Source organism: Thalassophryne amazonica, chromosome 11 (assembly GCF_902500255.1).
Source record: "Thalassophryne amazonica chromosome 11, fThaAma1.1, whole genome shotgun sequence".
Taxonomy (NCBI): domain Eukaryota; kingdom Metazoa; phylum Chordata; class Actinopteri; order Batrachoidiformes; family Batrachoididae; genus Thalassophryne; species Thalassophryne amazonica.
In genome coordinates this window covers 91106870-91223208 of record NC_047113.1, presented here as the reverse complement: position 1 = coordinate 91223208, position 116339 = coordinate 91106870, and the positions used below count along the sequence as shown (strand labels likewise).

The 116339-nt window shown below is 41.0% G+C and overlaps 1 protein-coding gene and 2 pseudogenes across 3 annotated transcripts in view; all 3 read right to left on the bottom strand.

The window, feature by feature from the left end:
* The window catches only part of irf2 (interferon regulatory factor 2), a 48647-nt gene extending 1430 nt beyond the window's left edge, over positions 1-47217 (bottom strand). Inside the window, exons 1-10 of one of the 3 annotated variants that reach the window (XR_004563851.1) lie at positions 47013-47217; positions 31891-31983; positions 14835-14934; positions 13799-13975; positions 13515-13561; positions 9161-9269; positions 7013-7162; positions 6025-6062; positions 2971-3300; positions 1672-1686 (exon numbers count right to left, since the gene is read on the bottom strand). Coding sequence is in view for 2 of the 3 variants with exons in the window: in XM_034182348.1 (XP_034038239.1) it covers positions 3025-3300; positions 6025-6062; positions 7013-7162; positions 9161-9269; positions 13515-13561; positions 13799-13975; positions 14835-14934; positions 31891-31977 (984 nt within the window). In the remaining variant the exon portion in view is untranslated. Of the gene's footprint in view, positions 3301-6024; positions 6063-7012; positions 7163-9160; positions 9270-13514; positions 13562-13798; positions 13976-14834; positions 14935-31890; positions 31984-46937; positions 46993-47012 lie in introns of those variants that run through there. The other 2 variants (XM_034182348.1, XM_034182349.1) reach the window with 2 other exon arrangements.
* Positions 47218-52810: 5593 nt separating this feature from the next.
* On the bottom strand, positions 52811-68260 carry LOC117521016 (annotated as a pseudogene).
* Positions 68261-81102: 12842 nt separating this feature from the next.
* Positions 81103-115965, bottom strand: LOC117521015 (annotated as a pseudogene).
* Positions 115966-116339: the final 374 nt, after the last annotated feature.

The following is a 116339-nucleotide window of genomic DNA, read 5'->3' as shown; positions in this document are numbered from 1 at the left end:
AATGTTGTTCGTGCTGGTTTCTGTGCATTTCTCTCTGAAAATCTGAGTCAAACGAGTCGTTCTCCTCACTGTTCCCAATACATCTGTGTGTATGTAAATAAAACCTATTTTAAGATTTTGAGCTTTACTCACTTTTTTAAACACAGGGCTAATATTTTGAACGCAACTCTAAATGGCTGAGAGGATTTTTGGGTACTCCAGGTTGGCCCTTGAAACCCACAAATTTCAAACTGCAGTATTTCATTTGTTAAGTAAATATAGTTTAGCTCCTGCTGAAACTGATGGATTGGGCCCCAAACTGCTGACAGTTTGCTCGTGACATGTATTTGCATTTTGGGGTTGGATGTTGGGATTTAAAGCTAGTGCAAATTAGAGGCTAACACGGCAAAATGCTGATCGAGTCACATGCACTCAGCGTAAGGAAGAACACAGAGGAAGACACAGCACAATGAAGTATTGCTTGTCCTTGCACTGTAGTCACGACATTCACGTTTAAACCCTGAGATTCAGTCCGTCTCTCCTTCCTCTGTGAAGGCCTCAAACACACCGACAAGTGACAAAATACATTTTGGTACTTTCTTACTGGAGTAAACAGGTCAGGAGGAGAACTGTGTTATCCCGATTCATCCATACAGCTCAGTGCACGTGGAGCGACCCGACTAAGCTGCCTGCCCGGCGCGGCCTGTAAGGTGCAAAAGCCACATGAAGCACTCAGCACACGCGTCTCAGCTATGTACATTATTAACACCAAAGGGCAGGAAGGAGTTCACATATTCAGTCCCTCTGTCATCCCACCTGCATCTTTCTACAAAGTCCTGAGGTCTCCAAGATTACTGACACACACGTCTTCTCATTTGCAGGGCAAATTAGGTCTTAAAATATTAATTCTATCACCTTAGAATTTTCTTCAATCTTACTGTTGAAACAATTCATCTGTTTAAATTAAAATCCATAAACTTAAACATTGTATCCAAAAAGTGAAGGCCACATTTTTCCTCATCAGTTAATCCTCAGTAAATCATTTGCTGTGATATCTTATGCTAACACTGCAGCTTAAACTATGATAAAAAGAGAAAAGCGCCTAACTTGTTCCCAAACTAAACGTTAAGTCGTCCAGTGTTGTCAATGACAAAATGTGTTGTCGTTAAGCTGAATTTATAAAACAGATCACATAAACAACATCCAGAGCTCAAATACAAGGAGCTGCTTTTGTTTAGAAAGGCACCAAACCTACGTGCACACGTGCATGCACACACCAGCGGTTTTAAAAACTTTTAAAAACAAAACGCTTTTTAAAACTTCAGCTTATTAATATTAAACTGGAGGAGATGCATGTTTACAGCAACGTTATACAGTTTGCCAGATTTGTTTTGTTGCCGAAAAATGGGGGAAAAAAGAGCTGCTGTTAGCCAGTCCCCACATGTGGGTGGGGGGGGTCATTGTGTCACTTACAGGAAGTTCAGACATATACTTCCTGTGATGTTAATTAGTAATTTTAGGTCTAAACTTTACTTGTTGCCAATACTGAAAGGTAATGTACATCTTCAAAACGTTAGAATGTCAAAATACTTTCTAAAAGTTTTCAGCACCTCGGCTCATTCCACCTCGACAGTCCTCGACGTGGTTTTTCTGCCTTACGGACAGGATGATCTTACAAAGGTTAGGTAGGTGGACGTCGTCTCATTGCTCATTTCTATTCTCCTACAACTAACTTCAAGCTCAAAGAAACTAGGACACTGGGACGAGGACTGCAGGAAGACCACAACAAGATGGACAGTGTCATTTTCATGTAGAACCACTCAAGAACGTCCTATAAGTTGATGGCAAAGCTGTGTCACTGAACTAAGGAATCCATTTAGATTTTTCCTTCTCCTCAAAAATGCAACACAACTGGTTAAGTGGTGTGACGCCTTTGTGCTGCTTTGCTCAAGTAATTCCAACAAAAACTGATAGCTATCTCTGTAACTCCATGTTGACTTTCAGCTCCCATGTTTGTTCAGAGTTACCACAGCAGATCCAGTACAGATCCTCACTGGAATTTGGCACAAGTTTTACACCGGATGCCCACCATTCCTGATGAAACTCCAGTTTCACCTGGAGAAACACAGCCAGCCAGCCCCTGGTCTTCCTCAGAGGTCCCCTTCCAAGTACTAACCAGGACCCACTCCGCTTAGCTTCTGAGAACAGATGGGATCAGGTACATGCAGAGCGGCTGCTAGCTCCACAACTCCAATATAACTATAACTCATAACTCTATAACTCAATCGGTCAATTAAAAAAAAAAGGAAGGTGGTGGTTTTAGTGCCTAGAATTGTTACACCATCAAACTCTCATACTGCCCCACAGCTTGCTGTGTTGTCAATAATTATTCACATACTACGGGTTTGTGTCTGGTCTTTAAACAAGTTGTTTGTATATTTACATTTTATGTATACATTTATTATATTTTTAAATGTTTTAATGGACCCATTTGTGAGTCTGTAAGAAAGTATCATCATTATTATAGTAAATTTCAGTCACAGTACAAACATTCACAGATCGAGTATTCTGTGCCCATCAGGAGGGAGACGTTTAAGATGAAACCTTAACTTGTTTAACTACAATAGACTGAATTCCAGACTTTTCATTTCATGTATTGTTAAATAAAAAACAGTTTTCACCACCAAAAGCTCATCATTCCGTCACTGACTTTAAAGATTTGACAGATCAGACGATAAGCTGAAGTGTTAGCAAGAGAACCACAGCAAATGACTTCCTCCGACAGCGCACCGATGACGACGGCGTTTAAGCATTCGCTAATTAATGGACTGCTGAAACTGCATTGTGGCCCATTGTTTCAAGATAAAAGTATAAAAATAAATCAGCAAATTTCCTAATTATGAGGGTCAATCAGAGTCTGAAACGGGGCGGGGCCCTACAGTGAACTCAAAGGATTTGAAGCTTGCCCTGCTCCATCCCATGCAGTGCCACTCTCTCATTCCTATGATCCAAAAGTGTAGGTGCTCCCTCAAACGGGGTCAGAGGTCAGGAAGATGTGACGTCCGAAGTTTTCATAATGACACTGGCTCGCATCTCGTGGGTGTGGCTCGCAATTGGAGATGGTAGGAGCTGGGAGTCGGGGCTGTAGCCTGGCACCCAGACCTCACTGTGGTAGCTGATGATGGGGGCGGGGTCTCGCGTGCTGGTCACCCTGAAGTTGGGCTTGCTTGCATTGACAAACGTGGCCATGCCAGGAAGAGAACATGTTGGAACCCTGAGAACTGATGATGGGTAATTCCGCCTCCACACTGCACTGGCACCCTGTCAATCAAAATGATGCAGAAGAAGTACAAGAAATCAGCGAGAATTGAAAGAACCAGTTTGTTCCATCAGTGTGTAAATTAACAGCAAAAACAATAAGAGTGTGTTGATAATTAAAGTAGGGATGCACCGATACCACTTTTTCCCAGACAGAATACAAGTACATACATTTGGTTACTCTTCGATACAGAGTACCGATACAAATACTTAATGATACCATTACAGTTTTATGGTGACTTTGAAAACATGTTTTATTCATCAGTTGTTCCTTACTTTTTGACGGTAACTGCTACCAATATCATTAGCTTTGTTTTTATTGACAAACATGTCACTTAAACCACGTAAACTCACTGTTTGACTACAACAAATTGTCCTTTAACATTAACCGCGTGTTTCTTAACAAATATGATACTGTCAGACATCTCATGTACAGTTGTATGAAAAGTTTGGGCACCCCTGATAATTTTCAGGATTTTCCTTTATAAATCATTGGTTGTCTGGATCAGAAATTTCAGTTAAAAATATCATATAGCAGACAAACACACTGATATTTGAGAAGTGAAATGACGTTTCTAGTATTTACAGAAAGCGTGCAATAATTATTTAAACAAAATTAGGCAGGTGCATAACAGCACCTTATTCCAAAATGAAGCTGTACTAATGTACTAATGTGCTTTAGCATACCTCAAACTGTTTGTGGCATGCAGGCTGAAAAGGCTTCATCTGCATTACTCTCTCATACAGCATCTCCTTATGCAAAGTGTGCTGTATAGTTGAACGATGCACAGAGACACTATCTGCAGCAAGATCATGTTGGAGGTCTTTGGATCAGGTCTGTGGTTGACTATGACTGTTCTTACCATCCTTCACTTCAGCTTATCTGAGATTTTTCTTGGCCTGCCACTTCGGGCCTTAACTAGTACTGTGCCTGTGGTCTTCCATTTCCTCACTATGTTCCTCACAGTGGAAACTGGCAGCTGAAATCTCTCAGATAGTTTTTTGTATCCTTCCCCTAAACCATGATGTTGAACAATCTTTGTTTTCAGGTCATTTGAGAGTTGTTTAGAGGCTCCCATGTTGCCACTCATTAGAAGAAATGGAAAGAGGGGAATCATTTGCAAATGGCCACCTTAAATACCCTTTCTCATGATTGGATTAACCTGTGTAAGGAGGTCAAGGGTCAATAAACTTACCAAACCAATTTTGTGTTCCAATAATTAGTGCTAAATGTATTCAAATCAATAAAATGACAAGAGTGCCCAAATTTATATACCTGCCTAATTTTGTTTAAATAATTATTGCACACTTTCTGTAAATACTAGAAACTTCATTTCACTTCTCAAATATCAGTGTGTTCATCTGCTATATGATATATTTAACTGAAATTTCTGATCCAGACAACCAATGATTTATAAAGCAAAATCATGAAAATTATCAGGGGCGCCCAAACTTTTGCATACAACTGTATTTATTTAACCATGCCTTAAAGTAGGGTCGGGACAACTAGTTCACCATGGCGAGCTAGTACCAGTCTATTCAACTAATTCAAATGGCATGATGTTACTACAGTTTAATGGTAAATCATCAACAAATCCATTTACTTCAAATAACTGTTTTAGCTGTGTTTAGTTATAATTTTAAGGTGCCAATGTTCAATTTATTGAGACAATTTAAAGTACACATTTCCATTGTGGTTGCTTTGCAGAGGCTCCTCGCTTGAACAATGAACAGTTCCATCACAGAGAATCAGGAAATCTCAAAAACCTTCTCAGCGTCAGTATGTTTGCAGCACAAATCTGTTGCAGGTCAGAAGGATCAACTTTAGTTTCCAGGAAAGAGGCGGACAGGCTGAAGCCCAGGTATGAGGAATCAAAAGTCAGCTTCCAGAAACGAGCTGAAGGGTTTCATCACATGTAGGTTACTGTGTTAAGTCTTGAGAAAAAATCTTGCTTTGAGTCATTTCTGAGATTAAACATTTTTTGATGAACAATAAGACTTTTTAAGCCGCCATGTTACTGGTAAGAGATGGAACAGTTCCTCCAAGGTGTTTTTAACTTGTAGCAAGATTTGATCATTTTCTATAAACAAATGGGAAACTGGTTTAGTTGGAGTTATACTTGCTAACTTTGATAAATAGATTATTGACTGCATGCAAACACGCACCTGAATGTGTTTGAATTTGGGAAATGAAACATAAATGTGTGTCTCTGGCCTCTGGAACAGGGTGATGGACATTATTAAGATTTAGTAAGATTTTATAAAGCAGTCAGCTGATTGTATAAATAACTGACAGCATATTAGCTGCAGTCTTTTCCAGGAGGTAAAACGTGTACACATCAAGCAGGTACTCTCAGGTCATGTACTGTGTAGAATGTACTCCAAAGACAGCAGAGCAGATCAGACAGTTAATGTTTGACAGCCAGTCGCTGATGAGGCCCACTTGTTTCTCAACGTGTGCCACACCACAGGAAGGAAGAGAACGTGCCAAACTCACAGCCGCTTTCAGTGCCAAGGCTCAAACAGGTAAAAACCTGCTCATCTGAAGACCAGGAGGCACCACATTATTACAGTCAAAGCTGGAGTCACCTGTGCATCACTGAGCAAACTCAACCTGTTGCTGTTGATTTAAATATGGAGACTCACACACACACAGAAAGTCCTGCAGCTTCTCTGTGCGTGTGTGTCTGTGCATGTGTGTGCGTGTGTGTGAGAGAGACGCCTCACCTCTTTGGCGTCATCTGTGTCGCTGTCTGTGTCACTGCCTGTATAAATAAAGAAGAGATAAGAGCAGAGCAGTGTACAGGTTTACAGGCTGCATGAACAGGAACAGAGAACAGATAAGAAAAATACAGATCTAAGAATTTATTTCAAACTTAAGAACAGGCAACAAGCACTGACCAAGCTCGTATTATCATGTTTCCCCTACTTTAAATGAAAAGAAACAAAAAAAGACAGCAAAACAAAGTTCATATGCTATAAATACTGTGGAAAAAATAAAACAAGTTAGACATGAGTGTAAACTTTCAGCCTGACTTTCACACCAGTGGTGTCAAGAGGAAGAAAGACAATTAGAAGCTGAAAGCCCTAACCAGAAATAACCAGTCAGTCCAGCTCTGGCGGACTGACTGATTAGGACGGAAAGTGTGGACAGCAGCACAGCAGTAGAGTTACTCAAACGAAACCCTGCAATATCAAAGAAAGATCTGAACAGTAATGAGAAAGTCACCCAACAATGTAATTAGAAAACATACACATTAAAGTTTAGTCAGTTGAACATGATTCACTAAAAAAGTGTACACTCCCTCTCGGTTCATCTGGAGGTGCAGCGAGCTGCCAGTGTTTATTGCTGCTGGGATCAGCACACACAGCTGTGCATTTTTAACACATGAACATACTGCTTCACTTTAAATACGCAAGAAATTCATCAACAGTGTGCATCTGTCTCGCTGTTTCACAGTGCAGACACACGGAGTCAAGAACAGCAGTTAAAAAAAACAAAACAACAAAAAACAGCCAGCATACCCACTTTCTTGTCATACTGTATCCCTGTTCTGCAGCTTGCACACAGACTGTGCAGGCTTTTTTCTTGCAAACATCACATACTGTACTTGCAAAGAAAAATGCAATACAACATTAACCAGCAACAGAGTATGCACATGTGCGCGCACGTGCATGTGTGAAAAACTGCGAGAACTAGTATGTGTTATCTCACCACAACATGAGGACACTGGAGAGATTTGGAGCGGGTACGAGTGGGAGGAGCTCACAGTCTGCTCTTCATTCTCAGTGGTCACCTCGATTGTCTGACACACGAATGGCAGTTGCTCGCTGTTGATCACATGATCTACTGAACTGTGAATGGCTGAAAGTAGACAGACAAGATCACTTTCCATCTAATGAATGTTGTGGCTGATTATCAAGCCTTAACAGTTATTTACTCGGAAATCTTGTTTGAGGCTGCCATCCCCAAAACTCTATACCTCCCTTTATAGGTCAAAATTTAGGGTACATCAAAAGCAAATTCTTTGTGACCATTAGTGAAGCAGGGGGCTCTACTGTTGGCAAGCACGTTATCTGTTAATTGGATAGCTGATGTTACAGTGGATTAGTCTTTCTGAGTAGTCCACTTGAGATTGGTTTTCGGGCTGAGCTCCTGTCTGCTGGAGGTGGGCAACATCCACTAAATTGCAACAAGATCACCCTGATGATTCAAAGCAAAGATTTGGGATAACACAACTGCAAATTGGAGCCTTTGTTTAGTTTGACTTCCTTGATGGGGGCCGTGAGCTCTGCTAGTGGTGTTCATCAGCTGATCTTCGGATCTACTGATGCGTGTGGACTTGAAGGACCATGCAATGGCTCATCACCACTCTGTGGAGGATCTGCACATCAGCAGATAAGTTTTCCCACTGGAAAAATCAGTGAATGTGAACAGATGTGAGATGAAGTCATATTACATCATGCCTGAATGAGACTCTTCTGTTGTGACATCTGTGTAATCTACAACGGAACTTCTGAAGGCTTGTGGAATTTGGGGGAGTTGGAGATACATCAGAGTTTGGGTGGGAACTGAGTAATGTTCCAACAACTGCTATGACATCAGTACAATCACTGACTCACTAATTGCAGAACCTTAGGCCTGTGCCTGTATCATTCAAGTTTTTGTTCCATCCTGTGGACATCTTCATACCTCACAGACCGTTTAATCAGAAGCCTAGCACACTGGTTTTCCCTCAGTTTTTGTGTCTATAATGTAGAAATACATAATGCAATGCTTTAATCATATTTAATACTGTTGTTTCCTACTACAAATAAAGCCTACCATTAAGCCCAGACTGAATGACAGGGATAAAAGACTGGTGGCCGTGTTGCTGTTGATAAAAACACAACCGTCCTCATAATTATTTCCTATGTACCGTATTTTCTGGTATCACACCTGTCAAAAAAAATGCCACTTGAAGAGGAAAAACATGATATGCAAGTTGCGCCGGAGCAATAAGTCACACACCCTTCCAAACTAGTAAAAAAACAAAACAAAACAAAAAAACATGAGTATTTGTCCTCCTACTTCAGAGACTACAGAGGAGGAGCACGAACCTGACCAGCTGGTCACAGAGCGAACACTATTGGTGAGCTAGTAAGTATTGTTTAGAGTTGGTGGCTAGTAAATGTTCACATGTCAGAGATGGAATGGAACACAGATCTGGTGTGTTAAAGGGTAGGTATTTAAAAAAACGAAAAATAGAACCGGCACTGTAAATTATTTCTTTGTGACTCAATGGCTGTCAAAATATCAAAATAGGGGCCTTTGGTTTAACGAGCAACATGCTCTTCGTTAGCCTTATCAAGAAAGGACATTAAATATCTGATCGAGGTGTTAGCTGGTTCAACACTTCAACATAATTACATACGGAATATGAAACACTTTTTCATTTTTATATTTCAAAAATCTTCTTTCCTAAATTTGGTAAGTTCTACTTCCTGGTGTTTTAATGCATTAAAACTGTATTTGTTATCTCATCATTAAGTGTTGCTCATGCAACAAATACATAGTATATGCGATGGGGACTGGTCCAAAACAAAGGTGAGGGAGTTGTGGGCGGACATGCCAACAGCTTCTCTACAGTTAATAGAGTAACGCCAACCTCGAAATGTGGGCCTACTACTCACTGTCAAACCACCAACACCTAATCGGGGGAAAAGACCCCATAAAGTCTTGACATGGCGGCACAGACACAGGAGACACTGTTGTGGCAGTGTGGCAATAATAACTTACCTCAGCAGACACAAAGCAGGTGAAAGTGTGAACACAAAACAGCACTAATGACCCAAAGTCTTTTAAAAGGAGAAAATACTGTACCTGAGACACTGTCTGTCAAAATAAGCTCATCTGCTTCCTGCTTGACGCCTTCCCTTTTGGTCCAGTCAGTGGTTACCAAACCTGTCCACTCGGAAGATGCAGAGCTGGCCTGATGGACACAAGTACACAAACACTGATGCCATATATATATATATATATATATATATATATATATATATATATATATATATATATATATATATATATATACACACACACACACTAGCGTGTTGCCCGTGGGGATCCACGAGCTCTAGATTGAGTAGTGTTTATAAAATAGGTAGCTGACATCTCAAGGATGGTAATAAATTATGCAAAGTTTCTATAATGAGTTAGAATAGCATGTGAGCTATGTTTTTAGAATCTTAGACCTCAACAGTTTTTAGAGTAAGAACTCAACCCTTTTATTTCCTGTTAATTATGTAATTTTTCAATGTTAATTTACTGTCTTAAAGGCCCCTTCACACATAGTGCGAAGTTTGAACAAATACGGCAAAACAGTCTGAATTTGCACACCATGAAACATGGCGCCGATGGGTAGGCATGCACGATCCCGGTGTGTGAGATCGTCCACGCAATGGTGTCTTTCGAGCAGGAACAGTGTGAGGTGCACCACATCGCGCCGCTTATGTGGAATAAATAAAAAACAGCCTGTACCTGTGGGACCACATCGTGCCGCTTATGTGGAATAAATTAAAAAAAGGAAGAAAGAAAAAAAAAAAAAAAAAAACATACCACCCACTGGACATGAACCCACGCCTTCCAAATCTCTGATTACCAGTCAGCAACTTTACCACTGCGCTACAGGGCTGAAGGAGAGGAGCAGTTGCAGTCAGTAAGCCAGTAGTGAGCAGTATTTCTGGTATTTATATTTACATTTTGCAAATTATTTCTTACTTTTACTTTGGATACTATGTGTGCTTCTTACCATGTGTACTGCTATACAAAGCTGCTGGAACCTCAAATTCCCTGAAGGAGTCTTCCCAAGGAATTAATAAAGTTCTATCTAATCCAGTGGTGTCCAAAGTATTCCATAAAGAACAAAGAGGGTGCAGGTTTTCTTTACAGACACTGACTCCAGCAGGTGATTTCATTGATGATCTCATCCCATCTACTCAAAGTGATGCTAATCAGTGAAATCACCTGCTGGAGTCAGTGGCTGCAAAGAAAACCTGCACACTCTTTGTCCTTTATGGAATACTTTGGACACCAGTGATCTAATATAATGTAATCTCAACAAACATGAACCACAATTACATTATTATTAAAACGCCAAAACCCCAAACTCCCATGGTGCACTGCAGCACAACATCCATTGTTCACTGTTGTTAGCTAATAACTAATTTCTCCAAAAATATTCATCCTATCAACCTTCTCTTTTCACACCATTCATCCTTGACCCAAAATACATAAGAATGCCAAACGGAAAATGTCACCTCTCCCCAGTTTCTCCATCTAAGCCATACACACACGCACGCACGGATACATGTACACAGAGGCCACTTGGCTGTTATAACTTAATATTTAATTATTTTGTGATTCAACTTGGAAGTTACAAAAATAGTAAACATTTCCTCCCTGAGTACTGGCACCAGCATTGTCGCCAACCTGGTGACACTGACGCCACATTTAGCAGATATGAAAGTTACTGCAGATACTGTATCTGCAGCAAGGCAGATACTATTACAAGTGGTTTCTTCTTGTTTTATGGTAGTTTTTACGGTTTGTTTATGGTGTGGAAACAACATATTGAGCATTACTGCATCCCACCTGAATACAGTCACTTCCATAAATAATTCAGCAGTGACAATTTTTGTAATTTTACCACTTTCACACTAGGACAGTGGAGTTGAAATGAAGCAATCAAGATGCATCTTTACTTGAACATCATGTACATGGATTAGCCAAGACTGTATTTTGAACAGAAAAAAAAAAGTTCTGATGCAGTGAAGTACATTACATGTTCATACAATGTGGCGAGTTCAGGGAAAGAAAAAAAAGGGGGGGGGGGGGGTATCTGTGCCGTATTTCCTCTGAGAGGTCACTGGTTTGATTTGCCTGACAGACAAACAAGCCTCTCAGACAGGACTATATGACATTTGCACTCGAGAGCCTGAGAATAAGCTCTGGAAAAGTGTCTGCTCCAGGAGTAATTTGCAGCCTCTGTAAGAACTTAATTTTTTACTGAACAGCATCAGGTTTTCTAATGGTTAACTGTATGAAGTCCTGAAACACAGTGTTTGTTTGTTTTTTTTAGCAATGATAGGGTCACTACCAATACTATTGTCCTGGATTTAGCACCAACGTCACCATACTGACAAATGACTTCATCACTAGTAATATGCAACTTCCTGCACACAACTCAAATCTATTTAGCTCATCTAACATCCAGGTCAGTATACATGTTGTCAATATGAAAGTCTATCATTATATTGTATTGGTTTAAAAAAGCTCCACTGATGCCTGCTTCCAAAAGGCAAAAAGATGGCTTAGGTCGCTGAGTGCTGTATGAAAAGTGAACCACAGCTGTCCAATTTCCTCATTTCAGTTTTGGTTGTGAACTGGAATGTGAAACTTCTGGTTCTGGTTGAGAGCACGACCTCAAAAGAAAATGGAAGACTATTTTAACTGCCTTTTCCACATGTAACAAAATATTTAGGTGTCAATATGAAACAGGAGCCAAAGGCAGACTTATTCATTTTCATGACATATGTAGTAGTTCACCACCTAAGTACAAGGAATGTCCTGAAATCACAACACAGCACCAGTGACAATATAAAAAAAAGAGGGAACAAAATGTGCTTGGCCGAGTATCGGCTGTCATCATCTCCAGACTGAGGAACGGTGTGCCTGTCAAACCCATCAGTCAACCCAAATCAGACTCCCCTGTCCAAGTGATCAAGTCAAAACACACTGACCAAAATTTTTCTCATGGGATTGTTCAAATAATTATCCATGAGCCAAAGAGATACCTAATTTATTCACAATTTCAAATTTGAATTACATTTACATGAATAAATTGCAAGTGCAATTTAAATTTCCTAAAACAATTTTTTCTCAATTATTACAAAATGCAATGGAAAAATGATATCTGGAAGAAAACTAAGAACTAAGAAACTAAGAAATTATATCCAATTTAAGGAGGAATACCAGACTGAGCCTTATGTGAAGCTAAATTTGTCTCAGACACAGCAGTCCCTTTGTGCCCAGATTAGATCTGGTAGTCTTCCTCTGGCAGTGGAAGTGGGCAGGTATAAGGGTCTTTGTGAACAGGAGAGAGTTTTTTGTGACCTTGATCTTGTGGAAGATGAGTATCATTTTGTTCTTTACTGTTCTTTGTACTCTGATTATTTCAATGTGTGCAAAAAAATAATGTAGATGTGTTTTGGTTTTCTGAGGAGAAAATCTTGAGTTGGATTTTTGAAAAAGAAACATTTGCTTTTGCTGTTTTTGTCTGTAAAGCCTGGGAAAGGAGGCAACATGTGTTGTACCCTGTTGTATCCTGAAATTGTACTGTATTGTTGAACTTGTGACATGTATGTGGTTATTTTGTTTTGTATATGGAGTGTCTTATAAGTTCATGCGGACTGGGCACCAGTGGTGCATGACACTTTAATAAAAACAATCAATCAATCACACTTTATTCATGTTTGAATTCTCTCACTCATTTATTATGTGTTTAATAAATGATTTTCTTATAGTCTTCATCTGTCCCTCTAAATCTACAACCATCTTACTGTGTTTGCCGCAGCTTCTGTCAGTTGATGGAAATATATTTTTTCTACTTACTCCTCAAGTCATCAACTTTTGCCTGCTACATTATACAATTACTTAATGTTTTTTATTCATAGTAACATTTAAAAACTCTAGCTGTGGTCAATTCCAGTCGTTTTAGTTTGCTATACAAATAAACGACATGACTGAGGATAGTTTGAGTATTTCACACACACACACACACACACACACACACACACACACACACACACACACACACACACACACACACACACACACACACACACACACACACACACACACACACACATGTGCAGGTAATTCACATGACCAATCAGCCCTCAGCATGGAGATGACAAAGTGAAATGAGAGAAACCAAAAACATGCTCTTCTTTGGTGTCATTTGTCACCTCCCTGTAGTTCCTCAGCAGTCACATTACTCCAGATGTGCAGAAATAAAATATTTCATGTGTCTGAAAAGCTCCTCACGTGGAAACAAACTTCATGCGTGCATTTGTGTGTCCATTAAAAAATAAAATAAATAAATCAAAAGCCTCACTATCATCCTATAAACACTGCATGCTTCATACATTAAAAAAAAGTTTGGGTGTTCACATACCCCTTTATTTCCTTTGCTTCTTCCTTCCTTGTCAGTCTTCTTTTTTCCTAGATGAGAACAAAGGCAGAGGTGCAATTTTGAGATTAGCGTGAAGAAATACCTCAACCATTGTATAATTTACTGAATATGCCTTTATCAAGGGATCATTAAAGTTCTATCTAATCTAATCTCTAATCCAAACATGTTCTGTCAAAAGTAAAAGAGGAAAATTAAAGCATTTATAATTAAACGTAAAAGGAAAACCTACGCTTTGCCAGAGTGTGGTGCTGAGCAGCAGCCCTCACCTTTTTTGTTATTTCTCTCTGAAGATGAAAGCATCTTATAGACTCTGAAGGCATTGGTTCCTTTTTTGATGCTTTTGTCCTTGACCTCCTCGATGTCTGGCAGGCTGTTCATGGCACAGCGGAAATTAGCCTTCCACGTCTTTGGATCTGGATTATCTACACCTGGCCGGTATTTCCCTGCCCAGAAACAGAAAACTGCACAACTTTGTCGAGACAACCAACTGCACACAGAGGAACGTACTGACAGCATAGGCTGTCTATACATTGTATAGTGTGAATTGAAGAAAAAAATATTATCCTCATGTCCTAGTTTGTAAATTTGGGATGAGATGGAAAATGCAAATGTGTCTAAGACAGGGCAAATTTGGGTTAGCAATGAGATATAAAAAAAGAGCAAATAATTTTACTCCAAACAGGTGAGTGTAAACATAAAAACAATGTTCCTTAAAAAAGATTTGAAGGTATTTGCATATGTCTGGCTACAGTGCATAATATAATTTAAGGGTTCAAGGAATCTGGAGGTATTTCACAGGATAAACAGCAAGAACACAAACCTAAAATGAACACCCATGATTTCCAATCACTCAGACAGCACTGCATGAAGAACCATTATTCACAAATATCTGATAATGCTACATTTTGAAAGTTTGCTTACCGACCATCTGCACAGGAATGTTTCAATCAAACTGTCCATTTATAGCATGTTTAGCATATTATTTGGAACTCACTACATTCAGTGATTAAAGCAAAAAAAAAAAAAAATAAAAATAAAAATAAATATATATATATATATATATATATATATATAGATAGATAGATAGATAGATAGATAGATAGATAGATAGATAGATAGATAGATAGATAGATAGATAGATAGATAGATAGATAGATAGATAGATAGATAGATAGATAGATAGATAGATAGATAGATAGATAGATAGATAGATAGATAGATAGATAGATAATACATAAATACACATACATACACACACACACACACACAGACAGATAGATAGACAGATAGATAGATACATACCAGTGTGTATGGCCCATCTCATGAAGAGCGGTGCATCTTTCTCCAGGTCCCAGCCATGACGTGCAGCATGCATCCACGGGATCTGGAAGATTTTCTTTTCCTGCAGACAGATGGAGACATTTGGTTTGTTCGTGCACTACTGTGCAAAAGTTTAAATGCGGTGTCTGATGTTTTTCAATTACAAAAAGAAAAAAAAATTTGTCTATTTTATTAAAGAAAGTAATCTAAAAATAAATCAAAATAATCACAGAATAACTGTATAAATTTGATTATAAGGGTCGCGGTCCCTGGTCGCGGCACACTGGAGCAGCTCTACATGTTCCATCGGGTGCTCAAGGGTTCATGGGAGTTCGCCCAACCAGTCCACATGTGCTTTGTGGATCTGGTGAAGGCGTTCAACCGTGTCCCTCGGGGCACCCTGTGGGGGGTGCTCCAAGAGGGCGGTGGAAGGAATACTTCGAGGATCTCCTCAATCCCATTGTCACGTCTTCTGAAGAGGAAGCAGAGACTGGGGACTTACAGGCAGACTCATCCATTACCCAGGCCGAATTCACCGAGGTGGTTAGAAAGCTCCTCGGTGGCAAGGCTCCTGGGGTGGATGAAATCCATCCTGAGTACCTTAAATCTCTGGATGTTGTGGGACTGTCTTGGCTGACACGCCTCTGCAACATCGCGTGGCGGTTGGGGACAGTGCCTCTGGACTGGCAGACCGGGGTGGTGGTCCCTCTGTTTAAGAAGGGGGACCGGAGGGTGTGTTCCAACTACAGGGGGATCACACTCCTCAGCCTCCCCGGTAAGGTCTATTCCAGAGTACTGGAGAGGAGAATTTGACCGATAGTCGAACCTCGGATTCAGGAGGAGCAGTCTGGTTTTTGTCCTGGTCACGGCACACTGGACCAGCTCTACACGCTCCATCGGGTGCTCGAGGGTTTATGGGAGTTCGCCGTACCAGTCCACATATGCTTTGTGGATCTAGGGAAGGCGTTTGACCGTTTCCCTCGGGGCACCCTGTGGGGGTGCTCTGGGAGTACGGGGTCCGGGGTCCTTTGCTAAGGGCTATCCGGTCCCTGTACAACCGTAGCAGGAGCTTGGTTTGCATTGCCGGTAGTAAGTCAAACCTGTTTCCAGTGCACGTTGGCCTCCGCCAGGGCTGCCCTTTGTCACCGGTTCTGTTCATTATCTTTATGGACAGAATTTCTAGGCGCAGCCAGGGTGTAGAGGGGGTCTGGTTTGGGAACCACAGAATCTCATCCCTGCTGTTTGCGGACGATGTGGTTCTGTTGGCTTTGTCAAATCAGGACCTTCAGCGTGCACTGAGGCAGTTTGCAGCCGAGTGTGAAGTGTCCGGGATGAAAGTCAGCACCTCCAAATCTGAGACCATGGTTCTCGACCGGAAAAAGGTGCTTTGCCCTCTTCAGGTCAGTGGAGTGTCCTTGCCTCAAGTGGAGGAGTTTAAGTATCTCAGGGTCTTGTTCACGAGTGAGGGACGGATGGAGCATGAGATCGATAGATGGATCGGTGCAGCATCTGCAGTGATGCGGTTGTTGTATCGGACCGTCGTGGTGAAGACAGAGCTGAGTAGGGGGGCAAAGCTCTCCATTTACCGATCGATCTACGTTCCGATCCTCACCTATGGTCAAGAGATTTGGCTCATGACCGAAAGAACAAGATCGCGAGTACAAGCGGCCGAGATGAGTTTCCTCCGCAGGGTGGCTGGGCGCTCCCTTAGAGACAGGGTGAGAAGCTCGGTCACTCGGGAGGAGCTCGGAGTCAAGCCGCTGCTCCTCCACGTTGAAAGGAGCCGGTTGAGGTGGCTCGGGCATCTTTTCCGGATGCCTCCTGGACGCCTCGCTGGAGAAGTGTTCCGGGCACATCCCATCGGGAGGAGGCCCCGGGGAAGACCCAGGACATGCTGGAGGGACTACGCCTCTCTGCTGGCTTGTGAACGCCTCGGGGTTCCCCCAGAGGAGCTGGGGGAGGTGTGTGTGGATCGGGAGGTCTGGGCGGCTTTGCTTGAGCTGCTGCCCCCGTGACCTGACTCCGGATAAAGTGGAAGAAAATGGATCGATGGATGAATGGATGATTATAAGTTGAGAGCCCACAAAAAAAAGATGAAGAATTGATCAACATGCTCCGTACAGTGTTCATTCATAATAATTCAGTTTTAAGGTGTAGACACTCGAGCCAGTTCAGAGTCTTGATTGTCATTGTAACAAGTACAATGAAAAGTAAGGTGCAAGCATTTTCAGTGCAAATATAAACCTGAGTAAACAGCATGCAGACCTAATAGGTCTTAAAAGACGAGGTCTGCTCAGAGCGCATGTTAAGAAAAAAGAAAGTTATAAGAACATAGTAGCAAAATTACATGCAAAAAAAATAAGAAAAGTATGTACAGGAACTGTGGATATTGCACATTTACAAATCTGCCAATGTGGATCTGGCTGTATCCGCTGTGGCGACCCCAAACAAAAACAGGAGCAGCTGAATGGACACCACCCACCACCACAAATCTTGAATGTACTCCGAGTGTGACATGTGACATGACTATTATATTTCAGTGGCATTCATTTTGATTAGTGTTTGTTGCCTTTCACTCTTCACTGAAATTTATTTTATATTTATATTTTTCCATCACTTCTGCAGTATTCATTACATTCACATTTTTAATAACATTTCTGCACAGTAGTACATTCTTTGAATAATTCATTTTGTAGTACTATTCAAATTCACAAAAGACAAGCCATTTTGTTCTCTAACTGCACTGTTTAAGGCTCTGCTCAGAGCATTCCATTACATTCCTCCATGCAGATCTCTAGAGCAGTGATGTTTTGGGGCTGTCGCTGGGTAACATGGACTTTCAACTCCCTCAACAAATTTTCTATGGGGTTGAGGTCTGGAGACTGGCTTGGCCACTCCAGGACCTTGAAATGCTTTTTACGGAGCCACTCCTTCATAACCCGGGCAATGTGTGTGGGATTATTGTCAATGCTGGAAGAACTAGACACATTGCATCTTCAATGCTCTCACTGAAGGAAGGAGGTTTTGGCTTAAAATCTCACAATACATGGCCTGTTCATTCTAACAGCCCCAAAGCATGATGTTTCCACCCCCATGCTTCACAGTAGATATGGTGTTCTTGGGATGCAACTCAGCATTCGCCTTCCTCCAAACATGACTAGCTGAGTTTTTACTAAAAAGTTCTATTTTGATTTCATCTGACCACATGATATTCTGCCAATCCTCTTCTGGATCATCCATATGCTCTCTGGCAAACTTCAGAAGGGCCTGGACATGTACTGGCTTAAGCAGGGGGACATGCCTGGTACTGCAGGATTTGAGTCCCTCTCTGCATAGTGTGTAGCCTTTGTTACGTTGGTCCCAGCTCTCTGCAGGTCATTCATCAGGTCCCTCTGTGTAGTTCTGGGAGTTCTGTTCACTGTTCTCATGATCATTTTGACCCCACGGGATGAGATCTTGTGTGCAGCCCCAGATCGAGGGAGATTATCAATGGCTTTGTCTGTCTTCCATTCTTACAACTGCTCCCACAGTTGATTTATTCACACCAACCTGCTTGACTATTGTAGATTCACTCTTCCCAGCCTGGTGCACATCTACAATTTTCTTCCTGGTGTCTTTCGACAGCTCTTTGGTCTTGGCCATGGTTGAGTTTGGAGTCTGACTGTTTGAGGCTGTGCATAGGTGTCTTTTATACAGATAACAAGTTCCAACAGATGCCATTAATAGAGGTAACTGATGGAGGACAGAAGAGCTTCTTAAAGAAGAAGTTACAGGTCTGTGAGAGCCAAAAATCTTGCTTGTTTTTAGGTGACCAAATACTTATTTTCCACCATAATTTACAATAAATTCTTTAAAAATCCTACGATGTGATTTCCTGGAATTTTTTTTCTCATTTTGTCTCTCATAGTTGATGTGTACTTATGATGAAAATTACAGTCCTCTCTCATCTTTCTAAGTAGGAGAACTTGCACAATCAGGGACTGACTAAATACTATTTTACCCCACTATATAAGGTCCTACAGTTGACAGTGCATGTCAGAGCACAAACCAAGCATGAAATCAAAGGAATTGTATGTAGACCTCTGAGACAGGATTTTCTCAAGGCACAAATCTGGGGAAGAAATCTGCTGCTTTGAAGGTCCCAATGAGCACAGTGACCTCCATCATCTGTAAATGGAAGAAGTTCAGATCCACCAGGACTCTTCCTAGAGCTGGCCGCACGTCTAAACTGAGCTATCAAGGAGGTGACCAAGAGCCTTATGGTCACTCTGTCAGAGCTCCAGCATTCCTCTGTGGAGATTGGAGAACCTTCCAGAAGGACAACCATCTCTGCAGCAATCAGACCTGTATGGTAGACTGGCCAGATGGAAGTCACTCCTTAGTAAAAGGCACATGGCAGCCTAACTGGAGTTTGCCAAAAGGCACTTGAAAGACTCTCAGACCCTGAGAAACAAAATTCTCTGGTCTGATGAGAGAAAGATTGAACTCTTTAGCATGAATGCCAGGCACCATGTTTGAAGGAAACCAGGCACCATCTCTACACTGAAGCATTGTGGTGGCAACATCATGCTGTGAGGATGATTTTTCAGCAGCCAGAGTGCTCTTGACCTCAGACAGGGGTGATAGTTCATCTTTCAGCAGGACAATGACCCTAAGTGCACAGTCAAGATATCAAAGGAGTGGCTTCAGGACAACTCTGAATGTCCTTGAGTGGTCCAGCCAGAGCCCAAACCTGAATCTAATTAAACAACTCTGGAGAGATCTGACAATGGCTGTGCATCAATGCTCCCCATCCAACTTGATGGAGCTTGAGAGGTGCTGCAAAGAGGAATGGACAAAACCGTCCAAAGATTGGTGCACCAAGCTTGTGGCATCATATTCAAGAAAACGTGAGGCTGTAATAGCAGCCAAAAATTAATTTGAACAATTTGGAATAAGGCTGTAACATGAAATGTGGAAAACAATGAGGGCTGTGAATTCTTTCTGGATGCGCTGTATATAGCAAGTGACCAGATGTATTCTGTGTGTCCGTGTGGCAATGCTCACGCTTTTTCATCTGGTCTTAACCAGATCAGTTGCAATAATAATGGTATAGTGCCTAGCAGGGCAAGCAAGCAGAACGAGAGTGGAGTGGATTTTTTTTGGGGGGGGGGGGGGGGGGGGGGGGGGGGGGGGGGGGGGGGGGGGGGGGGGGGGGGGGGGGGGGGGGGGGGGGGGGGGGGGGGGGGGGGGGGGGGGGGGGGGGGGGGGGGGGGGGGGGGGGGGGGGGGGGGGGGGGGGGGGGGGGGGGGGGGGGGGGGGGGGGGGTGGGGGGTGTGCAAAAAACATACTGGAGCATCACCTTAATTTCTCACTCCATCTAGCTAAAGTTCTGCATACCAAAACAGTATGGGACATATTTACACCATGCAAGTGAAGCATTACTGACCCAATATGCATCGGTGTGTCATTAATCCTGTAACACACTGCAACTCTCACCATCAGCTGCTGTGTTGCTGCTCAATCTTTCCACATCATTAATTTTTGATAAGAACTTCCAGTCAACATACTATATCTCCTGTGACCATTTTTTGGAGGTGATTTTACAGGTCAGTTTTGACCTTTGTGTGTGTGGTTGTGCATTCGCCCCTGGACCTGCTCGTTTACAAACCATTTTATTGAAGCATGGTGAAAACTGACAGAGAAAAAAACAGATTTCAGGTGATTTGACTACTAAGACTTGCAACATGGGATCAGATTAAGATCAGACAGGCACAAAAACTGATTTTTTTACTGGCAAATTGAACAAAGACAGTGTCTCAACAAGGTTACTGTTGTTTCATAGCAGCAATGTCATTCATCATTGCCTGATATGTTTGCAGGGACTGAAATCAGTGAACAATAGTGTCCTTTCAGGAGGACAAACCACGGACGAAGGAAGGAAACAGCAGGCGACACTAACCTGGAATGTATCAACATCAGCCTACTTTATGTGTGTACACAGAAACTCCACATGACTGGGGTAGTCAATCCAACTCCAAATCGATATCATGATTATTTAAAAACTTTCACCTCCAGGGAAAGAATTTACAGACCACAAGGGAGATAATGCTATTTTAGGAGAAACCTTGAAAACCTGGTTCGAGATTGTTAAGAAAAACAAAATGGAAGGAGATAGTAAATTATTATTATGGCCCTCTATGACTCCAAATTTTGTAGATGATAAATAAGTTAGATCAGTGGTCTTCAAACTATTCCAGAAGGGGCCGAGAGGTTGCAGGTTTTCTTTGCAGCCACTGACTTCAGCAGGTGATTTCACTGATTAACATCCCTTTGAACAGGTGGGATGAGTTCATCAGTGAAATCACCTGCTGAAGTCAGTGGCTGCAAAGAAAACCTGCAACCTCTCGGCCCCTTCTGGAATAGTTTGAAGACCACTGATCTAACTTATCATCTACAAAATTTGGAGTCATAGAGGGCCATATTAATAATTTACTATCTCCTTCCATTTTGTTTTTCTTAACAATCTCGAACCAGGTTTTCAAGGTTTCTCCTAAAATAGCATTATCTCCCTTGTGGTCTGTAAATTCTTTCCCTGGAGGTGAAAGTTTTTAAATAATCATGATATCGATTTGGAGTTGGATTGACTACCCCAGTCATGTGGAGTTTCTGTGTACACACATAAAGTAGGCTGATGTTGACACAGTCCAGGTTAGTGTCGCCTGCTGTTTCCTTCCTTCGTCCGTGGTTTGTCCTCCTGAAAGGACACTATTGTTCACTGATTTCAGTCCCTGCAAACATATCAGGCAATGATGAATGACATTGCTGCTATGAAAACCTGCACCCTTTTGGCCCTTTCTGGAATAGTTTGGAGACCACTGAGTCAGATGATACGTTTACTGAATGGTCAGGGAGGGGAAAACTTTTAAGACCTTTGATAAACTCAAACAAGAGTTTAAACTTGATTAACGTTAAGACTGTATCGAAACTGTATAACTGTCTTCAAAAGGGCAATGGGGTGAACTCAATGTATCATTGTCTGGGAGTGATTGGCCTTCCATGTGTAACACACAACTAGCTCAAGAAGATGGCGAGAATTTGGATGGAAAAATCTCATACGTTTTTTATTACCCCACATATAAAGACCAAACAATTACAGAAATGTTGGAGAGGATGCGGGCATGAGAACGCCAATCACTCCCATATCTTTTGGTCATGTGCAAAAATACAAACATTTTGAAACAATGTAATTCAATTGAAGGAGGAAATTTTAAATTCTAAAATACCTAGGGATCCAGGTACTGTGTATCTGGGACTTATACCTGGTGAAATAATTAAAAAGAAAGACACATACCTTTTCAAAATTGTGTCTATTGCTACCAAAAAGGCCCTGACAAGGAACTGGCTGAAACGCAACCCTCCAATGACAAAACAATGGCTGGACATTGTTGAGGAAATACATACTATTAAAGATTAACTTGTTGCTTGAGAATCAGAGAAAAAGACTTTAAAAATGGCAGCAGTGGACTGCATTCAAGATAAAATTCCAGTCATAATGGACATAGAGGACTTGTCTGTGAAACTCTCCCCCAGTTTTGTTTTTTCCATTTATTTTTCTTATTTCCTGTGTTCTGATTATGTTTTACTACTATTCTTGAAAAATTGGTTAAATAAAAAGTATTAACAAAAAAACTTTCACCTCCATTCCAATAAATTAAAGAATATTTACTTTTCTTCTTGTTTTTTTTTTAACATATTGCCCTTATCTGAGGTGATCACTGGCTGATTTCAGGGTGTATGGGCACCCCCTTTCATCTTGAAAATTTAACTATGGACACCCTTTTTCTGTCAGCTCAAAAAATAAATAAATAAATAAAATGCAGGCTAAACATGGTCTGTGGGACCCGAACTGGACAGCCCTGGTTTACAAAACTTCATGCGCTGATTAGCAGTTTATTGAGCTGCTCCAGAAAATAATCAGTATTCCAGACATATTCTAAGCATCTGCTCGGCCGGGCTACTGATCGGAATGAATGTCGATCAGTGGGGATGACTCATGTATTTATCGCAAACAGTTACAAATAAAATTATTACCATGACCCTTTCACCAACAACTTCATTGCTGTTTTTTTTTTTTTATTATAAACTTGCTCCTTTTGCCTTTTTTTTTTTTTTACACTTTTCATGATTATGACAAATGCTATTTATATGCACTATATTGTTCATACTGCAATTTATAATTATTTTAATTAAAAAATGTAAAATGTTGGACTCCTTGTTTACATTCAGGAACACAAGCAAAGGTTCCTTGTTTTCACTGCTCATTAAATTCTTTTTAAAACTGGAAAACAAAGCAGTACCTGTCTTTGCTGATCCAAAAATGATCTGATCCATGACTTCTAAACTATATCCGATGCTAACCATGGGCTTCATCACCTGTGACACCCCTAATTTTCAGTTACACTGCCTCCAGAAAGTATTCATAGCGCTTCACTTTTTCCACATTTTATGTTACAGCTTTATTCCAAAATGGAGTCAATTAATTTTTCCCATCAAAATTCTACTCACAACACCCCGTAATGAAAACATGGAAAAACATTTTTGTTTTTTTGTGCAAATTTATTAAAAATAAAAAACTAAGAAATCAGAATAGCCTTTATTCGCTAAGTATCTTCAAAGAATACAAGGAATTTGACTCCAGTTTGAACTGTACTCTCTCTGTACAAGCATGTATATGTGTCTTGTTGTTTTGACGAACAGAGCTCTGTAAGGTCGACCAGAGGGGAGGAGCTTAAACAGTGTGTGAGGGGTCTGCAGAGACATTACCAGCTCGCTTCCTGGTTCTGGACCAGTATCACACAGGGTTCTCACCTGGATTTTTTCACACCATAGGGGAGAACTTGGCGTGACTTTGCGGCGCGGCCAGCGCTGCATACGCGAGTATTGTAAGTGGATCTGGGGTCACCCCCCCCCCAACACACACAAACACACACCCCGCAGAAAATGTTGAAATTTATAACCCTCTGAAACACCATTTTCTGTATTTTGAGGGCCACATTTTGTGAAGTAAAGCCCAAGATTTTTATCTTTGTTACAGCCTCACTTTAAAGCCAAAAGAATCGAAGCATCAGGCCAAAACAAGGCCTGGAGGAGTGCAGAAATGCAGAAATGTATGTCGAAGGAACATCAGAACTACTAATTTATACACAGCAGTTTTCTAAAGAAAATTCCTACAAATTTGATATTTTTTTCCTCAAGATTAATTTCTGATTACTGTACATTTTTAAGTTAAAAACATTTATTACAATAGAAAAGTTGTAATTAAAATAGTTTTAATAAAAACAAAGTTTCTTTAGAAATGACTGATGTTCATCTGTAAATGAAAACCATACTGTTGTCATTTCAGATGAGATGATTTGTTGATCAACATTATAAGGAACTGTGGGCATTTATGTTTAGACAAATAAAATAGCATGAAGAGTAACGTGTACATTTTTAAGTCTGGTAGATTCATTCATTCATATCTGCATTTCAACCAACAAAAAGACACCTTAAGTAAATATAATTATTATATGGCTACAATAGTATGCGTGCTGTGAATAGCTGATTTCTGGTCTGATATTTTCCCATCTTGGACTGTTACCATGACAACTGGTCAGGATCATGTATCAGATTTGCGACGCTGACATTTGACATTTTCTTTTATTGAATTGGAGGAATTAACAGCAAACAAGCTCAAAGTGGACATGGAAAATGAAGACCAACAAGATGAAAACACGGCTCTGAACAGTCAAGAACAGATAGAAAACATCATTACAAACCAGAAAGCTAAAAACACGATTAGAAAAACCAAGTTGGACATGAAGACACTTCATAAATATCTATTACATTTTGTTGATGCAGGTAAAAAAAAAAATAGCCATATAATAAACGATTTATTAACCTCACTTGCTTGGTCTGTACAGGAAAATAATCAGAACAAGGTATTGCCAGTACAGACCGAGTGCAGCATCAAATCTAGGCTTGCATCTCAGATGCACCTTCTGACAAATTGTAGCTGAACTTTCAGGTCTTCTGTTTAAGAAAATCTTCCTCTATACTACTTCATCATGTAGCTGTATAACAGGGGATACATGCACTATGCACAATTTCTCCAATCACAGCCACAGAAGCCTATAACTTCTTCTGGGTTTTCTGGGTGTCTTTCCTCACTCGTTTCCTTCTTGCAGAGTGACTTGGAAATGTTCATGTATCCATGCCCTGACTTCTCTGAATAAAAATGGCAATAAAAGTAATTATTTACAGGTATTATACCAAAGGGGCCCATTACTTATGCAACCCATCATCTTGTCTTTAATATTTTTAATTATTTTATATCAAGTTGTATAGATTTGCTTTGAGTTTAAGGAAGATGATTTTAGGTTTTTTATATTGAGAAGCCTGATTTACTTTCTGTATTCTGTATTGTGTGAAATACCAAGGGGCCTAATACTTTTACAAGGCACTGTAAATAATGCCAAAGACCCCCCACTTACTCTGCCTCCCTCCCCCACTACCATAAAGCACAGACTGGTCATCCCTACACTGAAAGGTACAGTGGAACCTCAGTTTTAGAACTTAATTGGTTCCTAAATGTTGTTCTTAATCCGAAACCAATTTTCCCATAAGAAACAATGTAAATGGATTAATCTGTTCCTGGTCCCAAAAAGAATATTGTGTTTTTACCTTTTTAAAAGCATTTCATGCATAAAAGTCAGATAAAATACAAAGAATATGCATAGTATCTTATACAAAATACGGTACAGCTGTACCTTACCTGAACCTTACCAGTACAGAAGAGACCATAAGAACATCAGGTAACTGATCATCTAATTATATTAGATAGAACTTTACTAATCTCTTGGGAAGACTGTGTCAGGGAAATTGAGCTTCTGGGCTTCCCTTTGCAGTACTCCGTTAGGATGTTTCACTGCACAAGCCAGATTATTCCAGGTGTCTGTCATAAAATACTCCCAACGTCCTAACCAATCAGACGCCTCTGTTGCAGTGAAACTCTGGTCGGATTTAATGCTGTACGCTAAGAGCATTAGCACTTGTCGCAGCTTTTGGTAGCCTCACCCATTAGCTCCATTTAATGAATGATTACTAGAAAAAAAAAATACGCAGCTCATAACTTTTAATGTCCACAACAAAGTAAACCGTAAGGAGAGCCACCACACAGTCCCCAAAAAATATGACTTATTAAACACAGAAAGGCAGACTGCAACTCAGCACGGTACATTACTGCCACCTACTGCAATGGAGGTGTTCATGCACAAAGACTTTGTTCGAGAAGTGATGTATTTTTCATTCCAAAAATATGTTTATGAACCAATTTATGCATAAAGAGAGCCATTCGAAAACAGAGGTTCCACTGTACTGTATATCTGTACTCCAATCACCTGTTTTTGCACTGTCCCATTTCATTGCGGTTTATTTATATAACAGTGAATACAGTTTTGTCTATTTGACTCTTTTTACTTCTTATCAGAGTGTTTTATGTTCATATTGTTTATGCACCAATAACACCAGATCAAATTCCTTGAATGTGCAAACTTACTTGGCAATAAATTTGATTCTGATTCTGTTTAATGATTCATTAATTTAATGTTAAAATATTAAAGGGAACAGCTCTTCCAAATAATAACATATTTGCTCTTTAAAGAGCCTTTGCTTTATTTAGAAGTGTAGCAACAGATGTGAGTTTTCAGAGAGGACAGGTGAGCTGCACTCTCAGGGCATTTAACAAGATGATCTCCTCTGCAGCTTCGACCTCTTGGTGGAGTTTTTTGAGACACTTTCCTCACATTTTGAAGAGCAGCGATGTTCTCTTCTATCTTCTGGATATCAAATTTTGGTGTTCAGCTTCAGCACTGGAGGTTTTTGTGGTGCATCTGTATTCACAATGTTCTCTGCATAGCAAATGTTGAAATGTTCCTGATGTGGGACAAGTGAAAAAATATATTTCTTAAAATATAAAGAAACACGAAACAGTACTGTGCTATTTTCTTTGTCTGTTTACTAAATAGTTAAAATAATAATAAAAAAAATCTAAGTTACTTAAAGTTGAGACTTTTCTTACAGTCAGCAGAAATCATTAAAAAAAACTGTAGCTTTATTTGATAAAAACAGTTCGAACAATTTACAAATCTAAAACGTTCACTCAGCTTGACAGTGACTGATTCAACATCCTGCTGCTAAAGACTAAAGGCTAATGTTCATTGATACAACTTCAGTGGTGCAGTAACATTACGTATTATTTTTAATCACTCACCTCAGACAAATATGCAGAAGCTCTGTTGTGTATATACAACCCCTGGCAAAAATTATGGAATCACCGGCCTCGGAGGATGTTCATTCAGTTGTTTAATTTTGTAGGAAAAAAGCAGATCACAGACATGACACAAAACTAAAGTCATTTCAAATGGCAACTTTCTGGCTTTAAGAAACACTATAAAAAATCAAGAAAAAAGATTGTGGCAGTCAGTAATGATTACTTTTTTAGACCAAGCAGAGGAAAAAAATATGGAATCACTCAATTCTGAGGAAAAAAATTATGGAATCACCCTGTAAATTTTCATCCTCAAAACTAACACCTGCATCAAATCAGATCTGCTCGTTGACATTGACCCTGTGCCATGACATTGACCCTACGCGTCTTTTTGCAAGGAATGTTTTCGCAGTTTTTGCTCTATGGCAAGATGCATTATCATCTTGAAAAATGATTTCATCATCCCCAAACATCCTTTCAATTGTCCAAAATATCAACGTAAACTTGTGCATTTATTGATGATGTAATGACAGCCATCTCCCCAGTGCCTTTACCTGACATGCAGCCCCATATCATCAATGACTGTGGAAATTTACATGTTCTCTTCAGGCAGTCATCTTTATAAATCTCATTGGAACGGCACCAAACAAAAGTTCCAGCATCATCACCTTGCCCAATTCATCACTGAATATGACTTTCATCCAGTAATCCACAGTCCACGATTGCTTTTCCTTAGCCCATTGTAACCTTGTTTTTTTCTGTTTAGGTGTTAATGATGGCTTTCGTTTAGCTTTTCTGTATGTAAATCCCATTTCCATTAGGCGGTTTCTTACAGTTCGGTCACAGACGTTGACTCCAGTTTCCTCCCATTCGTTCCTCATTTGTTTTGTTATGCATTTTTCGATTTTTGAGACATATTGCTTTAGGTTTTCTGTCTTGACGCTTTGATGTCTTCCTTGGTCTACCAGTATGTTTGCCTTTAACAACCTTCTCATGTTGTTTGTATTTGGTCCAGAGTTTAGACACAGCTGACTGTGAACAACCAACATCTTTTGCAACATTGCATGATGATTACTCTCTTTTAAGAGTTTGATAATCCTCTCCTTTGTTTCAATTGACATATCTCGTGTTGGAGCCATGATTCATGTCAGTCCACTTGGTGCAACAGCTCTCCAAGGTGTGTTCACTCCTTTTTAGATGCAGACTAACGAGCAGATCTGATATGATGCAGGTGTTAGTTTTGGGGATGAAAATTTACAGGGTGATTCCATAATTTTTTCCTCTGCTTGGTCTAAAAAAGTAACCATTACTGACTGCCACAATCTTTTTTCTTGATTTCTTATAGTGTTTCTTAAAGCCAGAAAGTTGCCATTTGAAATGACTTTAGTTTTGTGTCATGTCTGTGATCTGCCTTTTTTCTACAAAATTAAACAACTGAATGAACATCCTCTGAGGCCGGTGATTCCATAATTTTTGCCAGGGGTTGTATATCCAAAAATGAAGAAACTTAGACTGAGTGTGTCTGCTCGATAACATGGGCTACTGGTGCTCTGCCTCACCGACTGGTGTGACTCTCTGGCAGGATGAGCCACAGCTCTGTTCGGCCTCACTGAAAACAGCTGCTGAAAAAAAAAGTCCTCCCAGCAGGGTGATGTCCGTCGCTCATTCTTCTGCTTTTTGATCATTAATCTTGTGGTTATGACTCACAGACTGAGCGTTTCAGTTTTTAATTTTCACTTTTTTTCCAGGAACACTCAACGCATCACAAACCAGGGCCATAGGAAAAAAAAAAAAACTGAAAGTTTTTGGCCAGGGCTGAAGGCCCTAAGCCCCTGGCAAAGGGTCTGGGGGTTCTCCCCGAGAAAATTTTTAAATCTCAGATGCATTCTGGTGCATTTTCAGGTCTATTTACTCACCAAAAAAAAAAAAAAAACCCAATAAAAAAATCTCCAAAAAATTAAATTTTTTGATGGGTTAGGTCAATTTTTCCACCCCAGAGAAGTGTCTTTTCACACAACTTGTATCGTCATGATACAAGTTGTATGAAAAGACTATTTTCCCATATTGGCAAGATGACAAAATTATAATGCACAGGCTGTCACATGGATTAGAATACGGTGATGTTACAATTTGATATGACCACATATTTCCATTGGACTGTTACTCTTCTCTCTCTACATATATCTAAGCATTTGACTTCAGCAATTTATGCTTTTATAACTTTTACTTCTCAGGAACACCGATTTGTGGTTAAATTAGATTTTTATTTACTCCTATAATAATGGATTTTTCCATCCAGTGCTGACATCAGCATTTCTGGGATAGTCATAACTTATGTGTTGTGCAAAACGATGCACAAATGTTTTTCACATCAATATCTGATTTCTATGAGCATGTGAAATATTTATCATATTTTAATTCACATTAATATTTCACAAGCATGTAACAAAAGAAACCATATAATGCAGATTTCACAGGCTAACATATCACGTTTGCCTGGAGACCGTTTGAAGTAAAGTCATCCCAAAGACAGAGTTTGATTTGTGTGAAATAATTTGAATAACATCGACTGACAAAGAATTCCGTCAAAAATATGATTGAATAAAATTAAAGATTTACCATGAGTGTTAATGTTTACGCAAAAATAAATGATTAATAAGTCAGGTCAGCGTTTTGATCTTTTGGTCAAAACAGCCCCATTTGAATTTATTCTTCATGAATTTTAGTCTCCCACAGAACATTTCATCCATTTCCTTTGTCATTTCAGCAGGACGCGGAGTTCACAGTAAAATCTGTAACATGTCTCTCATTCGCTGCTGTGTGGAGAACCAACACCACGTAACATCAACCTTCAGTCTCGGATTTGTTCCTTCAGTCTCGGAAATGTTCACCACATAAGTAAAAACCCGTATTTCCATGAATTTCCAGAAAACTTTCATCACTGACAAACACGGAGACAGCGATAAAATACATCAGGGACCAGTAATTATTACCGCATGTGGGCAGATAGACTTACAATCATGAATACTTTGTGTTGCCAACTGGAACATTAAATAACTTGCGACATGTCAACTGCACCTTTTGCTCAATACTTTGTTGATGCACTTTTGGTAGCATTTACAGCCCCAGGTCTTCTTGAATATGATGCCACAAGCTTGGGGCACCTATCTTTAGGCAGTTTTGCCCATTCATCTTTGCTGCACCTCTCAACCTCTATCAGATCGGATGGCGAGCATTGGTATACAGTCATTTTCAGATCTCTCCAGAGATGTTCGATCAGATTCAGGTCTGGGCTCTGCCTGGGCCACTCAAGGACATTCACAGAGTTGTCCTGAAGCCACTCCTTTGATATTTTGGCTGTGTGCTTAGGGTCATTGTCCTGCTGAAAGATGAACTGTCGCCCAAGTTTGAGGTCAAGAGCGCTCTGGAGCAGGTTTTCACCCAGGATGTCTCTGTACATTGCTGCATTAATCTTTCCCTCAATTCTGACTAGTCACCCAGTTCCTGTCACTGAAAAACATCCCCACAGCTTGATGCTGTCACCACCATGCTTCACTGTAGGGATGATGCCTGGTTTCCTCCAAACATGACGCCTGGCATTCACACCAAAGAGTTCAATCTTTCTCTCATCAGTCCAGAGAATTCTGTTTCTCATGACGTGAGAGTCCTTCAGCTGCCTTTTGGCAAACGGGCTACCATGTGACTTTTACTAAGGAGTGGCTTTCGTCTGGCCACTCTACCATACAGGCCTGATTAGTGGATTGCTGCAGAGATGGTTGTCCTTCTGGAAGGTTCTCCTCTCTCCACAGAGGAATGCTGGAGCTCTGACAGGGTGACCATCAGGTTCTTTGTCACGTCCTTGACTAAGGCCCTTCTCCCCGATCGCTCAGTTAAGACGGGTGGCACATTCTAAGAAGAGTCCTGGTGGATCCAAACTTCTTCCATTTACAGATGATGGAGGCCACTGTGCTCATTGGGACCTTCAAAGCAGAAGAAATGTTTCGGTATCCTTCCCCAGATTTGTGCCTTGAGACAATTCTCTTTTAGAGGTCTACAGATAATTCCTTTGACTTCATGCTCGGTTTGTGCTCTGACATGCACTGTCAACTGTGGGACCTTATATGTAGACAGGTGTGAGTCTTTCCAAATCATGTCCAATCACCTGAATTTACACCAGGTGAACTCCAATTAAGCTGTAGCAACATCTCAAGGATGCTCAGTGGAAACAGGAGGCACCTGAGCTCAATTTTGAGCTTCATGGCAAAGGCTGTGAATACTTACGTACATGTGATTTCTATTTTTGTTTACGAAATTTGCAAAAATCTTAAAAAAAACACACCTTTTTCTTATTGTCATTAACGGGTATTGTGTGTAAAATTTTGAGGAAAAAAAAGCTAATTTCAGCCATTTTGGAATACAGCTATATTAAAAAAAAGTGGAAAAGCTGCAGTAGTGTGAATACTTTCTGGAGGCACTGTCACTGCCCAGCCCCACCACACAAACACAAATGCATATACCCACACACCTTCGCAGTCAGCAATGAAGAGAATGTACATGGATCATCACATGGTCCTGTGACAGAGTGGTGGCCTGTCTAGGGTGTACATCACCTAATGACCTCTAGGAAAGGCTCCAGCCACCACCCCTATGTCACGAGGTTCAGAAAATGAATGAATGAATTGCATCACATTATGCTTAACCAACCCTTAAACTAGTAGTGTGTATTTGTGAGCGCGACTGCACACTCACTCTGTTGACCCATTTGAGTCCCGGAATCTGACTCGAGTTGATCTGTTCCTCCAGCCACGGCCGCATCCTCATTCTCTCAATCGGCATTGTGGCCTGTAAACACAGAACAACTTCAGTCCTGAAAGTAACATCTACAACCCCTGGCAAAAATGATGGAATCACCGGCCTCAGGGGATGTTCATTCAGTTGTTTAATTTGTAGAAAAAAAGCAGATCACAGACATGACACAAAACTAAAGTCATTTCAAATGGCAACTTTCTGGCTTTAAGAACACTATAAGAAATCAGAAAAAAAGATTGTGGCAGTCAGTAACGGTTACTTTTTTAGACCAAGCAGAGGAAAAAATATGGAATCACTCAATTCTGAGGAATAAATTATGGAATCACCCTGTAAATTTTCATCCCCAAAACTAACACCTGCATCAAATCAGATCTGCTCGTTAGTCTGCATCTAAAAAGGAGTGATCACACCTTGGAGAGCTGTTGCACCAAGTGGACTGACATGAATCATGGCTCCAACACGAGAGATGTCAATTGAAACAAAGGAGAGGATTATCAAACTCTTAAAAGAGGGTAAATCATCACGCAATGTTGCAAAAGATGTTGGTTGTTAAGTCAGCTGTGTCTAAACTCTGGACCAAATATTAACAACATGGGAAGGTTGTTAAAGGCAAACATACTGGTAGACCAAGGAAGACATCAAAGCGTCAAGACAGAAAACTTAAAGCAATATGTCTCAAAAATCGAAAAATTCACAACAAAACAAATGAGGAACGAATGGGAGGAAACTGGAGTCAACGTCTGTCACCGAACTATAAGAAACCGCCTAAAGGAAATGGGATTTACATACAGAAAAGCTAAACGAAAGCCATCATTAACACCTAAACAGAAAAAAACAAGGTTACAATGGGCTAAGGAAAAGCAATCGTGGACTGTGGATGACTGGATGAAAGTCATATTCAGTGATGAATCTCGAATCTGCATTGGGCAAGGTGATGATGCTGGAACTTTTGTTTGGTGCCGTTCCAATGAGATTTATAAAGATGACTGCCTGAAAAGAACATGTAAATTTCCACAGTCATTGATGATATGGGGCTGCATGTCAGGTAAAGGCACTGGGGAGATGGCTGTCATTACATCATCAATAAATGCACAAGTTTACGTTGATATTTTGGACAATTGAAAGGATGTTTGGGGATGATGAAATCATTTTTCAAGATGATAATGCATCTTGCCATAGAGCAAAAACTGTGAAAACATTCCTTGCAAAAAGACACATAAGGTCAATGTCATGGCATAGGGTCAATATCAACGAGCAGATGTGATTTGATGCAGGTGTTAGTTTTGGGGATGAAAATTTACAGGGTGATTCCATAATTTATTCCTCAGAATTGAGTGATTCCATATTTTTTTCCTCTGCTTGGTCTAAAAAAGTAACAGTTACTGACTGCCACAATCTTTTTTCTTGATTTCTTATAGTGTTTCTTAAAGCCAGAAAGTTGCCATTTGAAATGACTTTAGTTTTGTGTCATGTCTGTGATCTGCTTTTTTTCTACAAAATTAAACAACTGAATGAACATCCTCCGAGGCCGGTGATTCCATAATTTTTGCCAGGGGTTGTACATATACAATGACTGCTGTGAGGCAGAGATTTGAACGAAACTCAGAATTCTTAATACAGTATCTCAAACAAATGTACACAGGACATTCCAGTTCTCCAAGACAAAAAACATTAACATGAAGTGCAAATGATTATAGTTTCATAGTCACTCATTTGTAAGATATTGATAGATTATTAACTGGCTGTTAAACCAACAGATTATTACCTCTGCCAACAAAGCTGGAGGAGTTTGATCCGGACCTAATCCGGATTGTGGATTTTGTGGACATTTGAATTTAATATTGAAAAGCCCATTTGGTGTACATTTTGCATTATGTCTCAATCAAAACTACCTCCACCACTCTCATTTTTCTGTTATGGATTTACCTACACCACCAAAATTGGATGGAGGTTCCAATTTTATGATTTGTCTATCTTCTAGTTATCAGTCGGAAACCAAGTGCCTAAAAGCAATGACAAACTGTGCACAGCAAAGACAATCAGTGCTCTGTCAAAATTATCTGAAAATGAAAACGAATTCAGAAACCGAAAAAGTTGAAAAAAACATTGATAACACAAAAAAACTCCTTTGAGTCAAGTGCTTGAACTAAAAACATACTCCTAACATTTGATCACAACTAATTTAGCTTATGAAAGGCCACTTCTAACAAGACTTTGACCTTGAAAATTTTTTTCCAAGGTAAAATTTTGGGTCATGCACACAGGTCATGCATGGCCATGGAATTATGTAGTTGCAGAAGCATAAACCAGGCTTTAGGATTTTAAGATACCACTCCACATTGGACTTAGTAAAAAGAGCATCTCAACTAAATGTAATCCTTTTTAATACACATAATGCCTGGTGCTTATTTAAGCCAGATGTTTATTTTCTTCAGATGAAGTTTTGACCCGTCATTAAATAAGGCAGGTCTAGATTCAAGGTCAGGTGTTTAATCAAGGAAATAATTGGTGCCGGGGATTCCTGTAGATCATTCAGTGCCTCCTGGCTGTAACTAATCTCTTACATACAGTTGTGCTCAAAAGTTTACATACCCTGGCAGAATTTTTGCTTTTTTTTGGCAATTTTTAAGAGAATATGAATGACAACACAAAAACGTTTTTTCCATCATGGTTAGTGGTTGGGTGAAGCCATTTATTGTCAAACAACTGTTTCCTGTTTTTAAATCAAAATGACAAGAGAACTACCCAAATGACCCTGATCCAAAGTTTACATACCCCTGTTCTTAATACTGTGTATTGCCCCTTTAACATCAACGACAGCTTGGTGTTGTGTGTTGGGGGGTGTGGCTGGATATTTTGGTGTTCTTTTCTTTGCTTTGCTCTCCAGGTGGCATGAGAGCTGATTTGTCTGTGGAGAAGGTGCTGGCTGAAGAGTCCTCACCCTCATCAACATCATGTGTAGCACCTGTGACTGGTGCTCACATGCAACCTTAAAGACTTTCAGCTGAAGCAGATAATTGGATGGCGTTCTGCATTTAAGGCATGTGTGATTCAAGCAGAACTGCCGGGAACTCGACCTTGTGATGTTCGTTTGTGAGACGCTGAGGACCGCGCCTGGGTTTGACACATCGAGCCCGTGAAGCAAGGAAGGGTGAGGACACATGCTGTCAGCACACATCAAAGGTGATTAAGTGTTTGACTAATTGTTGATAGTAACTTGGTGTTTTGTTACACAGTATACTTGAATTGTGATGAGAATTGTGCAGCTCGCTTCTCACTGCTGTGGCGTGCGGATAAGTGATCCTCTACCTGTTGTGAGAAGCTGCTCATTTGCATAAAGTTAAAAAAGATACAGACCTGAATGTGTTGCTGATAGCGTGTGTCTTTTGAAAGATATTGTTGTAACTGCTGACTTACCTCACCTCTTCTTTGCTTCACAGAGAGTCAGTTTGTCGTGTCCAGCTGGGGGGTGTTTGGCGGTGGTAGTGGGTCCAGGAGCGCCAGGCTTTGAGCCTTACGGGCGCTGGAGAGCGTGCCAACAGTCACTCCACCAGAAAGACGCTGTTTAGTTTGTACATATTGTTATGCACCAAAGAGGGTAAAAAAAATAAATTGTTTTGTTTTGGAACCGCTTTCTGGTTATTTTTAGCGCTGGGTTCTGTCAGACGCAGGTCCGCTCCTCAACCCGCGTCGACACATAACAGTAGTTCCCGGCCATTCCATAATGAACCCAGCGGCAGAGGCGGTTCCTTTTGCCGAAAAAGTTCAAGAACACTTGGAGAAAATATGGGAGCAATTACAGCATCTCGCAAACCAAATTAAACAAACAGACGCCCGTGTTACGGAGCTTGCAGCGCAAGCCATTCCGCTTCCTGCTGCTCCAGCTGCGGCACCATCGATACTAGTGCAGATAACTCCATCACCCAGAGATTCAGCGTCCGAACCGATTGTTTGTCGTCCGGAGCCCTGTGCGGCGATGCAATGTTCTCTGGTTTCTGCTCAGTTAGGCTGGAGTGCCGCAGCTTTACGAGGAATGTTTGTAGATGGGTTAAATGAGTCATTAAAAGACGAGCTGGCAGTCCGTGATGAGTCAAACGATTTAGATGAGCTAATATCGTTGGTGATTCGTCTAGAAGATCGGATGAAGGAGCGTGGACGCGAGAGAGGACGCCCATTAGAGCGGGTTTTTTCGTCTCGGGGCTTTCCCCGACACAGATCTGGGCCACCTCTTCTTCGCCCCACTGAGGCTCCTCCGACGGGACCTCTGGCTCCTCCTGTTGACGAGCCCATGCAGCTCGGACGAGCAGCGATTACTGTATTGCCCCGACATATAAACGTCAAGAAAAATAATGGTGACGTATCTCCAGGTGTTCTGGGACAGGCAAAATCACACACAAAAAAAAAAAGAAAAAAAAATCTAGTTCGGGTTAATGTTTTGCTTTCTTTAAATAGGGGTTATAATTGTATGGGGAGTCAGAGGCGTATCTGGTGGAGTGACTGTTAGGCGGTTAGAAGTCCGCCTGGGCTCACGTCATTGTTAAATTTTATGTGTTTTTAGGTATTTTCTGTTTGGGTTGTTGGGTCGTTTTATTTTGTTGTTTTTTATTTCCCTACATCCCTAACCCCAACCTCACTTGCCCCAAGACCGTTTGTCTTGTGGGTTGTGGGGTGGTGCAGGTTGGTCACGCTGAGCGTTCTCAGAAGACCTCTGCACCTAGGGGGGGAGGGTGTTAGGGGCGTTTTTCTTGGTTTGGTTAGGGCCCGGTTCCACTCCAGCCTCGGTGAGCCTTTGTACCGTTCGTCATTGGTGTTGCTGGGGTGTGGTGCAGCGGAGACATACCTCAGTCGGAGGGGTGGGCCGATCTGTTGCCGTTCGCCATTTCGGTAGTTCCACCCCTCTCGAGAGGCTGGGGTATGGTCGAGTTGGGGCACCGGACGTATTTCTGGTTCTCCGCTGCGCTTTGGGGTTGGGGCTGGGTTAGTTTTTCCTGTTCCCTTCCCCGGCTTACTGTTTTGAGCCGTTCGCCAAAATTGAGCCGCCGAGGGGCTCTGGGAGGGACCTGGGGTCTTTCGGGGTGCCGGGGAAGGTAACAGGGTTGCGGTCGTTTTATATCCCCCGGGGTTGTTTTTGGTAGTCCTCCAGGGGTTGACTTTTGATTTTGTTCTGTTTCCTTCCGGGTTCCACCTCCAGGGTTGATGGGACGGTCCTCTGGGGGGGAATTGGCTTGGGGCCAACTAGCCAAGTGTGACCGGGTCTGGGGTTCCGGGGTTGTGGGTAGGGTACCTCCTGGGGTTGATGGTACGGTCCTCTGGGGGGCACCGTTTGCTCCATGTACACCTGGGGACCTTTGTGGGATTATGGTTCTGGCTGTTCCTCCTGGAACTGGTGATGAAGGCCTTCTGGGGGGGGGGGGGGGGTGGGGCTCTGCAGGTCATTCTGGGGGGGTTGTTTATTTTTCTTTTATGCATTACGTTTGTATTGTGTTTGTGGGGCTGTGTTGGGTTTTTGCGTTTGGGAGTTTTTCTTTTCTTCCCGGGGTTTGATGGGACGGTCCCCTGGGGAGGTTTTGGGTGGGTTTTGTGTTTTTTCCTGTGTGTTGGATTGTACTGGGGAATGTTTTGGGGCTTTTGTTGATGCCAGCCGGCCTTCCAGCTGCGGTGCCCTGTCCTACTGTCTGTGGTGGACTGTTCGGTCGCCGGGAGGCTTCCCGTTAAAGGGGGGGTACTGTTGTGTGTTGGGGGGTGTGGCTGGATATTTTTTTGCTTATATTTTTGCTTTTTTTTGTCCATTTTTTAAGAGAATATGAATGACAACACAAAAATGTTTTTTCCATCATGGTTAGTGGTTGGGTGAAGCCATTTATTGTCAAACAACTGTTTCCTGTTTTTAAATCAAAATGACAAGAGAACTACCCAAATGACCCTGATCCAAAGTTTACATACCCCTGTTCTTAATACTGTGTATTGCCCCTTTAACATCAACGACAGCTTGGTGTTGTGTGTTGGGGGGTGTGGCTGGATATTTTGGTGTTCTTTTCTTTGCTTTGCTCTCCAGGTGGCATGAGAGCTGATTTGTCTGTGGAGAAGGTGCTGGCTGAAGAGTCCTCACCCTCATCAACATCATGTGTAGCACCTGTGACTGGTGCTCACATGCAACCTTAAAGACTTTCAGCTGAAGCAGATAATTGGATGGCGTTCTGCATTTAAGGCATGTGTGATTCAAGCAGAACTGCCGGGAACTCGACCTTGTGATGTTCGTTTGTGAGATGCTGAGGACCGCGCCTGGGTTTGACACATCGAGCCCGTGAAGCAAGGAAGGGTGAGGACACATGCTGTCAGCACACATCAAAGGTGATTAAGTGTTTGACTAATTGTTGATAGTAACTTGGTGTTTTGTTACACAGTATACTTGAATTGTGATGAGAATTGTGCAGCTTGCTTCTCACTGCTGTGGCGTGCGGATAAGTGATCCTCCACCTGTTGTGAGAAGCTGCTCATTTGCATAAAGTTAAAAAAGATACAGACCTGAATGTGTTGCTGATAGCGTGTGTCTTTTGAAAGATATTGTTGTAACTGCTGACTTACCTCACCTCTTCTTTGCTTCACAGAGAGTCAGTTTGTCATGTCCACCTGGGGGGTGTTTGGCGGTGGTGGTGGGTCCAGGAGTGCCGGGCTTTGATCCTTACGGGCGCTGGAGAGCGTGCCAAAAGTCACTCCACCAGAAAGATGCTGTTTAGTTTGTACACATTGTTATGCACCAAAGAGGGTAAAAAAATAAATTGTTTTGTTTTGGAACCGCTTTCTGGTTATTTTTAGCGCTGGGTTCTGTCAGACGCAGGTCCGCTCCTCAACCCACGTCGACACATAACACTTGGAGTCTTTTGTGGTAGTTGTGGATGAGGCTCTCTGATGGTAAAGCTGAATATGTTTCGGACTTTATTTACATTAATTACAAAGAAATACAAACAGTATGGCACTTTATGGTAAATCTGCATGGAGTAGACAGTTCTCAAAAACTCAGTGACTGTGCAAGAAGGAGAAGAGTGAGGAAAGCCACCAAGACACCCAGACAACCCAGGAGAAGTTATGGGCTTATGTGGCTGTGATTAGAGAAATTGCGCACAGTGCAAGCTTTGCATTTTGCATCACTACTCTTAGCTTTATAGTGGAGTAGAGCAGAGAAGGATTTTCTTTCACCAAAACAGATCAAATCCAAGCTTTCAGCAGAATTTCACAAAGAGCCAGGGGTTGTCTATGCCCACACAGGTGCTGCCCATGCTGTGTTTCCTGGCAACAGGGGCATTCCAGAGGGAGCTCGCCGATCAGTCAGGAATGTGCCTGTCAACTAGAGCTGCAGCTATCGATTATTTTAGTAATCGAGTATTCTATCGATTATTCTGGCTAGGGCTTAAAATCTTAATATTTTCAGTCTGTCAGATTTTGGATTCTAACATGTGGTGACACTGCTGTTTGTGTCGCTGGACATTATTTTAGTCCCGCTGTGAGTGTGCAAGTGTAATGTCTTCATGATGTGGTTTCTTTACAGGCTGGACACGCAGATGGATTTTTTTTTTTTTTTTTTACATTGGGAAAAAGTCGGAATACGTTATTTTCAGGACATAATGGACTTTCTATCTAACCGTGAGAGAACTTTGTGAGGATCGGCAGCCGCCAACACTGGCTGGCGATCACGCGCGATCCGTGCGTGGGGACTCCTTTGGTGGAGTGGAATTTGGAAATCACAAGTGGATGACAAGTGGTTCAGGTTTTTTTTTCTTCTCAGTGGAGCTGGTGGGGTTTATTTTTATTTTACTCTGAGAGTCTGTCTTGATGTGAGACTGTTCTGTAACGGAGCAGCGCACACCGCACTTGCGCAAGTGGAAAGCGGCTGCTTTTACTGTGACTGCATCAAAATGAACAGATATCACTTAAAAAAATGAGTCATCATAACACGATATCACACTTATGTAAACTTTGTAATTAATCTGTGGTTCCGTTTTTAACGTTAGCAGCGTTCAATGCGCAGTTTCCTCTAAGAAGCCCTGTCAGAAACACTCGGAAATGGTATGATTTCAGTGCGACATGCTTCAAAACATGCAGCTGTCCAGCACCAAAATCTCAAAGTGTGTCTCAGTACATGAAGAATTTCGAATTCTGTTCTGCTGTTTTCTTCATAAAACCCTCCCTGTTCATTGTCACAGAGGCTGCAGTATCGTTCTTAGCCTCTGATCTGATCAATCCCACAGCAGACAGCACTGATAGAGTCGGCTGTGCACCTGCCTCCATGACACTTGGCGCCGGCGTGCCTCCTCCTCAGACGGCCCAGCGAGCGCTGTATCCCCGCCAAGATGAAACAAAAAATGCAGAGATCTGGATTTGTGTAAGGCTTGTTTTGTCGTGGTTTGTGTCATCTGGATATAAACAGGATAAAATAAAGAAGTTGTTTATGTGAAATTTCCCGCAAAAGCGGGTTTGCGTGCCGTTAGATTCCCACCAAGTCTCCCACTAAAACATCATGAGATGACACTACACTATAGCGGCGCTAGATGGCAGTATGACAGCGTGGCGCTGCTGTTCCATTGTCTGGGGAGAACCCTGCTGCATTGCTCCGTTACAGAACAATCTCATGTCAAGACTAGGGATGTGAATCGTACAACAACTCACGATTCAATTCCATTCCGATTCTTGGGGTGACGATTCGATTCAGAATCGATTTTTGATTCAAAGAGCTCTGAGAAATAGTTATATTACTTTAAAAATGTTTATGTTTAAGAAAATGCAGCTTTACAAGGTTAATCAAGTGATTCTAGATGTAAATTTACTTATCTGCTTTGCTCGTTCAGAGTTGGCTGGCAGTTTAGCGAAGCTCTGGTCAGTAGTCGGCAGAGACCGCTGCTCCGCTCCTTTTAGCTCCGGATCATAGCGTAGCATGTGGGCCTGCGGAGTTGAAGTGTTTCCGAAGTACTTGACTTTCATTTTGCAGATTTTGCACACTGCATAAATCATGTTAAGCTCCTTCTTACAAAGCAAATAATAAAATCCAAAACGCGCTCAAACATTTGCCTTCAGCAAAGACGGTGCTGGCTGAATTAGCTCTTCGTCCGCCATGCTAAGCTACAGCTCACGAATGTTTGAAGCATGCCGGACCCTCCCCTCACGGGGACACTGTAGTACGGAAGCAGTTGCCTGACAAACAGTACACGCAGCAAGTAAGTAAGAAAATGTTTTAAAAAATGTTTTTTAAAAATCGATTCTTGGACATTTTGGATCGATTCAGAATCGTAATAAATAAGAATCGCGATTCGGACGTGAATCGATTTTTTCCGGCACCCCTAGTCAAGACAGACACTCAAAGTAAAATAACAATAAAGTCTACCAGCTCCACTGAGAAGAAGAAAAAAACCTGAACAGTCATCCACTTGTGATTTCCAAAGTCCGATCCACCAAAGGAGTCCCCACTCACGGGTCACATGCGATTGCCAGCCAGTGTTGCGGAGCTCCTCACAAAGTTCTCTCACGGTTAGAGAACTATTATCTCCTGAAAATAATGTATTCTGACTTTTTTCCAATGTAAAAAAAAATCCATCTGCTTGTCCAGCCTGTAAAAAAAACGCGTCATGAAGACATCCTGCATGCACGCTCACGGCAGAACTAAAATAGCGTCCAGCGACACAAACAGCAACGTCACCACATATTAGAATCCAAAATCTGACAGACTCAGAACAGTCAGAAACAAAACAGGCATTTCATGGTTGCCATTGTCACGACCATGCAAAATTCCATCAAAAATCTATGCAGTTGAATTTTAAATACGCTTGAAAAAAAGACAAAAAAAAAAAAGAATACAGCAGGTACAAATTAAACAGTTAAATTTTGACATTCCCCACCACACTTGTTTTAACAGCCGGCTTATGATCTTCTCAGCCTGGTAGGATCAAAGTCCAGGAGGCCTGATCAGCCTGACACTCCCCCTGCACAGCGAAGCACTCCAACAACCACCTCAAGATGAAAATTTTGTCCGGTCCTAATCTCATTGGACAGTGACCATTTTTGCCATTACGCCTCTCTACACCAACATTTGAAATGCCACAATAAACACGCTGAATCAACTCCAGACCTTTTATCTGCCTAATGCGCCACAGAATAACAAGAGAACAAGACAAACCTGGTCAGGAAACTGCTTGTCAAGTCATACATGTACATGCTTATATGGTCTCACAAAACAGAGGAATGGTTTATAAAAATGGCTGTTATTCCTAAATGGTTAATGCAACGTTTTTGTTTTGTGTGTGTGTCCTTGTATTAAAGCTCAAAGTCTACACTACAAACACACCTTTAATGATTAATGTCAACTCCACTGTGGTGGACTGCGTGGGCAAAACTACAAAAATTGCTACGGTTCAAGTTTACATGTCAGTGTACATTAGGGGTGTGTGAGATATACACACGAGGTCTGTTAGAAAACTATCCGACCTTTTTATTTTCTTAAAAAACTATATGGATTTGAATCATGTGCGCTTGCATCAGCCAAGCTTGAACCTTCGTGCGCATGCGTGAGTTTTTTCACGCCTGTCGGTTGTGTCATTCGCCTGTGGGCAGGCTTTGAGTGAGCACTGGTCCACCCCTCTCGGCGGATTTTCATTGTCAAGGAAATGGCTGAGCGATTGGAGCAGCGCTGAATCAAATTTTTCCAGAAACTGTGAGAGACAGCCAGGTGGAAACCATTCGGAAGGTTCAGACGGCTTTCGGTGAGGATACTCTGGGCGTCACACAGATTAAGGAGCGTTACGACCGGATTAAAGATAGCCCACAGTGGCAGAGGGCGCTCCGAGCGGCCATCAACCGGCTGAAACGACCAGATCACTTCCAAAGTGAACGCTGTGTTGATCCGGGACGTCGTCTGACTACCAGAGAAATTGCAGAAGAGTTGGGCATCAGCACTTTTGCGGCACATTTCACTGTTACAGGAGATTTTGTAATGAAAGACGTGCGGAGGAATTCGCGCAATGGCCGGAAGCCGCAATGGCGCACAACAAAAAGCACGTCCGTGTTGAAAGTCTCACAGGACAAGTTGTGACATGCCCAGCTGTTACACAATTTCTCGGATACTCACTCAACTGAAAAGCCACCAAAAGCCGTCTGAATCTTCCGAATGGTTTCCACCTGGCTGTCTCTCACAGTTTCTGGAAAAATTTGATTCAGCGCTGCTCCAATCGCTCAGCCATTTCCCTGACAATGAAAATCCGACGAGAGGGGTGGACCAGTGCTCACTCAAAGCCTGCCCACAGGTGAATGACGCAACCGACAGGCGTGAAAAAACTCACGCATGCGCACGAAGGTTCAAGCTTGGCTGATGCAAGCGCACATGATTCAAATCCATATAGTTTTAAAAAAAAATAAAAAGGTCGGATAGTTTTCTAACAGACCTCGTATATACATATATATCTCACACACCCCTAATGTATAACCGCTGCAACGGCTGAGTGGATTCTTGTCATTTGATTGGTGCTTTGTATGTCACATGACATGGATTAATTCATCCCATCTGTGTTGCATTGCATTCAGAGTGCAGCTTGTTTCCATTTAGAGTGCAAATTTGGTTCCATTGCACTCTCACGTGCACATGCGCACACGCACATGCAAGTGCGCACGTCCTCGGGCACACGCGCACATGTGATCATGCATGCACAAGTGAGCACGTCCTCCTGCACGCGCACGTACGCGCATACGCGTGCACACATGCTCGTGCACGTTGTGCACACACATGTTCGCGCATGAGTATGTGCGCGCCCATGCGTGCTTGTGCACGCACGTGCATGATGGTCTAGTGGTTAAGGTGTTGGGCTTGAGTCCAGAAGATCATGGATTCAAATCCCCGCCTGACTGGAAAATCACTAAGGGCCCTTGGGCAAGGCCTTTAATCCCCTATTGCTCCCGGTGTGTAGTGAGCGCCTTGTATGGCAGCACCCTGACATCGGGGTGAATGTGATGCATAATTGTAAAGTGCTTTGAGCGTCTGATGCAGATGGAAAAGCGCTATATAAATGCAGTCCATTTATCCACACGTGCGTGTGCACGCACACACAAAACAAATCCACTGCGCTGTCTGTTAGCAGGAAGAGAAAGAAAACCTGGACTCATTTCTGACATGACTTTTTTTTTGCTGCACTGAGGAGGTACACAGCTGGACCGAATCGGTTGTGTGCGCGCGCACGGGACAGAGACATGATGATTTAATTGAGTTACCTGACGCTGCTACCCACACACACACACACACACACACACACACACACACACACACACACAAAAAAACCCACTCCACTGTAAGCCCTCTGGATGCATGAAGAACTGCTAACATGAAACGCTGATGTGATTTTTGGCTGGACTGAGGAACTGCACAAAATCTTTTTTTTAATGGAAGTCCGAAGTCAGTGCACAGCATCATTGGACTAAACGTCACAGTGGAACACCAAAATGTAAGTCCCATTTCTGTTGTTTATAAATTAATAAAATATCAAATGGCAATGATTTATTTTAGTCATTATATAAAACAAATAATGAATGATTTTACATTCTTTCAATGGTACGAATATTTAATTCGGTGAAAGCTGAACAAACCATTCAACTAGGCTTCGCTAGCTGCTAACATGAAACGCTGATGTGATTTTTGGCTGGACTGAGGAACTACACAAAATCTTTTTTTTTATGGAAGTCCGAAGTCAGTGCAGAGCATCATTGGACTAAACGTCACAGTGGAACACCAAAATGTAAGTCCCATTTCTGTTGTTTATAAATTAATAAAATATCAAATGGCGATGATCTATTTTAGCCGTTATATAAAACAAATAATGAATGATTTTACATTCTTTCAATGGTACGAATATTTAATTCGGTGAAAGCTGGAACAAACCATTCAACTAGGCTTCGCCTCTTTGAATGGTTTGTTCCAGCTTTCACCTCATGAAATATTCCTACCATTGAACTCATAAACATTCATTATTTGTATAATATATATACACAGACAGACAGACAGACAGACAGATAGATAGATAGATAGATAATTTACTTTGTCGCCAGGATAAATAAACTTCACTGATCGGTGAGTCTGATTTTTACAAGTATTGCATCACAGAATTCACTTTGATGAGAGTAACAACAAACAAGAAGACACACCATTCATGTAAAAAACCTTATCTGTGACAGCACACTGAACAGATGTGATGTGTTACTGAGGGTGAGTGCTTTTTTTTTTACTCCACACATGATAAGTTTGCTGTTTGTTGTTGTTAAAATAATTTGTGATTGTAGTCACAGCATTTATTTAATTTTTTTTAATGTTACAAGGCGGGCTAACTAGTAGTGCTTTGTAAAGGCAGATAAACAGTTTTTTGATCAGGTTGCCAGTGAACATTTTAGCATTTTGTGGTTAGTCTGCTGTTGGTTGACTGTGTTAATGTGCATGCAGTGTATCCCTTGTAGTATTATAAGCCTGATAGGTAGGGGTGCCAGAAAAAAATCTATTCACATCTGAATCGCGATTCTTATTTATTACGATTCTGAATCGATCCAAAATGTCAAAGAATCGATTTTTAAAAAGCATTTTTTTAACATTTTCTTGCTTACTTGCTGCGTGTACTGTTTGTCAGGCAACGGCTTCCATACTACAGCGTCCCCACGAGGGGAGGGTCCAACGTGCTTCAACAATTCGCACATTTTGGATTTTATTATTTGCTGCGTAAGAAGGAGCTTGACATGACTTATGCAGTGTGCAAAATCTGCAAAATGAAAGTCAAGTACTTCTAACACACTTCAAATCCGCAACCCCACATGCTACGCCATGACCCGTAGCTAAAAGGAGCGGAGTAGCAGTATCTGCCGACTACTGACCAGCGCTTCGCTAAACTGCCAGCCAACTCTGAACGAGCAAAGCAGATAAGTAAATTTACATCTTTAGAATCACTTGATTAACCTTGTAAAGCTGCATTTTCTTAAACATAAACATTTTTAAAGTAATATAACTATTTCTCAGAGCTCTTTGAATTGAAAATCGATTCTGAATCAAATCGTCACCCCAAGAATCGGAATTGAATTGAATCGCGAGTTGTTGTACGATTCACATCCCTACTGATAGGCCACCAGGCTAACAGCACCCCTGCCAGTCGAGAATTTTTTTCCCTTCAGGGATACTATTCATTATTTTTTTCCAGACAACATGAAGTTTGATCATACTGGCAATGTCATATTACGAGTCCCCTATTTAAAGGCTAATCAATAAAATTATAGTGGACACTAACAGCTCGTCTGTGTTAAATCTGTAGTCTCTGTTGTAATGATACTTAAACATTTGGTTAATTTTGGACACAGTGGTTTTATAGTCCGGAAAATACGGTAGTTACATTTTGAAACGAGTACTAGCTGATGACACAGTCTCCAACTCGGAGAACAGAACAGACTCATCTGAAAACAACAGTAATTTTCACCTGCCATTTACGCACAATAAAAAAACAGTAAAGGGCCAAATATGGGTCCGTGTGAGACTCCACATGTCGTCACTTTATTGACCTGGACGTTACGTGCCTCCACAACCGGAAGTGCCGAGCGGCAGCCGGTAAACGTGACACATAAAAAATAAATAAAAACAACGGTCAATAACACAAAGTCTAACGTCACGTTTATATATGTGCACAGAAACGAATTTTCAAAGTATCTGCAACAGACATCAGATTAAATAAAAAAGCTGCAGCTTCTCTCGGCATAAAAATGTAATAAACACACTCGATCCTGCTCAAACTTCAGCCGACACACAAACCAGACACCAATACCTACAGTCACTCCCGTTGTAACGGCTTTATTACAGATTAAACTTCAGATTTACAAACAACGATTAACCACAGCGTGCGCGCCAGTGAGCCGAGCCAAAAACAACAGAGTCAAAAGTGAAAATAAATCGGAGCGGGTAAAGAAAAGCTGCAGTTACTTTCACTTACAGAGCAGCAGTCATGTCGTCCTGTCGGAAGTCTGTGCGCAAACAGCGCTGAAATGCGGAAATAAACTCTTATTACCTGCTCACTTTGTGCGGCCTGGACACTGGGGCTATCGCGGCGCAGCTCAGACCGACTTCTTCGAGCTTTAAGTTAAAAAAGAAAAGCGTTTCCGTCGTTTTATTTTTATTTCTTCATTCAGACCGAAAGCAAAACATCAAGGGGCTCGCGCTGGAAATCCCCCTCCCGCTCTCGCCTCCTCCTCGCGCTCCAGTCTTTCTTGTGCCTTCAAGAGCGCTCACTCTGAACCATTTTCTTGGTACCACAGCAGTCAGCAGGATCTGCAGAACAGAGTGAGTTATGTAATCAGGATAGAAAACGTAACTGCGCTTTGCTACAGAGAGATTATGGGACAGTTTCAAAAGTGGTAAAGAACTTTGGTTTGGCCCTTTGAAAATGCATTGCTACATAATAACTGCACGTGTTGCACACAGGGTGCCTGCGCCACTTCTGGAAGAGTGCTGCACTTTCAGTGTCCAAATGTGTCAAAAAAAAAAAAAAAAACTTTCAAATGAATTAATTTTAATTGTTTTAGGATTAGGATTGTGTTCCAATTATAGATTGTTTCCAATTTGTATACCCTGCAGACTAATGGGGCATATTCCAGTTGTAATCCGAGATCATAATTTCCCAGTTGCAGCCTCAGGAATAGCCCCTAAAATTGTAGCTTGTCCAAGCAGCACATATGGGGCTCCCCCAAAGGTCATCATCATGTTTTGGGGTTATTTTAAATAATTACAAGCTGTTTTGACAAATTAAATTTAGTACAACAATTTTACAATAATTAGGCAGCACAGTCTCACTTGAGGGCGGGTGCTAAAGGGGTAAAACACAATGCATATGACGCAATTTTTCTACATCTCTGTCCCCATCAGAAACACGGCACTTTTCTGAGTTTTTGGGCAAATTATACACAAACAAGGTGAAAATGCAAAGAAAAAGTGATGATGCTGTGCAAAGTGGACATGTGATTTGTTTATGACCCTGAGCTCAAATATGTCGAGGCAGTTGTGCAGGTGAGAGAACGTAGCTACTCTTGTTAGCTGTGTAGGCTAACACTTACCGATACAACCTCACCCATTTGCCTCGTCTTCCCTTCTCCACTGCTTTGGTGATTGCAGCCAAAAACAAACAGTAGACCATTTTTCTGTAAGAAGGAACGCTGTTTGTGGGGAGAAACTAATCCCCGGGTGGACTGTGGGAGTGTCAGCACAAACAATTCAGAGGATGGGCGTTTCAGCGGAAACCATTTTAAACTGGCGCATCTGCTAGGTGACGGCGAGTATGCTTTTAAGTTTACCAAGCCAGGCTGAATGGTGTTTGCTGAAACTCCCACACTCTGCCCGGGATTCTCTGCCCTGTTAGTGAGAGCTGGCAGCTGTCCCCAGATGTGGTCAAAACCTGCAATATCAAGCAGGGGTTCAAACGAGACTGCGCTGCCCTATTATAGAAAAAAAAATACAGAGGCAAATTATGAAATGCAAAGAAGAAACTTTAAGACAATACACTATAATGATTTCAGTTACATGATCACAAATCATAAATACATGAGTACAACTAATTGTAAGAAAAAATAAATGCATTTTAAGTCTAGACTTAAGATTCAATATCTCAACAAGCATAAAAAAGGAGCACAATTTGTCAAGCCCTGCAGCCTGCAGACTTCTTTTTCACCAGGTTTACAAGATGATCCTCACACCTACAATTAATTTGCATTTTAAGAACAAACCCTTTAAGTCTGATCTTACATGCAGTCAGTGAAATGACTTTGAATTAATATTGAATGCGTTTGTATTGGCTTAAACTGGTGAAGAGCAGCATGGTGGATTAGTGTCATGGGTTTGATTCTTTTCAGTTTGGAGTTTGCATGTTCTCCCTGTGTTTGTGTGGGTTTCCACATTTAAAGACATGCAGGTTAGGTGACTTGGAAACTTTATAGTTGTCCAGGTCTCACTTGCAAAATAGGTCTCGATCTCAATGGGACTAACCTGGTTAAATAAAGATTAAAGTAAGAATTAACGTTATTGCTAACGTGCGCTTGTCGCAAAAGTGAACAGCGAGTCAGTGGTCTGACCACAGACGATCTTTGTGGTGGATTTCATTTTCACTTCCGGCATCTGCCCCGCCCACAGCAGGCTTTCTGCAGAGCAGCAGCTGGAAACGAAACTCGAAACTTCTTACAGCTCCACCTGCAGCTCTTTGGAAACTTTATCACGAAACGAAATAAAACACGTGTTTCAGTCCCCGGGGAGTAAGTAAAAAGTGCAATCTCTGTTTCAGTTCTTTAGTACCACGTGTGAGCAGGTTTATTGGATCCAGGCTTCATTTTGTTGTAGAAATATCTTATGCAAAACGTACTTTCTGTGTATTCAACTTTGTACTTATAGGTATTTTAAATATTTTGCCCACCTTACGTATCACCTTTGAAAAACAGCGATCTTCATAACTCGATTTATCCGTATGAAGGTAATTTTACAAACCACCAAACACACCTTTAAAACTCCAGGAGGTCAGTGACCTTTATTTACTACATGCACAGTAATCTTTGTCTTACACACAGCAGAGCTCAAAACCACACATCAGAATGAACATTTCCCTTTTTTTTTGTTTCTGTCTCAAAGGGAACTGAACCCAGCACAAACACAGGAAGAAAACAAACAGGAGCATGTGTGCACATTAAACTCATCGAAAATGTGATCACAGCAACATTCAAAATCCATAATGCTGAATTTATGTGGAAATGATTGTTGTACAAAAGCTTCAGATATCTGTTGCTGAGATAGATGACTGGAGAGCAGTTTGAAGCAGAAACGAGGCGATAATCTGTGAAATGCTGCTGATGCTCCAAAATTACACATGTGCAGTGAAAGCGGGGGGCATTCAGTTGTCGACACTGGGTCCCCCAAGGTGTCGCACTTTTTTTTTTTTTAACATAAAAAAGACGTCTCTGTATTAAATTTTAAACTCTCACCAAGGTGAAATGTGCCTGTGCCTTTAAGTCTTTTCCAGCCACTGATTCACCTACATGCTGGATTGTGCACAGTAATGCACCACTATGGGGTGTAACAAACAATGCATCGTGAATTGTGTTAAACTGTACCGTTTTTGTTTTTAATTAGTTTCATACCTTGAAAGTTAACCAGAAATAATGATCTTTTGCAGATGAATCAAATGATTTATAAAACATACAAACAGAAAACACATGACATCAAGGTTTATCATTTATACTTCAGAATAATTTCATTCTGTAAAGTTAAAACACTCATCACAGATTACTTTCTACATAATTAGTGGGAACCGTGATGTAATTGTGGAGCAAGACTGTCGTTACACCTCTACGCACAGCATCACCAAACTGTCATGACATTGACTGTCAGTGCAGCCGATAAAGCATCTGCTCTCTGTGACTGCTGCCGGCAAATTTGTAAACAGCATTTTGTTAAGGGGGTTTTCCAAAATGTCTTGAAACGTTCACGCAGGTTCTCAATTTCCTCGCGTCAGTCACATGGCCTCGCTCTTGTGTCACTGGATATTTAAACATGTTGAAAAAATTTAGGTGACAAATTTTAGATAGTGTGTCTCAAACTCTTCTAAATTTAGTTTCTGTTTGTCAGAAAAGTGTGAAATGTGAGAGTTTTGTGAGGGCTTGGCAACCTATGAAACTGTGACTGACTGGACACAAAAAATGACAATCTGACATTCTGGGCAGGAGACAGGCGTGAACTGCCCTGTGACCCCTTGGAGTGTGACAAAATTTTAAATACAAATCAGTGTAATTGCAGGAGAAAATTGTCACAAATTTATGTAATTAGTCACAAATTTGTGTGTAACTACTCTCCAAGCTCAGCCCAGTGAAATACGAGGTCTGTCAATAAAGTATAGGTCCTTTTTATTTTTTTCAAAAACTATATGGATTTCATTCATATGTTTTTACATCAGACATGCTTGAACCCTCGTGCGCATGCATGAGTTTTTCCACGCCTGTCGGTGACGTCATTCGCCTGTGAGCACTCCTTGTGGGAGGAGTCGTCCAGCCCCTCGTCGGAATTCCTTTGTCTGCGAAGTTGCTGAGAGACTGGCGCTTTGTTTGATCAAAATTTTTTCTAAACCTGTGAAACACATCGAAGTGGACACGGTTCGAAAAATTAAACTGGTTTTCGGTGAAAATTTTAACAGCTGATGAGAGATTTTCAGGTGATACTGTCGCTTTAAGGACTTCCCCCGGAGCGAGACGTCGTGCAGCGCTCTCAGGCGCCGTCGTCAGCCCGTTTCAAGCTGAAAACCTCCACATTTCAGGCTCTATTGATCCAGGATGTCGTGAGAGAACAGAGAAGTTTCAGAAGAAGTCGGTTTCAGCATTTTATCCGGATATTCCACTGTTAAAGGAGATTTTTTTAATGAAAGACGTGTGGACGGGTCTGCGCATCGGGGCGGCACAGGAAAACACCTCCGTGTTGATAACCATTTGTAAAATCCAGGCGGCTTTTGATGGCTTTCAGTGGAGTGAGTATATGAGAAATTGTTTAACAGCTGGACATGTTCCAACTTGTCCTTAAGGCTTCCAACGGAGGTGTTTTTCCTGTGGCGGAGCGTCGCAGCGGCTGTGAGCTGACGCTGCAATCCGTCCGCACGTCTTGCATTAAAAAAATCTCCTTTAACAGTGGAATAGCCGGATAAAATGCTGAAACCGACTTCTTCTGAAACTTCTCTGTTCTCTCACGACGTCCTGGATCAATAGAGCCTGAAATGTGGAGGTTTTCAGCTTGAAACAGGCTGACGACGGCACCTGAGAGCGCTGTGCGACGTCTCGCACCGTGGGAAGTCCTTAAAGCGACAGTATCACCTCAAAATCTCTCAGCTGTTAAAATTTTCACCGAAAACCAGCTTAATTTTTTGAACCGTGTCCACTTCGATGTGTCTCACAGGTTTAGAAAAAATTTTGATCAAACAAAGCGCCAGTCTCTCAGCAACTTCTCAGACAAAGGAATTCCGACGAGGGGCTGGACGACTCCTCCCACAAGGAGTGCTCAAAGGCGAATGACGTCACCGACAGGCGTGGAAAAACTCACGCATGCGCACGAGGGTTCAAGCATGTCTGACGTAAAAACATATGAATGAAATCCATATAGTTTTTGAAAAAAATAAAAAGGACCTATACTTTATTGACAGACCTCGTACTAGCTTTAGGTGACTGACCCTGCTGAGTGAATCTCTCTACAAGTTTGACACGGTCGCCACGTACAGATGTATTTCTGATGGCTGAGCACTGGAAGCCACTGAAAACCTGGATCTTAGTATTGATCCATGACAATCCCAAATGATGATGTTCACCAAATGTTAAGAAATACACACGGTACGGTATTGTGTGGAAATCTGTCTGGTGCAGGCAGTTCTCCAAAAACCGAGTGACACCGCAAGGAGATGAATGAAGAAAGATGCCAAGACACGCATGATAATTCTGAGCGAGATACAGGCTTCTGTGGCTGTGATTGGAGAAGCGTTGTACAACATAACATTGTTGTGTAAGTTTCATGGTGACGTACAGAGGTTTAACGCAAGAAAACATAAAATCTGGGCTCATGCCTCCCAGTTACCTTTTGGAAAATTGGAGCTGAAATTTCTTTCATCCTCTAAACAAAATGCCACCCCGCCCTTTTCCCATTTATATGTTGGCATCCAGGACCCAAGATGGTTCTGTGTTTCATGAGCATAGTGAAGTGCTGCACCAGTGCACGTTCCCAGACTTGGATTGATTGTTGAACATGAAGTCCATGGATTAGTTTAGCAAATTAGAAATCAACAAATAGCATGTGTTTTGGTGAAATAGTGTTTAGAAATGTCAAATATGATTTTATTTTTTACCATGATCAAGGGAAAGCTTTTGCACAGTGCTGCATGTCCATTTTTTTTAAAACACAATTCTGAAAATAAGAGAAAAAAATGTCAAGTTAATATGTTTGAAATTGAAACAGATTTGAAATGGGAAATGTTGTCACAATGGTCAAAATTATCTATTTTTCATTTTCCAGAGTATTTTTCCCTGGTTTGGAAAATAAAGCAGAACTAAGTCTAGCAGGGGAAGTAAAAATCTTTGGTCAACATTGACACAATACAGGGGATCTGCTTCTTGCAACTGAATCCAGGCAGGTTAGAGGAAGACTCGAAGTCTCGCGCCACCCTGTTGTTGACTCTGGTCATGATCTGCATCAACTCCAGGTTTTTACTGTGCTGCAGTAACATCTCACACAACGCCTGCATGAACCAGGATCCACTGGCAGTGTTCCTCCATGAGTAGTAACCTGACACACAAAGTACATCGATGTAACAGAGTCACTGCGCGCACACACACACACACACACACACACACACACACACACACACACACCCAGTTCACATGTGGATGTGCTTAATTAGTGGACAGGTTTATCCTAAGATCCAACTATTTCTTAATGTAAAGGGGAGGTGATGGTCTTGTGGTTAAGTGTTGGGCTTGAGACCAGAGGATCCTTGGTTCAAATCCCAGCCTGACCACAAAATCACTAAGGGCCCTTGGGCAAGGTCCTTAATACCCTAGTTGTTCCCGGTGTATAGTGAGTGCCTTGTATAGCAGCACCCTGACATTGGGGTGAATGTGAGGCATTATTGTAAAGCGCTTTGAACATCTGATGCAGATGGAAAAGCGCTATATAAATGCAGTCCATTTACCATTAAAGGCCCTGTCACACCTTGATGATTTAGCCTGCGTATGCCGGCGGTATTAAAAACTCCGGCGCCAGCGTCAGATCTTGACGATTAACCACCGTATGCTGACAGCTATTTCCACCCAGTGGTTTGGGTCAGTACTGCACGGTGTGGTGCCGGTCACAAACAGAGTAATTTAACATTATTTTATTTTTTTTATTTATATTTTTTATCTTGGTGGACCATTTTCATTGTGTACAGAATACTGATGAGTGGATTGGCTGTGGTAAACACTGCCGTGAATGAATGGAGTGCTGTGACTCTTTAAACTCTCAAACTGCTGTCGCTGTCGTCTGATCAGACCTGAATAATGAAACGACATAACGATTTATACTTTTAAAGCGCCAGTCGACTGTGATCAGGTGTGATCAGACCTGAATGAAGTGCTGTGTGATCTGTCGGTATGGTGATCACTGACAGCGACAGCGCTCTAAATGTTTAAACAACGCATTAATCAGGCATGACCACATCTGAACAATGACATCATCTGATGATCACAGCGAGGGCGCTTTAAAAGTTTAAATCATTACAGCTCTTCTGTGTGTTCAGGGCACAGCACTGGCAGCAGAAAAGAAAACACAGAGTGACTTGCTTTAAAACGCTACGTTTACAGTCACAAATTAAAGTACTTTCAAAAATCAGGAGCTTTATGTGGATTCATGTCCATCTATAATGGCGAATTGGACTGAAATTAACAGGTCAGATACTCCGTGTGTGAATGAAAACAGTCAATCTGCATGAGAACCGCAGGTTTCAGCCAATCGGTGGCCAGCATTAATGGACGTATTTAGACTTATGAATAAATTACAAGAAACGTCTGCCAACAATCACATAACTTACCTACAACTTATGTCCAGCATGTGCGGGACATATGAGTCACACGCTGGCATTTGTTGAAAATTTTCAGCATGCCCAAAATTTTTTGAGGAGCTCAACTTATTAGGACGAACATCAGCGAGCTGCAGCGTGTTTCAATGTGCTCTTAACTTATAAAAAAAAAAAAAAAAAACTTAAAAAAAAAAAAAACTTAATACGATTGGCATACGCTGGCTCTATCGTCAAGGTGTGACAGGGCCGTTAAAGTTTCTATCATTTCAACACAAAGACAATGCATGTATGAGTATGTGATCAGGTAGAAAGGTTCCCAGTGCTGAAATGTTTTTTTTTTTTTCCCCCCTTCATCCAAACTGGCTACCTGGAGCTGTGGAATATGCATACAAGAAATCCGCCTCCACAGGAATCCTCTCGGATGTTTGCTCAGGGTACTGTCCATCTCAATGCCAGCATCCAGATCGGAACCACGGCATGCCTGTGAGCATCAGCACAGTTATAAGACATACAGGCATTACTTTAAAAAAGAAACAAAAAAATGCTGGCTTAATCTGTCATTTAGCTCAAAAGTGTCTTCAAATGGTCCAGAATCCTGTGGCTACAGTCTTAACTATTAGAACAAAAATTGAACATATTACTCCAGCCCAGGTCTCCCTTCACTGGCTTCCTGTTCATGCGATGCCTACATTTAAGGTATTATTAACATATACAATATTTCATGGACGAGTGTTCCATACTTGGTTGCTTTACTTAGACCTTATGTACTAGCCCAGGGGTGGCCAAGTTCGGTCCTTGAGAGCCACCTTCCTGACACTCTTATGTTGTCTCCCTGCTCCAACACACCTGAATCCAATGAAAGACTCGTTAGCAGACTTAACAAGTCTTTCATTGGATTCAGGTGTGTTGAGCAGGGAGACAACTAAGAGTGTCAGGAAGTGGCTCTCGAGGACGAACTTGGCCACCCCTGTACTAGCCAATGCGACATGTTCTGAGGATCGAGGACTGCTGTATGTTCTGAGGGTAAAAAAAAAAAAAAGCCAGGAGCCCACAGAGCCTACACTCTCAGATATTAGAGGGCGCTTGGTAGGAGGTCCAACCACTCTACATGTGTTTTGCAGGCTTACTGATACAGAATCTTTAAGCAGTACAATGAAAGGTGAGGTTTAAGCCTTCCAGTGCAAATACAAGTGTGAGTAAACCACACTATGAAAGGTCTGGAGAAGTAAAGAAAAATAAATAATAAAATTTAACCAAGTGACAGAGGTGTGCCCAGACCACAATCAAAAAAGAAAAAAAAATTGTAAGAACGTAGTAGCAAAAAAGAGACTGCATATAATAAAATGAGAAAGGTAAGTACAAAACTGTGGATATTTCATTGGCAGTGGAGACTGCACATAAACAAATATTGCATTCATTTCAAGTGTGGCATTTGACGTGGCTATTAGGTTCCAGTGGCAATCAAAGCTCTAACAGCTGTTGGGTAGAAACTGATTTTCAATCTATTTGTTCTTGCTTTAGTGGCCCTGTACCATCTGCTTGACGGCAGTAGCTCAAACAGAGTGGCCAGGGTGGGATGAGTCCTTTAGGGTGATGTTGGCTCTCCTCAGACAGTAAGAGCCATGAAGGTCCCCCAGTGTGGGTAGGGGGCACACAGTGATCTTCTCTGCCAGGCAGTAACCCTTTGGAGCCCTTTCTTGTTTGCCACCATGCAGTTGGCAAACTACATGCAGAGGCAGGCTTAAAAAGGCATACGACCAGGTCCCCCAAGGTGTCTTGTAGGAGTATGGGGTACCGGTGTCAAAGTCTGAATGGTCCCCCCACAGATTGGTCCCCCTGCCTTCACTGCACATGCGTCATTTTAGAGCGTCAGCAATGATTCACTGATTATCGCCTTGTTTCTAATTAAAACTGCACTCCAGTCATCATCTTTCTCAGCAACAGATATCTGAAGCTTTTGTGCAACAAACATTTCCACATAAATTCAGCATTATTTCGTAATAAAAGACAGAGGACTGATCAGAGCGCCACAGCAGCACATCTGAGTCTGATAGTGCAGCAGATAACAAACAATCCTTCACTTGGTGATATAAGCATCAGATTTGGCATGAATGTCCTTCATAAATCAGTGTTTGAGAAAAAAAGTGCGGGCCACTTGAAAATCCAATATGGTGGCCAGGTAGGGGTCAATGAAGAATTACACAGGGGTCAAAATTTAAAAATGCTCCAATCATATTGAAAGCTATACCACATTATGTGTCTGATCACAAATATTCCAAAAAAGGTATAGTTGGACTATCTATGACTGAATGTTATGGAGTTATGGGGTAAAAACAGCAAAAATGGTAACAAAGGTCAATTTCGCTTTGTACAGGAGTCAAAAGTTAAACTTGCTCCAATTTTGGTAAACGTGGTGCAAATTATTGGATGAGCTAATAGGATTAATAAATGGAATAGTTTGACTGTGTTGAACGCTTGGTTTGCAAAGTACATGTCAAACAATGTCGACGTACATTGGATTCTGTGGCATGTGACACATGTTACCCTGTAATGTGACAACTGAGCATGACACATAGTGCATACTATTCCTTTTTAAAGCCGTATTAACTCAATCAAGAATTTGCATCACATTTTACAGAGATTGGAGCAACTTTAACTTTTGACCCCACTACAAACTGAAATTGACCTTTGTCACCATTCTTGCTGTTTTTACTCCATAACATTCAGTCATAGATAGTCCAAACTATACCTTTTTGGAATCTTTGTGATCAGACACATAATGTGGTATAGCTTTCAATTAGGGATGTCCTGATCCGATCACGTGATCGGAAATCGGGCCCGATCACGTGGTTTTCAGACTTGATCGAAGTCGGACGTTGCATCCCAATCAGGAATCTGATATAGATTTTATCCTCATTATTTTGATCAGCGCTATTTCAGGCTCATTATTGCAGATTAATGGTCCTTTCACGCGTCGGAAGTGTCAGAGGCGTGAGACGCGTTGCTTTTTAGAGGCGTCAGAAGCATCGCTTTAGCTCGGCTTTTGACGTGACACTTCTGACGGGAGCGCACATTGCCGCTTGTCGGCAGGCTGACGCGGTCAAAGTTCAACCCAGTCTTTTTTTTTTTAATTGAACAAAAGAAAAAACACAAGTTCAACCGGACAGAGGTGGAGGGAGTTATGCGTGCAAAGTTTCTTTCGCAGAACTGCTGTTTGTGTGTTTACGCACTCAGCGTGACCCTCGATGGAATGATAAGAGGATGATGGACACTTTCCCACCGAAACTCTTGGCTCAGTCATCCTTCCGTGCGCAGCAGGACCCGGTGCTGACCAAGTCCTCAGGACAACGATCTGTCATCTGATTAACAAAAAGAAAAAAACAAATTGTCTTGTGATCGCATTGTCTGCAAAACGGAGCGAGAGATGGTGTGTTGCACGAGCGATGTGCACACTCATCACATTTAGGAGCGCGTCTTAAAGAGCTTCCATCTTCATTCACGTTCACTGCGCTGCTCTGAACTTGTTGAACACCGATAAAGCATCAGAGGGGAACACTGAGGACTGTCAGGACGCAAATCTAAGTTGTTTTTTTTTTTCCTTTTACTTTTCAAGTTGACTTTTGAACTTTTGACGCTCTGCGCTATGACGTAGCTTCACGCTGTGCTGCCATACAAGGCACTCACTACACACCGGGAGCAATAGGGGATTAAAGGCCTTGCCCAAGGGCCCATAGTGATTTCCAGTCAGGCGGGGATTTGAACCACAGATTAATGCAGAAACCTCATGTCTGAAGAAAAATCCTTGGAAATGTTTTTTTTGTTGTTGTTGTTTAAACATTTATTTTTAGACAAATAAAATAACATGGAAATTTGTACATTTTTTAAAGTCTAGTAGATTATTACTTGATTGTTCAAGCTACCTCAAGGAGAAGTGCACTATTTAAGTGATAAATAATAAAATAACATGATTAAAATGAAATTATTATATATTTAGCATTTGTTCATTGTTCATTCAGTTTTTTAAAGTATCGGATCGGGAGTCAGTATCGGCAGATATTCAAAATCAGATGACTCAGAATCGGATCGGGGCCAAAAAAACCCGATCGGGACATCCCTACTTTCAATATGATTGGAGCATTTTTAAATTTTGGCCCCTGTGTAATTCTTCTTTGACCCCTACCTGGCCGCCATATTGGATTTCAAGTGGCCCGCACTTTTTCTCAAACACTAATTCATGAAGAACAATTCAGGCCAAACTGATGCTTGTATCACCAAGTGAACTACTCTGGCCAAAAATCAAACTTATCTGCTCCACTATGACTCTCTGAGTCTGACTCTCTACACTCGAACAGATCAAAGGGAATAATGTGACTATTAACCATCAGATAACAAAGTAAAACCTGTTAAATCATTCTAAAGTCAGTTTTAAGCAGAAAGGAGATAATTTGTTAATCACTTGCTGATGCGCCGAAATGACGCATGTGCAGTGAAGGCAGGGGGACCGTTCAGACCGGGACTGCTATACTATTAAAGTAGGAGGTGTGTCCACATATTCTCAGCATCAGATATGACCTGTTCCCGGTGGGTGTTGACTCCACAAGGATGCCCCTTGTCACCAATCCTGTTTGTGATTTTTGTGGACAGGATTTCAAGCAGCAGTCATTGGTCAGAGGGTGTCCAGTTTCCTGATCTCAGAATTACACGTCTGGTTTGCAGATGAAGTGGTACTGTTGATTTCAGACAGTGACCTTGGACATGCAGCGGGCAGGTCTGAGGCAGAGTGTGAAGTGACGGGGATGAGAACCAGCACCTCCAAATCTGAGACCATGGTCCTCCATTGGAAAAGGGAGGACTGTCCTCTCTGTGTCGGGAGAGTTACTGCCCAAAGTGGAGGACTTCAAGTATCTCAGGTTTTGTTCATGAGTGTGAGTAAAATGGAACTTGAGGACTGTCAGAGGATTGGGGCTGAATGTTAACTTTTTATGGTTGAGGCCATCCAACTGTGCTGGGTCTGCTAATTTGGATATTGCGCTTGCGACACGTGTGGGCAACTATTTTGGTGCTAATGAATATAAATAAGTGAATTAAATTGAATCAAAGTAGTAATATTATACAGTCATTAATTCTCTTTAGGGAACTTGCACCAAGTGCCCACGCCACAAACACGGCTGATTTTTAACCAACCTGTATGAAGAAGAGCTTTGGTTTCCCCACCATTGTCATACAGCGGAAAACCTTTGAAGTACTACTCGTCAGGGTTTTCGAACTTCTCACAGCCGTCTATGCCGTAGATCACCCCCTCGTCTCCGTGGCTTAACAGCACACACACAAACGACGCGCGGTTACTGTGGTCCTCCTGGGAAACTACACACACAAGGACACATACAGGACAGATTGTTGGCATGCGCGGGCACACACACACGTATACTTCATCTTGTGGTTTTTAGTAAGAACACAAGCAGACAACACTGATTCTAAGTAAGTTTAAATCCATGTAAGTAAGTCATCCACTCTATTGTCAATACTGCTTTGTTTCTATAACAGTACAACGGGGCACATGCCGAGAGCCAGTATGAAACAAGAGTCATTAGGAGATGACGTATCCCCCATCCCCCACAAATCAGGAATACAAAGTGTCGGGGGGATGTCACCAAGTATGCCCTAATGATAAATACAAATGAAATTGGTCAACTAGTTATTGAGATATTGTGCTAACAAGCAAAAACCTGAGTCAGTGAGATCACAGCCTGGGAGTCTACCAAGGTGTGAACCTGGGTCAGCATGAAAACAGCTCCAGACCATCTCCTTGAGATATCACCTGTGAAGGCTGTGTCATTCTGTGATGAATTGAGCAAATGGATTATTTACGCATTAGTTTGTCTGATGGCAAAATTGTGTAATCTATAGGCCTCCTGTGGATTTGGGGCTCTGATGGACAGGTGATGTCACATTTCCACGGGGAACACAGAGCGCTACATTCCAAAGAAAGATTTTGCTGGTTTCAACACATATGCGTGCTGGGGAGGGGGCAGATTTGAGCGGGATTCAGCAATGTCTGAACACAAATGTGGATAAGATCTGGTTCTACTTGGGGTTCATGACTTCCTCATTATGTTTAGTGCGCTGACAGCGTCTTCTCACTGTGCCGGCAGTCAGTGTGGCTGCAGCAGTAAGGACCTCAAACAACTCTGCAGCGCCTCTCGCCAAGAGAATCAGTTCCTCATACGTTTCCTTCATCCGTCATTATGACAGGCGCTTAACTGCTAAACGGAATCCAAGATGAAGCAATGCAATAGCAGGAAATATGGCCTTGAATGTTTTCTTGCATGCACTGAAGGCAAAGGCCTCCTGTGCACAAACGCTGCCATCTGTGACTCAACAAAGTTTAGTGCTGCTACAAACTGTGACTACACACGCAACTACATTAGCAATATAGTTATTATATATAACGATGTATACATTTGGAAAAAAACATTCTTAGGGCTTTGGTCTGGGTGGGGCAGTTCCACTGAATGCCCCACCACCCCCCCCCCCCCCCCCCCCCGTTCTGGAGAAGTGCGTCCTGTGCTGGAGAAACTGCATGAACAGAACAATTAAAGTCCTAAAAACTTTAGGTGCCTTGACACTTGCACACAATCTACCGTGCAGGAGCGTAAACTTGTTGCAAACCGTTGTGAACTATGAGTGGCTTCGTGCAAGTTCACAAAGAAAATTTTGAAATGTTCAAAATCTGTCACGCATTCATTATGTGAACTTCACTTGAACATTGTGCAAACACTTCAAAAACACTGAGTCCCAGTGCAATTCACTGCATTAGCGCACCACAGAGCACAGCTCATCTGACATTATAATGAGATGTTAAATCTATCAAAATACTTTTACAGTTACTCATAAGAAGGAATGAACATGCAACTGTTTTACCAAGACATTACAAAATAAATGTTACAAATAAATACCTTTTAGACTATTCTAAATGCGTTCTCCAGAGAGAGAGAGAGAGAGAGAGAGAGAGAGAGAGGGAGGAAAAAAGGCTGCTGCTGAAACGCTCTTCTGTGATCGTGGAAGCGATTAAGGTGTTTTCAACTGCCAAACTCAGAGAAAATGATTAATCCGCTACGAAATAATCATTTTATATATACAGCGGCCAGCGGCACAAAGTGCGGCATCCAGCTGGGAACACAGTAGGTACATTGTCATAACAAATTGCCCGGAAGTGCAGAGCCAAACTGCCTACAAGTGTCAAGGCACCTTTTGACAGAAATTAGAAAAGTGACATGTTTTCATGATTAAGAATTATTCAGAAGGTGACAACCAAAACTGAATCAAGTACTCCATCTGCCTGGTGCACCACAGAACATGGCAACAAGCGGCTGGACATGGCTTACTGCTCTATGGGGAACAAGGGGGACACTCTACTTGCTTCGTGCCAGCGGCAGTGGACACTTCCGTGGTGTGACTGAAACATCCTCACCAGTGGACTCAGGACAAGTGGAAGGACAACTTTGAGGTGAAATGTGTTTTCATGAAGATATGCCCAACATCCAGCTGTGACACATCTGGCTGGAGAACAATGACATCAAGTCACTGAACAATTTGACACAACCATTCGTATTAATTTTGTCACCTGTTTTATAATTTAGTCTTAAGGCCCTTTAGTCTTGTGTCAAATGTCCTTTTTAGTTTTAGTCATTCACATAGCATTTTTATTTAGTCAAGTTTAGTTGACTAAAAGTCTGGATATTTTAGTCAAGTTTTAGTGAAAAGAGGACTGATATTTTTAGTCTTTTTTCAGTAGCGACATTCTTTCATGACATAACAAAAAACTAATTATTTATGATTACCAATTCAGCATTTCATACATCTGAAATAATGAATGTTTTCATTGCCTGACAAAATAGTTTTGAAGGTTTATGGTGTTTTTTTTTCCTCATTTTTTAAATCTGCAAGGCTTCCTGTCAGATACAATTAGTCAGTTTTATTGTTAGTCTCATGATATTTAAAATAGGACCAGATATCAAGTCTCTTCTTTCACAAGATGTTCGCTCCTTGTAGTTTTGTATTACAGCCACATGGTGGCAGCAGTAGTATAGGAAATAAAGCTGTCTTCCTTGGTGGTTGGAAACATTTTGAAGTACTTGTTGACAAAAATGATTATGAAAACTAATTTTGAGTTTTTATTTCATGCAAAACATTTTCGTCTCGTCTTTTTTCGTCAACAACAACAGTGTTGTAAAACACTGATGTCATCGGCTCAGTCATGAAAAAAAATGGTTGTTGATGAGCATATCCCTTACCAAAAAGTAGTATATGCAAATATACTTCTAGTTTACTTTTTATATACTTATAAGTACTATTTTTTGGTAAGGGATGTCATCTAGTCTTGTCTGACAAAATTAACTCCACCCCAATCTTTGATGACAGCACATTATGAGAAATGTCACGAAGAAGAGTTCGCACTAAGGAGGGAGTGAAATCGAACTAAACAGTAACTTTCAAGCAAGCTGTCAGCTAGAACTCCAACACTAATGATGTAGGACCTGAAATAATGTGCCGCACCACAACGAGGAAACACTTTCACAATCATTTCATCAAGATGTGTCTCTAAACACATGAACTCATCTGGATCCCCATATCTCACAGAAGTAGCCCACTTTAAAAATATATAATTTAAAAATATATTTTTAAAGTACTTATAGTCCTGGTCTGCCTCTTTAATGCCCTTAACCCTCTCAGGCTCAAATAAATTTTTAGTAATAGGAAACATCAGATACTTAGCTGTTGCAAATCTGCAGCACCTGCCTTGAGAAGGTTAATGCTCTGTGTGAACAGCTAACTGACAAATCAGTTTTTTTAAATGCCTCAGGTATTTTGGATATTAGTGAGCTTCATTAGGACCTAAAGACCTTTAAAGATGATGTAGTACAAATGAACCCTGAGCTTGAAAAATGTTGAGAGAAAGAACTGTGTCTGATTCTGGCTGCGCACTTTGTAGTTTTGCCTTGACCTGACTAATTGATTGCTTTAAGTGTATAAATATTCATAAAAATGCATATTTATACTTTTAACAGGGTAATATGTTTTGTCTTTGCAACAGGTTCATTCGCTTTTAAGATCAGCTTTACATCTGGAATAATTTCAGACTGCATTATAACCATATGTTCCAACACTTTGAGCTTCAATGTGTCAAACTGAAAAAACATAAATGATTGCTACTGCAGGTTTTTTTTACTGTGTACATCATCAGACTGACAGGACTCCGTGTTTAGCGGTAGCACTGAGTGAGCATGAAGACATTTGCAGCATTGTTTACCACTGAATAGCTGGTCCTTCATCTGCTTCACGGTCAGGTCATTGAAGACTTTGATGTTGTAACCCAACCTGGAGAAGGTTTTCACAGCAGCTGCACAATCAACATCTGTTCCATTCCGGGTCTTCATGCCTGAAGAACCACAGAGAAATGTGGAAATGCAGCAAGCAGTTATTACCAAAATTCGGCCATTAAATTCAAAATGTGATCCAATATCAACTAATCGATGTAGCTTCATGCAGCCAATTACTCTACTGCATGTGGGTGAGAGAAGGACATTTACATGGCTGCTGGTTAGCTTAAGGCCTCACACGGCACTTAACGAAGGGTAACAAAGCTCAAATGAAACAAGAAATCTGGACTTTCGCTGACTTTCACTGGCATTGTTTAATCTTCACGCAGCTTCGTTCCTGCAGCTGGTGCTTCATCAGGACTTTTAAACTGTTGAAAAATTTGAACAAATGCCGCCAAAAACCTCAATTCTTCCGTATTTCGTTTTGCTGTTTTTTTTTTTTTTTTATCTGCTTAGTTTTTGTAATGTTAGCATTTAGTTCGACTTCGTTCGACCAGCTGAATGTTTTCATACAGTGTAGAAGCCGGTTTGTGAGCGCTGCTGCTACTGCGTTCATGTAACGGAGGAAACTACAGGGCAAACTCAGCCTGTTTGCTTGGATTCTTTTATTTTTTTATCTGGGTGGGGGATCAGCTTCACTAGGCTCAGGCACCTTATATAGGCCAGAATTCATTTTTTGTGTGGATACAATGAATTATTTTACCAAAAATAAAATGAAAACCATGCTCCTGCCACAAGCAACTGCTGAATTTGAAACAACAAAAAAGTTGTGTAATTTCCGACAGTACTTGAACACAGCCACAGCAGCAGTGGCAGCCATCGTCTCCTGTGTGTGCTTATTATGTTTTATTAAATATAACAATATGAGTGTAGGAATGACAATCCAGCCCTTCTGTACATGTGGCAACGGGTAGATGATTCAGAAGATGATATAAAGAGCTGTTCTGGAAGGCAGAATTCACATTGTGGATCAGCTGCAGCTGGTGGAAATAACCGCACATGGGAAGTCAATGCGTGGTGTTCATACAGACTGATCAGTTTACTGCTCTGATATATTCAGTCATCTTTACACTTATATTTATTCCCCCCTTTGACAGTTTTCTGTTATAGAATCTATATATGGCTTAGTAACGTAATACAGTGATAGAGCAGCCACCACGGCACACCAGCGTTTTTTTTTTTTTTTTTTAATTGGAGCAAGACAGAGTGCACAGCGTGCCATCAGTCTGAACCAGACAGTGAGGATTCTGATGATGAAGGAGATGATCCCTCTTTTGTTCTGGACGAGGAAGGAGAGCAGGTGGATCCACCAACGTGCGCACAGATGAGATGAGATATACTTTATTGATCTCACAGTGGAGAAATTATGTTTACACTCCAGTTACCTCAATTGAGGCAAGTGGGTGAAGGTCACGCAGCAACCCTGAGATGCGGATCACGTGCTTCTGTTTGCACCTGGAATGCAGAGCATGACGCAGACACACGCTGCTCCAGCAGCGGCTCCAGGGTCATTTAGTTTAAAGGGTGGATTTCAACATTAGCTTCGGTTTCGTTTTGTTCCTCTTTCGTTCCTTTTGCGCTCTTGATTCGCAGGGTATTCGGTGATGGGAAAAGTCAAAAGTTCATTCAACTTACATTTTGGTGTTCCATTACTGCTAAAGTCCAACACAAACTTTAAATAGGAGTCCAAATTCTGACATGCAGATTCTTCATGTCTGCAGATGGCTTATGGAGTGGATTTTTTTTTTTGTGTGTGTGCATGTTAGAAGAAATCGTCGTCCATCAGGAACACAAACGCCACCATGTTTGTTTAAAGCCCACTTGGTGAGCATGCGTGCACACTCACACAAGTGGGACAATGATTATGCACACGTGTACTTCCAAAAAGACTGTACTTCCTCAGTGCAGTTTAAAAAAATAAAAAAATAAAAAAATTCACATCAGAAATTAGTCCAGCTTTTCATTCTAACTTCCTCCTAACAGCTCTTCATGCATCCAGACGGCTTACAGTGCAGTGGATTTGTTTTGTGTGTGGAGTATGTGTGTGTGCAGAATGCAATGGTACCAAATGTATGGAGCCAAATTTGCACACTAAATGAAACCAAATTGCACTTTAAATGCAATGCAACACAAATGGGACAAATAATCCATGTCACGTGACATACAAAGCACCAATCAAATGACAAGGCACCACTCGGCCAATTATATATATATATATATATATATATCATATTTCCGTGACTAAACGCCTGACCTTGGATAGGGACCTGCCTCAGTCAAAACGTCATCTGAAAAAAATCAACACCTGCCTTGAATAAGTGCTGGGCATTATGTGCATGAAAAAGATATTTAGTCGAGTAACTCCAGTCCGTTGCGGAGTGGTTGTTTAAAGTCCGAAAGCCTGATTTATGTTTCTACAACTCTGTAAATCCATGCAATGACACTGATGTGCGCGTGACCCTTTTATACTTTCTAAGTTTTCTGTCATGTTGGTGGGTGTCTTAACGCAATTTTCCACAGGAACAGTAGCTTTTTCTGGATCAATTTGTCCCTCAACGAGCTCCACTTCTGAATACAATTACGTTTACATTTTACAGTTACGATGCGTGCGATTGCCCTCCATGAATTGCAGGTCATTTGAGTGTCTTTGCAGTTTTTATACTCTGTGTTGTGAAGTTGGGCATATTTGCGGACTTTTCTGCCAAACGTATCTGATCTATGATTGAAATGTAACAAGTGTGTGGAGTGCAAAACTTTTAAAATATGAGAGGAAGGAGTGAAAGTGAAATAGTGACCAATCACAGTCCTTGCGGTCTCCGCCATTTCCACCATGCTACAGAGAGGGTTCGCAGCCACGCAGAGGGCTCTGATCTAAAGCAGTTTGGTTTGACACATCCAGGGATCTGTGTGAAGCTTAACACCATATTACAGTGCAGCCAACAAGCAGGATTTTGTTAATGATCACCAGACTTGAATGAAGGCCTGCCTCATTTAGGTGTTGGCTCTGAGCACGGTTTGAAAAAATAAATTTGGCAAATGTCAGCGCTGAACTACATTTTTTTTTTCTCTGTTGCAACTGGGCACGCCCAGACTGCTCTGTCCAGTATATGCAAGGGTTTTTTTTTAACGGAAATGCATTGCAATGGGACAGGACGTTTTGTCCAATGTGAGTAAAAATCCATTACACAAATCTGATATATGGTGTTTATTACATGGAAAACCATATAAAAGCATTCGGACGTTGCTTTTCTCCAGTGAGTGAGAGTATCCAGTTTATATGATGATGGTTTAGGTGAGTTTTACTGTACAATATATTAACTGAACATTTTTTTTTTTTTGAAATATTTGAAGTGCTTTGTATCTCTGTCAGGCGTGGGGGGGGGAATGCAGGCCTGCCCTCCCCTAGAAAATTTTGGTTTGATTTTGTGTCTTTTTCAGTTCAAAGTAGGAACAAATCTGTTTGTTTTTTTTCAGGTGACAGTATTTGCAGAACCGATCTTTCATCAGTTTTTCTACATTTCTTTGCTTTATTCTTCATAAAAAACTCATCTCTTTCACTTTAAACATCCCTCACAATATTATCCTGCAACACTGAAAACACTCTGACTTAAACTGAAGATTTCTTGGCGTTTGTGGTCAAATCTGAATATTTTTAAAGAAATCTGTACGAGCCACCCAGCCATCTACTGTGAGCTCCTTGAAAACAGAGGCAACGGGTCTCCATCCTCCTGTTCATTGGTGGTAAAATGAATAAATGAATCAGATCCTTGTTACAAGATTTTGTGGTCGATCCAGAAAAAGGAACGGAACATTAAATTTTAAATTTGACACATTTACAATGATCCTTTTCCTGCAAGATACAAACAAAAACAAACAGTTTATATACTGTGAACATTACGAACATTCTATGACAAGGGGAGTAGAGTTAGAAAAATGCACATTTTTAACTCCATAAGATCGGGTATTTTACGAGTGAGTCAAAGGTTAGTTGCACACCGACACAAAATAAAAGGGGAAAAGGTGTTTTCCAGTGCAGGACTCAGATGTTTTGCCGCACCCTGGGCATGTCAGTACAGCTGATGTTACAGAGGTTTTCTGCAGGTGGAAACAACACGTTGAATGTGGAAACATACCTGTACTTTTGTGGAAGTTCTTGTTGTTGATAATCAGACAGGTTCCCAGACTGGGGTAGTCTATGTTGTAGCGATAAGGATCACCGGCTGCCATTTTATAACCAGGGACAGAGTCCATTTCCTCAGAAAGCTTGCTGTGGCCCTCTGGGCCTGCAGGCTGCCTGAAAGTGTGCAGACATGAACAGACTTTGAGCAGCTTTTAAACCTGAAGAACTTGTTAGTGCTGGAACAGCGGTGAAGCAGTTAGCATGGCAGCTGTTACATGAGATTTCTTCAACATAAAGCAGTGAAGCACCGAATCCTGTGGGTGGTCAAACACTACACATGTGAGGTCAAAATGTTACCACAACAGTCAGGAGTGTCAATAAAACATTAAGTAAGTAAGTAGTCCTTTCAGCTGCTTCTTTGTTTATTTTTCCACTCAGCAGCAAATCTGAGGCGGATCTGCATGTTGGCACAAGTTTTATGCTGGATGCCCTTCCTGATGCAACTCCACATTACAAGAAGAAATGTGGCAGAGGTGTACTAGGGGAGCTGCAACCACTACCTTTGCACCCCCCCCCCCCCCCGGACTAAACCAAACCAACTTTTTTAGGTTCCTCAGATGACCCCAAAACACAATCAGGATGTTCCCAAAAAATAAAAACTGGCTTCAAGCCAGTTATCCAAGATGCCATCCAAGATGGCCGCCAAAATAGGGTTTTTCACTAAAACACCTTTAAACAACATATAAACAACTTAAATATCACAGAGATTCAATGATAAGGGTCTACTGGTGGTCATTTTGGACGCCATTTGAATCTTAAACCCATGAATTAATTTAGTTTAGGCACAAATGAGTTTGCTGTGACCTACAATGGTCTTCCTATTGAATCTCTGTGATATTACCATATTTTCCGGACTATAAGTCGCACCGGAGTATAAGTCGCACCAGCCACTTTATCCATTATAAAGAAAATAAACCATAAATAAGTCGCACCGGAGTATAAGTCGCACCAGCCACTTTATCCATTATAAAGAAAAATAAACCATAAATAAGTTGTACTGGACTATAAGTCCCATGGACATACAGGTATGTTAACATGAAAAGTTCAGATGATAATATTGTGACAGCAAGGGGAAGAAACTGCGCCACCTTGAGTTGAGAAGATTTATTTGACAGAATACTACATGAATGTGGTTCTGCAACAGATGTCATTACTCACAACAATCATGTCACTCAGGGTGCCGAAAATGTGAAACGTGAAAACGTGCAACATGCCAAGAGAGTAACAGGAACATCACAATACCGTAACATAAATAACACGCGAACAAGTTCACTTAACCCTCAGTTTCACTGCGAATCATTGAAACCATTGAATTCTTCATCCTCTGTGTCGCTTTGAAACAACTGCGCCAACTCCAGAGGAAGACAAAGCGCTGCGTCCTCTTCTGTGTCACTTTCCTCAGATTCCTCAGTTCCAGTTAGTCCAGCCTTTCTGAATCCCGACACGATGGTTTTGGTCGTCACTGAAGCCCATGCTTTGTCGATCCATCCGATGACTTCCTGGAAATTTGCGGCGCGCATTCTCCCGGTTGCTGTGAAACTGTGCTTCCCATCCGTCATCCACTGCTCCCACAGGTTACGTAAAACTGCCTTAAAGCTCCGGTTTACGGAGATGTCAAGTGGCTGAAGTATTTTGGTTAAGCCTCCAGGGATGATGGCAGGTATGGAGTTGAAAACTTTTAATTTAGCTTTGATCTGAGGCGTTATGTGCGCTCGCATGCTGTCCATCACAAGCAGGGCTTTGCGTGCTCTAAAGAAACCATCCGGACGCTTAGTGTAGCACTTTGTAAGCCATAGATTCATCATTTCTTCATCCATCCACCCTTTCTCATTCACGGCAATGGCAACTGTAAGGGATTGGATTTTTGGCATGGTTTTTCTTTTAAAAATGACCATTGGTGGTAATTTTGATCCATCTCCACAACATGCCAGCACCACTGTGAAGTGTGATTTCTCATGACCTGTTGTGACTATATTCACACTCTTTTGCCCTTTCTCTGCAACACTTCGGCCCATGGGAATGTCAAAAGTGAGGGGGACCTCATCCATGTTTATAATGTGATCCGGTGTCACATTGTGCTCAGTTACATGTTTTTCAATGAACTCGCGGAAACTGTCAACCTTGGCTTGGAAGTCTGCTGGCAGTTTTTGGCAAACCGTTGTCCTTGCTCTGATAGAGAGGTGGTTGCGTTGCATAAAACGGTAACACCAAGAAGGTCCTCCCACAAAGTCATTAATATTCATCTCCTGAGCAATGACCCTGGCATGGAGACGTAACTGCACTGTTGACAACCCTCTCCCGGCCGCACGTTGTTCGAGCACCCATGTGTGGACTCGTTCCTCTAGCTGTGGCCATCTAGCTTTTAGCCCGCGATTAGCTTTTTTTGTTTTTTTCATGGTGGCTAGCGTAACCTCCGCTTTCCTCCAGTCCCTCACAAGTTTCTCACTCACTCCAAACTCTCTCTCTGCTGCTCGATTACCGTTTTCGGATGCATATTTCACCACTCGCAACTTGTAATCTGCAGAGTATGCTTTTCTTTTTGGTGGCATTTTTTTCTGGCCTTCTCCGTTGTCTTGTTAATTTATCAGTAATGTTGAAATTTTTATTTTTCTATGGTAGTCAGAAGTCGCAGGAACAGTCACACAAGCCTTGAGCGCCCTCTCGTGAGCTGCATTTTACCTACGGATATGTTTGTATTTTGCGGACCACATTGCGAGCCGAACCATGATTGGTTATCGTGACCGGCGTGACCTATAGGATGGCTGCTATACTACAGTGCCCATGATGCATTGCATTTCCGTTTCCGGTGGCCATTTTAAAACAGAGCGACTCTGTCACGTAAAATTGTTTTATTACAGTAAATTAAATGAGAATCTACCGGTATATTTTTCATTTATAAGTCGCACTGGAGTATAGGTTGCACCCCCTGCCAAAACATGTAAAAAGTGCGACTTATAGTCCGGAAAGTTGTTTATATGTTGTTTAAAATTGTCTTGAGGCCAGTTTTATTGTTGGTAACATCGTGATTGTGTTTTGGGGTCATCTGAGGAACCTAAAATAGTTGGTTTGGTTTAGTCCTGGGGGGGGGGGGGGGGGTGTGCAAAGGTAGTGGTTGTAGCTCCCCTAGTAGTGGGGTTTGAACTGGGAAACTTCCACATTGAAACCAAGCAGACTAACCGCTTGGTCACCATCAATGAAACAGCCACAAATAAATAAATGACACCAGCAACTTATTAAAGTTATGCAGGTTTTGTTGCATTTGTACTGAAAACATACAGAACCATGACGTATGTGTGTGTCATTATACCACTACTGTGTACATGCTTTCTGCTACACAATTTAACACACCAGTGTAAGTTCTTAAAAATGACACAAACCTATTTCACAGTCAAAAATAAAGACATTATTTTAAACTTATTTCAAAGCATTTCATGATCTACAGCTGAGGTTTATGTTTTATATCAGAACAATTATAAGTACAGTCACAGCTGTCATGTCATACGGCAAAACCAGTTTTTACCTCTTACAACAAAGACATTACAGGATAAAAGAGACGTGCGTGCAGCCCTGTGAAATATCACTTAAATGTCTAACGAGTTTCACTTTTCTCACCTCTCAATAATTACATCTGTTTAAGTTGACAAATCAAGTATTTCCTCTTCCGAACAATCAAAAATAAACACCTGAGACGACACTGAAAAGCTTAACTTCCAAGATCTGATGAGCTCAGGCGTGCACACAGCAGTCCCCCCCACCTTAAATTCACTTCATAAATCATGACACTTTAGGGGGCAAGAGAACAGACACAAAAAAAATTCCAAGTCATTGGATATTTCCTGGAGTTCATTTAAATAAATCAGTCATAAAAACAACTTATGGTAATTTTGTTTAAAGCAGGTTCACTTCAAAAACAGTGATAGTAAAACATGTTTATATATATATATATATATATATATATATATATACACCATACACACACACCACACACACACACACACACACACACACACACACACACACACACACACACTAGTGAGGGAAGCCTTCAAACAACCCATACAAATTCAGAATAACTATAAACTTCAAGTGGATGTGAGTGGAGAAACTGGGCATTTGTCTGTTGCTTCAGAAGTTACAGCGGCATCAAGGTAAAGTGACACAAAGAAGCTGATGAACCCTGAGATGGGAAACTGACAGTTCTTGGTTCCAGAATAGTTTATCTGAGCTCGTTCACTCATCTGAATCTGTTTAAGCTGAGTAAAGGGACATTATCATCATGGTGATTTTGACCCTGTAGGACTCTATGATTTCACTTCTGTCTGACTTTATTATAAAGTCATTCATACCAATCAACAGTGGTGGGCACAGATAACCAAAAAATTAACTTCGATAACAGATAATCAGATAACTGAAAAGTTATCTTTGATAAAGATACACCGATAAACCACCCAAAAATGTTTCGGAAGTTACAGATAATTTATAACCGATAAATTCCAGTATTGTCTCTGGTACAATTGCAATTACTAAGAAGCTTAAAGTGACTTAACACGATCGCTTTTGAAAGCAAATCAAAACGACAAAAGACCCAAAGAATGAGCCAGTATTTCCATGTTTGACCATGCTGCCCCTTGTAGGAAGCTGCACAGAAGAATCCTGAGAGCACCCACAAAATCAGCTCTCTACTAATCATAATGCTCCGGTCAGGTGGCGGTCTTGAAAAATAAAGTCATACTAACTTACGGTTTTGTGAAAATACTGACAGAATAACTCCATTAATGTCAATTCTGTCATTTGTACAAAGTTAAAATATAACATATATCTTTTAATGTTGAATAATGCACAAATTCTGAGGTTTTGTAAGAACACACCGCAAAGCATTCTGGTAAAAGTGCCTCTGCTAAACACTGATTGGTTCAGTCATCATTATGTAAACAAACATGTTAATGTGACGTGTGTTGGTTTAAAGATAAATGTGCTTTTGTAAAACATTCCATTTTATTTGTAAAAACAGGCATTTTTCCGGAGCCCTGGAAGTACCATCGCAAAATGTTTTGCATGTGGAGAGAATGTGCGCACATTTTATTAGTGCCGTGCGCACGTTTGATGATGTGCGCAAGTTTTGATGTTGTAAAACGTGCACTCAATATTAGTAAGTAAGTAAATTTATTTATATAGTGCCTTTCACAGACATAAGCCACAAAGCACTTCACAGGTTAAAATGCAATAATAAATAATAAAAACATAGCCAAAACAAAGGACAAGGTTACAATTGGTCAGTTCTGAAAAGCCTTATCTTGACACATAAATGTTGGCTTTACACTGTACGTGTTTTGGCCATTTTCAGATGATTTTTCACTCGTGCGAGAATTTTTGGACCGAGTTTCAGGTTAATCGCGCGTCCTGCATCGTGTAATGGAGTAACAAGCTTTAACATCTCACGACCACCTCCTGCTGCTGAAGAGCTACAAGCATCCAACCGCAGAGCTGTCTTGTAATGTTTTGTTGTTGTTGTGTTTTTAAACTTAATCTGTAAAAAAAAAAAAAAAAAAAGAAAAGCCATTTGCAAAGCCAAAAAGTTGATTTGTCCACCATCTGATAACCGGGTCAAAATAAATAGAACACTGCCATCTACTGGTACCCAGACACTTAGTACTTGGGGCGAATACTGCCATGAACACTACTGGCCAGTAGATGACAGTAGCGGCCTTGAAAACTTGCCAAACAAAATTCCAGATAATCCGTGTCTGCTACATTTAAGATGCGTGGAATTTAACAAACGCAAATACAATAACGTCTATAAACCCAGAGAATATATTCACGAAAGTTTTAGGCACTAGAGTTTAATGCTGTTGTCCGTGGAGCCTGAACAGAGTGTCTGAAATGCATTTGTCCTGTCGTAAACATCTGAGATTACCCTATGCTACCCATAATGCATTGCTGCCGGGCACAGCATGTGCTCACAAAACCTTAAAAATTAGCACATTACTTTAAAACAAAAACATATATCTGATATTTTCACTTTATAAAACTTCAGACATGACAGTAATTTTAAATAACTTGTCCAAAATGAGTAGGTTAAAATTTGAACCATAAGTTAAAAATGTATGCCTCTGGATGACTATCTGGGTGATATTGCGATTATATCAGTATGGTGTTAAAGGAAATGATTTTTTTGGGGGGGGGGGCACCAGTTCTCCTTTGCCTACAGAGGATAGAGTGTTTTTTTTGAAAACAGCTCTCTTCTGTTTGCAGAGGGTAGAACAATATATCTATTAGGAAACTTTTAACAGGTAGGTCTCAACTGCTTTTAAGTTTTTAAAATATTTTTCACTGTTCAGCTTGGTTTACTACGTTATCGGTCTAAAAGTTATCGGACGGCAATTCATCGGAAGATAATTAGTCCAATGATGGTTTTTAAAGTTATCTAAAAAGATAATCCGATAATGAAAACATTATCTTCGATAATTATCTGTTATCGGATTATCGGAAGTGTGCCCACCACTGCCAATCAATCACAAATATTTTGCTGATCAGCTTTAGAGCTTCCATCTAGGCTTCCTGGTCCATCTAGGCTTCCTACTCAACAACTGATGCTTTTTCAAGACCGCTAACTGCTCCTGTCTGCTTGATAACTCACTGGAATAAACTGGCGAACACTCCACTGAGAAATTCCCAACACTAACACATACATACAAGGCAGAATTTTATAATTGAGAATCAAAAAGCAGTTTTTTTTGTCCTTTGTTACACAACAATGATAATGACATCCCAAGAATGAAGCGTCTGCTGGAGGAGTAACGGCAGCCTCCATAAGGCCTTATTCAAGAGTAATTATTGTTTAATATAATGAGAACAAAGAACACAAAACATTAAAAACAATACCATCAGGTTTTCTATTATTTACCATTATGAAGTCCTACAACACTTTCTTTGGTGATGGTAATGTCAATTTAAAACTTTTTGGAAGGATTCCAAATGTGTAAGTAGGTTATGAGTGGACAGAAAGGTCAAATATTACATAACATCTCAATCTTTGATAACACATAACGTCAGAATAGAACTTAATATCTCTGACTCAGAATGGGAAAGAGGATCATGTAAGGTGTGAAGAATTCTGAGTTTGTTGACTTCTGGTGGTTATGAAACAAGACACTGTAGCTGTGACAAATGCAATTAGAAATATAACAATGCTAAAATACCCTCAGTGGTATTAGCAGAGATATTATATACGTAGACGCCTCATGGACTGCCGATGCCTATAACCGATAAATTCCAGTATTGTCTCTGGTACAACTGCAATTACTAAGAAGCTTAAAGTGACTTAACACGATCGCTTTTGAAAGCAAACAGAGTGAGTTATGTAATCAGGATAGAAAACGTAACTGCGCTTTGCTACAGAGAGATTATGGGACAGTTTCAAAAGTGGTAAAGAATTTTGGTTTGGCCCTTTGAAAATGCATTGCTACATAATAACTGCACGTGTTGCACACAGGGTGCCTGCGCCACTTTGGAAGAGTGCTGCACTTTCAGTGTCCAAATGTGTCAAAAAAAAAAAAAAAACTTTCAAATGAATTAATTTTAATTGTTTTAGGATTAGGATTGTGTTCCAATTATAGATTGTTTCCAATTTGTATACCCTGCAGACTAATGGGGCATATTCCAGTTGTAATCTGAGATCATAATTTCCCAGTTGCAGCCTCAGGAATAGCCCCTAAAATTGTAGCTTGTCCAAGCAGCACATATGGGGCTCCCCCAAAGGTCATCATCATGTTTTGGGGTTATTTTAAATAATTACAAGCTGTTTTGACAAATTAAATTTAGTACAACAATTTTACAATAATTAGGCAGCACAGTCTCACTTGAGGGCGGGTGCTAAAGGGGTAAAACACAATGCATATGACGCAATTTTTCTACATCTCTGTCCCCATCAGAAACACGGCACTTTTCTGAGTTTTTGGGCAAATTATACACAAACAAGGTGAAAATGCAAAGAAAAAGTGATGATGCTGTGCAAAGTGGACATGTGATTTGTTTATGACCCTGAGCTCAAATATGTCGAGGCAGTTGTGCAGGTGAGAGAACGTAGCTACTCTTGTTAGCTGTGTAGGCTAACACTTACCGATACAACCTCACCCATTTGCCTCGTCTTCCCTTCTCCACTGCTTTGGTGATTGCAGCCAAAAACAAAACAGTAGACCATTTTTCTGTAAGAAGGAACGCTGTTTGTGGGGAGAAACTAATCCCCGGGTGGACTGTGGGAGTGTCAGCACAAACAATTCAGAGGATGGGCGTTTCAGCGGAAACCATTTTAAACTGGCGCATCTGCTAGGTGACGGCGAGTATGCTTTTAAGTTTACCAAGCCAGGCTGAATGGTGTTTGCTGAAACTCCCACACTCTGCCCGGGATTCTCTGCCCTGTTAGTGAGAGCTGGCAGCTGTCCCCAGATGTGGTCAAAACCTGCAATATCAAGCAGGGGTTCAAACGAGACTGCGCTGCCCTATTATAGAAAAAAAATACAGAGGCAAATTATGAAATGCAAAGAAGAAACTTTAAGACAATACACTATAATGATTTCAGTTACATGATCACAAATCATAAATACATGAGTACAACTAATTGTAAGAAAAAAATAAATGCATTTTAAGTCTAGACTTAAGATTCAATATCTCAACAAGCATAAAAAAGGAGCACAATTTGTCAAGCCCTGCAGCCTGCAGACTTCTTTTTCACCAGGTTTACAAGATGATCCTCACACCTACAATTAATTTGCATTTTAAGAACAAACCCTTTAAGTCTGATCTTACATGCAGTCAGTGAAATGACTTTGAATTAATATTGAATGCGTTTGTATTGGCTTAAACTGGTGAAGAGCAGCATGGTGGATTAGTGTCATGGGTTTGATTCTTTTCAGTTTGGAGTTTGCATGTTCTCCCTGTGTTTGTGTGGGTTTCCACATTTAAAGACATGCAGGTTAGGTGACTTGGAAACTTTATAGTTGTCCAGGTCTCACTTGCAAAATAGGTCTCGATCTCAATGGGACTAACCTGGTTAAATAAAGATTAAAGTAAGAATTAACGTTATTGCTAACGTGCGCTTGTCGCAAAAGTGAACAGCGAGTCAGTGGTCTGACCACAGACGATCTTTGTGGTGGATTTCATTTTCACTTCCGGCATCTGCCCCGCCCACAGCAGGCTTTCTGCAGAGCAGCAGCTGGAAACGAAACTCGAAACTTCTTACAGCTCCACCTGCAGCTCTTTGGAAACTTTATCACGAAACGAAATAAAACACGTGTTTCAGTCCCCGGGGAGTAAGTAAAAAGTGCAATCTCTGTTTCAGTTCTTTAGTACCACGTGTGAGCAGGTTTATTGGATCCAGGCTTCATTTTGTTGTGAAATATCTTATGCAAAACGTACTTTCTGTGTATTCAACTTTGTACTTATAGGTATTTTAAATATTTTGCCCACCTTACGTATCACCTTTGAAAAACAGCGATCTTCATAACTCGATTTATCCGTATGAAGGTAATTTTACAAACCACCAAACACACCTTTAAAACTCCAGGAGGTCAGTGACCTTTATTTACTACATGCACAGTAATCTTTGTCTTACACCAGCAGAGCTCAAAACCACACATCAGAATGAACATTTCCCTTTTTTTTTGTTTCTGTCTCAAAGGGAACTGAACCCAGCACAAACACAGGAAGAAAACAAACAGGAGCATGTGTGCACATTAAACTCATCGAAAATGTGATCACAGCAACATTCAAAATCCATAATGCTGAATTTATGTGGAAATGATTGTTGTACAAAAGCTTCAGATATCTGTTGCTGAGATAGATGACTGGAGAGCAGTTTGAAGCAGAAACGAGGCGATAATCTGTGAAATGCTGCTGATGCTCCAAAATTACACATGTGCAGTGAAAGCGGGGGGCATTCAGTTGTCGACACTGGGTCCCCCAAGGTGTCGCACTTTTTTTTTTTTTAACATAAAAAAGACGTCTCTGTATTAAATTTAAACTCTCACCAAGGTGAAATGTGCCTGTGCCTTTAAGTCTTTTCCAGCCACTGATTCACCTACATGCTGGATTGTGCACAGTAATGCACCACTATGGGGTGTAACAAACAATGCATCGTGAATTGTGTTAAACTGTACCGTTTTTGTTTTTAATTAGTTTCATACCTTGAAAAGTTAACCAGAAATAATGATCTTTTGCAGATGAATCAAATGATTTATAAAACATACAAACAGAAAACACATGACATCAAGGTTTATCATTTATACTTCAGAATAATTTCATTCTGTAAAGTTAAAACACTCATCACAGATTACTTTCTACATAATTAGTGGGACCGTGATGTAATTGTGGAGCAAGACTGTCGTTACACCCTCTACGCACAGCATCACCAAACCTGTCATGACATGACTGTCAGTGCAGCCGATAAAGCATCTGCTCTCTGTGACTGCTGCCGGCAAATTTGTAAACAGCATTTTGTTAAGGGGGTTTTCAAAATGTCTTGAAACGTCACAGCAGGTTCTCAATTTCCTCGCGTCAGTCACATGGCCTCGCTCTTGTGTCACTGGATATTTAAACATGTTGAAAAAATTTAGGTGACAAATTTTAGATAGTGTGTCTCAAACTCTTCTAAATTTAGTTTCTGTTTGTCAGAAAAGTGTGAAAATGTGAGAGTTTTGTGAGGGCTTGGCAACCTATGAAACTGTGACTGACTGGACACAAAAATGACAATCTGACATTCTGGGCAGGAGACAGGCGTGAACTTGCCCTGTGACCCCTTGGAGTGTGACAAAATTTTAAATACAAATCAGTGTAATTGCAGGAGAAAATTGTCACAAATTTATGTAATTAGTCACAAATTTGTGTGTAACTACTCTCCAAGCTCAGCCCAGTGAAATACGAGGTCTGTCAATAAAGTATAGGTCCTTTTATTTTTTTCAAAAACTATATGGATTTCATTCATATGTTTTTACATCAGACATGCTTGAAACCCTCGTGCGCATGCATGAGTTTTTCCACGCCTGTCGGTGACGTCATTCGCCTGTGAGCACTCCTTGTGGGAGGAGTCGTCCAGCCCCTCGTCGGGAATTCCTTTGTCTGCGAAGTTGCTGAGAGACTTGGCGCTTGTTTGATCAAAATTTTTTCTAAACCTGTGAAACACATCGAAGTGGACACGGGTTCGAAAAATTAAACTGGTTTTCGGTGAAAATTTTAACAGCTGATGAGAGATTTTCAGGTGATTACTGTCGCTTTAAGGACTTCCCCCCGGATCGAGACGTCCGTGCAGCGCTCTCAGGCGCCGTCGTCAGCCCGTTTCAAGCTGAAAACCTCCACATTTCAGGCTCTATTGATCCAGGATGTCGTGAGAGAACAGAGAAGTTTCAGAAGAAGTCGGTTCAGCATATTTATCCGGATATTCCACTGTTAAGGAGATTTTTTTAATGAAAGACGTGTGGACGGGTCTGCGCATCGGGGCGGCACAGGAAAACACCATCCGTGTTGATAACCATTTGTAAAATCCAGAGTGCGCTTTTGATGGCTTTTCAGTGGAGTGAGTATATGAGAAATTGTTTAACAGCTGGACATGTTCCAACTTGTCCTTAAGGCTTCCAACGGAGGTGTTTTTCCTGTGGCGGAGCGTCGCAGCGGCTGTGAGCTGACGCTGCAATCCGTCCGCACGTCTTGCATTAAAAAAAAATCTCCTTTAACAGTGGAATAGAGCCGGATAAATGCTGAAACCGACTTCTTCTGAAACTTCTCTGTTCTCTCACGACGTCCTGGATCAATAGAGCCTGAAATGTGGAGGTTTCAGCTTGAAACAGGCTGACGACGGCACCTGAGAGCGCTGTGCGACGTCTCGCACCGTGGGAAGTCCTTAAAGCGACAGTATCACCTCAAATCTCTCAGCTGTTAAAATTTTCACCGAAAACCAGCTTAATTTTTTGAACCGTGTCCACGTCGATGTGTCCTCACAGGTTTAGAAAAAATTTTGATCAACAAAGCGCCAGTCTCTCAGCAACTTCTCAGACAAAGGAATTCCGACGAGGGGCTGGACGACTCCTCCCACAAGGAGTGCTCAAAGGCGAATGACGTCACCGACAGGCGTGGAAAAACTCACGCATGCGCACGTGGTTCAAGCATGTCTGACGTAAAAACATATGAATGATCCATATATTTTTTGAAAAAAATAAAAAGGACCTATACTTTATTGACAGACCTCCGTACTAGCTTTAGGTGACTGACCCTGCTGAGTGAATCTCTCTACAAGTTTGAACACGGTCGCCACGTACAGATGTATTTCTGATGGCTGAGCACTGGAAGCCACTGAAAAACCTGGATCTTAGTATTGATCCATGACAATCCCAAATGATGATGTTCACCAAATGTTAAGAAATACACACGGTAACGGTATTGTGTGGAAATCTGTCTGGTGCAGGCAGTTCTCCAAAAACCGAGTGACACCGCAAGGAGATGAATGAAGAAAGATGCCAAGACACGCATGATAATTCTGAGCGAGATACAGGCTTCTGTGGCTGTGATTGGAGAAGCGTTGTACAACATAACATTGTTGTGTAAGTTTCATGGTGACGTACAGAGGTTTAACGCAAGAAAACATAAAATCTGGGCTCATGCCGCCCAGTTACCTTTTGGAAAATTGGAGCTGAAATTTCTTTCATCCTCTAAACAAAATGCCACCCCGCCCTTTTCCCATTTATATGTTGGCATCCAGGACCCAAGATGGTTCTGTGTTTCATGAGCATAGTGAAGTGCTGCACCAGTGCACGTTCCCAGACTTGGATTGATTGTTGAACATGAAGTCCATGGATTAGTTTAGCAATTAGAAATCAACAAATAGCATGTGTTTTGGTGAAATAGTGTTTAGAAATGTCAAATATGATTTTATTTTTTAACATGATCAAGGGAAAGCTTTGCACAGTGCTGCATGTCCATTTTTTTAAAACACAATTCTGAAAATAAGAGGAAAAAAATGTCAAGTTAATATGTTTGAAAATTGAAACAGATTTGAAATGGGAAATGTTGTCACAATGGTCAAAATTATCTATTTTTCATTTTCCAGAGTATTTTTCCCTGGTTGGAAAATAAAGCAGAACTAAGTCTAGCAGGGGAAGTAAAAATCTTTGGTCAACATTGACACAATACAGGGGATCTGCTTCTTGCAACTGAATCCAGGCAGGTTAGAGGAAGACTCGAAGTCTCGCGCCACCCTGTTGTTGACTCTGGTCATGATCTGCATCAACTCCAGGTTTTACTGTGCTGCAGTAACATCTCACACAACGCCTGCATGAACCAGGATCCACTGGCAGTGTTCCTCCATGAGTAGTAACCTGACACACAAAGTACATCGATGTAACAGAGTCACTGCGCGCACACACACACACACACACACACACACACACACACACACACACACCCAGTTCACATGTGGATGTGCTTAATTAGTGGACAGGTTTATCCTAAAGATCCACTATTTCTTAATGTAAAGGGGAGGTGATGGTCTTGTGGTTAAGTGTTGGGCTTGAGACCAGAGGATCCTTGGTTCAAATCCCAGCCTGACCACAAAATCACTAAGGGCCCTTGGGCAAGGTCCTTAATACCCTAGTTGTTCCCGGTGTATAGTGAGTGCCTTGTATAGCAGCACCCTGACATTGGGGTGAATGTGAGGCATTATTGTAAAGCGCTTTGAACATCTGATGCAGATGGAAAAGCGCTATATAAATGCAGTCCATTTACCATTAAAGGCCCTGTCACACCTTGATGATTTAGCCTGCGTATGCGGCGGTATTAAAAACTCCGGCGCCAGCGTCAGATCTTGACGATTAACCACCGTATGCTGACAGCTATTTCCACCCAGTGGTTTGGGTCAGTACTGCACGGTGTGGTGCCGGTCACAAACAGAGTAATTTAACATTATTTTATTTTTTTTATTTATATTTTTTATCTTGGTGGACCATTTTCATTGTGTACAGAATACTGATGAGTGGATTGGCTGTGGTAAACACTGCCGTGAATGAATGGAGTGCTGTGACTCTTTAAACTCTCAAACTGCTGTCGCTGTCGTCTGATCAGACCTGAATAATGAAACGACATAACGATTTATACTTTTAAAAGCGCCAGTCGACTGTGATCAGGTGTGATCAGACCTGAATGAAGTGCTGTGTGATCTGTCGGTATGGTGATCACTGACAGCGACAGCGCTCTAAATGTTTAAACAACGCATTAATCAGGCATGACCACATCTGAACAATGACATCATCTGATGATCACAGCGAGGGCGCTTTAAAAGTTTAAATCATTACAGCTCTTCTGTGTGTTCAGGGCACAGCACTGGCAGCAGAAAAGAAAACACAGAGTGACTTGCTTAAAACGCTACGTTTACAGTCACAAATTAAAGTACTTTCAAAAATCAGGAGCTTTATGTGGATTCATGTCCATCTATAATGGCGAATTGGACTGAAATTAACAGGTCAGATACTCCGTGTGTGAATGAAAACAGTCAATCTGCATGAGAACCGCAGGTTTCAGCCAATCGGTGGCCAGCATTAATGGACGTATTTAGACTTATGAATAAATTACAAGAAACGTCTGCCAACAATCACATAACTTACCTACAACTTATGTCCAGCATGTGCGGGACATATGAGTCACACGCTGGCATTTGTTGAAAATTTTCAGCATGCCCAAAATTTTTTGAGGAGCTCAACTTATTAGGACGAACATCAGCGAGCTGCAGCGTGTTTCAATGTGCTCTTAACTTATAAAAAAAAAAAAAAAAAAACTTAAAAAAAAAAAAAACTTAATACGATTGGCATACGCTGGCTCTATCGTCAAGGTGTGACAGGGCCGTTAAAGTTTCTATCATTTCAACACAAAGACAATGCATGTATGAGTATGTGATCAGGTAGAAAGGTTCCCAGTGCTGAAATGTTTTTTTTTTTTCCCCCTTCATCCAAACTGGCTACCTGGAGCTGTGGAATATGCATACAAGAAATCCGCCTCCACAGGAATCCTCTCGGATGTTTGCTCAGGTGTACTGTCCATCTCAATGCCAGCATCCAGATCGGAACCACGGCATGCCTGTGAGCATCAGCACAGTTATAAGACATAACAGGGCATTACTTTAAAAAAGAAACAAAAAAATGCTGGCTTAATCTGTCATTTAGCTCAAAAGTGTCTTCAAATGGTCCAGAATCCTGTGGCTACAGTCTTAACTATTAGAACAAAAATTGAACATATTACTCCAGCCCAGGTCTCCCTTCACTGGCTTCCTGTTCATGCGATGCCTACATTTAAGGTATTATTAACATATACAATATTTCATGGACGAGTGTTCCATACTTGGTTGCTTTACTTAGACCTTATGTACTAGCCCAGGGGTGGCCAAGTTCGGTCCTTGAGAGCCACCTTCCTGACACTCTTAGTTGTCTCCCTGCTCCAACACACCTGAATCCAATGAAAGACTCGTTAGCAGACTTAACAAGTCTTTCATTGGATTCAGGTGTGTTGGAGCAGGGAGACAACTAAGAGTGTCAGGAAGGTGGCTCTCGAGGACCGAACTTGGCCACCCCTGTACTAGCCAATGCGACATGTTCTGAGGATCGAGGACTGCTGTATGTTCTGAGGGTAAAAAAAAAAAAAAGCCAGGAGCCCACAGAGCCTACACTCTCAGATATTAGAGGGCGCTTGGTAGGAGGTCCAACCACTCTACATGTGTTTTGCAGGCTTACTGATACAGAATCTTTAAGCAGTACAATGAAAGGTGAGGTTTAAGCCTTCCAGTGCAATACAAGTGTGAGTAAACCACACTATGAAAGGTCTGGAGAAGTAAAGAAAAATAAATAATAAAATTTAACCAGTGACAGAGGTGTGCCCAGACCACAATCAAAAAAGAAAAAAAAAATTGTAAGAACGTAGTAGCAAAAAAGAGACTGCATATAATAAAATGAGAAAGGTAAGTACAAAACTGTGGATATTTCATTGGCAGTGGAGACTGCACATAAACAAATATTGCATTCATTTCAAGTGTGGCATTTGACGTGGCTATTAGGTTCCAGTGGCAATCAAAGCTCTAACAGCTGTTGGGTAGAAACTGATTTTCAATCTATTGTTCTTGCTTTAGTGGCCCTGTACATCTGCTTGACGGCAGTAGCTCAAAACAGAGTGGCCAGGGTGGGATGAGTCCTTTAGGGTGATGTTGGCTCTCCTCAGACAGTAAGAGCCATGAAGGTCCCCCAGTGTGGGTAGGGGGCACACAGTGATCTTCTCTGCCAGGCAGTAACCCTTTGGAGCCCTTTCTTGTTTGCCACCATGCAGTTGGCAACTACATGCAGAGGCAGGCTTAAAAAGGCATACGACCAGGTCCCCCAAGGTGTCTTGTAGGAGTATGGGGTACCGGTGTCAAAGTCTGAATGGTCCCCCCACAGATTGGTCCCCCTGCCTTCACTGCACATGCGTCATTTTAGAGCGTCAGCAATGATTCACTGATTATCGCCTTGTTTTCTAATTAAAAACTGCACTCCAGTCATCATCTTTCTCAGCAACAGATATCTGAAGCTTTTGTGCAACAAACATTTCCACATAAATTCAGCATTATTTCGTAATAAAAGACAGAGGACTGATCAGAGCGCCACAGCAGCACATCTGAGTCTGATAGTGCAGCAGATAACAACAATCCTTCACTTGGTGATATAAGCATCAGATTGGCATGAATGTCCTTCATAATCAGTGTTTGAGAAAAAAAGTGCGGGCCACTTGAAAATCCAATATGGTGGCCAGGTAGGGGGTCAATGAAGAATTACACAGGGGTCAAAATTTAAAAATGCTCCAATCATATTGAAAGCTATACCACATTATGTGTCTGATCACAAATATTCCAAAAAAGGTATAGTTGGACTATCTATGACTGAATGTTATGGAGTTATGGGGTAAAAACAGCAAAAATGGTAACAAAGGTCAATTTCGCTTTGTACAGGAGTCAAAAGTTAAACTTGCTCCAATTTTGGTAAAACGTGGTGCAAATTATTGGATGAGCTAATAGGATTAATAAATGGAATAGTTTTGACTGTGTTGAACGCTTGGTTTGCAAAGTACATGTCAAACAATGTCGACGTACATTGGATTCTGTGGCATGTGACACATGTTACCCTGTAATGTGACAACTGAGCATGACACATAGTGCATACTATTCCTTTTTAAAGCCGTATTAACTCAATCAAGAATTTGCATCACATTTTACAGAGATTGGAGCAACTTTAACTTTTGACCCCACTACAAACTGAAATTGACCTTTGTCACCATTCTTGCTGTTTTTACTCCATAACATTCAGTCATAGATAGTCCAAACTATACCTTTTTGGAATCTTTGTGATCAGACACATAATGTGGTATAGCTTTCAATTAGGGATGTCCTGATCCGATCACGTGATCGGAAATCGGGCCCGATCACGTGGTTTCAGACTTGATCGAAGTCGGACGTTGCATCCCAATCAGGAATCTGATATAGATTTTATCCTCATTATTTTGATCAGCGCTATTTCAGGCTCATTATTGCAGATTAATGGTCCTTTCACGCGTCGGAAGTGTCAGAGGCGTGAGACGCGTTGCTTTTTAGAGGCGTCAGAAGCATCGCTTTAGCTCGGCTTTTGACGTGACACTTCTGACGGGAGCGCACATTGCCGCTTGTCGGCAGGCTGACGCGGTCAAAGTTCAACCCAGTCTTTTTTTTTTTAATTGAACAAAAGAAAAAACACAAGTTCAACCGGACAGAGGTGGAGGGAGTTATGCGTGCAAAGTTTCTTTCGCAGAACTGCTGTTTGTGTGTTTACGCACTCAGCGTGACGCCTCGATGGAATGATAAGAGGATGATGGACACTTTCCCACCGAAACTCTTGCTCAGTCATCCTTCCGTGCGCAGCAGGACCCGGTGCTGACCAAGTCCTCAGGACAACGATCTGTCATCTGATTAACAAAAAGAAAAAAACAAATTGTCTTGTGATCGCTTGTCTGCAAAACGGAGCGAGAGATGGTGTGTGCACGAGCGATGTGCACACTCATCACATTTAGGAGCGCGTCTTAAAGAGCTTCCATCTTCATTCACGTTCACTGCGCTGCTCTGAACTTGTTGAACACCGATAAAGCATCAGAGGGGAACACTGAGGACTGTCAGGACGCAAATCTAAGTTGTTTTTTTTTTCCTTTTACTTTTCAAGTTGACTTTTGAACTTTTGACGCTCTGCGCTATGACGTAGCTTCACGCTGTGCTGCCATACAAGGCACTCACTACACACCGGGAGCAATAGGGGATTAAAGGCCTTGCCCAAGGGCCCATAGTGATTTTCCAGTCAGGCGGGGATTTGAACCACAGATTAATGCAGAAACCTCATGTCTGAAGAAAAATCCTTGGAAATGTTTTTTTTGTTGTTGTTGTTTAACATTTATTTTTAGACAAATAAAATAACATGGAAATTTGTACATTTTTTTAAAGTCTAGTAGATTATTACTTGATTGTTCAAGCTACCTCAAGGAGAAGTGCACTATTTAAGTGATAAATAATAAAATAACATGATTAAAATGAAATTATTATATATTTAGCATTTGTTCATTGTTCATTCAGTTTTTTAAAGTATCGGATCGGGAGTCAGTATCGGCAGATATTCAAAATCAGATGACTCAGAATCGGATCGGGGCCAAAAAAACCTGATCGGGACATCCCTACTTTCAATATGATTGGAGCATTTTTAAATTTTGGCCCCTGTGTAATTCTTCTTTGACCCCTACCTGGCCGCCATATTGGATTTTCAAGTGGCCCGCACTTTTTCCTCAAACACTAATTCATGAAGAACATTCAGGCCAAATCTGATGCTTGTATCACCAAGTGAACTACTCTGGCCAAAAATCAAACTTATCTGCTCCACTATGACTCTCTGAGTCTGACTCTCTACACTCGAACAGATCAAAGGGAATAATGTGACTATTAACCATCAGATAACAAAGTAAAACCTGTTAAATCATTCTAAAGTCAGTTTTAAGCAGAAAGGAGATAATTTGTTAATCACTGCTGATGCGCCGAAATGACGCATGTGCAGTGAAGGCAGGGGGACCGTTCAGACCGGGACTGCTATACTATTAAAGTAGGAGGTGTGTCCACATATTCTCAGCATCAGATATGACCTGTTCCCGGTGGGTGTTGGACTCCACAAGGATGCCCCTTGTCACCAATCCTGTTTGTGATTTTTGTGGACAGGATTTCAAGCAGCAGTCATTGGTCAGAGGGTGTCCAGTTTCCTGATCTCAGAATTACACGTCTGGTTTGCAGATGAAGTGGTACTGTTGATTTCAGACAGTGACCTTGGACATGCAGCGGGCAGGTCTGAGGCAGAGTGTGAAGTGACGGGGATGAGAACCAGCACCTCCAAATCTGAGACCATGGTCCTCCATTGGAAAAGGGAGGACTGTCCTCTCTGTGTCAGGGGAGAGTTACTGCCCAAAGTGGAGGACTTCAAGTATCTCAGGTTTTTGTTCATGAGTGTGAGTAAAATGGAACTTGAGACTGTCAGATGGATTGGGGCTGAATGTTAACTTTTTATGGTTGAGGCCATCCAACTGTGCTGGGTCTGCTAATTTTGGATATTGCGCTTGCGACACGTGTGGGGCAACTATGTTTGGTGCTATGAATATAAATAAAGTGAATTAAATTGAATCAAAGTAGTAGATATTATACAGTCATTTAATTCTCTTTAGGGAACTTGCACCAAGTGCCCACGCCACAAACACGGCTGTATTTTTAACCAACCTGTATGAAGAAGAGCTTTGGTTTCCCCACCATTGTCATACAGCGAAAACCTTTGAAGTACTCCGTCAGGGTTTCGAACTTCTCACAGCCGTCTATGCCGTAGATCACCCCCTCGTCTCCGTGGCTTAACAGCACACACACAAACGACGCGCGGTTACTGTGGTCCTCCTGGGAAACTACACACACAAGGACACATACAGGACAGATTGTTGGCATGCGCGGGCACACACACACGTATACTTCATCTTGTGGTTTTTAGTAAGAACACAAGCAGACAACACTGATTCTAAGTAAGTTTAAATCCATGTAAGTAAGTCATCCACTCTATTGTCAATACTGCTTTGTTTCTATAACAGTACAACGGGGCACATGCCGAGAGCCAGTATGAAACAAGAGTCATTAGGAGATGACGTATCCCCCATCCCCCACAAATCAGGAATACAAAGTGTCGGGGGGATGTCACCAAGTATGCCCTAATGATAAATACAAATGAAATTGGTCAACTAGTTATTGAGATATTGTGCTAACAAGCAAAAAACCTGAGTCAGTGAGATCACAGCCTGGGAGTCTACCAAGGTGTGAACCTGGGTCAGCATGAAAACAGCTCCAGACCATCTCCTTGAGATATTCACCTGTGAAGGCTGTGTCATTCTGTGATGAATTGAGCAAATGGATTATTTACGCATTTAGTTTGTCTGATGGCAAAATTGTGTAATCTATAGGCCTCCTGTGGATTTGGGGCTCTGATGGACAGGTGATGTCACATTTCCACGGGGAACACAGAGCGCTACATTCCAAAGAAAGATTTTGCTGGTTTCAACACATATGCGTGCTGGGGAGGGGGCAGATTTGAGCGGGATTCAGCAATGTCTGAACACAAATGTGGATAAGATCTGGTTCTACTTGGGGTTCATGACTTCCTCATTATGTTAGTGCGCTGACAGCGTCTTCTCACTGTGCCGGCATTCAGTGTGGCTGCAGCAGTAAGGACCTCAAACAACTCTGCAGCGCCTTCTCGCCAAGAGAATCAGTTCCTCATACGTTTCCTTCATCCGTCATTATGACAGGCGCTTAACTGCTAAACGGAATCCAAGATGAAGCAATGCAATAGCAGGAAATATGGCCTTGAATGTTTTCTTGCATGCACTGAAGGCAAAGGCCTCCTGTGCACAAACGCTGCCATCTGTGACTCCAACAAAGTTTAGTGCTGCTACAAACTGTGACTACACACGCAACTAACATTAGCAATATATAGTTATTATATATAACGATGTATACATTTGGAAAAAAACATTCTTAGGGCTTTGGTCTGGGTGGGGCAGTTCCACTGAATGCCCCAACCACCCCCCCCCCCCCCCCCCCCCCCGTTCTGGAGAAGTGCGTCCTGTGCTGGAGAAACTGCATGAACAGAACAATTAAAGTCCTAAAAACTTTAGGTGCCTTGACACTTGCACACAATCTACCGTGCAGGAGCGTAAACTTGTTGCAAACCGTTGTGAACTATGAGTGGCTTCGTGCAAGTTCACAAAGAAAATTTTGAAATGTTCAAAATCTGTCACGCATTCATTATGTGAACTTCACTTGAACATTGTGCAAACACTTCAAAAACACTGAGTCCCAGTGCAATTCACTGCATTAGCGCACCACAGAGCACAGCTCATCTGACATTATAATGAGATGTTAAATCTATCAAACATACTTTTACAGTTACTCATAAGAAGGAATGAACATGCAACTGTTTTACCAAGACATTACAAAATAAATGTTACAAATAAATACCTTTTAGACTATTCTAAATGCGTTCTCCAGAGAGAGAGAGAGAGAGAGAGAGAGAGAGAGAGAGAGGGAGGAAAAAGGCTGCTGCTGAAACGCTCTTCTGTGATCGTGGAAGCGATTAAGGTGTTTTCAACTGCCAAACTCAGAGAAAATGATTAATCCGCTACGAAATAATCATTTTATATATACAGCGGCCAGCGGCACAAAGTGCGGCATCCAGCTGGGAACACAGTAGGTACATTGTCATAACAAATTGCCCGGAAGTGCAGAGCCAAACTGCCTACAAGTGTCAAGGCACCTTTTGACAGAAATTAGAAAAGTGACATGTTTTCATGATTAAGAATTATTCAGAAGGTGACAACCAAAACTGAATCAAGTACTCCATCTGCCTGGTGCACCACAGAACATGGCAACAAGCGGCTGGACATGGCTTACTGCTCTATGGGGAACAAGGGGGACACTCTACTTGCTTCGTGCCAGCGGCAGTGGACACTTCCGTGGTGTGACTGAAACATCCTCACCAGTGGACTCAGGACAAGTGGAAGGACAACTTTGAGGTGAAATGTGTTTTCATGAAAGATATGCCCAACATCCAGCTGTGACACATCTGGCTGGAGAACAATGACATCAAGTCACTGAACAATTTGACACAACCATTCGTATTAATTTTGTCACCTGTTTTATAATTTAGTCTTAAGGCCCTTTAGTCTTGTGTCAAATGTCCTTTTTAGTTTTAGTCATTCACATAGCATTTTTATTTAGTCAAGTTTTAGTTGACTAAAAGTCTGGATATTTTAGTCAAGTTTTAGTGAAAAGAGGACTGAATATATTTTAGTCTTTTTTCAGTAGCGACATTCTTTCATGACATAACAAAAAACTAATTATTTATGATTACCAATTCAGCATTTCATACATCTGAAATAATGAATGTTTTCATTGCCTGACAAAATAGTTTTGAAGGTTTATGGTGTTTTTTTTTCCTCATTTTTTAAATCTGCAAGGCTTCCTGTCAGATACAATTAGTCAGTTTATTGTTAGTCTCATGATATTTAAAATAGGACCAGATATCAAGTCTCTTCTTTCACAAGATGTTCGCTCCTTGTAGTTTTGTATTACAGCCACATGGTGGCAGCAGTAGTATAGGAAATAAAGCTGTCTTCCTTGGTGGTTGGAAACATTTTGAAGTACTTGTTGACAAAAATGATTATGAAAACTAATTTTGAGTTTTTATTTCATGCAAAACATTTTCGTCTCGTCTTTTTTCGTCAACAACAACAGTGTTGTAAAACACTGATGTCATCGGCTCAGTCATGAAAAAAAATGGTTGTTGATGAGCATATCCCTTACCAAAAAGTAGTATATGCAAATATACTTCTAGTTTACTTTTTATATACTTATAAGTACTATTTTTTGGTAAGGGATGTCATCTAGTCTTGTCTGACAAAATTAACTCCACCCCAATCTTTGATGACAGCACATTATGAGAAATGTCACGAAGAAGAGTTCGCACTAAGGAGGGAGTGAAATCGAACTAAACAGTAACTTTCAAGCAAGCTGTCAGCTAGAACTCCAACACTAATGATGTAGGACCTGAAATAATGTGCCGCACCACAACGAGGAAACACTTTCACAATCATTTCATCAAGATGTGTCTCTAAACACATGAACTCATCTGGATCCCCATATCTCACAGAAGGTAGCCCACTTTAAAAATATATAATTTAAAAAATATATTTTTAAAGTACTTATAGTCCTGGTCTGCCTCTTTAATGCCCTTAACCCTCTCAGGCTCAAATAAATTTTTAGTAATAGGAAACATCAGATACTTAGCTGTTGCAAATCTGCAGCACCTGCCTTGAGAAGGTTAATGCTCTGTGTGAACAGCTAACTGACAAATCAGTTTTTTTAAATGCCTCAGGTATTTTGGATATTAGTGAGCTTCATTAGGACCTAAAGACCTTTAAAGATGATGTAGTACAAATGAACCCTGAGCTTGAAAAATGTTGAGAGAAAGAACTGTGTCTGATTCTGGCTGCGCACTTTGTAGTTTTGCCTTGACCTGACTAATTGATTGCTTTAAGTGTATAAATATTCATAAAAATGCATATTTATACTTTTAACAGGGTAATATGTTTTGTCTTTGCAACAGGTTCATTCGCTTTTAAGATCAGCTTTACATCTGGAATAATTTCAGACTGCATTATAACCATATGTTCCAACACTTTGAGCTTCAATGTGTCAAACTGAAAAAACATAAATGATTGCTACTGCAGGTTTTTTTTACTGTGTACATCATCAGACTGACAGGACTCCGTGTTTAGCGGTAGCACTGAGTGAGCATGAAGACATTTGCAGCATTGTTTACCACTGAATAGCTGGTCCTTCATCTGCTTCACGGTCAGGTCATTGAAGACTTTGATGTTGTAACCCAACCTGGAGAAGGTTTTCACAGCAGCTGCACAATCAACATCTGTTCCATTCCGGGTCTTCATGCCTGAAGAACCACAGAGAAATGTGGAAATGCAGCAAGCAGTTATTACCAAAATTCGGCCATTAAATTCAAAATGTGATCCAATATCAACTAATCGATGTAGCTTCATGCAGCCAATTACTCTACTGCATGTGGGTGAGAGAAGGACATTTACATGGCTGCTGGTTAGCTTAAGGCCCGGTCACACGGCACTTAACGAAGGGTAACAAAGCTCAAATGAAACAAGAAATCTGGACTTTCGCTGACTTTCACTGGCATTGTTTAATCTTCACGCAGCTTCGTTCCTGCAGCTGGTGCTTCATCAGGACTTTTAAACTGTTGAAAAATTTGAACAAATGCCGCCAAAAACCTCAATTCTTCCGTATTTCGTTTTGCTGTTTTTTTTTTTTTTTTATCTGCTTAGTTTTTGTAATGTTAGCATTTAGTTCGACTTCGTTCGACCAGCTGAATGTTTTCATACAGTGTAGAAGCCGGTTTGTGAGCGCTGCTGCTACTGCGTTCATGTAACGGAGGAAACTACAGGGCAAACTCAGCCTGTTTGCTTGGATTCTTTTATTTTTTTATCTGGGTGGGGGATCAGCTTCACTAGGCTCAGGCACCTTATATAGGCCAGAATTCATTTTTTGTGTGGATACAATGAATTATTTTACCAAAAATAAAATGAAAACCATGCTCCTGCCACAAGCAACTGCTGAATTTGAAACAACAAAAAAGTTGTGTAATTTCCGACAGTACTTGAACACAGCCACAGCAGCAGTGGCAGCCATCGTCTCCTGTGTGTGCTTATTATGTTTTATTAAATATAACAATATGAGTGTAGGAATGACAATCCAGCCCTTCTGTACATGTGGCAACGGGTAGATGATTCAGAAGATGATATAAAGAGCTGTTCTGGAAGGCAGAATTCACATTGTGGATCAGCTGCAGCTGGTGGAAATAACCGCACATGGGAAGTCAATGCGTGGTGTTCATACAGACTGATCAGTTTACTGCTCTGATATATTCAGTCATCTTTACACTTATATTTATTCCCCCCTTTGACAGTTTTCTGTTATAGAATCTATATATGGCTTAGTAACGTAATACAGTGATAGAGCAGCCACCACGGCACACCAGCGTTTTTTTTTTTTTTTTTTAAATTGGAGCAAGACAGAGTGCACAGCGTGCCATCAGTCTGAACCAGACAGTGAGGATTCTGATGATGAAGGAGATGATCCCTCTTTTGTTCTGGACGAGGAAGGAGAGCAGGTGGATCCACCAACGTGCGCACAGATGAGATGAGATATACTTTATTGATCTCACAGTGGAGAAATTATGTTTACACTCCAGTTACCTCAATTGAGGCAAGTGGGTGAAGGTCACGCAGCAACCCTGAGATGCGGATCACGTGCTTCTGTTTGCACCTGGAATGCAGAGCATGACGCAGACACACGCTGCTCCAGCAGCGGCTCCAGGGTCATTTAGTTTAAAGGGTGGATTTCAACATTAGCTTCGGTTTCGTTTTGTTCCTCTTTCGTTCCTTTTGCGCTCTTGATTCGCAGGGTATTCGGTGATGGGAAAAGTCAAAAGTTCATTCAACTTACATTTTGGTGTTCCATTACTGCTAAAGTCCAACACAAACTTTAAATAGGAGTCCAAATTCTGACATGCAGATTCTTCATGTCTGCAGATGGCTTATGGAGTGGATTTTTTTTTTTGTGTGTGTGCATGTTAGAAGAAATCGTCGTCCATCAGGAACACAAACGCCACCATGTTTGTTTTAAAGCCCACTTGTGTGAGCATGCGTGCACACTCACACAAGTGGGACAATGATTATGCACACGTGTACTTCCAAAAAAGACTGTACTTCCTCAGTGCAGTTTAAAAAAAATAAAAAATAAAAAAATTCACATCAGAAATTAGTCCAGCTTTTCATTCTAACTTCCTCCTAACAGCTCTTCATGCATCCAGACGGCTTACAGTGCAGTGGATTTGTTTTGTGTGTGTGAGTATGTGTGTGCGCAGAATGCAATGGTACCAAATGTATGGAGCCAAATTTGCACACTAAATGAAACCAAATTGCACTTTAAATGCAATGCAACACAAATGGGACAAATAATCCATGTCACGTGACATACAAAGCACCAATCAAATGACAAGGCACCACTCGGCCAATTATATATATATATATATATATATATATAATCATATTTCCGTGACTAAACGCCTGACCTTGGATAGGGACCTGCCTCAGTCAAAACGTCATCTGAAAAAAATCAACACCTGCCTTGAATAAGTGCTGGGCATTATGTGCATGAAAAAGATATTTAGTCGAGTAACTCCAGTCCGTTGCGGAGTGGTTGTTTAAAGTCCGAAAGCCTGATTTATGTTTCTACAACTCTGTAAATCCATGCAATGACACTGATGTGCGCGTGACCCTTTTATACTTTCTAAGTTTTCTGTCATGTTGGTGGGTGTCTTAACGCAATTTTCCACAGGAACAGTAGCTTTTTCTGGATCAATTTGTCCCTCAACGAGCTCCACTTCTGAATACAATTACGTTACATTTACAGTTACGATGCGTGCGATTGCCCTCCATGAATTGCAGGTCATTTGAGTGTCTTTGCAGTTTTTATACTCTGTGTTGTGAAGTTGGGCATATTTGCGGACTTTTCTGCCAAACGTATCTGATCTATGATTGAAATGTAACAAGTGTGTGGAGTGCAAAACTTTTAAAATATGAGAGGAAGGAGTGAAAGTGAAATAGTGACCAATCACAGTCCTTGCGGTCTCCGCCATTTCCACCATGCTACAGAGAGGGTTCGCAGCCACGCAGAGGGCTCTGATCTAAAGCAGTTTGGTTTGACACATCCAGGGATCTGTGTGAAGCTTAACACCATATTACAGTGCAGCCAACAAGCAGGATTTTGTTAATGATCACCAGACTTGAATGAAGGCCTGCCTCATTTAGGTGTTGGCTCTGAGCACGGTTTGAAAAAATAAATTTGGCAAATGTCAGCGCTGAACTACATTTTTTTTTTTCTCTGTTGCAACTGGGCACGCCCAGACTGCTCTGTCCAGTATATGCAAGGGTTTTTTTTTAACGGAAATGCATTGCAATGGGACAGGACGTTTTGTCCAATGTGAGTAAAAATCCATTACACAAAATCTGATATATATGGTGTTTATTACATGGAAAACCATATAAAAGCATTCGGACGTTGCTTTTCTCCAGTGAGTGAGAGTATCCAGTTTATATGATGATGGTTTAGGTGAGTTTTACTGTACAATATATTAACTGAACATTTTTTTTTCTTTGAAATATTTGAAGTGCTTTGTATCTCTGTCAGGCGTGGGGGGGGGGAATGCAGGCCTGCCCTCCCCTAGAAAATTTTGGTTTGATTTTGTGTCTTTTTCAGTTCAAAGTAGGAACAAATCTGTTTGTTTTTATTTCAGGTGACAGTATTTGCAGAACCGATCTTTCATCAGTTTTTCTACATTTCTTTGCTTTATTCTTCATAAAAAACTCATCTCTTTCACTTTAAACATCCCTCACAATATTATCCTGCAACACTGAAAACACTCTGACTTAAACTGAAGATTTCTTGGCGTTTGTGGTCAAATCTGAATATTTTTAAAGAAATCTGTACGAGCCACCCAGCCATCTACTGTGAGCTCCTTGAAAACAGAGGCAACGGGTCTCCATCCTCCTGTTCATTGGTGGTAAAATGAATAAATGAATCAGATCCTTGTTACAAGATTTTGTGGTCGATCCAGAAAAAGGAACGGAACATTAAATTTTAAATTTGACACATTTACAATGATCCTTTTCCTGCAAGATACAAACAAAAACAAACAGTTTATATACTGTGAACATTACGAACATTCTATGACAAGGGGAGTAGAGTTAGAAAAATGCACATTTTTAACTCCATAAGATCGGGTATTTTACGAGTGAGTCAAAGGTTAGTTGCACACCGACACAAAATAAAAGGGGAAAAGGTGTTTTTCCAGTGCAGGACTCAGATGTTTTGCCGCACCCTGGGCATGTCAGTACAGCTGATGTTACAGAGGTTTTCTGCAGGTGGAAACAGACACGTTGAATGTGGAAACATACCTGTACTTTTGTGGAAGTTCTTGTTGTTGATAATCAGACAGGTTCCCAGACTGGGGTAGTCTATGTTGTAGCGATAAGGATCACCGGCTGCCATTTTATAACCAGGGACAGAGTCCATTTCCTCAGAAAGCTTGCTGTGGCCCTCTGGGCCTGCAGGCTGCCTGAAAGTGTGCAGACATGAACAGACTTTGAGCAGCTTTTAAACCTGAAGAACTTGTTTAGTGCTGGAACAGCGGTGAAGCAGTTAGCATGGCAGCTGTTACATGAGATTTCTTCAACATAAAGCAGTGAAGCACCGAATCCTGTGGGTGGTCAAACACTACACATGTGAGGTCAAAATGTTACCACAACAGTCAGGAGTGTCAATAAAACATTAAGTAAGTAAGTAGTCCTTTCAGCTGCTTCTTTGTTTATTTTTTCCACTCAGCAGCAAATCTGAGGCGGATCTGCATGTTGGCACAAGTTTTATGCTGGATGCCCTTCCTGATGCAACTCCACATTACAAGAAGAAATGTGGCAGAGGTGTACTAGGGGAGCTGCAACCACTACCTTTGCACCCCCCCCCCCCCCCCGGACTAAACCAAACCAACTTTTTTAGGTTCCTCAGATGACCCCAAAACACAATCAGGATGTTCCCAAAAAATAAAAACTGGCTTCAAGCCAGTTATCCAAGATGCCATCCAAGATGGCCGCCAAAATAGGGTTTTTCACTAAAACACCTTTAAACAACATATAAACAACTTAAATATCACAGAGATTCAATGATAAGGGTCTACTGGTGGTCATTTTGGACGCCATTTTGAATCTTAAACCCATGAATTAATTTAGTTTAGGCACAAATGAGTTTGCTGTGACCTACAATGGTCTTCCTATTGAATCTCTGTGATATTTACCATATTTTCCGGACTATAAGTCGCACCGGAGTATAAGTCGCACCAGCCACTTTATCCATTATAAAGAAAAATAAACCATAAATAAGTCGCACCGGAGTATAAGTCGCACCAGCCACTTTATCCATTATAAAGAAAAATAAACCATAAATAAGTTGTACTGGACTATAAGTCCCATGGACATACAGGTATGTTAACATGAAAAGTTCAGATGATAATATTGTGACAGCAAGGGGAAGAAACTGCGCCACCTTGAGTTGAGAAGATTTATTTGACAGAATACTACATGAATGTGGTTCTGCAACAGATGTCATTACTCACAACAATCATGTCACTCAGGGTGCCGAAAATGTGAAACGTGAAAACGTGCAACATGCCAAGAGAGTAACAGGAACATCACAATACCGTAACATAAATAACACGCGAACAAGTTCACTTAACCCTCAGTTTCACTGCGAATCATTGAAACCATTGAATTCTTCATCCTCTGTGTCGCTTTGAAACAACTGCGCCAACTCCAGAGGAAGACAAAGCGCTGCGTCCTCTTCTGTGTCACTTTCCTCAGATTCCTCAGTTCCAGTTAGTCCAGCCTTTCTGAATCCCGACACGATGGTTTTGGTCGTCACTGAAGCCCATGCTTTGTCGATCCATCCGATGACTTCCTGGAAATTTGCGGCGCGCATTCTCCCGGTTGCTGTGAAACTGTGCTTCCCATCCGTCATCCACTGCTCCCACAGGTTACGTAAAACTGCCTTAAAGCTCCGGTTTACGGAGATGTCAAGTGGCTGAAGTATTTTGGTTAAGCCTCCAGGGATGATGGCAGGTATGGAGTTGAAAACTTTTAATTTAGCTTTGATCTGAGGCGTTATGTGCGCTCGCATGCTGTCCATCACAAGCAGGGCTTTGCGTGCTCTAAAGAAACCATCCGGACGCTTAGTGTAGCACTTTGTAAGCCATAGATTCATCATTTCTTCATCCATCCACCCTTTCTCATTCACGGCAATGGCAACTGTAAGGGATTGGATTTTTGGCATGGTTTTTCTTTTAAAAATGACCATTGGTGGTAATTTTGATCCATCTCCACAACATGCCAGCACCACTGTGAAGTGTGATTTCTCATGACCTGTTGTGACTATATTCACACTCTTTTGCCCTTTCTCTGCAACACTTTGGCCCATGGGAATGTCAAAAGTGAGGGGGACCTCATCCATGTTTATAATGTGATCCGGTGTCACATTGTGCTCAGTTACATGTTTTTCAATGAACTCGCGGAAACTGTCAACCTTGGCTTGGAAGTCTGCTGGCAGTTTTTGGCAAACCGTTGTCCTTGCTCTGATAGAGAGGTGGTTGCGTTGCATAAAACGGTAACACCAAGAAGGTCCTCCCACAAAGTCATTAATATTCATCTCCTGAGCAATGACCCTGGCATGGAGACGTAACTGCACTGTTGACAACCCTCTCCCGGCCGCACGTTGTTCGAGCACCCATGTGTGGACTCGTTCCTCTAGCTGTGGCCATCTAGCTTTTAGCCCGCGATTAGCTTTTTTTGTTTTTTTCATGGTGGCTAGCGTAATCTCCGCTTTCCTCCAGTCCCTCACAAGTTTCTCACTCACTCCAAACTCTCTCTCTGCTGCTCGATTACCGTTTTCGGATGCATATTTCACCACTCGCAACTTGTAATCTGCAGAGTATGCTTTTCTTTTTGGTGGCATTTTTTTCTGGCCTTCTCCGTTGTCTTGTTAATTTATCAGTAATGTTGAAATTTTTATTTTTCTATGGTAGTCAGAAGTCGCAGGAACAGTCACACAAGCCTTGAGCGCCCTCTCGTGAGCTGCATTTTACCTACGGATATGTTTGTATTTTGCGGACCACATTGCGAGCCGAACCATGATTGGTTATTGTGACCGGCGTGACCTATAGGATGGCTGCTATACTACAGTGCCCATGATGCATTGCATTTCCGTTTCCGGTGGCCATTTTAAAACAGAGCGACTCTGTCACGTAAAATTGTTTTATTACAGTAAATTAAATGAGAATCTACCGGTATATTTTTCATTTATAAGTCGCACTGGAGTATAGGTTGCACCCCCTGCCAAAACATGTAAAAAAGTGCGACTTATAGTCCGGAAAGTTGTTTATATGTTGTTTAAAATTGTCTTGAGGCCAGTTTTTATTGTTGGTAACATCGTGATTGTGTTTTGGGGTCATCTGAGGAACCTAAAATAGTTGGTTTGGTTTAGTCCTGGGGGGGGGGGGGGGGGGGTGTGCAAAGGTAGTGGTTGTAGCTCCCCTAGTAGTGGGGTTTGAACTGGGAAACTTCCACATTGAAACCAAGCAGACTAACCGCTTGGTCACCATCAATGAAACAGCCACAAATAAATAAATGACACCAGCAACTTATTAAAGTTATGCAGGTTTTGTTGCATTTGTACTGAAAACATACAGAACCATGACGTATGTGTGTGTCATTATACCACTACTGTGTACATGCTTTCTGCTACACAATTTAACACACCAGTGTAAGTTCTTAAAAATGACACAAACCTATTTCACAGTCAAAAATAAAGACATTATTTTAAACTTATTTCAAAGCATTTCATGATCTACAGCTGAGGTTTATGTTTTATATCAGAACAATTATAAGTACAGTCACAGCTGTCATGTCATACGGCAAAACCAGTTTTTACCTCTTACAACAAAGACATTACAGGATAAAAGAGACGTGCGTGCAGCCCTGTGAAATATCACTTAAATGTCTAACGAGTTTCACTTTTCTCACCTCTCAATAATTACATCTGTTTAAGTTGACAAATCAAGTATTTCCTCTTCCGAACAATCAAAAATAAACACCTGAGACGACACTGAAAAGCTTAACTTCCAAGATCTGATGAGCTCAGGCGTGCACACAGCAGTCCCCCCCACCTTAAATTCACTTCATAAATCATGACACTTTAGGGGGCAAGAGAACAGACACAAAAAAAATTCCAAGTCATTGGATATTTCCTGGAGTTCATTTAAATAAATCAGTCATAAAAACAACTTATGGTAATTTTGTTTAAAGCAGGTTCACTTCAAAAACAGTGATAGTAAAACATATATATATATATATATATATATATATATATATATATACACATACATACACACACACACACACACACACACACACACACACACACACACACACACACACACACACACACACACACTAGTGAGGGAAGCCTTCAAACAACCCATACAAATTCAGAATAACTATAAACTTCAAGTGGATGTGAGTGGAGAAACTGGGCATTTGTCTGTTGCTTCAGAAGTTACAGCGGCATCAAGGTAAAGTGACACAAAGAAGCTGATGAACCCTGAGATGGGAAACTGACAGTTCTTGGTTCCAGAATAGTTTATCTGAGCTCGTTCACTCATCTGAATCTGTTTAAGCTGAGTTAAAGGGACATTATCATCATGGTGATTTTGACCCTGTAGGACTCTATGATTTCACTTCTGTCTGACTTTATTATAAAGTCATTCATACCAATCAACAGTGGTGGGCACAGATAACCAAAAAATTAACTTCGATAACAGATAATCAGATAACTGAAAAGTTATCTTTGATAAAGATACACCGATAAACCACCCAAAAATGTTTCGGAAGTTACAGATAATTTATAACCGATAAATTCCAGTATTGTCTCTGGTACAATTGCAATTACTAAGAAGCTTAAAGTGACTTAACACGATCGCTTTTGAAAGCAAATCAAAACGACAAAAGACCCAAAGAATGAGCCAGTATTTCCATGTTTGACCATGCTGCCCCTTGTAGGAAGCTGCACAGAAGAATCCTGAGAGCACCCACAAAATCAGCTCTCTACTAATCATAATGCTCCGGTCAGGTGGCGGTCTTGAAAAATAAAGTCATACTAACTTACGGTTTTGTGAAAATACTGACAGAATAACTCCATTAATGTCAATTCTGTCATTTGTACAAAGTTAAAATATAACATATATCTTTTAATGTTGAATAATGCACAAATTCTGAGGTTTTGTAAGAAACACAGACCGCAAAGCATTCTGGTAAAAGTGCCTCTGCTAAACACTGATTGGTTCAGTCATTCATTATGTAAACAAACATGTTAATGTGACGTGTGTTGGTTTAAAGATAAATGTGCTTTTGTAAAACATTCCATTTTTATTTGTAAAAACAGGCATTTTTCCGGAGCCCTGGAAGTACCATCGCAAAATGTTTTGCATGTGGAGAGAATGTGCGCACATTTTATTAGTGCCGTGCGCACGTTTGATGATGTGCGCAAGTTTTATGATGTTGTAAAACGTGCACTCAATATTAGTAAGTAAGTAAATTTATTTATATAGTGCCTTTCACAGACATAAGCCACAAAGCACTTCACAGGTTAAAATGCAATAATAAATAATAAAAACATAGCTAAAACAAAGGACAAGGTTAACAATTGGTCAGTTCTGAAAAGCCTTATCTTGACACATAAATGTTGGCTTTACACTGTACGTGTTTTGGCCATTTTTCAGATGATTTTTCACTCGTGCGAGAATTTTTTGGACCGAGTTTCAGGTTAATCGCGCGTCCTGCATCGTGTAATGGAGTAACAAGCTTTAACATCTCACGACCACCTCCTGCTGCTGAAGAGCTACAAGCATCCAACCGCAGAGCTGTCTTGTAATGTTTTGTTGTTGTTGTGTTTTTAAACTTAATCTGTAAAAAAAAAAAAAAAAAAAAAGAAAAGCCATTTGCAAAGCCAAAAAGTTGATTTGTCCACCATCTGATAACCGGGTCAAAATAAATAGAACACTGCCATCTACTGGTACCCAGACACTTAGTACTTGGGGCGAATACTGCCATGAACACTACTGGCCAGTAGATGACAGTAGCGGCCTTGAAAACTTGCCAAACAAAATTCCAGATAATCCGTGTCTGCTACATTTAAGATGCGTGGAATTTAACAAACGCAAATACAATAACGTCTATAAACCCAGAGAATATATTCACGAAAGTTTTAGGCACTAGAGTTTAATGCTGTTGTCCGTGGAGCCTGAACAGAGTGTCTGAAATGCATTTGTCCTGTCGTAAACATCTGAGATTACCCTATGCTACCCATAATGCATTGCTGCCGGGCACAGCATGTGCTCACAAAACCTTAAAAATTAGCACATTACTTTAAAACAAAAACATATATCTGATATTTTCACTTTATAAAACTTCAGACATGACAGTAATTTTAAATAACTTGTCCAAAATGAGTAGGTTAAAATTTGAACCATAAGTTAAAAATGTATGCCTCTGGATGACTATCTGGGTGATATTGCGATTATATCAGTATGGTGTTAAAGGAAATGATTTTTTTGGGGGGGGGGTCACCAGTTCTCCTTTGCCTACAGAGGATAGAGTGTTTTTTTCTGAAAACAGCTCTCTTCTGTTTGCAGAGGGTAGAACAATATATCTATTAGGAAACTTTTAACAGGTAGGTCTCAACTGCTTTTAAGTTTTTAAAATATTTTTCACTGTTCAGCTTGGTTTACTACGTTATCGGTCTAAAAGTTATCGGACGGCAATTCATCGGAAGATAATTAGTCCAATGATGGTTTTTAAAGTTATCTAAAAAGATAATCCGATAATGAAAACATTATCTTCGATAATTATCTGTTATCGGATTATCGGAAGTGTGCCCACCACTGCCAATCAATCACAAATATTTTGCTGATCAGCTTTAGAGCTTCCATCTAGGCTTCCTGGTCCATCTAGGCTTCCTACTCAACAACTGATGCTTTTTCAAGACCGCTAACTGCTCCTGTCTGCTTGATAACTCACTGGAATAAACTGGCGAACACTCCACTGAGAAATTCCCAACACTAACACATACACAATACAAGGCAGAATTTTATAATTGAGAATCAAAAAGCAGTTTTTTTTGTCCTTTGTTACACAAACAATGAATAATGACATCCCAAGAATGAAGCGTCTGCTGGAGGAGTAACGGCAGCCTCCATAAGGCCTTATTCAAGAGTAATTATTGTTTAATATAATGAGAACAAAGAACACAAAACATTAAAAACAATACCATCAGGTTTTCTATTATTTACCATTATGAAGTCCTACAACACTTTCTTTGGTGATGGTAATGTCAATTTAAAACTTTTTGGAAGGATTCCAAATGTGTAAGTAGGTTATGAGTGGACAGAAAGGTCAAATATTACATAACATCTCAATCTTTGATAAACACATAACGTCAGAATAGAACTTAATATCTCTGACTCAGAATGGGAAAGAGGATCATGTAAGGTGTGAAGAATTCTGAGTTTGTTGACTTCTGGTGGTTATGAAACAAGACACTGTAGCTGTGACAAATGCAATTAGAAATATAACAATGCTAAAATACCCTCAGTGGTATTAGCAGAGATATTATATACGTAGACGCCTCATGGACTGCCGATGCCTATAACCGATAAATTCCAGTATTGTCTCTGGTACAACTGCAATTACTAAGAAGCTTAAAGTGACTTAACACGATCGCTTTTGAAAGCAAATCAAAGCGACAAAAGACCCAAAGAATGAGCCAGTATTTCCATGTTTGACCATGCTGCCCCTTGTAGGAAGCTGCACAGAAGAATCCTGAGAGCACCCACAAAATCAGCTCTCTACTAATCATAATGCTCCGGTCAGGCGGCGGTCTTGAAAAATAAAATACTAACTTACGGTTTTGTGAAAATACTGACAGAATAACTCCATTAATGTCAAATGTCAGAATGGGAAAGAGGATCATGTAAGGTGTGAAGAATTCTGAGTTTGTTGACTTCTGGTGGTTATGAAACAAGACACTGTAGCTGTGACAAATGCAATTAGAAATATAACAATGCTAAAATACCCTCAGTGGTATTAGCAGAGATATTATATACGTAGACGTATTATATACGTGGAGCCGATGTATCAGCATGGCCGCCATCTTGAATTGGTCCCTGTTGCACCCCCAATGCATTTATTTGTATTGAGTAAGGTGTATCCCAGAACTACAATAATCCATAAGTCCCCGAATTTTTTATCTGATTTTCCCACGGTTTGGTTTGTTAGAAACAGCAGAGATTCAGTTCCGATACAGGATGCTGTCAAACATTAAAAATACGTACTTTCCTGCTGAAAGACTTTGTCTTATGCTCTTTAACTAAGACATATGCAATGGCATATAGATAAATGTATAAATTCATTTTATAATTTAGTAAAGAAACAAGTTTGGATTGTTCATTTGAATTTATTTCTCTCTCTCTCTCTCACACACACACACACACACACAGTAAAACTCAATGAGTTAGTTGAACTCAAACCATTTGAGGAAACCGATTGCCTTAAACCATGAGTTTGCCAACTTAAATAAAATAATTTTCAAAAATGTAATTGTTAAAGTTTTAGTAACTTGACAATTTATAGTTAATTAAACGTATGTAAATCTAGTTTATGTAAAAATGCTAAATGGTAGCCCATTAACATGGTATACATGTTATATAATGGTATACATGTAGTGGCTGCACTCTGTGTTGTGTTGTTATGACTCCGCCCATTCGCTCCTCTTGGGACGCAAACTCACAATCTCGGGCATGGAAGTCGGACACTCTAACCAGAAGACTAAAACCCAGGACTCTGGCCTTGTGACCAGAGAATCCTTTTGAGCTGTTTGGAGTGAGGTTTACTAACTACATATTCACAGCGACACCTGCCGGCCTCCGTTACATAAACTCATTAAAATGAGTGAATGAAATGCACTGGAAATACATCACCAACACTTAAATGTCCCAAAACTTTAAATGCACTTAAATGAAGTGAGTTGGTATGACAATTCATTTTTGAGTTAGTTTAATTAATGGAAATGAGTGGCTATGTATTAAAATGGAGAGTTCGGTTTAACAGTGGAAACACACACACAAGACATCACTTTAATTTCCTCTGCTTTTCTCACCAGGTTTTGTTACAAAGATGAACATTTTTTTCAAGGCCAGGAAAAGAAAGTTCCAGGTCATTCCAGGGTCTTAAACTACCTTGTTAGGCTTGCAACTTGGGATGGAGAGTTAAAACCCTTGAAAAAATAACTGTTTTGCACAGCTTCTTGCGTGTGCTGGCACTTTGTAATGCCAGTGTAGTTAATTTTGTGATGTGGTGCAGCCTTACTTTGTGAAATACAGATACCACAAATGACTGAAGCATGAAGTGATGGTTCTCAATTCCAAAGAATTGTGAAATAAAAGCGCATAACAAGTGGATGGAAATACACACAAATACACTCTTCCTTTTGCCGCATTAACGAAAATTTGCATAGGAGTTGCAATACTAGTTGGATGGAAACACAGCTAATGAGAGAGAGTACCAGTTCCTGCTGTAATAACATTACACGTAAGTACTGTTTGTTACGATTACATAATATTACAAATGGTAAAATAACCAAAATTATTGTTCAGTCTTATTTGTGAAAGGTAATCCCACGCGATCTGGTTTCTATACTGCACCGGTTATTGAAACCGTAAGCAGCACAAAATACTGGTAAATTTGCTCATGCTCCACTGACTCTGGTGCGAGCCTATTGTGAAGAGACCAATCCAATATGGCGGTGACGCTGGATTACGTTGCAGCAAGTTATGAGGCATCTACATATTAGCATAAAAATAGGAAAAAGAATGTGACCTTTTGACATCTTAAAATAGGTCAAGGTTAGCCATCTTTGAACCTGTCCAAGGTCTATGTCCCAAGAATGTTCCCTGTGAATTTGAAGACCCTGGCAGTAACAGAACTGGAGTTATGATGAGCACAGACGGATGGATGCAAAGTCTTTGCAATACCTGATGGCCATATTTTGATGGCTTGGGGTTAAAAACTGTTATGAACAATGTTGTAATTAATTAATAATTAATGCCGAGGTACTGAAAGACTGACATCATTGTCAAATATTTACCTCTTTGAAAATAATTTGAGGAAATCTACGGTGTCACCGTGACCATCAACACCATCACCACCCTCAGACATGTTCCTGCACAAAGAGGAAGATGGAGACATCAGACTATGAAAAATTAAACAAAGTGACAAAACAACTGGCAAAGATTTCAATATTGTGAAATATTCATTTATTTAAAATACAGCATTGTACTATAAAAATGTGCAGCCATTTAATAAAAACCTTCTTCATACATGTTCACACAACACAGGAGATCTCAGTGCCATTGCTGTGCCAGCAGTTACATCAATGGCATACAAAAAAGTACCACAGAGAACAAAAGGACTGAAGTAAAGAAGTGTGGCCTTAACTCCTGGCAATTCAAAGCCACAAGGTTCCCAAATTTCAGATATTTTACAGCCCAAAAGGGAAAAACAAACAAACAAACAATGCCTTAATGTCGCACGAGATGGATAATGTATAAATAAATAAACAAACATCACTTCTCAAACAAACAAACTGAGCACATGCAGGGCTACGTACATCAGGTTCAGGTAGACAATACGACAGCGCAGTCTCGTTTGAATCCGTGTGATATCGCGGGATGTGACCACTTCCGGGAACAGCCTCCAGTTGCGCAATACAAACAGCATCACTTCACATGGAAAAATGGTGTACTGTTTTGTTTTTGGTTGCAATCACCAAAGCAGTTGTGAAAAGTGCAGTTTTTCTCCAGTTTCCAATGGAGAAGGGAAGACAAGGCAAAATAGAGAGGATGTGCCGGTAAGTGTTAGCCTACACAGTTAGCCAGAGTAGCTGTGTTCTCTGTGTACTTTCCCACCACATCGTCACTTTTTCTTTGCATTTTCACTTTATTTGTGTGTAATTTGCCCACAAGTGCCGTGTTTCTGTCAGGGACAGGGCTGTTTAATCATTTAATACCTGTATTTACTGTGCGTTGCCTAATAACTTTTTCTGTGCAGTAAGGATACACAGAACACTGGGCCAAGAACTAGCTTCCATTAAAATTCGTAATACAAAAAGGTCAACAGCTTTGTGCTCAGAAAATCCAGCAGGCATCAGAACTTTAGCAGTTTCCTAACATGGGATTTCTCTGGCACATACAGTGGACATCTGGATGGTGTCTCTTTATGAAACACGGAGGTTTGACTATTAAAAAAAACAAACAAAAAAAATTATTTTTTTTACATTATCTCCCCACAGGAACTTTCCCCTCTTCGTATGTCCTTCAGTCACAGTCCAACCCTCTGTGCTGCTTCCTGTTTGTTACAGTAATAAAGTCAACCATAGCGCGCTGCTTTCGGTCATTACGGCGTGACTGTTATTTATCTGACTGATTGTTGTCGTGCTGATACAACACGATGGTGGGGTGCTGTGGTTAATCACCACGTTGCCATGCTGTCATCAGTCTGCCTGCCACTACTTGCCGCAGGTGGTTATAAGCCTGAATCTATTCTGCAAAAATGGCACATCTGTTGGGAAAGTGTAGGAACACGGACCCACAACAGGGGGCGCAAATGAACGGACAATGGAGAAAGTCAAATCACAAAGTTTTACTGTTGTGAATTCACACAACAAACACAACAGATTACAAATACAGCAGTAACCGAATTCCAAAGGTGTCGTGTGGGCAGGCTCGACGATAGGAGACGTCTGTCCGAGTCGAACCGGAACCACCCGATTTCCTCTGCCACCGATCCCCGGGGATACTGGAGCCGCCAAGTCCCGAACCCCAGGTGGCCACTGCCTCCGCTCGTCGGATCCGGTACTGCTGGCAAGGAACAGAAACAGTCAGGTGTGGGTGCGGCTGCACCCAGCAACACACAGGGTGGAAACACCACCTCCACCTCTTGTCAGGAAAATACAGGTGAGTGTAGGAATGTGAGTACTTATCCAAAATACAGTCTCCTGCTGTCTTTTCTCTTTCTGTGTAAAGGCAAAATGTATTTAATGGTCAAAAGATAATCCGTTAGGCTGGATACGTTACCTCCTTGGTAGAGCGATATCTCGGCAATGAGGTGGAGATGCCGTCCTGCTGATATACCTCCCTGTTGATTGATATCAGCTGTCTCGTCTCAGGTGATGGGTGACAGCTGTCACCCTGGCTGCTCCTGTGAGGCGGCAGCGCCCTCTGGTGCCTGGAGCCCGCACTCCAGACAGGGCGCCCTCTGGTGGTGGTGGGCCAGCAGTACCGCCTCTTCAGCGGCCCACACAACATCACCAGCACACAATGACAGTGATTCATTGCTGCACTACAACGTACATTTTAAGATATTATTTGTACCTCAGTTAAGGTGAGACATCTGTGTAATGCAGCAAATTTCACTTTGCCTACCGGGTTTTTAAAAAAAAATCTTTTCCAATGATTTTGGAATAAAGCTGTAACCCTGAGCCACTGAGTGGGAGCTCTTCTAATAATCCGAGGTAAAAATCTAATTATTTGAGGCATTTCTGTTTTACTCGTGTATGTTGCAGAGGTCCTACACAAGTTGTTCATTCATTCATAAAGCGCCTTGGGGCAACTGTTTGTTGTGATTTGGCGCTATATAAAAAAATTGATTGATTGATTGATTGATTCATTCATTTTCAACCGCTTATCCGGTCTGGGCCGTGGTGGCAGCAGAGCAGGCAGCACAGCAAATAGCTCAGCCCACACTTTCGTATCCTCGGCCAAGTCCTGTAACTCTTCCTGAGGGATCCCAAGGTGTTCCGAAGCCATCTGGGAAATATAATTTCTCCAGCATGTCCTGGGTCTTGGGTCTCCTCCTGGTTGGACATGCCTGGGAGACAAGCAGCTCAGTCCACACTTCCCTATTCTCAGCCAAAGTCCTGTGACTCTTCCTGAGGATCTGTGTGTGCAAGCAACTAAAAATGTTTTGACTGAACATTTTCTCTGAGTGGATGGCCAAGCACCGAAGGTGCGAGGTCCCTTAGGGGGGTCCGGGGGCATGCTCTGCATTAACTGACTTTAATTCTGCTTTCATTGTACATTTATCACATTCTAAGTGTTTCTGATGAATCAAATCAATAATTACACCCTTTCTGCTTTTAGTAAATAATACACTTAAAGACATGATCATTGCCAATGAAAAGTCTTTTGCCACTTGCAAGTCATTTAAAACTGATGCAATAGCAAAAAAAAAAAAGACCATCACCACATCAACACCACATGATAATGCCGAATACCACCACCAGACCAACTGAATTCTACATAAAGTGCCGTGAAATGCCACCAGTTGTACTATCAATAATAAAAATCATAACCATTGAATATACGTGTATTTAGCACAGTGCTTTAATTTTACCTCAAAATATATCTTATTTTTGAATGGTTTATCTATTAAAAAGAGTATAAACTGAAAGAAATCAATTGTAAGACCTGAAAGAAGTATCTGTAGAAAGTATTTTAGCCATAAGGGCAAGTGAGAGGGGGAAGTGTTGGCTTTTTTTTAACACTTAAAGACACTGGAGTCATCGAGAGGATTTAGTACTGCTATAACGGACTGATGCAGAAGGTGGCAGCAATGCAACAATAAGGATGCCAGCTGCCGTTAAACGCTGTAGAAGAAGAGAGGTGTCCTTGATTTGTTCACAGGGACATGTTTTGAGAGGAGTGTGTTTCGTGTCAAAATAAAGCCATAAAGTGTAAAAACTAAAGGAAGTATTTTAGCCATTAAGTCAAGACAGAGGGGAACACGGTGGCTTTTTTAACACTTGAAACACACTGGACTCACTGAGATGGCTGTCTTGAGGTCCTCCAAATGTTTAGGAACCAGGACATGGGCGGTTCTTTCATCAGATGCTGTTGAAACCCTGCTTTTATTTCTTAGTCTTCGAGCTTGGTAATATTGAACCTTTTGACAGTTTTTCAGTGTCCAGCCCTTCTCTTGGGGCGGACATTCGGCTGGATCCTGGAGCAGATCAGGTGATGGTCTGTCCAACAGTCGTCTGCACCAGTCATTGCCTTAGTGGACAGGACATCTTTCTGGTCGTACTTTCAAATGATGACGTCATCAAGCAGATCTTTGAGGGAGGGTGTTGACAGGAGACTTGGAACTTTTGCTTTTGCCTGAAGATGGTATTGCTGATGAAAAGATTGTGTTTGGCATGATTCTAGACTTCAGGCAGTTATTAACTGCAACAGATTTTCATCCAAATAACACCAATAAACCTCATATTTATGTTAGTTGGTCCAATCCTTATGGTATCAGGCTGTAAGTTGTAATTACTTGTAGATGTCAGGTTGATTTATAACTCCCACATGGTAGCCACTCGGTTAGGCAGGTAGACTAATAGACTGTCAAGGACTGTTACAGGACTAATTACACCTTGGTAGAAAGTTCATATTTGTGGATAGCATTCACACATTCATTTATTTTTGGGGGAACTGTTTGGTAGAAAATGTCCTACGGAGCAGCAACCTTGGGAAACTGCAGCTCTGAAAACAAACTGAAACAGAAAGTCACTTATACAAAATTTATTTGTTCAACCAGATCACAGCAGTTCACTGCTCACATTCAATGACAATTGTAGGAACAGCGCACAAAGTGCATACAGCAGTGGGGGGGGGTGACGATTTACCCTAACTGACCCAGACTGACCTAAACATGACTAAATGTTGTACGCCCCCACCCCCACCCCCTCCAATAAAATTGCCAGTACTCACAAACATACTATACCATCCCTTGTTTATTGTTTCAGCATTCTGAAGAGGCAGCAAGGCGGAAGAAGGGAGGGAAAGAGAGCGCTGACGATTAATGTACCATTTTGAGAAAGGAGCGCATTTCCAAAAATAAATAAAAGTACTTCATTTAGTCATATTTGGGTCAGTCGTTGGAGTCAGTTTGGGTAAATCATCACACCCGCAGTGGACACTGTATATCAACAACATGGAAATGTCTTTGTGAAATAAAATTTTATACACACACCCATATATATATATATATATATATATATATATATATATATATATATATATATATATATATATATATATATATATATATATATATATATATATATATATATGGTTGAGTCACAGCTGCATGCCACCATGCAGTAAGGACTGCCTCAAGTTTAAGTACATTCAAAATAATCAAGTATTTATGAGGCTGAAAAGATTAGCAATAATATGAGTTTCACGCCGCGCAAAACTTGCTCATGGTACAGGGCGTCCTAAACAGGAAGTGCCAATTTTCAAATCCCACTGAACTGTGTCAAATCCACAGTAAAACAGGAAATGTTGAAATGTCAAACACTTCCTGGATTGACAGGCGAGATCCCATGGAATCTCGTGGGAACTCAGTGGCAAGCTCACACTCAAACAGGAAGTGCTGAATTCTCACTCACAGTGGGCCTCATGTATCAAAGTTGCGCACTTGTGGCGTAAATTTACGGTGTAAATTTGAAATACACCAAAGTTGCCGTAACATGTATCAAGCAGTGCGCACCTGCCCATTTCCAGCGTACGCCCGACGTGACCTTGATAAATGCGGCGGGTGAAAACAATCGTAATTATAATAAACACGCCCATAAATATTCAGACTCCGCTTCAGACACACCCTCATTTTACGACATGGAATCCAGGAAGACGGCAAAGAAGAAGAACTCCACCAATCACAACGCGTGCCAATAGAGCGTCAAAAGCGGCCGTCGTATCAATTGTTTTGTAGTATAATCAAAAAAGTGTTACAGTGGTCCCTCATTTATCGCGGGAGTTACAATCTAAAAATAGCCCGTATTACACGAAATCTGCGACGTAGTCAGCGTTATTTTTTACAATTATTATAGACATTTTAAGGCTGTAAAACCCCTCACTACACACTTTATACACTTTTCTCAATCAGGCATGAACATTTTCTCACTCTTCTCTCGTGTGTAAACACTCTCAAAGTTCAAACCTTAGTAGAAAAATAAGACCAAACTGTTTTCATGCCCAAACATTTGTTTGAGAAATAAAAACAATGTTTTCCTATAAATAATTATGATGGCTTTTAGAACTAACGAACTTAATTTTAACGATCAACCTACGAGGTTGGACACATAAGAAAATATTAATTGACCAGTATTTCACAGTTCCTCTGATCTCGCCTCTTCGTCCTGACGCCGCGCCTTTTTCCACTCACACCTCGCTGCAGGTGTCTTTTTCCGAGTGAAGAACACAGTTATGGGTAGTTGTTGGCGCTCTTTTTTCTTCTGGGCGAGAAGATTCTTATAAACAGACATGCAGAACACAATGCACTGTAAAAATAAAAGAAAAAGCATGCAAAATTGGACTAAAAAAATCTGCGAAACTGCGAGGCCGCGAAAGGTGAACTGCGTTATAGCGAGGGACCACTGTATTCTCTTTTCACGCCAATAATTCTTGACATGTGGGTATTTGCTCGCTCAATTAATAAGACACGCCTAATTTTTCAGATTTCTTTATTTTTAAAATTTATTTATTTATTTTATGTTAAACGAATGGAGAAGACATAACCTGATTGCAGCACGGGCGAAGGGAATGACAACACTACAGTTGTAATTATCAATTTCATTGTCTAAAACGGTCACACCACATAAAGTTAAGCTCAGCGCTGCTCTGGCTCCAGGCTCGAAGTCTGGAGAAAAAGGTCAGCGCTGTGGCCTTTTATTGTGGGCAGTCTAAGGCACACCTGTGCACTAATCATGGTGTCTAATCAGCATCTTGATATGGCACACCTGTGAGGTGGGATGGATTATCTCAGCAAAGGAGAAGTGCTCACTATCACAGATTTAGACTGGTTTGTGAACAATATTTGAAGGAAATGGTGATATTGTGTATGTGGAAAAAGTTTTAGATCTTTGAGTTCATCTCATACAAAATGGGAGCAAAACCAAAAGTGTTGCGTTTATATTTTTGTTGAGTGTAGTATTTGAAATTGCATAAACAAATTAAAATGTGTGAAATTCCAAGTGTTCCAATACTTTTGGAGGGCATAGTATCCTAACCTTATGATGAGTGTAAAATGAGTGTGATACGAGGGCTGTCCATAAAGTATAGGTCCTTTTTATTTTTTTCAAAAACTATATGGATTTCATTCATATGTTTTTACGTCAGACATGCATGAACCCTTGTGCGCATGCGTGAGTTTTTCCACAACTGTCGGTGACGTCATTCGCCTGTGAGCACTCCTTGTGGGAGGAGTCGTCCAGCCCCTCGTCGGAATTCCTTTGTCTGAGAAGTTGCTGAGAGACTGGCGCTTTGTTTGATCAAAATTTTTTCTAAACCTGTGAGACACATCGAAGTGGACATGGTTCGAAAAATTAAGCTGGTTTTCAATGAAAATTTTAACGGCTGATGAGAGATTTTGAGGTGACACTGTCGCTTTAAGGACTTCCCACAGTGCGAGACGTCGCGCTGCACTCTCAGGCGGCGTCATCAGCCTGTTTCAAGCTGAAAACCTCCACATTTCAGGCTCTATTGATCCAGGACGTCGTGAGAGAACAGAGAAGTTTCAGAAGAAGTCTGTTTCAGCATTTTATCCGGATATTCCACTGTTAAAGGAGATTTTTTTAATGAAAGACGTGCGGACGGGTCCGCGCGTCGGGACGCAGCCGGCGCGGAGCGGCGGCACAGGAAAAACACCTCCGTGTTGATAACCATTTGTAAAATCCAGGCGGCTTTTGATGGCTTTCAGTGGAGTGAGTATATGAGAAATTGTTTAACAGCTGGACATGTTCCAACTTGTCCTTAAGGCTTCCAATGGAGGTGTTTTTCCTGTGGCGGAGCCGCGCGGACCCGTCCGCACGTCTTTCATTAAAAAAATCTCCTTTAACAGTGGAATATCCGGATAAAATGCTGAAACCGACTTCTTCTGAAACTTCTCTGTTCTCTCACGACATCCTGGATCAATAGAGCCTGAAATGTGGAGGTTTTCAGCTTGAAACAGGCTGATGACGCCGCCTGAGAGCGCTGCGCGACGTCTTGCACTGTGGGAAGTCCTTAAAGCGACAGTGTCACCTCAAAATCTCTCATCAGCCGTTAAAATTTTCACTGAAAACCAGCTTAATTTTTCGAACCATGTCCACTTCGATGTGTCTCACAGGTTTAGAAAAAATTTTGATCAAACAAAGCGCCAGTCTCTCAGCAACTTCTCAGACAAAGGAATTCCGACGAGGGGCTGGACGACTCCTCCCACAAGGAGTGCTCACAGGTGAATGACGTCACCGACAGGCGTGGAAAAACTCACGCATGCGCACGAGGGTTCAAGCATGTCTGACGTAAAAACATATGAATGAAATCCATAGTTTTTGAAAAAAATAAAAAGGACCTATACTTTATGGACAGACCTCGTATTATTACTGTTTTGTTTAAGAATGTTTAATTTTCACTGTTGTTGCACTTTGTGTCCAATCATAGTCATATCATAGTGATATGAAAATTCAGTAAGGTATATCTTCTATTATACGTTCCAAATCTAGAGTGGAACTCTACTAGTGTTTACTAAGGTACACCTAAATATCTTAAAAAAAAAAAAAAAAAGAAAAGAAGAGAGAGCAGAGTCACAAGTGCCTGGTCTTGAGAACCAGGGATGGTAGGTTGAAAAGCTTTTTTTTAATCCCATGGGAACTCTCCTTACCCACCTAAGCGGCTCAAGAATATGGACAGCATGTATATAAGTGACATTTACAAGACAATTTATATGACAATATTGAGATATGATAATTTGGCCATTTGTACCATATTGTACAGCCCTACTGTCAACTCTCTGAAAACTTTAAATATTAATTTACATCTACAATAAAAAAAATGCTTAAAGTGGCAGGGGGTTAAGAGGGCTGTAATTGGGGGGTCAGCTGAAAAGCAAAAAAGAAAAATGCTTAAAAAGGTGGTGAGTATAGGGGGCAGAGCTCCCCCAGAAGCTGAAAGGTTTTAGCCATGATCCCAAGAACAATTTTGCTTAAAAAAAAAAAAAAAGTCTGAAGGACCTAAAGGACATGGTTAGATGGCAAGGAGCTTTTCCAGGCATGTGACAGGCAAATAAAGAAAAATGCCGCTTAAAAAGGCGGGCGGTCTGGGGGGGTGCAGCCCCCCAAAGTTGAAAGGTTTTTGCCATGCTAATGCTCCCTTGAAGCATTTACTCAAAATAAAGTCTTAAGGACCTAAATGAAATGGTGAGATGCTGATGAGCTTCACTCATTCATGTTCGCGACATATGCATATTAACAATAAAAAAGAAATTGTTACATTTTTACCAAGTGTTACACAACATCAATAAACAATCGTACACAAGAAAACTGGAACATCACAAAGTAATAAAAATCAAGCCAGGCACATTCAAATCAACAATACACTTATAATACCTCCATAATGAACATAAAATAAAGCATCTAAGACAAAACCCAGCACTAACCACAAAGCTTTACAAATTATATTTTATAACATATTTTAAGGGTATATTTAAAACTTTCAACATAATCTCTATCACTAAACTTTAAGTAAAACATGTCTTGAACAGCATATCTTAACACATTTATGTCACAGAGACACTGAATTTACAGTTTAAGGTTCATTCTTGTTTTTAAAGTGACGTTTGAAGGTTAACTTCAGTGTCTTTGCTTACTCAAGCAAACTAAATCACTGGTTTGACCACTTTTGTGCGACAACACACAGCAAATACTTTATCAAGGTGACAAAAGTAAAAACTCCTTAAAGAACTAACTTTAAACACGGCAAAAAAAAATTAAATAATAAAGAAAAACCATCTTACTTGCATAACTCGTTCAGCTCGTCACCTCCTTACTGCTGCTTCTACATTAAGGAAATGTTTAAAGTGCAGCCCTGAAACTCTCAACCAATCAGGAGCACAGATCCCCCTGTAGGCGGGACAGCTCGGGAGTATCTTGGCCAGTGTCAGATGCTGATTGGCTGAGAAATCTGTCCTTCAGTGTCAGCACCAGAGCCGTGGTTTGTCAGGACAGGTCAGTGAACGTTTGTCAGCCGAACACCGACAAAGAACTGAAAAATAAGCTTAAAACCACAGCAGAAGTCATAAATATAACATTGTGCAAGTTCAACAAATACATTTTTCAATTTCAAAATTAAACATTTATTTTATAATCCATTACACAGTAAGTTGTAAAAACGTAGGTCCGTGTGTGTGTGACTCATTTCCTACCTACTTACTCCAGTCAAGGGTCACGTACAAACACACACCTACAATTTA